Raw genomic sequence first — 144,179 nt, 5'->3', positions numbered from 1 at the left:
GCATCTTCACCTCCAAGATCATCTGAGACCAGCCACCCAGACAGCTGCTGCAACAATCGGTTTACATAACCAAAGAAATTTCTGCACAAACTTTCAGAAACCATCTCAGGGAAGCTCATCTGCAAGCTCGTCGTCCTCATCGGGGTCTCGACCTGACTGCAGTTCGTCATTGCAACCGACTTGAGTGGGCAAATGCTCACATTTGATGGCATCTGGCACTTTGAAGAGGTGTTCTCTGCACGGATGAATCCCGGTTTTCACTGTACAGGGCAGATGTTAGAATGTATGGCGTCGTGTGGGTGAGCAGTTTGCTGATGTCAACGTTGTGGATCGAGTGGTCCATGGTGGCGGTGGGGTTATGGTATGGGCAGTCTAATCAGCATCTTGATATGCCACACCTGTGAGGTGGATGGATTATCTCGGCAATGGAGAAGTGCTCACTAACACAGATTTAGACAGATTTGTGAACAATATTTGAGAGGAATAGGCCTTTTGTGTACATAGAAAAAGTCTTAGATCTTTGAGTTCAGCTCATGAAAAATGGGGGCAAAAACAAGTGTGTTGTGTTTATAATTTTGTTCAGTGTATAGGAATAATCATGTTATAGTTTAAAGTTAAGTATTTATATTAATAAGGTGAGACTGAGAGTCAAATGAGTGATTTCACATTTCTCATTTGCATGAAGGCTAAATACAAACAAAAGGTGACCATTCATTTATTTGTGCCATTTGTTTTCAAAAATATTATATAGTTTTATAGGATGAGGTTTCATAGACTTGGCAAATAATTTTATCATAAATTGTAGGTACAGACAACTGTTGTGGGTGTTCTTGACAGTTTTTCTGAGGATTTTTTGAAAATATTGTTTAAATTGTATTAACCGAAGTTAAGAAATATATTGCGATATAAATGTTTGCCATATCGTCTAGCTCTATTTTAAGTAGTCTTAGACTTAGTCTAGTCCAGAATTTAATAGGCTGATTTCCTGGAGTAAGACTAGAATCGTTACATCCATAATTTACATGTTGCAAAACTGACGACAACAGCTGAGTGGAAGAATTAATGCAAGAATTCATTACAAAGAGATTTCGAGGCATTCCTTTTCTGAGGCTGCAATATGTGCAAATATGTGCTAAAAACTGCAATTCATCGACTGGCCACTTGAGGCTGGCTGCAAAAGGGAGTCAATCCCATAGACTCCCCATGTTAAAATGCCCAACTTTACAGCAGAAAAAAACATGTTTACAGCATGGTTCAAAAAATGATTTTGGTCTATATAGCTAATTTTACCCTTCATGACAACTGTGAGGGGGGTGAATTTTTTTATAACTCATCTGTTTAAATTATAATAAGCCTTAAAGTTCTGCATAATTAAGGGCGTGGCCACTTGAGTGACAGGTGGATTGCCGCTACTGACGTTGAGCTAGGTGGGCGTGGCTTCAGCAACCAGCTCCCGCCTTTTTGCCCATTTTCGATTATCCGGAAGAGTCGCGCGGTGACGAGCTGCCAAGATGGCGACGGCCCGCTCTGCACACTTTGAGCTTCAAAAACACTCTTCAGGAGTCTACGGGTGACGTCACGGACACTACGTCCATGTTTTTATACAGTCTATGCTCTTACCCTAATCAAACACACCTGAGCATGCTAATCAGTGTGTTCAGGATCATTAGAAAAACACAGGTAGTTGAGCTTGACCAGGGTTGGAGCTAAACTCTGCAGCGCATTGGCCCTCTAGGGCAAGATTTGAGGAACCCTGGTCTAAACCATCTCAGTCCCTCCGCTCTGCTTGTTCGCTACTCTGTACTTGTAAGCCTCATTGTAAACTCAAAACTATGTGTGGGAGGTCATTCTCTAGTATTGCTTCCAGGCTGTGGAAATCTCTGCTTTTTCCTATTAGGAATGCTTCATCTTTTGATTGGTTTTAGAAATTACTCACAGCATATCTCTTTAGTGAAGCTTTTAAGTTATAATCTTACAGTTGTAGTTGCTGTGATTGCTATTTTGGGGTTATGTTGTTTCTTTTATTGTTGTTTATACTGTTGTGGCGCCTTGAGTGGAAGAAAGGTGCATTACAAATAAAATGTATTATTATTAGCACCTGATGTGTGAAGTTTATTTTACTTGTTTTAAAAAGGTTCTCTTCTTCAGTAACATTTTTTTGTAGGCTTGTTTTTTGATTGTAGTCTTTTTCCACTGCTGTTGTTTTCTTTGGATTTGCTTCTCAGTTCCATTCAATTTTAAGCTTTTCTTTGTTCATCCCATGTTTTATAGGCAACCTCTGTCATGCTAATTCAGATTAGCACACTTGGTTTAAATAAACCTAGTTTATTTTAGTCCAGGGGCTCGTTCTTTGTATGTCGCTTATTACATTCGAGATGAAATGTCACATCCAAGATGATATCATCGCGCTAATCAGGATTTGGCTAATTCGGTTGTTTGAAAGCACCTGTTGTTGATGATTAGTTTGGCTGGATTGTGTTATCTGAGATAATTGTGCGTTCATGGGTTGGTTTAAAAGGGGTTATGTATCGATACTCGAATCCACAATCAGCAATGCAGCGATTGGCTGGCGGCAAGACGGCAACCTAATGACATCATATAATTAAAAAAGATACCTGACGAAAAACTTGACAAATTTCTGGACTTTTATAAGGAAACAGCCAAGTGAGCAAAACTAAATGTTATAATAGATAAATGAAATGTGCACTGTTTTTATTTTATTTTAATTTACATGATTCCCAATTATTTATATTCACGATATAATTTTCTAATATTTGTACAGATGTTAAATTTTTATTTCAATGTAGTAATTAGCAATTCATTTAATTTTATATTTGAACAGATTTGTTACGTGACAGCATTAATTAAAGTTTCTTAATGATCAAGATCATGTTATCTGCATCTTCTGCACTCCATCAAGCCACTCCCATAATATGTCACCACTCAAATTAATGCAGGACTCTACATTATCTGTATAGCATGTGTAAGACTAGAATACAATTATGAAGTAATTATTTTATGATGAATAAATCTTTCAGTGAGCAAAACTGGCTGTGTTAAAGACTACATAGCATTATTATATTGTCTTTAAATTATTATTTTTTAATTATTATTATTTTAAATGATTATCCCTGGATGAGTTGGATGCTCTTGTAATAAAGTAGCGGTGGTAGCAGACAGATTTTAAGTATCAATTCTGCTTAAAAAGATGCAATCTAATCCTGTTTCCATGAAATAAGATGCTCCATAGCACATGAGTTAGTAATCTGTACTTAATCTGTGTTTCAGAAAGCCATTTTTAAAACCTTGACTAACTATCCTAGATTAAGCCTACTTCTAGCTTAATTTAAACCCTGTCCGAGAAACTGCCCCAGAATTTACCTCAGAAGAATGCGATGAAGTCAGACCCCAGAGGGATACAATTTTGTAAGCCTAATGTGCCACAAACAGTCATTAAAGATGAATGAAGAATAAAGACCAACCTCCTTGTTCCTCATGTTTTATTCTCCAGGTTTCTGGTTCCTCGTGTTTTATTCTCCAGGTTTCTGGTTCCTCGTGTTTTATTCTGCAGGTTTCTGGTTTCCTCGTGTTTTATTCTGCAGGTTTCTGGTTCCTCGTGTTTTATTCTCCAGGTTTCTGGTTCACTCGTGTTCTCTTCACTCTCCTCTTTAACAAACACCATCTTCACAGCAGCAGATCTCAGTTCAGATGATACTCCTCCAGATATTCCTGCTTGATTCAACACTTACGACTGTGAGAATGAGAATGTTAATTTAACAGTTTCAAAAACTGTATTTTTCTACTTACAGAAAGAACATCTCTAACACATTGTATTAAACAGGACCACAATAAAACAAAACAGAGACCGCGGTGAAACTTCTTCTTCTTCTTTTCATTTTTTGGCAGATTGCAACCATGACTTTTAAAGGTGCATACCGCCACCTACTGTATCAGAGTATGTAACATGAGCTATATCCATTGGTACTACTTTATATCAAAAAATAAATAAATAAATAAATAAATAAAAAAATAAAAAAAAAAATGTAAAAAAAAATTCTATATCCTATTGTATATCCCTATATTTCCGCGGTGAAACTGATCTTCCTCTGAGGTTTAATGGTGTTTGGGAAACAAACGTATGTGTTTAGCGCCACCCGCTGGACTGGAGAGTGAAGCGGCGAGAGGAGGGAAATAATATGGAGAATTAGAGCGTCTAAAAGGTCCGCTGATTTGTTTTCCTTAAAAAATGCCGCTCTGCACAAATAAATTAAAATAAATTATAGACTCGCGTGGTATTTTATCAGCATCAACAGTCTACGTGTGTGGGGATTACAGGAGAAAAACGAGCGAATTTATTAGTCAAATAGTTCACTGAAAATCAAACAAAGTTGCAGCATGTAAATATGGAAATTAAGATAAATGAAAATACTTCATAATGATAAGATGCAGCTTTATTAAAAAAAAAAATCGAACTAAAAGTTTAGTATGAAAAACAACATCCTTGTTATGTGTCCATCTAAATATCAGAAAATTAAACAGTTGAATGACAGGTAATGTGAATCCACAAAATAAAATAGTTTGAAGATGTTTCTGAAAAGCTGTTTACTTGATATTGAAATTGATATTGCATTTATCAGTGTCTAACATCAGATTATGTGGTGAAGAGAATAACTAAAGAGGAAATTGCTTTATATCCGCTTCAATTTTACAAGAAGCCATGAGATCCAAATTTAGAGCCGTAAGTTTGTGTTAAAGTAATTTTTATTTGGTGCTGAAGAAATGTAAAATCTGGGTACCGTAATCATACATTTATGGACAGAGTTAATCCTATATATTGATGTTTATAAATATATACAGTATCTCACAGAAGTGAATACACCCCTCACATTTTTGTAAATATTTTATTATATCTTTTCATGTGACAACACTAAAGAAATGTCACTATGCTACAATGTAAAGTAGTAAGTGTACAGCTTGTATAATAGTGTAAATTTGATGTCCCCTCAAAATAACTCAACACACAGCCATTAAACCCCATTGAGCATCTGTGGGGCATCCTCAAATGGAAGGTGGATGTGATGTCATCATGGAGGACTGGAAGAGGACTCCAATGGCAACCTGTGCAGCTCTGGTGAACTCCATGCCGAAGAGAGTTTTGGCAGTGCAAAAAATATTGACACAAAATATTGACACTTTGGGCCAAATGTTAACATTTTCACTTAGGGGTTTACTCACTTTTGTGGCCAGCAGTTTAGACATTAATGGCTGTGTGTTGAGTTATTTTGAGGGGACAGCAAATTTACACAGTTATACACTCACTACTTTACATTGTAGCAAAGTGTCATTTCTTCAGTGTTGTCACATGAAAAGATATAATGAAATATTTACAAAAATGTGAGTGGTGTACTCACTACTGTAAGATACTGTATGTTTACATCAGGGTGCATTTTTTTCTCCTTTCACATTTCTCTGTATTTATGACTAACTGAAAATAAACCATTTTTACTTTCATTTCAGAGTTAATTGAAGAAAATGAGGAGAATGAAGAATTGAGTGAAGTTGAGGAGAAAACTCACGTCAAAAGTAGAAAAAAAAAAAAACTTTTGAGTTGCTCTCAAACCAAACAGAAAGATTTAAAGAAAAGAAGAGCCAAGAAATCTTTCACCTGCACTCAATGTGGAAAGAGTTTGACATACAAATATAGTCTTGATGTTCACATGAGAGTTCATACTGGAGAGAAACCGTTCACTTGTGATCAGTGTGGAAAAACTTTCACACAATCATCTAACCTTAAGAAACACCTTAATATCCACACGGGAGAAAAATCATAAACATGTGATCAGTGCGGAAAGAGTTTCACCCAAAAAGGACACCTTACAGGGCATATGAGAGTTCATACTGAAGAGAAACCATTCACTTGTGATCAGTGTGGAAAGAATTTCACACAATCAGTACACCTCAAAGAACACATGAACATCCACAGTAGAGAGAAACTGTACGCATGTGATCATTATGACAAAACATTTTTGAGAGCTTCAGTCCTGAAGAAGCACCTGAGAGTTCATACATAGGAGAAACCATATTCATGTTATTTGTGTGGAAAGAGTTTTTCACGTCTACAGCATTTGAAAGTACATCATAAAATACATACAAGTCAATTCTGTTCAAGTTCTTGAACAAACAAGGTTGTACAACGGTGTGCATTTGTTCCTGAATCACTCTGTACGCCCTTCTGTGTCAGCAGTGCTGCGCCAATCCGTTGTTCGCTTTCAAACCAAAGCGTATATACACGTAAAAAACGTATCCTTGTTGCGCGGCTGATACAGAAAAGCATAAGCCGTCTGTGTCCAGCTCAGAATTGCCAAAATGCCGCTACACTGATTTGGAGAGAGACACAGAGGAGAGGAATTGTTGAATAAAGTCCTTATTTTTGTTTTCTTTGTTTACAAAAAGTATTGTCGTCGCTTCATAATGTTACGGTTAAATTACTGATGGCAGATGGACTATTCCGACAATGCGTGGGTTTGGAATGGGTTTGGAATGACATGGAGGTAAGTGATTAATGACTATATTTTCATTTTGGGATGGAGTATCCCTTAAAGTCTTTGAGTAAGATTGTCCATGTAAAGGATAAAGAGCAAGGGTGACAATATTCCACCCTGTCAAACCCCATTTGTCACTAAAAAAGGCTCCGATGTTGTCGTGACCCATCTAACCTGCATTGTCTGGTGTGTGTACCAAAAATGCAGAACCCGGACTAGGTATTGTAATTTTACAAATAGCTTTCCATGATTAATGCAGTCAAAGGCTTTGGAGGCATCTAAGAAGCACAGACACATAGTGGAGTTGTGCCTTTTGTACTTACTCACAGCCTCTTTCAGTGCATAGATACACACGTGACGTGACATACAGCCAAGTATGGTGACCCATACTCAGAATTTGTGCTCTGCATTTAACCCATCCAAAGTACACACACACAGCAGTGAACATACACCCAGAGCAGTGGGCAGCCATTTATGCTGCGGCACCTGGGGAGCAGTTGGGGGTTCGGTGCCTTGCTCAAGGGCACCTCAGTCGTGGTATTGCCGACCCGAGACTCAAAATCACAACCTTAGGGTTAGGAGTCAAACTCTCTAACCATTAGGCAACGACTTCCCCACAATCAGCCCCATATCAGTCCCATGCTTACTTTTAAAACCAACCTGCTCATCATTGGTAATAACATATTGCTGAAATCGGTCCAGTAATATTATCTCTAATACCTTAGACATCACGCTGGCTAAGGCAATAGGCCTATAGTTTTCAGTGCTAGATATTTTCCCTGTTTTGTCTTTAACTACAGGTACCAGCAAACCAGAACGCATAGAACTGGGCAATGTGCCATGAATCAACATTCCAGTAAAACATAAGGCCAATAAAACAAGTCTGTGACTAGCAAATTTCAAATGCTCTGCTGTGATCTGATATAGGCCACAAGATTTATTCAGAACTAATTTTCCTATAGCAGAAGTTACTTCCTCACCCTTGATAACCTCATTATTAAAAGACACATTCCCAATAATGAAATCGTCACTTTTAACACAATTGAAGAGGTCACTGTAATGATTTCTCCAAAGATCTGCAATATTTTCAGATCCAGTAACCCCTTCAACACTAGAGGGCAGAGGAATTTTACTAGCGTTCATAACTTTAACTTTAACAGAAATCTCGTATATTATTTTGTAATAATTTTTGAGCCAAAGAGTTAGCTCTGAGAGTATGTTTGCTTCTTTTTATTAAGCAAACAGCATATTTAAACTGTGTGACAGCTTTTTTTCTTTACGTCGCATGTATGGCCATTCCTTGGTTTCCTTGCAGCAACCCAGTTTTTAAAGGCTTCCCTTGCTTGCTGATGGAGTTTACTCACATGCTCATTTGAATCATTTCCATTTAGATCTTATCTCAGATTTATTACCCACGCTATAAAGGTAACTTCTTCTTTTCTTCCCAAATCTTCCTCCATTCTCTATGTTCACATCCATTTTTTTTCTTTATCATATTCAGCATCCTTAGCCTGCTTTTCCCCCTCACTTCTCCAGATGGCATCAGCATAAGAATTTTTTTCCTTCAGTTTAATTTGTTGTATTTTCACCTCACGCTTCATGATTGCCTCCACAATTGCAGCACTTTGGGTTTAACACCCTCTCCACATTTTCCATAATCGTGATCTCCTCCACATCTAGCACATCTTCTTTGTTTTTTACATCCCCTTGCCACATGACCAAATTCCTGGCAGTTGTAACATCTCATAGGCTTAGTTATGAATTATCTTATGTTATATTTAATATAACCAAAGTATACCTCTTTAGGGAGGTCCTTACAGTCAAAATCAATCAGAACAGATTCTGTTTCCTCTATTTCAATTCCTCTTGTCATTCTTTTAGCAGATTTAACTGATCCATTTCGCATTCCTCAAATTCTCTACTTTTCCAGGGTTTTACCAATTGTGCACATCAAGTTTGTTGACTCCTCATGGGAGGAATCTTCCAGCATCTTCCTGCTGTGCTTCACACACGGCCTTGGTGTACTTGAGTGTCTGAAGGTGCTTGGCAAAGGCTCCTCTGTGAGTGTCGTGGTCTCTTCTCCACAGATGGTGGATTCTTTTTTTTATGACTTTTTTTTTAATATAACAAACTATCATGATTATTACCATGAGTTGTTTAACACATATAGTACAATGGTAATACCATGACATTATTTGAAGTACCTTGGAGTATCATGTAAATCTGGTGGTATTACCATGTTACACAGATGGGGGATTCTGCTAGTGGACTGCTGGGCCATTGCTCAAACTCAAAGAAGCTGGGCTCATCGGGAGTCCTGGTATCAGTGGGGTTGCCATCAGAGGGTGAACAGGAATCACTATCAGCCGAAGGATCCTTAAAAAAAAATAAATAAATTGTATTGCTACAAATGTTTACCAAGCATAACATTTAGAGGGCACTGCTAAAATTTTAACCTGAAAGTGGCCACTTAATGCAAATTTGTATGTATATTTTTCTCTTTCTCTGAAAGATAAAATATAATTTTACTATGTTGATTTCACATTTGCTGTACCAACAAGAGTTATTTTAGTTCTTATATTTGTGGATTTAGACCCTAGTACATAAAACAACTGCCTATGTAATAAACCAAAATAAGCCTGTCTTGTTTTTTTGGCAAGCACTCACATACATGAAACGCTATGTATTATGAACAAGCGAACAAAGCAAAATTAATAAATTTCTGCTAAAGTAATAATAGCCCAAAATAATTCTTACCTGATATACCAATCTCACACCATGAGTTTGCTTTCGCCACTCGGTTTGCATATCATTTTTCGGTGATGTTGTACAGAGCTGGCCTCTCCTGAATAAAGCAGATCAGTTCATCTTCAACTGCCTCGTTCCACACGTCGTTCCACACACATGGCCACAACGTTTGCAAATATTTAATGAGAAATGTGATGAAATGACAGCCGGCTTCTTTGTGGTCCCTCTTGACTTCGTAGTTTGCTTGGTTTCGCCACTTCCGTTTTTCACCTCATGCTCTGATTCGCTAGCTGAACCATAGCTTAACTGCCAATCAGAGCACTCTCTCTTGCCGGCGGTGATTCAACATGCTGAATTGGGCCGATGTGAACCAGACGAGAGCCGACGAGTGGAACACACTAGCCCGAGTGTCGCACGCCATTGGCCAGACGTTGTCCAACTGCCGAACGTCAGCTTGGTGTGTCCCGGGCTTTAGCTTTCCTTTGCACTGCTGTGCAGTATGCCCCATTCTTTGGCATTTGTAACATCTGAGAGGTTTAGGGATATAATCTCTCACACTGTAATTCATATATCCCATTTGCACTGATTTGGGGAAGATTCTCTCAAATTGCACTACCACAGATAATGTTTCTTTTAATAATCCATCTTGTTTAATTTTTAACGTGTAGCCTCAACTACTTTGCCTCCCTGGATCTCATTTTTAACATCTTCCATTGACATACTCATTTTAAATCCCTTATCATTCTCACATCTTTTCGAATCGTCCAACACACAACACACCCAACCCAACTATTAAACATTATATAATACGTTACATTCACAGTACAGTACAGTTTATGCAGATTGACCAAAAAGAAAGTTCAGTAGCTTACTACTCTGCTGAAAAAAACAGTAAATGCTGGTTAGGTTTGTTTTGACGCTGGTATGCTGGTTTATGCTGGTCCTTTTGCTGGTTTATGCTGGTCCTTTGCTGGTTTATGCTGGTCCTTTTGCTGGTTTATGCTGGTCCTTTTGCTGGTTTATGCTGGTCCTTTGCCAGCACATGACCAGCATAAACCAGCAAAAGGACCCGCATAAACCAGCACATGACAGCATAAACCAGCAAAGGACCAGCATAAACCAGCATCTCAGCGTCAAAACATACCTAACCAGCATATGCTGTTTTTTTCAGCAGGGTATCGTATTGTTCGTTCCTCTCCTCTGTCCTCTGATGATGTGTTTTCTTCATCTTCTTGTGATTTGCGGCAGTTTAGACACTTCAAAGGCGTATTGCTGCCCTTCTCAGTTCATCTGAAGAACTCTATCTTATATATTTAATCCTCAAATAAAGACCTGTGTGGAGTAAAAAACGTATAACAATCTTAGAATTTACATAAAACATAAATACGAGAAACTATTTAAAACAAAAAAACAGACTCTATATATATATATATATATATATATATATATATATATATATATATATATATATAAACATTTAATTAACCAAATTAAAGTGACATATTGCTTTATAAGTCTTTTTATCTTTTCTGTTTCTAATTTTGTGCAAAGTAGTAACATATTGTTTCATTTCTTTTATAAAATGTTCACAATCTAGCTTAGATTTAGCCCATTTCTTTACATGAATATGATATTTTTCACGAAAATCACAGACAATTTTTTTAAGGAATTCTGAGTGACAGAAGCTGTTAGGACCAGAGAAATGGCAGATGCAGCAGGAGGATGATCAGACAAGGTGCCAAACACACACTAACACACACGCCCGCACACACACACACACACACACACACACACATTTACAGTCAAGGCACAAGGCAAAACACATAACACTTGTCACTTTTCTCTTTTGCCTGTTAACCTCAAAATACATGTTTAAGTACACCAGGTAGTCATCCACAAAACACACAATGATGCAATGTCCATCATATTAAAGGGCTCATATGAAGCGATTTCAGTTTTTCCTTTCTTTTTGGAGTGTTACAAGCTCTTAGTGCATAAAAAAGATCTGTAAAGATTCAAGATTCAAGATTTTTATTCGTCACATACACGATTTTATAGAGCATATATAACCAGCAGTGGAATGTGAGTCAGGTCCGCTCCATGGACAGTGCAATTATTAAAGAATACAACACAGAGGAAAATATACATAAATATAGGTATGAAGAAAAATAAAAGTAAACAATAAAAATATAAGAATAAAATATAAAAAAGATGTATACTGTAGAATTAAATATAGAATAGAACATAATGTGCTTGAAAGTATACTGTAGTCTTAAATATTAAGAAACACAGGAATGTGCGAGAGGCGAATGTGCAAACAGGTAGTGACACTGTCAGTATGTCAATGTGAGGTAGAGAATGATGAATATATTACTGATTAAGTGAATATTAAGTGGATGTTAAGAGGCTGGTTTTGAGTTTAGGAGCCTTATGGCCAGGGGGAAGAAACTCCTCCTAAGTTGCAAAGACTAAAGTCTCAAATCCAAAGAGATATTCTTTATAAAAGTTAACAGTCAGCCATACCCCCCTAAAATGGCTCGTTCTACCACACCCCCACATGTCTTCGTCACTATGTGGGAAGATTTGCATAATGCTGCCCAAATGTTCACACAAAGAAAGAAGGCCTAACTTTTATTCTCGCTGTAGTATTATTGTTACCGCTGCCGCCATGTTGTGGAGACGCTGTGTGTTTCGTTGTGAAAGCGAAACTACTTTGTTTAGCCTTCCAAAAGAGGACACGCCTAGAAATCAATGGTTAAGTTGTATTTACAACAATGTTCCAGAACAGTTCAACCCAAATATTCAAGTCATCTTTATTTATATAGCGCTTTAAACAAAAAAGATTGCGTCAAAGCAACTGAACAACATTAATTAGGAAAACAGTGTGTCAATAATGCAAAATGACAGTTAAAGGCAGTTCATCATTGAATTCAGGTGATGTCATCATGCAGCTCAGTTCAGTTTAAATGGTATCTGTGCAATAATTTGCAATCAAGTCAACGATATCGCTGTAAATGAAGTGTCCCCAACTAAGCAAGCCAGAGGCGACAGCGGCAAGGAACCAAAACTCCATCAGTGAGAGAATGGATAAAAAAAACCTTGGGAGAAACCAGGCTCAGTTGGGGGGCCAGTTCTCCTCTGACCAGACGAAACCAGCAGTTCAATTCCAGGCTGCAGCAAAGTCAGGTTGTGCAGAAGAATCATCTGTTTCCTGTGGTCTTGTCCCGGTGGTCATCTGAGACAAGGTCTTTACAGGGGATCTGTCTCTGGGGCTCTAGTCCTGGTCTCCACTGTCTTTCAGGGCTGTAGAGGTCCTTTCTAGGTGCTGATCCACCATCTGGGCTAGATACATACTGGATCCGGGTGACTGCAGTGACCATCTGACTTGGATACAGACTGGATCTGGTGGCTACGGTGACCTCGGAATAAGAGAGAAACAGACTAATATGAGCGTAGATGCCATTCTTCTAACGATGTAGCAAGTACATCGGGTGTTATGGGAAGTGTTCCCGGTTCCGGTTCACCTAATTAATGCAGCCTAAAAATCCTTTAACGGATTTGGATATTAGAAGTGTATTAGTATGTTATGTGTAAGCCAGGTTAAAGAGATGGGTCTTTAATCTAGATTTAAACTGCAAGAGTGTGTCTGCCTCCCGAACAATGTTAGGTAGGTTATTCCAGAGTTTGGGCGATAAATAGGAGAAGGATCTGCCGCCCGCAGTTGACTTTGATATTCTAGGTATTATCAAATTGCCAGAGTTTTGAGAACGGAGCGGACGTGGAGGACTATAATGTAACAAGAGCTCGTTCAAATACTGAGATGCTAAACCATTCAGGGCTTTATAAGTAATAAGCAAGATTTTAAAATCTATACGATGTTTGATAGGTAGCCAGTGCAGTGTTGACAGGACCGGGCTAATATGGTCATACTTCCTGGATCTAGTAAGAACTCTAGCTGCTGCATTTTGGACTATCTGGAGTTTGTTTACTAAGCGTGGAGAACAACCACCCAATTAGAGCATTACAATAGTCTAACCTTGACGTCATAAACGCATGGATTAACATTTCTGCATTTGACATTGAGAGCATCGGCCGTAATTTAGATATATTTTTGAGATGGAAAAATGCAGTTTTACAAATGCTAGAAACGTGGCTTTCTAAGGAAAGGTTGCTATCAAATAGCACACCTAGATTCCTAACTGATGACGAAGAATTGACAGAGCAGCCATCAAGGCTTAGACAGCGTTCTAGGTCATTACATGCAGAGCTTTTAGGCCCTATAATTAACACCTCTGTTTTTTCAGAATTTAGCAGTAAGAAATTACTCGTCATCCAGTTTTTTATATCGACTATGCATTCCGTTAGTTTTTCAAATTGGTATGTTTCGCCAGGCCGCGATGAAATATAGAGCTGAGTATCATCAGCATAACAGTGAAAGCTAACACCGTGTTTCCTGATGATATCTCCCAAGGGTAACATGTAAAGCGTGAAGAGTAACGGCCCTAGTACTGAGCCTTGCGGTACTCCATACTGCACTTGTGAACGATATGATACCTCTTCATTCACTGCTACGAATTGATGGCGGTCATATAAGTACGATTTAAACCATGCTAATGCACTTCCATTAATGCCAACAAAGTGTTCTAGTCTATGCAAAAGAATAGTGTGGTCAATAGTGTCGAACGCAGCACTAAGATCCAATAGCACTAATAGAGAGATACAACCACGATCAGATGATAAGAGCAGGTCATTTGTAACTCTAAGGAGAGCAGTCTCAGTACTATGATACGGTCTAAATCCTGACTGGAAATCCTCACAGATGCCATTTTTCTCTAAGAAGGAATATAATTGTGAGGATACTACCTTTTCGAGGATTTTTGAAAGAAAAGGGAGATTCGAGATCGGTCTATAATTAACTAGTTCTTTGGGGTCAAGTTGTGGTTTTTTTGATGAGAGAGGCTTAATAACAGCCAGTTTGAAGGATTTTGGGACATACCCTAATAACAATAAGGAATTAATAATAGTCAGAAGAGGATCTATGACTTCTGGAAGCACCTCTTTTAGGAGCTTAGATGGAATAGGGTCTAACATACATGTTGTTGGTTTAGATGATTTAACAAGTTTATACAATTCTTCCTCTCCTATAGTAGAGAATGAGTGGAACTGTTCCTCAGGGGATCTATAGTGCACTGTCTGATGTGATACTGTAGCTGACGGCTGCATGGTTACAATTTTTATCTCTAATAGTATCGACTTTAGAAGTAAAGTAGTTCATAAACTCATTACTGCTGTGATGTTGAGAAATGTCAACACTTGTTGATGCTTTATTTTTCGTTAATTTAGCCACTGTATTGAATAAATACCTGGGGTTATGTTTGTTTTCTTCTAAAAGAGACGAAAAGTAATCAGATTTAGCAGTTTTTAATGCTTTTCTGTAAGATAGGTTACTTTCCCTCCAAGCAATACGAAATACCTCTAGTTTTGTTTTCCTCCAGCTGCGCTCCATTTTCCGGGCTGCTCTCTTTAGGGTGCGAGTGTGCTCATTACACCACGGTGTCAGACTGTTTTCCTTAACCTTCCTTAAGCGTAAAGGAGCAACTGTATTTAAAATGCTAGAAAAGAGAGAGTCCATAGTTTCTGTTACATCATCAAGTTGTTCTGAGGTTTTGGATATGCTAAGGAATTGGGATACATCAGGAAGATTACTTACAAAGCAGTCTTTTGTGGTAGAAGTGATGGTTCTACCATACTTGTAACAAGAAGTGGAATTTACAGTTTTAGCTATATGAAGTTTGCACAAAACTAAATAATGATCTGAGATATCATCGCTTGGCTGCATAATTTCAACACCATCAACATCAATTCCATTTGACAGTATTAAATCTAGAGTATGATTTCGACAATGGGTAGGTCCTGAGACGTGTTGTCTAACCCCAATAGAGTTCAGAATGTCTATAAATGCTGATCCCAATGCATCTTTTTCATTATCAACATGGATATTAAAATCACCAACAATTAAAACTTTATCTGCAGCCAGCACTAACTCGGATGTAAAATCAGCAAACTCTTTAATAAAGTCTGTATGGTGCCCTGGTGGCCTGTATACAGTAGCCAGTACAAACATCACAGGGGATTTATCATTAACATTTGTTTCTCTGGATAATGTTATATTAAGCACCAATACTTCAAACGAGTTATACTTGAAGCCTGCCCTCTGAGAAATCCTGAAAACATTGTTATAAATTGAAGCAACACCCTCCCCCTTTACCTTTTGGACGTGGCTCATGTTTATAACAGTAATCTTGGGGTGTAGACTCATTTAAAATAATGTAATCATCAGGTTTTAGCCAGGTTTCTGTCAAACAGAGTGCATCTAGATTATGATCAGTGATCATATTATTTACAAAAAGTGCTTTCGTAGAAAGGGACCTGATATTCAATAAGCCAAGCTTTATCATTTGTTTATCCGTATTGCATCGGTTTTTTATTTGTTGAACCTCAATTAAATTGTTGCTCTTAAATTGGTTTGGACGTTTTTTGTATTTTCTAGCCCGGGGAACAGACACAGTCTCTATAGTGTGATATCTAGGTGAAAGAATCTCTATGTGCTGAGAATTAACTGACTTCTGTGACTGGAGGCGGCTAGCAGACGGTCGGTTTAGCCAGTCTGTCTGCTTCCTGACCTGGGCCCCAGTTAGTCACGTACAAACTCTAAGACTATGTGCCATATTTCTAGAAAGAAGAGCGGCACCACCCCAGGAGGGATGAAGACCATCTCTTTTCAACAGGTCAGGTCTGCCCCAAAAGCTTGTCCAATTGTCTATGAAACCTATGTTATTCTGCGGGCACCACTTAGACACCCAGCCATTGAGTGATGACAATCTGCTATGTATCTCATCACCACGGTAAGCAGGGAGGGGACCAGAGCATATTACAGTATCTGACATCATGCTTGCAAGTTCACACACCTCTTTAATGTTATTTTTAGTGATCTCCGACTGGCGAAGTCGAACAACATTAGCACCGGCGTGAATAACAATCTTACTGTATTTACGTTTAGCATTAGCCAGCACTTTTAAATTTGCTAAGATGTCAGGCGCTCTGGCTCCCGGTAAACATTGGACTATGGTGGCTGGTGTCTCTATTTTCACATTCCGTACAATAGAATCGCCAATAACTAGAGCACTTTCATCAGGTTTCTCAGTGGGTTCATCACTGAGTGGGGAGAACCTGTTTAATGTTTTGATCGGAACAGAAGAGTGGGTTTTAGACCCACGACACTCACAGTCACCCAGTTGCCCTGCTGCAAAGGCCCTGTTACCGAAACCGAACAATGTACAGGACTCCCTGAGCTAGACGCATCCAAAGCCGTATCTAGAGCCCTCACATTCTTACTGTCCTCAATTAAAATTTGGATGCGTGTCTCTAATTCTGAAATCTTATCTGTCAGCCTAACTATTTCCCTGCATTTATCACATGTGAATCCCTCATCACCGACAGAGATAGATAAACTATACATGTGGCAAGCAGTGCAAATAACAATAGCAGGAGAAGCCATTACTCACCGTGCTTGATGAAAGGTTCTTACCACAGTTGTTTGATGAACTTGTGAAAACCGGAGAGAGAGAGTAACGAGAGAGAGAGGAGAGGAGGAAAGAAAACAGCGATAGGCACAAATGGAAACGCTAATGACAAGCTAACGAGTGCTAACGCGATGCAGGTGCACTGCACTCGCGGATTTAAAATAAAAGTGAACGATCAAATTAATCAGATTAGATTGATAGATAATATCAGAAATATGGTGGGAATTAAGTTATATTTTATCACTTTAAACAACAGAGAGTGATAGTAATATAAAGATTCTACAGAAAAAACAAAGCTACATGGCGCTACGATCACAAAACAGCAGCACGGCAAGCAGGAAGCAGGAATAACACTGTCCAACAGCGACACCCACCACAAAATGAGCAGCTAACATTCAAAATGAGCAGCTAACATTCAAAATGAGCAGCTAACATTCAGATATGTGCAGTGCATTTTATGGAGAATGAGGACTGTCTCCTGAACCAGTAGCCTGTAATGCGTCTGTGGCACAACAGCTGTTTCTATAAATTGGAGCAATTTCAACTTCGCAAGGACAGTTTGGCGCTTCTGACTCACAGTCTGTAAGTATGTTTTTATATGTAAAGGATTTGCCACTGACGATTCAAACGCGAGTTTTGAGCAGTGTAGAGTAGTGCTTGTTGTTTGTCGTTTCTCCGATCACAAATGCAGGCATAGTTTTATTTTTATGTAGTGCGATATGGAATGCAACGCAATACGTAAAAAGACAGTATAAGTCATTATAATCAGTAATTATTTCCCCACTGGATGCAACAAATGCCTCGTTTGTAATGTTTTTTTATTTTTTTTTGGATCTGTCTCATAGTGCTGGGAGATGGCTTCACAGTATGGTAAGGAGCGTAACATTTCCGTCACATGCTTGAGGTATTCGGCCAATCACAATTCACTGGATAGCTGGGCAATCAGAGCACACCTCGCTTTTCAGAGTGATGAGCTTTGTAAAAACTGAAAAACCTTTTCTTGTGTTCATCTGAAGAAGGAAAGTCATAAACAGATGGGACGACGTGAGGGTGAGTAAATGATGAGAGAATTTTCATTTTGGGCTGAACTATTCCTTTGAATAGCAAAATGTGATAGAACACCTCTGAACAGAACTCGCAAACCATTGACATATTAGTAGATTCTACAATAGGGAGTGATCCCTTCCCAATTATGTGTAATATTGGTGTAACAATGACAAAACATTTTTAAATCATCAAGAAGAGATTTGAAAAAGCAGATTGGATAAAGTTTAATAAAATATGCAACAGTTATCTTATTGACTTCAACATTACAGAGGATATAGATACATGCAATAATAAATTAACTTTGGCTATAGTTAGAGCAGCAGAGGAAGAAATTCCCACAACAAAGGGCAGGGAAATGAAGAAGGTTGTCCCCTGGTGGAATCTGAAGCTATTAAATCCGAAGCTTTGTGAAGGACATTCATACTGTATTGAAGGATTCAATGCTTTGCCAGTTTAAGTGATGATCACTGTGGCGCATCGGTTAGAATGCATGAGGCATGGCTTCATCAACAGTTTCTTTATTCCACACTTGCAACAGGTGGATAGATGTGGTTCTACAGAAAGAAATAACATTAAAAATAATTATACTTATTGCAGTTACATCAATCATCCATCATAAAATACAGTACAGTTAAATAGTTATTATTCCAGTTACATCAATCATTCATCATAAAATACAGTACAGTTAAATAGTTATTAAACTTGGTCTATAATGGATAATTGTATTTGTAATTGTATATGGAAATTGCTTGCCCATTGCCTTAACTCAAAGGCACCACCATTCAGCAATTGTCTCAATTTGTTAACCAATGCTTTGGCCTTTTCAGGAGAAGAGAAGCTCTGGAGTCAATTGTCCACATAGAAGTGCCTTTCAACTGCATCACGGACATTGTCATTGTCATTGTCACCTTCTTGACTGTGATCAGTAACATGCCTTTGAAGTGCATAAGTTGCACAGCATGGGGAACAGGTAGTCCAAAATGGTAGAACCTGCCATTCGTACACACTAGTAGAGCTGTCTCTCTTCATATCGCACCACAGGAACGTTAAGAGGGGTCTGTCTTCAGGGAGGAGTCTCACCTGATGGAACATACCTTTTATGTCACTGCTGACAGCCGTGGAATGCTCTCTGAATCGCAGCAGGACACCTAGTAGTGAAGAGCTCAAGTTGGGGCCAGGCAGGAGCAGTTTGATCCAATTGTTTCCTTGATAGGTAAATGAACATTTGAACACAATTCTAGCTTTCTCATTGTGAGTCACCATGTCATGTGATATAAACCATGACTCTGTGGAAGACTCCCACACTTCTTGACTCACCTTCTTGTCCTATCCTCCTGAGTTTTCAAGTTTCAGGATTTCTGAGTTGTATGCTGTGGCACGATCTGGGTCACTGAGGAGGCGCTTCTCTGTACTTCGTAGGTTGGCAAGGACTGACGTTGGCAGTAAACACTCCTCCAATCTTGTAGACTCTCTCAGGTTGGCTGACTGGTGAGATAGTGAAGGACACAGATAAACCTTGTATCACCCGTAGGTCTTGTCGCACTATTCTTAGGGTAAGGCTCTCTGATGGACTCTGGAGTTTCAGCTTTTGCGCTCCATTTTGGAGGAGGATGGTTCGCTCTGATCCATCATCTAGGATAGCATAGGTTTCCAGTGTATGACTGCCATTATGCAGGAGCACCTTACTGACCTTAAGAAGGACTTGACTGCATCCAGCTTTCCTGTCGAGGTACAGGATATCAGTTAAGGAATTAACCAGTCCGCAAGTCATTTCATCATTGGGTTTCTCCTCTTTGGACTGTTCTACTGATTTGGTGTTTATATCATGAAGAGCAGTCAGATGCTTGCCTTTGAAGGTACTACAGCTGGCTCTCAGGCAGCATTGTGCCACTTGGTGACTGCGGCCACATCTCCAGCAGCGCCGGTTGTTTATAACCCACTGCTTCTGCTGTGGCTTGGTAAGCTGAGAGAAGGTAGAAAATTCATCCAGGTTGTGGAGGTTATTACAGCAGTAAGGACAGTATACTTTAACCTTTTCAGGCCACTGTGAAGTGGACTTTGCAGCAGAAGGTGTTTCAGTAGAGGTAGTTTGGGTAGAGGTAGAGCCTAATAATACAGTCATTGGCTTGCTTCATGATTTACCATCTCTCTTGGACTCTCTTTGACTTTTAGCAGGTTATTTTTGTGTCTCTATTCGATCAAGCATATCACCACCTTCCTGGATCTGTAGTTCATACTCCAACCACTCAGAAGGAGGAGGGAGGGAGGGAGGGAACTCCTCTCTTCAAGGGGTGAAGGTATCATCTATTGGCTCTGAAGTCCTCTGAAGGTATCATCTATTGGCTCTGAAGTCCTGTATTAACTTATTGCTCAGTCTGGTCACATGTGATCCGCACTGAAGTTCAATGCGTCATTCCTGCTTCAGTTGTTCTAGCATTCCAACCAGAGCTCTAACCCTTAGTGCAAATTTATGGAATCCAACAGAATCTCCTGATCGGATAGTTGGCCCATCAATCAACTCTGCAATTCTCCACAAAGCCAGTTGATGAGGTGGACCGTAGTGCTGGATGAGAGAGGCCATAGTATCTGAATAAGGGTATAGAGAGTTCAGGTAAGAGTCAGCGATTAGAAGTGCTTCTTCGAATTTGAGATGGTCCATCAGAAATTGGTTTTAAACCTCTCTGTAGAGTCAAGGGGGAGAATGTTCTCCAGGGATATTCACAGCCTTGCAAATTATCTGGGGTCATCACAGGTGAAGTCTGGCATGGTAGGCTTGGGACCCCTATATGATCTCTCTTGTCTATGGGGTTGTAAATCAGTGATGCTGTAGTCTCTTGGTGGTGGCAGTGGAGGGGCTTCTGTATTACCAGAGTTGGACCAAGACTCTGACTTCTCTGCACCATCACTTGGCTGATAATACTTTGGTATGGATGGGGAAGATGACTGCTTCAGTTCTAGTTTATGAATTGATGGGGTATACTGAGATGGTATGGGGGTGCTCTCATGAAGGGGGACATGAGCTGAGGCTGAGGGCATTTCTTCCATCCCTTCTGTAGTCCAATTACGGGGAATGGAATACTGTGGGAGAGGCGTCATCTCGGCTGATCTCTCCATATGTCTCTTTCTATCCTTCATCTTTGAAGAATGTTGACTGGAGTGGACAATTCCTACTGGACGTGGAAGATCAAACTCCTATTCCTTTAGGCAGGCAGGAGTATGCCTTGGAAGGCGTGAGCGAACATCTTCTGATCTAATGTCTCTGTTCGATGGAGCACGAGCCATATCTGTCCACACTAATCACCAGCTCCGGCTCGAAGGACCAGTTTGTATTGAAGGATTCAATGTTTTACCAGTTTAAGTGATGATCACTGTGGTGCATCGGTTAGACTGCATGAGGCATGGCTTCATCAACAGTTTCTTTATTCCACACTTGCAACAGGTGGATAGATGTGGTTCTAAGAAATAAATAACAATAACTATTCTTATTCCAGTTACATCAATCATCCATCATTAAATACAGTACAGTTAAATAGTTATTAAACTTGGTCTATAATGGATAATTGTATTTATACATTGACAGCAATTTTTTTAAAGGATGAAACTGTGGCCAAACTATATGTTTAGGCCATAAACTGCATCACATGTTGCATTAAATATAAACAATGACATTAAGTAACAGAAAGATTGTCCATATGGACTAATGTAATACAAAGTATTTGATATTTGGCACATTCACGATACAAGATGCAATATTAGCTATTATAATGGCATAGAATATCAAACTGACGGTAAATAAAAAGTGCTGGGTCATCCAGTCATTTAACGGAGAATCACAGAACAGTAACGTAAAAACAGTATATAACGTGAATAATATTACAAACCACTCTTTTTCTCAGTAAATATACGTAGCATGTAAACATTTATATACTAACTGTTTGTTGCACGCACAAATCCACTAAAACAACAACAACTAGCAACACTGAACTATCACTGACCATCACTTCGCTCAAACTAAATCTCCTCTAATGCATTAGTCTTTTGAAGTCATATTAAAGCAGTCCATTAGTGACCTCTACTGGACTGCTTCGTACAATCCTTTACAACACATACCGAATTCTCTCATTAATTATCAACGAAAAAGAGCTCAGGCGAGGAAAATTGTTAAAGAGGCAAAATGGAAATACTGGCAGACATTATGCTCTTAGTTAGGAAGAGAAACACAAATAGGTGATGTAAGGAATATGTTAAAAAAATATGAATACTGTTTATAGATGCAACAATATGCCTGTTTTAATAGGAGAAGGGAGAGCAGCAGTTACAGGGGAAGAAAAGGCATAGCTGTTAGTTAAAACCTTTAAAATAGTACATATGGAAATTTTGATGAAAATTACAAGGAAAAATGAAATTCTAGAACAGAATAATGATATCTATAACCAGAAACCTAGTGGACATTCAACATTAAATGTTACATTTGAGATGTTTGGATTAAAGAGAATACACAACCAGGTCAGACATACGGCTCCAGAAAAAGATAGAGTGTGTTATATGATGATTAATTATGCTGATGAAGTGTTTAATAAGGTGTGGAAGGAAGGCAAGTTGCCAAGGGAATGGAAACACAATAATCCCTATAGCAAAGCCAGAGAAAGACCCAGCAACAGCAGGTAACTACAAACCTATGCCCTTACATCTAATTTATGTAAAGTAATGAAAAAAAAAATATTCTATATCGGTTGAACTATATATTAGAGGGGAAAAATATCAGCATGGGTTTTGCCCTGGACATTCAACCGTGGATGTACTGATAAGGTTAGAAAAACAGATGTTAAGAAGACACTGGCAATGAAAGAAGTGTCAGTAGCTGTGTATTTCGACATCGAAAAGACTAATGACTGTCAGGGACCAGTCAAGCCCGGTCCCATCCATCTCACAACGATCACGTTTACCTGAATACTAATTACCCGCACCTGTTCACCATCAGCAACCTCATCACAGGAACAGTATAAAACACTCACCACAACCTCAGTTCAGTGTCAAGCCTCCAACAGGAACGGACCATCGAATGCTGTCTCATGATTAACCGAAGCACCGCAGATTCTATGACGTAAAGTATCCTTACCTTTGAACACTAACCTCTGTGTCATTATTCTACTGTCTCCAGAATTCCTGAGCACTACCCCATGGCCTGAAATCTGGCGATTCCCCAAATCTCCTGTTTTGTCTCCGAGCCTGCTTGAAGTCTCCGTTTCTGAGAGTGATCTGTGGAAGAGACAAGTATTAACGATCTGTGACTGAGTGGCATTGACATCTGCTAAAGACTTACTCACCTGCTTACACCCCGCACTGAGTGATTTGCATCGAACCTGCACCTGAAAACATTGCATACCTACCTTGCCTTTACAATCTTGTAAATAAAGCACTGTGCTTGGATTCACTCACCTCTGGCTGTTGTCTATGTCCTGACAGAAGGCTTGACCGAACACAGCAACGAATCTGGCACAGCTCAAAGACAGCGCGTCTGCAAACCCCACTCCCACGCTGATGTATGTCACGAACACCATCTCTCGACCAGCGCCCTTCTCTGGCCGGGGGGAGGACTGCAACGGGTTTCTACTGCAATATTCACATGCTCTCGAACAACTTGCTCATCAATATCCCACAGAAAGATCCAAGATCTTGTTCATAATCCAGCAGCTTTCTGGGGCAGCGTTACGATGGGCAGAGGCGCTATGGTACCAGGAAACAGAGGTAACATCGTCCGTGCAAAGTTTCATAAATCATTTCAAGGAAGTGTTTGGACGCCCAGTAGGCGATTCCTCTGTCAGCGATCAACTCCTACAGTTACGTCAAGGCAAAAGATCTGTATCAGAGAACTCCCTGGAACTCCCAAGTCAGAGAAAATGCAGGTAGAGACCCATAAACTGTCCCAAACTGAGCGCAACCATCGATGGGAACTGAACCTATGCCTCTACTGCGGATACGAGGGACATTTCTTACGAACCTGCCCATCCCGTCCTCCCCGATTAATGGTGAGTTCAGTCCATCATTACCCATCTGTTTCAACCCCGTTAACCGTAAGAGTAACTCTGAAGTCTCGAGTTTTCGATGTTGCAGCCACGGCCATCGTGGATTAAGGGGGCCTCGTCAGAACACTCAGGCTTCAAAAGACCCATACCTCCAAGCCATACTCCATCCATGCAGTGACTGGTGAAACCATCAACAAGGGGTATGTAACCTATCAAATAACACCAATCACTCTCTGTGTTGAAAGTATTCATAAGGAGCTGTTCACCCCGTTCGTTCTTGAAAATAGCCAAGCCGAGGTAATTCTAGGCCGTCCCTGGCTCATTCAGCACCAACCCATGATAAACTGGGAAACTGGGAAATTTTTGAACTGTGGCTGCAACTGCATCACCACTAGCCTCACACCCTCCATCCAACCCGAACCTGTGTCTATAAATTCCACATCCATTGAAAGCCCCAAGGAAAAGCTGTCCGTTAACATTCCTACATGTTATTCCTCCTATGCAGATGTGTTCAGTCCTACGGCAGCCTCCAAGTTACCGCCACACCGATCTTGGGATTGTGCCATTGACTTAGTCCCAGGTGAAACCATTCCCAAGGGTCGGATTTATTCGGTGTCTATCCCAGAACAAACAGCCATGCAAGAATACATCAAAGAAGCTCTGAAACAAGGATACATCCAACCTTCCACTTCCCCAGCTGCCGCCAGTTTTTTCTTTGTTCCAAAGAAGGATGGGGGTTTACGACCCTGCATAGACTATAGAGCCCTAAATAAAATCACAGTAAAATTTAGCTACCCGCTCCCGCTAGTTCCATCCTCCCTTGAATAACTCCGTAATGCCCGCATGTTCACAAAACTGGACCTCAGGAGTGCATACAATCTCATCAGAATTAGAGAAGGAGATGAATGGAAGACGGCGTTTATCACCCCCACAGGTCATTATGAATATCTGGTAATGCCGTATGGCCTAGTAAACGCTCCTGCTGTATTCCAAAGCTTCATGGATGAAATCCTCCGAGAGTTCCTGAACCGCTTCGTTCTTGTATACATTGATGACATCCTCATCTTCTCCTCATCTTCAGCTCCGCGAATTCTCCCTGTTCCTGAAGGCGGAAAAGTGCGTGTTTCACCAGACTTCCATCGAGTTCTTAGGTTACCACCTCAGTGCGGAAGGAGTCAGAATGGATGACCGTAAGACCCAAGCCATTACCTCCTGGCCCACTCCCAAGTCAATCAAAGACTTACAGCGATTCCTGGGTTTTGCAAACTTTTACCGTCGATTCATAAACAAGTACAGCATGATAACAGCCCCATTAACGTCTCTCCTGAAAGGGAAACCAAAAACCCTCCACTGCTCAAAACCGCCTTTATCACTGCTCTGCTGCTCCAGCATCCAGATCCTGGGAAAAAATTCATTGTAGAAGTGGACGCTTCAACAACCGACGTTGGGGCTATCCTGTCACAGTACCCTGAAAATTCAGCCAAACCCATGCCGTGTGCCTTCTTTTCCCGAAAGTTATCACCTGCGAAAAAGAACTATGACATTGGCAACCGGGAACTCTTAGCTGTGAAACTCGCCTTGGAAGAATGGAGACACTGGTTGGAAGGGGCCAGAGATCCATTTATCGTCCTTACTGACCATAAGAACCTCCAGTACTTGAAAGAAGCCAAGAGACTTAACCCTCACCAAGCACGATGGGCTCTGTTTTTCACCCAGTTTCATTTCCAGATAGCCTACCGTCCTGGATCAAAGAATACAAGAGCAGACACTCTGTCCCGTCTCCATGCTCCCGAGGAATCTTTAGAAAAACCCGAGCCCATTTTACCCACCAAGTTATTTGTCAATCCCATCCAATGGGACCTCGACGAACAGATCCGTGAGCTATCACAAGACTTACCCATTCCTCCAGAATGTCCCGTAAATAAGGTCTACGTACCTGAAGATCTCCGCACTCCTCTCATCTCCTCCGCTCACTCCTCCATTGGGACATCCACAAACATGATGCCGGCATCAACAAGACATGCTCCACACTCCAACAAAAATACTGGTGGCCAGGAATGCTGAACGATATCAAGACTTTTATTCAGGGATGCACACTCTGCGCCATAAGCAAGGTACCACGCCAATTACCCTCCGGAAAACTAGTCCCGTTACCCATGCCTCACTGCCCCTGGTCCCACATCGGAATAGACTTTGTCACTGACCTTCCAGTTTCAGACGGAAACACATGTATCCTCGTAGCCATCGACCGATTCTCCAAAGCATGTAAACTGATCCCTCTGAATGCCCTGCCTACCGCCTTTGACACAGCTAAGTTACTCTTTGAATATGTATTCCTCATTTTTGGCATCCCTGAAGACATTGTGTCCGATAGAGGGCCCCAGTTTATCTCCTGGGTATGGCGAGCATTCTTCTCCCTCCTTAATGTCACAATTAGCTTAACTTCCGGTTACCACCCACAAACAAACGGACAGACGGAGTGAAAGATTCAGGACGTCAGCCGGTTCCTCAGAACGTTCTGCCACTCCAACCAAAATCTCTGGAGCCGCTACTTAGTCTGGGCAGAATAAGCCCAAAATTCCCTCTGACAAGCATCCACAAACATGACTCCGTTCCAGTGTATCCTAGGCTATCAGGCCCCACTGTTCCCCTGGTCCGGTGAACCCTCCGAAGTCCCCGCTGTAAATACCTGGATGCAAGACAGTGAAAGAGTTTGGGATCAGGCACACCACCACCTTCAACAAGTAATAAACCGTCACCGACTATCTGCTGATGCTCACAGTCGCCAAACTCCCACTTACCAACCTGGACAATTGGTATGGCTCTCCACCCGGGACATTCGATTGAAGCAACTCTGCCGTAAGTTAAGTCCAAAGTACATCGGTCCCTTCCCAATAGAAGAACAAAACAATCCAGTCACTTACCGCCTTCGCTTACTGTGGCGGGGGGGGGCGTGGTTTAGCGAAGTTTGCAGCGGGAGAGAGAATCAGGAGACGAACGGTGAGTGAGTGGTTTGGACGGAAATTATCAACACCTGTCTCTTGTTTCAGTAATTGGCGTGGAGAGAGTATATAACGCCAGGAGAAACAGGAGTAGGTGAGAGAGAGAAGGACTGCTGACGAGTGCTGACCTGGAAATACGAACGTGGAAGTGATTTGAACGTTGTATTTATGCCGGTGCGAGGAGGCACCACTTTGATTTAAGAGTGTTGAATTTAAATAAAACATCGTCAGCAGTCAAGCCGACCCCTTGTCCTCTTCCTTTCCACCCACGAACTCTCTACACTTACCTGCCCAGTACCGGATACACCCCACCTTTCCTGTCTCCCTATTAAAACCCCATTACTCACCTGTTTCTGTTTCCTCTGCAGACCTGGTCCCTGACGAAAACCCCCCAGTACCACCCGTAGAAGCCGAGCCCATCTACACAGTAAAGGAAATACTGGACTCCCGACGTCGTGGTGGTCAACTCGAGTATATGATAGACTGGGAGGGTTATGGTCTGGAAGAAAGGTGTTGGGTACCTCGTCATGATATCCTTGATCCTAATATGCTCACCAAATTCCATACTCGGAATCCAGGAAAATCAGCTCCACGACACCGCGGCAGACTCCCACGATGTCGGAGGACTAGGTCTGCTGACGCGGACCCTGGAGGGGGGGTAATGTCAGGGACCAGTCAAGCCCGGTCCCATCCATCTCACAACGATCACGTTCACCTGAATACTAATTACCCACACCTGTTCACCATCAGCAACCTCATCACAGGAACAGTATAAAACACTCACCACAGCCTCAGTTCAGCGTCAAGCCTCCAACAGGAACGGACCATCGAATGCTGTCTCATGATTAACCGAAGCACCACAGATTCTACGACGTAAAGTATCCTTACCTTTGAACACTAACCTCTGTGTCATTATTCTACTGTCTCCAGAATTCCTGAGCTCTACCCCGTGGCCTGAAATCTGGCGATTTCCCCAAATCTCCTGTGTTGTCTCCGAGCCTGCTTGAAGTCTCTGTTTCTGAGAGTGATCTGTGGAAGAGACAAGTATTAACGATCTGTGACTAAGTGGCATTGACATCTGCTAAAGACTTACTCACCTGCTTACACCCCGCACTGAGTGATTTGCAGCGAACCTGCACCTGAAAACATTGCATAACTACCTTGCCTTCACAATCTTGTAAATAAAGCACTGTGCTTGGATTCACTCACCTCTGGCTCTTGTCTATGTTCTGACAATGACATGATGTGGAAGGAAAGATTATTATTAAAGTTACAGAAAACTGGAGTTGGAGGAAGACTTTATAATTGAGTGTTGAGTTTTATGTTTGGTCGGTCTATTCAAGTGATAGTTATTTTATCAAGTATGGTCAATGTGGAAAATGGTCCTTCTCAAGGAAGTGTTATTAGTCCCATTTTATTTAATATCATGATTAATTATATTTTTGATGGAATTAGTCAAGATATTAATAAAGCATTATACACGGATGATGGAGTATTGTGGAAAAGGGGAAGGAATGTAACTTACGTTGTTAAAAATATTCAAAAAGTAATAGAGCGTTAAAAGATGCTCATTAGAATGGGGTTTTAAATTTTCAATATCTAAATTATGTTGTCAGTTTTTTCACTCGGAAAAAGTTAGGACCAGAAGTTTATTTGTTTATTTATTGATCCAACAATCAGCTATCTCATATACATATGAGTGCTGTTCTTCCTGTGGTCAAAATCACTATTACATATCAATTTTTACAAAATAAGCATACATTCATACAACATACAACCATAAACAAAGACATTTAGTAGAAGATGAACTAAAAATATTCCTTGATTTAAGTTGGTAAAAATTTAAATCAAATTCATGAACTAAGAACCCATGTATACTTATAGGGTGAAAAAACTTTTACTTATCTAACACCTTTTTAACAAAAACAGAAGTAAAAAAATCATATAAAAACTTGTGTAAATAAATACAATTTCAATTTAATTTTAAAGACCATCTTACTAGCTTCATTAACCAAAAACTAGGTAAGGAATTCCATGCTACCATGGCCCTATAGTGTAATGTTCTCTGTCCGGCTCCTGTTCTATAAACAGGCAGGAGAAATCTTCCTACTGATGACTGACGTGTGACATATTCGTGTCCATCCTGAGAAAACTTAAAATTCTTAAATAAAATAACAGGAGTCCTTGTTGTTATAACCTTTCTTGCAAAACCAAGAAGAGAATAATATAACCTACTTTTAACTGGTAACCAGTTTAACATACTCAACATATCACAAAAACTCTAGTTCTATATGAACAATTAAGCACTATACGGGCAGCTTTATTTTAAGCCACCTGTAATCGATTGAGATTACATTCTGATGTATTGGACCATATGACTGTACAGTAATCTAGCTGAGAGAGAACCAAAGCTTTCATTAATTGTTTAATCAAATGTCTTGGTAAATATATTTTACAATATCTAATTGCAGCCATCGCTCTCCCCATTTTCTTCAACATTTCATCAATCTGTTTTGTCCAGGACATACGGCTATCAATCAATACACCAAGTAACTCAACCTCTGTAACCTGTTCTATTTCTATGTCATCTAGTTTTAATTGCAGTCTTGGCTCTACTCTCCCTACCCTTTTAGAACATAATACACTACATTTTGTTTTTCCTATATTAAGTACCAATTTATTTATATAAACCCATCTCCTAATATGCACTAGCTCTTCATTTAGAGTCTCTTCAAGCTCTCTTGACGTGAACGCTGATGAATATATGGTAGAATCATCTGCGTACATAGCAATGGAAGCCTTGTTTAAAACTAAAGGTAAATCATTAGTAAATATTGAAAATAAAAGTGGCCCCAAACAACTCCCCTGTGGCACTCCACAGCTCATAACCCTCATTTCTGAGAAACCCTCCATTGAAATATACACAATATTTTCTATTGGTAAGATAACTATTGATCCATGCAACAGAATCCCTGTCAAAACCATAGCAGTGCAATTTCTTAATTAACAATTTATGGTCAAGAATATCAAAAGCGGCACTGAAATCTAGTAAAACAGAGCCCACTATCTTTCCTGCATCGATTTCTTTCAGCCATTCATCAGTCATTTGTGTTAACGCTGTAGCTGTAGAATATCCCTTCCTATAGTCATGTTGATGAGCTGTGTTCAAGTCATTTATACAAAAATAGTTCTGAATTTGCTCATATACTATTCTTTCCATGATTTTACTTAGGGTGGGTAATATACTTATCGGCCTACTATTCTTCCCAAGTACAGCCGTATATGTATAAACAACCACTGGAAAGAGTGATGAAACTTAAATATTTAGGTTTATGGATGGATTGTAAATTGACATGGAAAGTACATGTAGATTATATTGAAAATAAGTGTAATGAAATACTTAACCTAATGAGGTGTTTAGTAGGACAAGATTATGGAGCAGATAAACAATCAATGATGGAGATATACAGTATTATGCACTACTTTGTTCTATATTAGATTATGGATGCAGCGTACATGGGTCTGCATCAAAATTATTGCTTAAGAAATTGGATGTTGTTCAGTATAGAGCAATAAGATGCATAAGAAGCTGCTAAAACAACACCAGTAGCAGCAATGCAGGTATAGAGCTCTCAGAAATGCCTTTACGCTTACAGCGTCAAAAATTATCTATGGCATACTATATTAATTTAAAAGGCCATGACTCATCTGGCTCAGAAAGTATTAGAAGAAAGTTACCTTGGTGTTTAAGTGAACCACAAATTGATTTTTACAATGAATAACAAAATACAAAAAGGGGAGATTTAATAATAAAATAAACAATAAAAAATAGAAAATATTAATACTGAATATACTCAAATTAACAACAATTAAACCAAAAAACCAAAAAAACCGCAGATACAATGCAAACAGGTGCAGCATTTTGTGTACCAGAATTTAAAAGTTGGAATAAAGGAAGAATAACTGATGCAACATCATATACGGCAGAATTAGTCGCCGTTCAGATGGCACTTGAATGGTTTGAGGGGGAGATGGAAAACTCAGAAAAGCAAGCTTTAATTTGTTCAGATTCAATGGCATCACTTTCAAACTTGAAAACTTTACAGTCGTGTAGGAAAGATATACTGATAGAGATATTGATCATTTTATATAGGTCAAATGGGAAGTGTAGTGCCATTTTATGGGTACCAGCGCATGTAGGGATACGAGGGAATGAAACAGCAGACACAATGGCTAAAGAAGCAATTAAAATGGATAATATTAGCAGTCATTTTAAGCAGTGAATAAGCAAATTCTTAGATTAAAAATGCATAAATAATTAAATTACAAAACTAATACAACTTGTAAAAAAGGAAGATATTTTTATAGAATACAAAGTAACATAAAACAAAGTAAAATTAATTATTATATAAATAGGAAAGGACTTTATTATATATACAAGATTAAGAATGGATCATCCTTATCTTAATGCAACACTTCATATAATATGCAAACATAATTCTGGTTTATGTAATGCATGTCAGAAAATAGAAATGGTTGAGCATGTTTTGATTAGATGTAAAAAAAAAAAATATATGAACAGGAAAGAACTGGATTTATAAGAGGTATGCAAGCTTTGGGTATTTTGGAATTTACCTTACAATATTTTAAAGGCAGGAATATAATTTAATAAAATAATTACAGCATTAATGAAGGTCTTGATAAATAGCGGTCTAAAGAACAGAATATAGAAAACTTCTTTGTGTTCAATCTTCGTCACACTCCAGTACAGTAGGTGGCGCTATGCACCTTTCCAGTTGGTTTGCAACCCGCCAATAAACTCACAGAAGAAGAAGAAGAAGAAGAAGAAGAAGAAGAAGAAGAAGAAGAGCAGCAGAGCAGAGCAGGACAGGACAGGTGCGCTGAGAAGACATGCAGAACACGCACTCATGCTCATTACAGCTAGGTGATCTTAAGTATTTACCATGACATATGTTAATGTTATATCAAGTTATGATTGACTCGCTATATGATTACCATATCATAAAATGTGTCTCAGTCGCGTTTAGTATACACAAATCCGCCGCGAACTCTATGGGCGCCGCCATCTTGCCTGCCGCCATTACTGCGTGCCTGCGAAGTGTGACAGTGTGACACTTGCCGGTGCCCTCTAATGACATTTCAATAAAAAGCCGATCCTGCTCATTAAAGAAAATGTCTGGTGAAAGGGAACTTTGGGTAGATGATGTCAGGCAGTGGCCAAAACTTACTGATAAAGGTAATTTATTGTCAACATAATGTAATAATGTAAAAATATGTAATGTAATGTATTTAAGAAGTGTATTAATTGATGACAACAATAAAACCGAATGCTGTCATTACTAGCTGTGTTGTTAATATGTTCACAAGCTTCACAAGTTTCAAATAACTAAGCCATCCTTAAAAATATTCTTGTTTGCCATAACTGACCGACCCTGTCAATTTAGGACCGACCCAATTAATTATTTTTTCCCCTTTTAGTCCGACCGACTTGCCGATTGTAATTGCGTTAAGACCCACAGATTTTTTTTTACTCTTCAAACAACAACTAATACAAATGCAATAAAATGTGAGACATGCAATTGACGCTTTTCACATGCTCTCACGCCACACATCCATTTTCTCATGCACAGAAAAATCGCGCAGGAAAGAGGACAAGGAGACCGACAGACTAAACAGAGCAGGTTACTTATGATAGAAAAAAAATCTCAGCTCTCAGATTCTGTCAATTTTATTACGAAATTCAAACAATAAATACCGTTTTGGTGCTTGTAAATGTGACGCGACAGATCCCTAGCGGCACCTGAACTGATCATCTCTAGCTAATAGTAAAGAACTGTGTAATCCGTATGGCCGTGAACATGGGCAGTCAATGTGCAACAAAGGTTCGTGGATTTCACAAACGGTTTTATTCCAGGCCTGTAGTTTTGTGCTGTTGTTAAAACAGCCAACCACACAACACGCTCTTCCCGGCATCACTGGACAGCATACGTACTAAATAAAAATAACTTTTCGTACAGCTAACATCTGCTACAGCCGCGTACGGGACTAACGCTACTTCTGCTACTTCCTTAGCAGCAAGGCACGCAGTAATGGCGGCGCTGCTTTACTTCCGTGTTTCGACGGATTTGTGTATAGTAATGATGCTATCTCGTGGGCTGTCATAGAAATACTGCTCTAATTATTTGCGCCGACATGGTGTTCAACTTCCTTAATTTGTAGTTTAATTGTATAGGCTACTCGAAAGGATTGCTATTGTATGATAATTGTTTGTAAATGTTATTTTAATAATTACTTATGTAAGATTATTTTTGTGCCCCGTTCAGAAAAGTAGCTTCGCGTCAGGGGGTCCTTCCGCATTGTGTATTTCAAATCCTTAATGCACAGCAAACCGTTGATTATCCCTTGCATATTTGTTTGTATTTTAAATATATCATCACAGATACTTGTCCATTCTATTAATTTATTATTCTGATTTTATCAGTTAACGGTAAATGTTCGGATAACGAGGCAGCGGTTGTCGGTCAGGAAAATGAACCGAAATGAGCATCCCTACAATGTTTGTTATTACTTGGCATTTTCTGGTCACATATTGAGTTGTCTTGTATCTCTATTTGCTCACATTTCCCATTTTAATTTTGTTACAGAAACAGTGAAAGTGTTGAAAGCATCTTCATTAAAGCAGCGGAGATTGAGAAACAGACAGCAGAGCAGATGCCGAAACTGTTATCTTCAGTCTGCAGCAGCTCTTTTCTTTATGGACTGACTGACATTAATCAGAGTGATTTCCTGCTGGATCTTTACTCGCTTGTGGAGAACTATGAGATCAGGAGGAGTTTTATTCCAGAAATACTGCCAGTTTTCCATTCAACACCTGATGTCTGGATCATAGATCTCTCAGAGAGAAAGAGCTCCGTTCTCCTGGAAGTGCTGAAGCTCCAGACAGAGAAGAAACCAGTATATCTGAGAGGATGTTTTTCTATCCCGCCACCACCACCAGGGCAGACAATGCAGCTTTATTTATATTCATAATGTTTATTTTGTGTACCTACATCTGTATGATGGATTTAGGCTGGTGAATTTAGGGAGTCTTTTGTTCACATCTGAAAATAGTGTAAAAATATTAAATGTAAATTAAAGTGTGCAATAATGAATGTCATTGAAATGTTTTATGTGAATGTGTTTAAACACATGTCTTTTACCTCAGGTTTGAAATGTGTGCAGCATGGCGTGTGCACAGCAATCTGCTACTGAATACCTCAGAAACAACAGGAAAGACCTGGTGACTGGCATGAAAAACCTTCCTCTGATCATTGAGAATCTTTATCAGAAGAAGGTTTTCAATGTCTATGAGGTCAAAGATCTCAAAGCCGAGAGGACAGAGTTTGATCAAGCCAGATGTATATTGGATTGGGTCGTTAACAAAGGTGATGAGGCCAGTTATGAATTACTCAAGATTCTGGATGTCACTAAGAAGAGGACATTAGATCCTGGTTTACACTACTGGATCAGCTGTTCTCCCTTCAGAGATGAAGACGCAGAGCCCAGCTGTTTATTTGGTTGGTAGAAAAATTTAAAGAACATTTTGGTGAAATTAACACATTTAAAATATTTCAATATATTTCTTATATGCTTTTGATGCTATTTTAGGTACAACGCCCTGTCAAATCTACCAGACACGGCTCAAGATGAAAGCAAATAAAATCCTGAATAACCAAAGGAAATGTTTCTGTAAATATCTGGATGACAAGATACAAGGAAACTTAAGTTTTATACCTCTTGTTTTAAAGACTGACTCTGTCATGAAAACACACTGCAAAATAAAATTGAAATACAAAAAATGCAAAAAGCTTCGGCCCAAGAAGCTGAGAGCTTACATTCCTAACGAGGGACAAGCGCTATCACCCGAGGACCTCCTGAGATGGCAAGATAAGAACATCCTCATCATCGGCAAACCTGGAGTAGGAAAGACTACAGTTGTCCAGGAAATGCTGCGTCTTTGGGGAGAGAAGGATGGAAGAGAGATAGACTACATGTTTTTACTTTGATCAAAGTGTTTTGGGCCCACAGTAGTGTTGCCAGCTTGGAAGCTCTTTTGTTTGATGTGTATTCAAAACCAATGGAAAAAGACAGAAAAGAAGTGTTTCAAGATATCGAGGAAAACTCTGAGAATGTTGTCATTGTATTTGATGGTGTGACAGATTTGGAAGAAAATTCCATCTTATGGAAGATCATGGACCACGATCTCCTGCCTGATGCCAAGATTGTGATCACATGCAGATCAGAGGAGGAAGATGATCCACTTTTCTCTGACTGGCCGACACAGACAGTGTATGTACAAGGATTCAGTGCAGATTCTATTAGAAATTACTATCAGAAGATGTTGGGTCATGATCCTGTTCTTCTAGAAGTTGTTTTGAAGAATCAAGAGCTGTTCAGTCTTAGCCACGTGCCAATGTATGCATTTATGGTTGCCGCCTTCATTCCATTTAAAAATGACACAGAAAACAACCATCAACACACAGTCACAGAGATGTACATTCATATTTTCCGTCTTACTGTGATGACACATGGGGGGAAAAAAATTAAGGAAATAGATAAATACCTGGGAGAGATCAATGACCAGATTCATCCTCTAATGAAAACTGCATTCAGTGCAACTATGCATAAAACCCTAAACTTTAATATCTGTGATGAGACAAACATTTGTCATGCTTTTCTGAAAAACATCACACTACAAGACTCAGTATCTTCTGCTACAACATACTGTGCGTTTCTCCACAACACAATGCAGGAATTCTTCTCGGCTTTGTGGCTTCTTGGACATCCAGATGAAATTGAGGAAGTCCTACAGCTCTGTCAGACCGAGGAGCATAAACACATGAGACATGTTCTTCCTTTCTTATGTGGACTTCTGAGTGAACACAACACCAGACTCCTCAAGTGTCTCTTCCCAGAGGATCAGATAAAGAAAACATCTGACTGGTTCATTGAGAAGCTTTTGGACACGCTTTTTCAACCTCAGAGTGAGAGTGAAGAGTTTGATCTTCTCTATGTGTGTCAGTGCTTGTATGAGCTCCAGTCTCCTAAAGCCTGTTTAATTTTCCTGGAGAAGATGAACCATCGGCTTGAACCAGAAGTGGATCTTGATCCTCATCAGTGTTGTGCTCTGTCTTACGTGATCGGTCAATCCAGAGATAAAGAGGTTTATCTGAATCTGGAGGATTGTACCGTAGCTGATGTAGGAATGGACATGATGCTTAGCTGCTCACCAAACATCAGGTACTAGAAATCAGTCTGGTTAACTAATCTAGCTGTAGTGTTTTAAAGGGGACCTATTACGCCCTTCTTACAAGATGTAATGTAAGTCTAAGGTGCCCCAAAACTGTGTCCGTGTAGTGTATGCATGCATCGGGCTGTAAGTGGTTCTGCACATTTTGCTCCTCTCAAATAAGCCTCTATTTACTCCCATGTGTGTTCAGTGGTTAGTCTGTCTCTCTCATCATGTGTGAACGTATGCAGGTCAGTGAGTTATGTTTACAGGGGGTGCTTTCTGCTGCATTAAGCTTAGTAACTAATGTGCTGTGTACCCTATGTAGACAAGTTAGCGTTTTGCAAAGTTAGCCTATTTGTTCTAAACCTAATGGAAATTCTTGCTGAAGCAAGACACAAAGCATAGCAACACATTATGGCAACAATATATGTAAAAATAATGTTTTGACTTTTGAATGATTTGATATGTTTTTGTAATTATTCAAATGCATTTTGTTTGTTTGACCACAGTATTGTTGAGAGGGAAATATCTGATTAACTTTGAAAAATCTGCATTTTAAGATTTATCTGTGAGTTACCCTGTTAAATGGACAGCTGCAATTAGCCTCCATATCCCCCTAAAAATAACTTAGCATTATCTGGTGGGAAAAACAAACAAACAAACAAACAAAAAATCAGTCAGTACATGCTCTTATGTTTGATTACTTTGTTGCAGGTTAAAGACTTGTAAAAAACCACTGAAGCAAATCACCTTCTTTGTAGAATTCTTCCATAAATCATCTCATTGCAACTGCAAACTTTTTGAGATGAGAGGACGATACGACCCAGAAAAATGCAATGCTCTGCTGGATCTGAGCTCTCATGTGAAGAACTATGAGACTCAAACAGGCAGGAGTTATCTTCCAGCATTACAGTCAGTTTTCCAGTCACCTGATGTCTGGATCATAGATCTCTTACAGAGAAAGAGCTCCGTCCTCCTGGAAGTGCTGAAGCTCCAGACACAGAAGAAACCAGTATATCTGAGAAGATGTTCAGAGGAAGAGAGTGAAGTGATGAGTTTCCTTCAGTGTCTGCCCTACATCTCAAAGCTGAGGTGAGAAAATCTCTGGCAACATACTGTTATTGTGAAATGATTTCTGCATAAGCTGGAAGATGTTTTCTGGTCTTAATGAGTGTCTTTAGATGAGGGGTTCTGTTTTGTTTCAGTGTAAGCTACAGAGTGATGCATACTGATCATTCACTACATCTGATCTCATTTTTGTGTCAATGGCTAAATCTAAGCTCAGTTTTTGTGCAGGGCAACATACAGCTGGCCGTGATGTACCTCCGTTCCAGAGGTTTCTGGCACTTGAGGCACAATCTATCTGTCATCTGTTTTGGTCAGGAGCTTGCGCATTCAGTGCTCGAGGACTCTGAACGCGCTCATTGTGAGTGTTATTCAGTGAAAAGCTCCATTTGCGTTTGTGCCGCTTCTCGAGAAATTAGTTACAAGCTTTTGCGGCTTGGGTCCTGTTGTTGCCGAGGCACGGCGGAGATTCAGTTTGCGGGATTCTGGGGGTTGCGATCCCACGGATAGTGCTAGAGTCGAGGGGCGCCTTAGGGAATGTGTTCCTCCCTGTTTGGATTCTAACACTTGAGGGCATGTTCTGCTTTTGCGTTTGTCTCGGGCGAAGAGCACGTGCGTTCAGAGTTACACGCTCATTGTGATGAGTCACAATGTCTAAGCTTCACTCGTGTTTGTTCCTATTCCTGAGGGATAACTTGAAACTCTTTGCAATTTTTCTCTGATTTTTCTCAGAACTCCTTTCTGATATTGCTCCACTATTTTTCGCCGCAGCATTGGGGGAATTGGTGATCCTCTGCCCATCTTGACTTCTGAGAGACACTGCCACTCTGAGAGGCTCTTTTTATACCCAATCATGTTGCCAATTGACCTAATAAGTTGCAAATTGGTCCTCCAGCCGTTCCTTATATGTACATTTAATTTTTCTGGCCTCTAATTGCTACCTGTCCCATTCTCTGTCCCAAGTAGATAGCCCATTCTCTGTGGTCTGGGCAGCTCCGTAGGAAGGCTATCTTGGCTATGTTATTCTGGTCCACAAGCCTTCATAAATCCTTAGGGACACAGCTTTCTGAGGATAGCTGTGTTCTAGCTCAGCAGCTACTATCTTTACCTAGGATTTAAGTAGCATCTCTTGAGCTCCTCTAGAGGCTTTCTTGTTGGCCTCCTCAGTGGTCTTGTGTATCCAGGCTAGTACTGCTCGCATAGCATTGCTATCTGAGGATAGCTGTGCTCTCAACTTGGATGGGATGTCCCCCTTGATTTGTTCTGGTTCTGCCGTCACTGCCATGGCCCTTTTTTGAGGAAAGGTTTTGTTTATGTTTGTCGCGTCCTTGGTGTTCTCCCACCAGGTGGACAGGCATGCGCCTTGGGACGGCGTAGTTGGATTTCGATCCCCAGTTTGCCCCCTTGGAGGGCGCAGCGTTGAGTTCCCTAGAATGGGAACGTCTCGGGTTATGCATGTAACCATGGTTCCCCGAGAGGGAACGAGATGCTGCACCCCCTTGCCATGCCTTAGGCCTGCCTGTGTACATCTCCTTCAGACAGTTAAAGTAGATGACGTATTCAGCAGGTGCCCTTTTATACTTCCAGGCATCCTGCCTATGACATCATGGGCCAGGTGGGCCAATAGATTGGCATTGTTTCACACGTGTTTCAGACAACGGTCATGCAGGCTGCATTCCCCAACGCAGCGTCTCGTTCCATCTCAGGGAACCATGGTTATATGTGTAACCTGAGACATTTTCAGGTGTGTTTAACCCTTTAGGCACCAGAGTTTTTTTCCTAAAACGTTCGATTTTGACATCATAATTTCAAAAGGCTATATCTTAAAAGTGATAAAAGATAGAGACTTTCTGTAAATTATAGAAATATTAAAGATGACCCAAAGTTTATGTAGGGATTACGTTTTCCCATCTAATTTGCATATTTTGACGTCATATGGTGGCGGCCATCTTGGATTATAGAATTTTCATGAAGTCACATGTTTAAATGATAAAATGCAGCATTTCTTTCCCCCCAAAATGTTCCTCACCTTCTGTATGCTATATTGCACAATACTGAATGCTCAGGTAAATAGTAAATAGTAAACAAACTGTGTAAATCATTACTAATAAATGGTAGAAACAAACTGAATGCATGTAGCGTTTGGCCTTTTGCTGTAGAGATTTTCCATTTACTACATACAGTAGGCACTCTGATTCCATGTATGGGGCACATATATATATATTATTCATATGACACACAAACACAAGTAGACAAGACCTGTTTAGTTCAAAAGCTCACTCGCAACGGCAAGGCACAGATCATGAGTGAGATGACGAGACGAGAGACAGACAGCGTGCGCCAAGTGTGCACAGCTCGGACTACTGTCATTGTCATTGCGACTCCCCACCCTACCTCCACGTTGTCCCCTAACTGTCCTATGAATACTTCGACCTCGTCTAACATACCCAGTGGCATTAGACAAAGTCTCCACCACAATACTGTCGCCGCGATTACGGAGAGGCACACGGTCAGAAGACAAAGCTACATGGCTAGCGCGGTAAAAATCTCCCGCCTCGTTCCCCACAACACTAACACGCCTGCTAACTTCGTGATGAACACTCCGACCCCGGGAAACATTGTTCCCACCACTGACATTGGGCAAAGGACCATCTACATTGGGCAAAGGATTCACTGTTTGTGCTTGGTGAAGGGCTATACTTTCACTTTCAGAATCACCGTCATCTTCTGAAGGCAGATATTCCCCTTCAGAATCAGGGTCCGCGAATAAAGTCCCAACACTTCATTGCGGTTAAGCTTTATTGATGCCATTAGATGATGATAATAATAATAATAATAATAATCTAATGCAAATACTCGCTGACGTTGACAATATTGCTCTGATAAAAGGGCTCACTCTCACACTAGCTCCGCTTCTGTTCGCACTGATTCAATGCGCTCTAGCTCGAAGATTTTGTATAGAAGCATTTTTTGAGTCGGAGATGAAGTATGACATGTCTGCTATCTAGTGGAGGGGAGGTCGAGCGACATTTGACACCCTATTTGACAAAATCTGCCATTTTATTCAGTGCCGCATCTTGTCAAGTAAACTCGACCATGGCGCCTAGAGGGTTAAGGAGTATTTAATAGAGATATGCCTGTTATTCAGGGATGCTGTTACTGCACAAATAAAAGTTGTATAAATTGTTCCCCCGAGTTTCACTTGCAAAACTATTGCATCCCCTCACAAAGATATTTGCATTCCCTTGCAAAACTAGTTGAGTTCGGACAAACATTCCTGTTAACTTTACAGCTCACAGTGGTTCATACAGCTCTGTACGTTCACAATAGAGTGGTTCATAAAGTTTTGTTTTGAACTCGGACTCAAATATAAAGAAATTAGGGATGTGCGGGTCTAGTCGATTCGGTACAGCTCCTACCAGTCGACACTGAAAACAATAGTCGGTTACATGACAGAAAAAACAACATGATTATCATTAAAATTACCGTCATTTTATGTTACTATCAAATTCTCATTGTTACATTTTAAAACATTTGAAATAAGTTAAAATAAAACATTTGAAAAATAATACATTATTTTTAAAAGTGTTTCGGGACATGAACTACATTTTTACCTCATACCTCACATGAGTTTTCTTTGTGTCAGTTGTGGCGAGCTCTAAAGTGACCACGCGAAAGACGAGCAAGGTGTGGGATTATTTTGAATTAGAAGGACACTAAAAAGTTTTGTGTGAACTGTGTAATGTCATTGGCTTACTATAACTCTAGCGAATCATATTCATTACAGGCACGTAGCCGCCTAGCTTAGAGACTAGCCAAAGCCAGCTAATATCATTCACGACAGCCCGCCGCCGCTGCGATCCTGTCTGCGCCGTCTATTCCTCGAAGACCCACTTCGGTCACCATGCTTTAATTCAAAACTCTAACCAAAATTCTTATCTCTACCTTTTCTCAATCTCATCAATATTTTTCAAGTACACTAATATAATTCCATCACCCTGTTTTAATGCGCAGAAAAGTATGAAAGATATCATCAGAATAGTCCATCAGTGGTTCAACCATAATGTTATGAAGCAACGACAATACTTTTTGTATGCAAAGAAAACAAAAATAACGACTTTATTCAACAATTTGTCTCCTCTGCGTCAGCGTAGCACCATTTTGGAGAGTATCTTCTGGACACAAACTGCATATGCTGTTCTGTGTCAGCTGGGTCACACTGGGTCACAATCAGAGTTTCGATGCTTCCTTAGTGTTTTTTTTTTTCTCACTCAAATTTTAATCAGCCTAACTTGTCCAGTTGGGCATATAAAGATGTCTTTCACTTAAAAAATGGCTCAGACGAGCTTTAATGTCGAGTACAACTACAGAATGTACAAAAATCGTAAATTTGGCCTAACTATGCTATGATAGCAATTCCCAGTTTACTGCACAGAAGTTACCAAGGCCACTTGTCTAAATGTCATGATAGGAGGCCAGTGTCACATGATATCGCTTATACATTAACTTAAATAAATATAAAAGGATATATTTCTTAAGTATAATTAAGTGAGCTTACCAGGAATTATGAATAAAGCCTCTGATCTTCAGTCGTTCTCACACTGCTCCAGTCGGCTGGATTTCAGGTTTGAATGATGCGCGCAATCCCATAATGCCACACTACAGTAAGTTAGTGTAAAAAGCAGGAGCTACAGTGACAACACCTGCTTCTTTAAATGAATTAGTTGACGTGGAAATACAACTGTAAAACCTTATTTGACCCATAATGCATTGCGAATTACATCTGCATCTTGTAAAATGTTTAAACTGTTTTTTGCTGTAGAAACTACAGATTTGTCAGTGTGATTCATAGATTAAGTATTTCAAATGCATGCTATTATATACACCCATGGACAAGGTTTTTTTTATTTTATTTTATTTTTTTTACCATCTTTTGGGGGATTCTTGCTTTTAGACTTGTCGGATACAAAACTTCCATTTAAACGACAGTCAAATTAGTTGTCGCGCACATCCCTAAAAGAAATACAGATCGTAGGAGATGTCTTGAAGTGCTGCTTGCTGAAAGGACCTAAAATAATCCCAGAAGGTGCTCTTTGGTTGGGTTTGAAAATAATGCAAGGCAGTTACAGCTACATGCATTCAGTTAGTTAACCCAAAAAAGTTAAAAAGCTTTTACTCCCATTATGACCATTATAATAGAAGCATTAAAAATGTCTAAAACACTGCACAATGATGACACACTCTGAAGAATACTGAAGGCTGAAATGCATCAGTGTGCAGTGTCCTGGTCTATTATTATATTATATTATATCACAATATTTATGTAAAATTCAAGATTAGTTTTATACCTCTTGGTAAACATTACTGTGTTTGTATACAATTGTGCTAATATTTGCGTTTGTGATGAATTTGTTATTAATGGCCAATATGTGTCATGTAGATGTGATTCGTCTTTGCAGTGAATTATTTTTATTTTTTTTTATTCACAACACAATTCAATGCATGTATATGAAAAATACTATATTATAACCATTAAGGATAAATTTCTGAAAATAAATGACTATTTAAAACTGAGTACAATTTAAACTATTTGCGTGGATATATTGAACAGGGTTATTGAATACTGATTGTATCAGTTTATCCCATTTTAGATTCAAATTAAACATTATTTAATTACCTCATTCAAATGTGGCACTTCTGCTTTGCTGGGTCTCATGAAACTTCATCTATTACTGTCCCTTCAATAAGAAGACTTACGTTCAGTGTAAATCTGTGTTGTATCTGATGCCATTATTTAAGGTTTGTACAGTTATCAAAATTGTAAATTAATTATTGACATTTAATATCTAATATAAAGTGTTTAATGTAAGCTGTAAAACAGAAACCAAACACTGTTGTTATTTAGCATTATTTAATCACATCGTAGCTGTAAAAAAAGTTCTGTAACATCTCTGTTTATTTCTCATTTCCATTTTGTTACAGATTCTCTGATCAGAGTGAACGTGTTCTAAGCAGATTTCTTCTGAGTCTCTTCATTAAAGCAGCAGAGATTGAGACACAGACAGGAAAGCAGATGCTGAAACTGTTATCATCAGTCTGCACCAGCTCTTCTGGTTATAGATGGACTTGCATGTTTTTTGATTGGGATTTCCTGCTGGATCTTTGCTCTCATGTGAAGAACTATGAGACTCAAACAGGCAGGAATTATCTTCCAGCATTACAGTCAGTTTTCCAGTCACCTGATGAATGGATCATAGATCTCTCCCAGAGAAAGAGCTCCGTCCTCCTGGAAGTGCTGAAGCTCCAGACAGAGAAGAAACCAGTCAATCTGAGAAGATGTTCAGAGGAAGAGAGTGAAGTGATGAGTTTCCTTCAGTGTCTGCCCTACATCTCACAGCTGAGGTGAGAAAATCTCTGTCATCTTACAGTTATTGTGAATAAAGGTCTTCACGGATCCAAATATTCGTACCCGACCCTGAAGAGACCCGTAAATGTACTACCTGGACCCAACGCGGACCCGACCATTATTCTAAAGTTGGACCCGAACCAGGCTGGGAAGACACAGACCCCCGACTGCACCCGAGGGCCACATAGTGCTCAGCAAACTGCTATTAAGTCAATAAACAAGTTGTGAAGAAAAAAAAAAAACTGGTTGCCGTAACTACTTTTAGTAGCCTTCTCCCTGACTGCGATCCTTCTCCCTGACTGTGATGCATAATCCTCCTTGCCAATAAATGCTCTGCTTCTGGCGGCTGATGTCACAAGGGTTTTTTTTCTTTTCTTTACTTTATTTCCCGCTCACACTTTTCTCATCCTAATTGTACAATATGCAAGTTACAAAATGCTCGCTAAGTTCTGACTGATACTGATCACTGCAGGTGCAGTGTTCTCCAATCGACTCGGTTATTACACACAATGTTAAACAGACCCGGAACCTGAAGTAATAGAATGGGACCCGACCCATACTCGGCTCACCATTTATAAAATATAGACCCGAACCGGTATGGGTCCCTTGGGTCTCAGGTCCTCTGTGAAGACCTCTAATTGTAGCTTGAACATGTTTTCTGGTCTTAATGAGTGTCTTTAGATCAGGGGCTCTGTTTTGTTTCAGTGTAAGCTACAGAGAGATGCATTCTGATCATACACTACATCTGATCTCATTTTTGGATGAACATATAAATCTAAGTGCAGTTTTTGTGAAGGGTGACACAGCTGGCCGTCAGTGTAAAAGCTCACCATACTGTATTTCTCTTTCATAAATAAACACTTGATGAATTCCACTTTTCTGAGAATATAATATCAAAGTGGATATCGCTTCCCAGTGTTTTCAGAAAGCCAGTGCTTTTATCCTCAGTGGAGAGAGAATGTGTACACATGGTTACTAGGTTGACAAATAGTATTAACACATTTATCAGATAATTCTGTATTGCACAAGTGTGACGCTCTGTGTCAGGGTTTACATATCTTTATATCAGGCAACCAGGTTGTGTTCCTCTGTGGACAGATTCAACCTAGTTGTAGCCTATATATTATACTCTATCCATTATGTTTTAGAAATCTTGCACTTCTCCACTGTTTTTAATGATTTTCTTGTATTCAAATTAAGTGCGGTCCACTGCTGCATGCCGTGATATCAAAACAGAAACAGCTCGATACCCGTATCATCAAATACCTGTAGAGATGCATTGTTGTATCAAACACAGCTCTACTGGGTACCTCTGAGAAAATCCCCATCCTCCTCCTGATTACCTGCAGACTTTGCACAAATTACATTTTTGTTCAATTATGTACAGTAGTATATTAATGAAAATCGAAAATCGAAAATCGACATGAATGAAGTGTTTGGTTCTTCATTGTATATTATCAGGTTCTGGGACATTTCTGCTAAAGAAACAAGGATGTCTGCAGTAAGATTTCTGCTGGATCTCTGTGTTGGTGCAGTAGAAACTGACAGAGATGTAGGAACAAGATTCTCGACTCTTCTGTCATCTGTGTGCAGCTACAAAACCTTCCCTTTTGATGAAGATAATGAAGATTATGATGCTGGTGTTCAGAGTGATTTCCTGCTGGATCTTTGTTCACATGTGAAGAACTATGAGCCTCAAACAGGCAGGAATTATCTTCCAGCATTACAGTCAGTTTTCCTGTCACCTGATGAATGGTTCATAGATCTCTCCCAGAGAAAGATCTCCGTCCTCCTGGAAGTGCTGAAGCTCCAGACAGAGAAGAAATCAGTGAAGCTGAGATGTTCAGAGGAAGAGAGTGAAGTGATGAGTTTCCTTCAGTGTCTGCAACACATCTCACAGCTGAGGTGAGAAAATCTCTGGCAACATACTGTTATTGTGAAATATGATTTCTGCATAAGCTGGAAGATCTTTTCTGGTCTTAATGAGTGTCTTTAGATTAGAGGCTCTGTTTGTTTCAGTGTTAACTGTAGAGTGATGCATTCTGACCATTCACTACATCTGATCTCATTTCTGTGTCAGTGACTAAATCTAAGCTCAGTTTTTTTGAAGAATATTAACTATAACAATAATTACTTTAGCGTCCACACCAACAGACAGTAATGTTGTGTTTATTATAATTTGCACTGCAGTTTTGTCGTCTGCCACTTTTAATGCTCAAGCACTTTAAAGTCAGATTGATTATGATTGGCTACCAATGCTTTAATTGATCATCAGCTGGGTAAAAAAAAATCATTCTGAAAGAAATTTTAATAATATTGTTCCTCTGTGTTGCTGTTGTTATAGCTATGGTATGAACTTAACTGTTCTCATAGACTGACAATGATTATTAAGACTTAAGACTTACCGGGAACATCCAAGAAAATCCCCATCTTTCTCCTTCATACACAGACTTTGCACAAATAACATCCCATTGATCTGCATTTCAGCTAAAACTAGGGCTGTCAAAATGGCTTAAAAACTAAATTCGAATTTTGTACTTATATATTATCAAAATTTGAATTATATTCGAATTTAAAATGCATAATTGTGTCCACACACCATCTGCATTGTCATTTTCGTCATCAAGACGGCTAGCGGACAGCCGCGCACCCCGCCCGCACGCAGGCAATTCTTGAGACCGCGCGTACAACAGCGCACGCACGTACGAACGAACGAGGTGAATGATGAGACAGAAGTGGTACTGCATATCGAGCTCGTCCGCCTTTTGAAAGCTGTGCGGACGCTGCTGGGCACAAGACAGAACGGAACGCGGAATGTGAAGTATACCCAGGCCGGGGCTTAACCTGTTAGCCTGCATCCAGATGCCGGCGTCCTCAACTCGCCTTGTTTGCACGTGTCAATATTTACGAATATAATAAATAAAACGGGACAAATTTAATCTTGACAAATTATATATCATTATAAAGATCTAAGCCTCAAGCATCGATGACAGATCGCTGTTTTTCAATGGAAAGCTTATAAAGAATGTATTTGCTAGATTTGTGTAAGCAGTACACATCAAAACATGAAGAATAAAAACGCAGTACATACCAGATTCGTTGTAATAACGAGTCATAAACACATCCACAGCTGTAAATCCCGGTTTAGTTAGAATGGTAAGGGTCCACTGAACTACATCTCATGGAGCACGTTTAGTCCAACAAAGCAATAACGTTGTAATATGGATGATAATTCCTCTGTTTAAGTTTCAGTTCTTCAGGGACAGAATTGTTTGTGTCTGTTATGGAATAACTCACGGTCAGAAACTGCGTCTTGGTAGTAAAAAAACGGCATGTTTTTGTAGCGTACAGTGTCACAACCGAATGAGACGATCCACAAAAAAAGTGAAAGATAGGCGGAAGACTGTTTATTTGAATTCTGGCGCTCTCTCGTGAAGGCTCGTGACGCGAGCTCTGACGCACCTGTCATCTGATGGAGGCGGAACTTAGCGATCGCCTTTTTCTTTGATTTTTTTATTTTTATTTTTTAACATTTTTCATATATGTGTGAGTGTGTTTTATGTTGAATGTGACTGTATCTGCATGATAACATCTGTTTGAGTGCAAATCAGCTCGCTATTACTGTGTAATCACAGCTATCAATGTGAACGCCATCTATATGAATAGAGTGTGATTATTGACTTTATGGCGCATTTATATGATTATCATCTCTATAACTGGCCATCAGCACTTCAGCATGTATTTTCATTGTAATTCATTGTAAATGCTGCATTTCTAGCAATCTCAGGATGGCTAGACATAGTCTCTGAAAAATGGTTGCAGGAATCTCATTTTTCATGGTATCTCCTTCAGATTTGAATTAGAAACTCATGAGACATTTGACTTTCAACCCATTACCTTTCTAGATTGCTCCAGGACTGATTTCATGTATTTTTATATATAAAAAAAAAAAAAAAAAAAAAAAAAAAAAAAACAATTCAGTGTGGTAAAAAAAATTTCAAGGCACTTAAGTGTCTATAACTTTTAATATTTTTGAGCATTATTAACTCTGGTTGACAAAAAGTAAAGCCCAAAGGGTCTTCTTTACAAAGAAAATTATGTGTGTAACACACTGAAGTAAGGAACTGTTACAATTTTAAGTTAGGCAGGGTACTTTCAGCTGTGAGTCCCATAATGGGGGGTGCTGGCTAACAGGTTAAAGCAGCCTCCTTAACGCACACCTAAAATTTGAATGCAACGTTTTTGCATTCGAATGTGGATTTTTATTTTAAATTCGACGAATATTTGAATTTCAAATTTTTTTGACAGCCCTAGCTAAAACATGATCAAATCAGATCCCTGGATCTTCTTGTTGAGTTATTTATTTGTGTCTGATGTGAAGAAATGTATTATGTGATGTAAGTTGTCTCAAATTAATGAAGTGTTTGGTTCTTGATTTATTATTATCAGGTTCTGGGACATTTCTGCTAAAGAAACAAGGATGTCTGCAGTAAGATTTCTGCTGAATCTCTGTGTTGCTGCAGTAGAAACTGACAGAGATGTAGGAACAAGATTCTGGACTCTGCTGTCATCTGTGTGCAGCTACAAAACCTTCCCTTTTGAGGAAGTTGCTGTTGTTCAGAGTGATTTCTTGCTGGATCTGTACTCACATGTGAAGAACTATGAGACTCACACAGGCAGGAATTATCTTCCAGCATTACAGTCAGTTTTCCAGTCACCTGATGAATGGATCATAGATCTCTCCCAGAGAAAGATCTCCGTCCTCCTGGAAGTGCTGAAGCTCCAGACAGAGAAGAAATCAGTGAAGCTGAGAAGATGTTCAGAGGAAGAGAGTGAAGTGATGAGTTTCCTTCAGTGTCTGCCCTACATCTCACAGCTGAGGTGAGAAAATCTTTGTCATCTTACAGTTATTGTGAAATATGATTTCTGCATAAGCTGGGACATGTTTTCTGGTCTTAATGAGTGTCTTTAGATCAGACACTCTGTTTTTTTTTTTTCAGTGTTTGTTAGCGACAGAGTGATGCATTCTGACCATTCACTACATCTGATCTCATTTCTGTGTCAATGACTAAATCTAAGCTCAGTTTTTGTGCAGGGTGAGATACAGCTGCTGTGGGTCTGAATACTCATCATATTTGTAGATGTTTGAGCACAAATTATGGGTGTATTTATGAGACATCTTTGTAAATTCAACCATCAGATGATACCTAAGTACATGTGCTAAATGATGTAGCTGACAATAACGGTTCACTGTTAACACTAGTCATGATGATGTGTGTCAGTAGATTAATGTGATTAATTATACTTACATTCTCTGTCATTTAATTGAGTCAACATCCAGTTAGTCCTGATGAGCACCAAGTTTTTCAGGTGTGTTTAAGGTGTATTTAATAGAGAGATGCATAATATTCAAGGATGCAGCTTCTGCACAAAAAAACGACACAAATAGTCTTCATTTCTATTCTTCTAATACATCACTTTCACCCAATTCACTTCTTATAAATAGTCTGTCTTCATTTATAGCTGTTGCTTGCAGGGAATAAACTCCTAATTAAATTAAAGTTGACCAAATTCATTCAAGCATGTGATTTTGCCAGACCAGTCCATTGCATTTCAATTTCCATTTATTGTCATTGCATAAAATACAACAAAATTAGTTTGCAAACCTTACGATCCATCCAATCATAACAGCACGACAGCTACAGTAGTGTGAAAGTGTTGGCCCCCTTCCTGATTTATTTATTTTTTTTGCATGTTTGTCACACTTTAATGTTTCAGATCATCAAACAAATGTAAATATTAGTCAAAGATAACACAAGTAAACACAACATGCAGTTTTTAAATGAAGGTTTTTATTATTAAGGGAAAACAAAATCCAAAACGACATGGCCCTGTGTGAAGAAGTGTTTGCCCCCACTGTTAAGACTGTGGTTTATCACACCTGAGTTCAGTTTCTCTAGCCACACCCAGGCCTGATTACTGCCACACCTGTTCGCAATCAAGAAATCTCTTAAATAGGACCTGCCTGACAAAGTGAAGTAGACCAAAAGATCCTCAAAAGCTATGCATCATGCCGAGATCCAAAGAAATTCAGAAACAAATGAGAAAGAAAGTAATTGAGATCTATCAGTCTGGAAAAGGTTATAAAGCCATTTCTAAAGCTTTGGGACTCATTATTCACAAATGGCGAAAACATGGAACAGTGGAGGACCTAAGAGTGGCCGGCTGACCAAAATTACCCCAAGAGCACAGCGACGACTCATCCAAGAGGTCACAAAAGACCCCACAACAACATCCAAAGAACTGCAGGCCTCACTTGCCTCAGTTAAGGTCAGTGTTCATGACTCCACCATAAGAAAGAGACTGGGCAAAAATGGTCTGCATGGCAGTGTTCCAAAACGAAAACCACTGCTGAGCAAAAAGAACCTAAAGGCTCATCTCAGTTTTGCCAGAAAGCATCTTGATGATCCCCAAGTTTTTTTGGAAAATACTCTGTGGACTGACGAGACAAAAGTTGAACTTTTTGGAAGGTGTGTGTCCCATTACATCTGACGTAAAAGTAACATCGCATTTCAGAAAAAGAACATCATACCAACAGTAAAATATGGTGGTGGTAGTGTGATGGTCTGGGGCTGTTTTGCTGCTTCAGGACATGGAAGACTTGCTCTGATAAATGGAAACATGAATTCTGCTGTTTACCAAAAAATCCTGAAGGAGAATGTCCGGCCATCTGTCTGTGACCTCAAGCTGAAGCGAACTTGGGTTCTGCAGCAGGACAATAATCCAAACCACACCAGCAAGTCCACCTCTGAATGGCTGAAGAAAAACAAAATGAAGACTTTGCAGTGGCCTAGTCAAAGTCCTGACCTGAATCCCATTGAAAAGGCGGTTCATGCTCGAAAACCCTCCACTGTGGCTGAATTACAACAATTCTGCATCGATGAGTGGACCAAAATTCCTCCACAGCGCTGTAACAGACTCATTGCAAGTTATCGCAAACGCTTGATTGCAGTTGTTGCTGCTAAGGGTGGCCCAACCAGTTATTAGGTTTAGGGTACAAACACTTCTTCACACAGGGCCATGTAGTTTTGGATTTTGTTTTCCCTTAATAATGAAAACCTTCATTTAAAAACTGCATGTTGTGTTCACTTGTTATCTTTTACTAATATTTACATTTGTTTGATGATCTGAAATATTAAAGTGAGACAAACATGCAAAAAAATAAGCAATCAGGAAGGGGGCCAACAATTTTTCACACCACTGTATAGAACTATTATGCAGTTAATATAACACACGGTAGTACAATACAATAGTAGTGTTATGTATACAAATTTTGCACAATGTTGTTTTGAAGTGGTCCTTCTTTGCACATAAAGGTCTGTTAACACCAAGAATGTTAACTATGACAATAATTACTCTAGCGTAACACCAACAGACAGTAATATTGCGTTTATTATAAGTGCACTGCAGTTTTGTCGTCTGCCACTTTGAATGCTCAAGCTCTTTAAAGTCAGATTGATTATGATTGGATATCAATGCTTTTATTGTTCATCAGCTGGAAAAAAATCATTCTGAAAGTAATTCTAATGATATTTTCCTCTGTTTTGCTGTGGTTAAAGCTATGGTATGGACTTAACTGTTCTCATAGATTGAATATGATTAATAAAACATTTACTGTCCTTGGTGTGAATGGGTCTGAAGACTTACTGGGAACATCCAAGAAAATCCCCATATTTCTCCTTCATACACACAGACTTTGCACAAACAACATAGCATTGATCTGCAGTTCAGCTAAAACATTATCAAATCAGATTGCTGGGTCTTCTTGTCGAATTGTTTATTTGTGTCTGATGTGAAGAAATGTATTATGTGATGTAAGTTGTCTCAAATTAATGATGTGATTGTGTATTATCAGGTTCTGGGTCATTTATAATAAAGAATCAAGGATGTCTGCAGTAAGACTCCTGCTGAATCTCTGTGTTGCTGCAGTAGAAACTGACAGATATACAGGAACAAGATTCTCGACTCTTCTGTCATCTGTGTGCAGCTACAAAACCTTCCCTTTTGATGAAGATGTTGATCAACAGAGTGATTTCCTGCTGGATCTGTACTCACATGTGAAGAACTATGAGACTCAAACAGGCAGGAGTTATTTATTTTTATTTATTTCATTTTTTATGGGAATAGTAGGAGACATGGTGAATTGTGGCACTGACTGGGTGTATACACAGACACAAACTGTAAGCATTATTTGAAAAGCCTAGATTATGGGTAGCAAATGTTTTCTCTTGGTTCAAGTTTGACAGTAATACAAAGACTGACACATTAACATTTCAATTAAAAAAAGTACAATTTGATAAAAAGTAGTCTTGGATCATGTCTAAAGAATACAAAATCAAAACCTAAAAAAGTAATTAATGCACTGTGTTTGGCAACACTGTTCTCAGAAACTACAGGATGCTCATCCTTGTTTAATATACTGTTGAGAGCTATAAGAGGCATCTACACTGCATGAAAAGGTGCATTTCTGGACTGTTCACGTCTGCGCACAAACCAGTAAATGGAATGTTTTATGGTAGTTTCCGTGTATGTGCTCTGGCATTTCTGACTTCTGGACACTGACAGAAACTGACTTTTTTGTGTGCGTCAGTTTTCCAGTCCTCTCACTAACGCGATAAACTCCCAGATACGGACGGAAATGTTTACTCACTCACCGGTAAATCCACATACATCCCTGTGGATGACAATAGTCTCAGCAAAATCCAGGCAGTTAAATCTCCGTAAACGGACACTCATTTCTCAGTAAACGTCTATAAATTACTGTACACTTAATGTGTTTCAATTGCTATGGACCTTCTATACAAAATGCGTCATATGCGCTTATAAAAACTGTCAACAAAGCCACAAACACAGCAAGGCATCAACAAAACTCAATTTTTATTTTTCAGCAAATGCAAGACTGCAAACATTTAACAGGACTGCAAATATTATTAAACAACCTCAGCAGGACTACGACATCATTTAGATTGAGAAAAATATTTTCAATATTTTGCAAACACAGACACTAACAGTAAATCATTAAACTGATTAAAAATGAAATAATTTTGAAAAGAAACAAAAAATGTATACTAACCAAAAGACAAACACAATAATGGATGACCCACAGGTGTTTTATTAGAGGTCGACCGATAGTGGATTTTGCCGATACTGATAGCTAGGTTGGACCATACAGGCCAATACCGATTAATTAACCGATAGTTTAAAAAATGGATACTGAACAAAAACTAAAATAGTGCTTTAGTTACAAAAAAAAAAAAAACAGTACTGAACCATACTAGTAGTAGTAATAAAAGTAATAATAATACTAATAACAGTAATAGTAAATGTTGAAATTACCACACTTCCGCATCGCGGAAAACATAGGGCCCTACAATTATACCAGCACAATGTATACTCTTACACTTTAACTGCTTCTATCCTTGAACACTTAATGATTATTTAATCAAAATAAAAGAGCAGCGCTGAGTCAAGGAGAACTCACTGGTATCACACACACTCCGGATGCGTCGCGTTCAACTCCAGCAGTGGTCTAAAACAGTTTATTTATTCACCAAACAGACACAAGTTTGCTTCAATAATGAACAATGAGGCATAGATAAGTTTGAAGTTGACGGTTTTAAAAACGGAGCAAACGTAAAGAGCGATCTATATTATAGCTCTATAAATGAAGCATACAGACTTTATTAGAGTCACAGAAAGACAAACGTTTCGATGAAAATGCTCAATATAAAATTCATTTTGTACATTAATAACGATTCGGGTGAATATAATGTAATTTAACGTAAAACTATGTGAATGGCGCTCTGAAGCGCGGCAGGATTTTCTGTCAGCTGCATTTAAATCCGGGTCTGAAGTTTCTCGCTCTCTTCAGCGTGCAGCATCACGTGTCTAAACAAACAGCATGTGCTGTCAGTGATTTCAACCACTAGAGGCTGCTCTCACACTGTATAATGAAAACAGACCCTTCTCAGCCACTCCAGCAATGGACGCAACCCAGAAAACTATCGCCATGGATTTTTGCCGATAACCGATTGTTCCAGCAATCAACTATCGGTGCCGATTAATCGCCAAAACCGATACATTGGTCGACCTCTAGTTTTTATGTTTTGGGATAGTTTTTCATGAGTCCAGAGCAATTCAACTAACTGCTGTTCTTCAGAAAAATCCTCCAAGTCCCGCAAATTCTTTGGTTTTCCAGGATCTCTGCATATTTGGCCCCTGTCCAACAATGACTAATAATTTTGAGATCCATCTCTTCACACTGAGGAAAAATGAAAGACTCATACACAATTATTATAAAAGGAGAAAACATTGTTCACTGATGCTCCAGAAGGAAACACAATGCATAGTTATGGTTTTGCTTTGGGTTTCTTTTCTGTTGTAGTTTTCGTTTCTTTTATATGTTGCCAGATAAGGATCTACACCTGTTACCAATCTGGGACTCCATTTAAGGTGTCTGGCCTTTGTTGGAAGGGGACCTTTCGTCCTCATCCTGCAGTTTTGCTCCGAAGCTAGACCTTAGCTTTAATTGTTTGTTTCTTTATTGCTGTTTATTTATTATTTTTAGCATTTTAACTACTTAAAAAAAAAAAAAAAAAAATTTTTGTTTGTTTGCGCTTGCACCTGTATAATGTGTAGGCGTAGTGTATTTGAACTTGGAATTCGATTCAACTGTGTGCTAGCATTAGCAAACAGCGGGTGTTTGGTTTGTTATTGGGAAATATGTTCGAGAGTTTTTCTGCGTCCTTAAAAACTGTGGATTGTTGGTATTTTTGTGCTGTATTGCATGAGGACGTGAGAGTTAGTGGGAGCCGAAATTTAGACCACATATGGTAAATGTTATGATTTCCCTAATCGAATATTGTGTAGCTCGGGAAGGATTTTGAGTAGCCTAATGTGTTTGCTGTAGTAGACCCCAGTGAGATAATATTATATAAAAGTAATTTGTCAGCAAACTCTGTTTTTTGTCGCACAATTGTGGTGTTCCCCGGGAGGTATAGCAACGCATTGGGTTGATTTTTTTTTTATTTTAGTTTGTTGTTTTTGTGCTAATGCTGAGTTAAGAGAGCTGCCGCTGTTGTCAGTGAGATTAGACAACTGACGGTATTTGAGCGCTTAAAAGACTTGACTCTTGGTGGAGGCACGAAGACTAGGGTGAGTTAGTGTAGGGGGATGGAAAAAGAGTAGGGGGAACAATCACTTATTGTGTTTGCAAGTTGTCATAATTACGAGTTCTGTGGTAAAATAGCTACTGAGTTAGACTTATTTTATGAGTCTCCTAGTGAAGAACTGTTTGACAAATTAAACATTTCTTCACTTCAGTTGTTGGTGGTGGCAGCTAAGTATGAAATTCTGTTAACTACTAAAGACAAACCGTTAAAAGGGACCATTGCATTAATTGTAAGAGCAGCTTTGGTAAATTTAGATGTCTTAACTATGAGAAAATCTGCTGCTGTTGAATGTGATGGAGCTGATCAAACTGCTGTTAATGCTTCATCGTTATCTTTTGGGCAGCAAAGGGATCTAATGCTTTTAGAGATAGAAAAGGCGAAACTGAATAGTGAAATTGAGATTCGTAGGTTGGAGGTGGAGGTAGAAGCTATGCGAGTTCCTGTGGCTCAGTGGTAGAGCATTGTGTTAGCTTCGCAAAGGTTGTGGGTTTGATTCCCAGGGAACACACATACTGGTAAAAAAAAAATGTATAGCCTGAATGCACTGTAAGTCGCTTTGGATAAAAGCGTCTGCTAAATGCATAAATGTCTGCTAAAAAATGTCTGCTCTCAGTTAATTGGTGAGGGTAAGCTGGGAGACAGTTCTGTTGATCCAAATGTTTCGGGTAAAAAAATGGCTGGTTGGGGCAAATAATATTAAGCTGTTACCCAAATTTAGTGATACTGATGTTGACACATTTTTTTAGTTTGTTCGAGCGTTTGGCAGATGTTATGAAATGGCCAGACAATGAGCAGACTTTGTTGTTACAGTGTGTGTTAACCGGTATGGCACAGAAAAGCTTGTTCTTCATTAAGTGTTCATGATAGCCAACATTATTCTAAGGTTAAAGAGGCTGTACTGAAGGTTTATGAGCTTGTACCAGAAGCCTATCGGCAAAAGTTTAGGAACATGAAAAAACCTGCGGAACAGACATATGGTGAATTTGCGAGAGACTTAAAGATACAGTTAGATTGTTGGTGTGTTGCTTCAAGTGCAAATAGTCTTGAAGATCTTCATGAGTTGTTCTTATTAGAACAGTTCAAAAGTACTTTACCTGAGCATGTTTCTACCTTTTTGACAGATCGAAATGTAACATTTACTGAGAATGCTGCAGTTCTTATGGATGAGTATGTACTTACTCATAAATGTGAAGACAGGAAAGGTAGGTCTAAGTTCAGCAGGGCTCCAAACTGCGACTAAAACAGTCGCATTTGCGACCATAAATATTAATTTGCGAGTGACATTTTTGCTGAGGTCGCCACTGGCGACTACCCGCCGAAAGCTCCTCAGGATTTAACTGCTAAAAAAGTTTTCTCAGGCGGATGATTTGCTTCATTCTAGCAGCGCCCCGTCTGTGATAAAACGAACTCGGGCCGAAGGTTAATACACACAACTACACCGACTGTGGACCTGCCGCGTGTACAACAGCTTTTAGCCGGGATCGGCCCATAGAGAATAAAGCAGTCTGTCAGCCAGAAGTGTTTTGTAGAGTCGGCACGGCTCTGCCCATTATCTTCTCACCGATGCTGAGACTGAACTGACAGAGACGCATTTCAGCCAGAATCAGCCCAAGTGTTATTGCTATCTGGGTATATATTGACATGTTATAACTTGAATGTAATGCCTTTTTCCTAATTTTTCCTAATTGTTTTGCGATCAAATCTTTTGTTATGTTCACGTATTAAACTGAGACGATGCACATTAAAGTTTTAGTGGAAAAAGAGAGTTTCAGACAGTCCTCTTCTCTGCCGCACATCAGCGCTGACGCACACAGTCTGATAAATGCAGCTCTGCTGTGCAGCGAGAGAGAAATGACGGAGACGTAAGAAGGGAAAGTGCAGAAAATACAGCGTCTATTTCGTGCACAACTTGAACAAACTAGAACAGGTAAAGCTGTCAGCTGTGTGGATATTGACAATATCGTTAACAATTCTCGTTTATAATAATTACTAATATGGCTTCTTCTAAACAAGATCTTGGTCTGTGTTCTTTTAATGCATGAACTTCATTATTTGAAGTGCAACTGCTGTCCAGTAATCACAAAAAAGCTCTGTGCTTTGTCACTTTTTAATAAAAGTACCAGCTTTAAAATTACTCAAAATTCATAACGAAATTCAAACAATACAGTTTTGGCGCTCTTTAATGCAGCAGGCGCAGTTGCTTTAGCGTCTCAGTTCAAGAGCAAGTAACCCATTTAATCTTTCTCTTTACTAATATAGTACATAGTGAACATGAATTAACATCAAAAGGTAGGCTATTGTATAAGAGATCCTACAGTACAACTTACTGAAATGTCTCATGTAGGAGGAGCCCAAGCTACACTCAGTGGTCAAGTGATGCTTATGCTCCATGATACTGGTACAGACTCTGTGTAATGAACAATTCTTTGTGACTGTAGATTTCAAGCTGGATAAGACATTTAGTTCCCAGGTCATCTACAAGATGGATTAAAATGCTGATAAAGTCAAGAAAAGATGAGACATAAACACATGACAGTATAATTGAAATGTTGAAATGTAAATAAATATATAAATAATAATCGTAAAATAAATAAAACACGTTTATTCTGTGGCACCTAAAAAAATTATTTGGCTCCTAAGTTTTTTCTTATAGGAGCCAGTGGCTCCTTACTCAATTTTTTTGTTTGGAGCCCTGTTCAGTGATATTCCAACAGAGGGCTTAACTGCCCTCCATCAAGTCTTGCCTGATCATAATAATAGGGGTGAGAGGAATTTGAAAAGTTATGCTGATAGAAATGACCGTTGTGCTTATTGTCATCTAAAGGGTCACTGGAAAAAGTATTGTGTAGCACTCAAGGAAAAACTCATGCGTGTTAAATCTGAACCCAAGCCTACTCTTGTTGTTTAATCTGTTCAGACAGATAATGATTCTGATGGTCATCTTGATAGTTTATAGAAGTTGGAGAAACCGGTGGTACTTCGTAATGGTGGAGATGTAGGTTATGCTCCTTTCATTTCAGATGGCCATGTGTCACTGCTTGGAAGTACTGAAGAGGTTCCTATTAAGATACTCCGAGACACTGGTGCATCTGAATCATTCATTTTAGAGTCTGTTTTGCCTTTTTCACAGGAGACTGATATGGGAAACCGGGTGCTGATTCGAGGTATTTGATTGCAAACGTTGTCGGTACCCCTGCATAACCTGTTTCTCCAATCTGATTTAGTAAAAGGATCAGTGGTGATGGGAATTCGTCCTTCACTACCAGTAGAGGGAGTGTGTTATTTTGGGGAATAATCTGGCTGGTGACCGTGTGTGGCATTTTGTTCCATCTCCACCTGTGGTTACTACTTGTCCTGCTTCATTGGGTGACATGGATATCTCACAGCAGTATCCAGAGGTATTCGTTTCATGTGCACTCACGTGTGCAATGAGTAAAAAAAAAACAACTGATGATGCAAAACTTAATGATTATAAGGACCTTGTGAATTTACAGAGGGACGTTCCTGGTCTCCTTGCTTTGCCTTCTGTTTCTCAACAGGTTTGGGTTTCTGCTCAGAGAGAGGATCCATCTTTGACGTCTCTTTTTGATCCTGTTTTGTCTCCAGAGTTAGAAGAAAGTTCAGTTAATGGGTACTTCCTTGAAAATGAGGTACTATTGCGGAAGTGGACTTTTAACGCAGAGGGAGGTTTGACTGAAAACCAATTATACAGGTAGTTCTGCCTGTACCTTTGCGAAATACTGTAAAAGAGTCTGCTCATGGTGGGGTGTCAGGCCAATTTTGGAGTTAATAAGACCTACCAACATTTGTTGCAGTATTTTTACAACCTGCCAGCTGACTGGAAAACCAAATCAAATTATAAAGCCTGTCCCTTTATATCCCATACCTGTTATGGAACAGCCATTTCAACATCTTGCCTTCAAAGTCTGGTAGTTTGTATCTACTGACAGTGATGTGTCAGAGCACTCGTTATCCTGCGGCATATCCTTTGCATTCAGTCACCACTCTATCAGTTGGAAAACCATTGTCCCAGTTTATATCTATTTTTGGTATTCCAAAAGTTATTCAGAGTGATCAGGGGACAAATTTTATCTCAAATATGTTTCAAGAGGTGTTAAGACAACTCTGTGTTAGACACAATAGATCAAGTGTGTACCATGCTGAAAGTCAGGGTGCTTTAGAGCGTTTTCACCAGACGTTGAAATCCTTGTTGATGGCATATTGCACCGAGTTAAAGGGTGACTGGGAGGAAGGTTTACCGTGGTTGCTGTTGGCCGCACACGAGGTTGTCCAAGAGAGTTTGGGATTTAGTCCCAATCAGTTAGTCTTTGGACATTGAGTACAGGGACCATTGGTAGTACTGTGTGATGGTGCTCTACAGGAGGAGCCACCACAGAGTTTGATCCAGTATATACATGGTTTTCTCCAACGTTTAGTTCTGGCTGGGGAATTGGCAAGAGAGAAATTGGGGAAAACCCAGGAAAAAATGAAATGTTGGTTTGATCGCAAGTCAGAGATTCGCATGTTTAGCCCAGAAGATCAGGTGGTAGCTTTGTTTCCTTTACCGGATTCTCCTTTTTGTGTGAAATTTTCCGGACCTTGCAGTTTGCTTCAAAAAGTGTCTGATCAAAATTATATACTTTCTACCCCTTAGCACAGGAAGCGTACTCAGTTGTGCCATGTGAATTTGTTGAAGCCTTTTCATGCTCGTAATGTCGCTTTTAAGGTAATTCCTTCCTCTGTTGCCTTAGCCAATTTGACTCCTACAGGTAAATGAGAACAGGATGTGAAACCTTCTGATGATGTAATTTTACAACCTTGTCTAAAAAACTCAGAAACCTTGGCTAATTTAGAAAAATTATTAAAACATTTATCTTGTGAACAACAATCTGATTTAAAGTCTATCTTGATTGAATTTTCAGATCTCTTTTCGGATATTCCTTCTCGTACACACTTGATTGAACACGATATAGACGTTGGAGATGCTAAACCTGTCCGTCAGTGATTTTATCGTGTGTCATTGGATAAACGTCTGAAGTTAATTATATGCTTGAGAACAAAAAGTAATGGGTTAATGACTTTGTATTAACTCTGGTAAGGTTGTGGTTTCCTTGAAGTTAATTTTGGGTATATTTTTAGTATACTATAGTTAGTATAGTTTTCTTCTCTTTTATAGGTTATCAGATAAGGATCTACATCTGTTACCATTTTGGGACACAGACATTTAAGGTGTCTGGCCTTTGTTGGAGGGGGAGCTTTTGTCCTTATACTGCAGTTGTGCTCCCAAGCTGGACCTTCACTTTGTTAATTGTTTGTTTCTTTATTGCTGTTTATTTATTATCTTTAGCATTTAAATCCTTGGACTTAAATATTTTCTTGTTAATATACTTTTGGACTTTGAACCCTTTTTGTTGTTGCTTCCTTGAGTGGGATGTAACAGCGTTAAGAGTTGGGGGGGTGTACATTTTGAACAGGATAATAAATTTTGTTTAAAGATCACATCTGTTCATTTAGTACAACCCTTCAGAAGCATACATAAAATACTTTTTCATCCTTATTTTCAAAAAAATAAATAAAAATTGTTTTACCTGTTCATCCAATTCAAGTAGTTCACACCCTGTGTCTCTTAATAAATTCATGAAAATCAGTAAATGAGTTTAACTTTTGAAATAGTTGTGTACGAGTCCCTCAATTGTCCTCAGTGTAAAAAAAAATGGATATGAACTCATACTTTCATTGCTGAAAAGGGTTAAAATATGCAAAATATGCTGGAAAACCTGAGTAAGTGAAGGATCTGGAGGATTTTCTGAAGAAAAGCAGCCATTTAAACTTCAGGACAAAGGACTCATAGAACACTATCACAAAACAAACATGAACCACTATTTCTTTTTAATTAATAAGCTGTAATTTTGACTAGCAGACTAAATGTAATTAAATTATATCTAATTTCAGTGAAATATCAATACCCCTATCATCCTCTGCCATGTCCTTTCTATTTATCATTTAGAAACTGTCACTGGTTGTTCAAAGGGTTCATATTTTCACAGTCCTTCAGATGAATGGTTAGATCTGGGAACAGAGGATCCTGTAAAAATATAATAAAACACTTTCTCTAAATACATTTTGCAATTTTCATTGTTTAAACACAAGTTAGTATGATGAAACATAACATGATAATACAAATGTAACAGGCGGCTATTTTTGTTTTCTGAAAACAGGCGGCTATTTTGTTAGCTGAACTATACAGCAATTCATGAGGTCACATGTATATATAATAGACAGAATAGCATATTTGGCCTGCTGTCATCTGGAGGTGAGAAAGGTGGCGATATATAGACTTCCTCTGATGCTAATTTGTTGGATTATCTGAAAATGTTTCTCCTAAACTCTGTTAAAATAAACTTCATTAATAATTGGGGGGAAAAAAATCAAAGTAAGTCAAAGTGATTTAGTCACTGAATAAAATATAAGATAACTTTAGTAGTTGAATGGTATTCAAAAACTGTGTTCAAGTTACCTGATTGATGACTGTTATTTAAAGACCAGCAGTTTTCCAGAAGAATGGCAACATGTGCTATCTAACCTAAAAACATTTTTATATATATATATATATATATATATATATATATATATATATATATATATATATACATTAAAACATATACATTAAATCAGATCATAATAAAACAAAATACATTGTAGATTTCTAAACAAAAGCACTGACACAAACAAAAGGAGTGAAATTTATGCTGCACTTTGAAAATTATGATATATTAACAAATGAAGACACAACATTTCTCCTCTAAGGCTGTCTCCGGTGAATCAGAAGTCAGCTGCAGTGTTTGGAGACTCTGAAATCAGATGAGCAGAATGTGTCTGCAGATTTGTCAGTGGGGAACATGTTAACAACTAAAGCATGCTAGCTAAACTAACATTAATTAATAAACATGTATATTGTACTAAAAGCTAACTTGACTCTGCGGTCTCATATGAGGACATTTTATTTTTGTGAATTTCTCTGAGACTGTATATGCCAAAGTTTTAAAGGGGTCATATGATGCTGCTAAAAAGAACATTATTTTGTGTATTTGGTGTAATGAAATGTGTTTATGCGGTTTAAAGTTAAAAAAAAACATTATTTTCCACATACTGTACATAATTGTTTCTCCTCTTTGCCCTGCCTTCTGAAACGTGTAAATTTTTACAAGGCTCATCGCTCTGAAAAGCGAGCTGTGCCCTGATTGGCCAGCTATCCAGTGCATTGTGATTGGCCGAATGCCTCAAGTGTGTGATGGAAATGTTACGCCTTTTAACATATTGTGATGCCTTGTCCGGCTGGAGCGACGAGACATAAACCCATTATAAACATGATTTCTAGTCGTGTCTTCTTTTGGAAGGCAAAAACAAAGTGGTTTCGCTTTCTCAACAAAACAGCATCACACACTGCAGCCTTGAGTGAGCAGAGGCCAGAGGCCTAGAGTGAGCCGCGGACGGCTTGAGGCGGATTTTACAAAGGAGCGTACATTGTGTGACGACCCCGGGCTGGACTCCGCTTCGTCCATGGTGAAAGCCCATTCTGCGATCCACAGTGTAAAGTTGATGTATTTCCTCAGCAAACAGCACGGATCAGCCCCAGGCATGACGAAGCAGATATCGTCCTCTTTTGGAAGGCCCAACAAACTAGTTTCGCTTTCACAGTGACACAGCATTTATACGACATGGCAGCGGCGGCAACAACAATACTACAACGAGAATAAAAGGTACGCCTTGTTTCTTTGTGTGAACATCTGGGCAGTGTAATGAAAATATTCCCACATAGTGACGTAGATATGTGGGGGTGTGTTAGAACGACCCGTTTCAGGTTGGTTTGGACGAGTCTCGACTTTTATAAAGAATATCACCTACAGATCTGCTTTATTCACCAAGAGCTTGTAACACTCCAAAGAGAAAGGAAAATTTGAAATTGCATCATATGACCCCTTTAAGTCTGGATGTCCTGTACAGAGCACATTCAGGGCTTTTCAGAGATACCAAATGATTGCATGTTTCACCATGACCACTCCCTCTCCTTGGTCATCAAAAATGTCTGAAGTGACACTCTTATGGAAATATGATAATATTTTGTAATTATCATTTAAATCTGTCTAATTTTTAAATTATGTCACAATTCAATATCTCAGGAAAATGTTATGGAGTTTCAAAATATGACTTTCTGTTATGAAACAGGACGTTGATTTTATACATGTCCTCATATGAGGACACCAGGACTAAAGGCATGTTTATTACGCATTTGGGAGACATAACAAATGAATAGGGGAAGAAATTATATTTCAATATTCCATGAAATATATATTATGAAAATCTTGTCAATTATTACTCCCATAATTACACTTCTTTTTGCATTACATGTTGCCTCAAAAACACATTAATATGCAAATTAGATTTAGTTTATAGATACATTGTATATAATGAGAAAACCTGTTTATGGTCATTTTACACACATTTTGAATCATTCTGTTATAACATAGTTGAGAATCATCTTTATACAAGGTTTGGTAAAAAAAAAAAATCTTGAAAACTAAAAATGTATTGGTGATTTAAAAAAAATCTATTGTTTTTGGCTATACATGTTCATTCATGTCTTTTTATTTTTTTAGGAAATAGTCCCGATGTCCTCTACCGAGGACATAGCATAACTTATGAATGAAATATCTTTTAAAAAATAAATAAATAATAAATAAAAATAATAATAATTACATTATTTTTAATGCTCTAAACAATGTAAAGACATGGAAAAAGTTATTTTTTCCTAAAACTTTTTTCTTGGGTCTTAAGAGGTTAAATTTTACGTAGCAGTTGTTAAGTAAGTTGCCAGTTAGCAGTTTACCAAGATATCTAGACTAATTTTACAACATAAACACACTCAAATATATCCATTATATTTATATATCCATTAACACTTGCAATCTACTAAATCTATCTTCCAGCATTACAGTCAGTTTTCCAGTCACCTGATGTCTGGATCATAGATCTCTCAGAGAGAAAGAGCTCTGTCCTCCTGGAAGTGCTGAAGCTCCAAACAGAGAAGAAACCAGTAGATCTGAGAAGATGTTCAGAGGAAGAGAGTGAAGTGATGAGTTTCCTTCAGTGTCTGCAACACATCTCACAACTGAGGTGAGAAAATCTCTGGCAACATACTGTTATTGTGAAATATGATTTCTGCATAAGCTGGAAGATATTTTCTGGTCTTAATGAGTGTCTTTAGATTAGGGGCTCTGTTTGTTTCAGTGTTAACTGTAGAGTGATGCATTCTGGTGATTCACTACATCTGGCGCCGGTTGCATAAAACTGTTTTAGACTAGTCTTTAGACTTTTTCAGAACCGATACCGATCCGATACCAAAAATTCTGAGTATCTGCCAATACCAATACCGGCACAGTTTTTTTAAAATCAGCATTGAATTTCTATACCTCAATATGTAGGTCGATCATCACTTTTTTGTATGTTACACACAGTCTAATAAATAGACAGCTTCATTATAAAGAATGTACACACAGGTGCATCTCAATAAATTAGAGTGTCGTGAAAGTTCATTTCAGTAATTCAACTCAAATTGTGAAACTTGTGTATTAAATAAATTCAATCCACACAGACTGTAGTAGTTTAAGTCTTTGGTTCTTTTAATTGTGATGATTTTCACTCACATTTAACAAAAACCCACCAATTCACTATCTCAACAAATCAGAAATACTTCACAAGACAAAAAAAAAAAAAAAAAAAAAAAAAAAAAATTGTGAATTGTTGGCCTTCTGAAAAGTATGTTCATTTACTGTACATGTACTCAATACTTGGTAGGGGCTCCTTTTGCTTTAATTACTGCCTCAATTTGGCGTGGCATGGAGAAGATCAGTTTGTGGCACTGCTGAGGTGGTATGAAGCCCAGGTTTCTTTGACAGTGGCCTTCAGCTCATCTGCATTTTTTGGTCTCTTGTTTCTCATTTTCCTCTTGACAATACCCCATAGATTATCTATGGGGTTCAGCTCTGGTGAGTTTGCTGGCCAGTCAAGCACACCAACACCATGGTCATTTAACCAACTTTTGGTGCTTTTGGCAGTGTGGGCAGGTGCCAAACCCTGCTTGAAAATGAAATCAGCATCTTCAAAAAGCTGGTCAGCAGAAGGAAGCATGAAGTGCTCCAAAATTTATTGGTAAACGGGTGCACTGACTTTGGTTTTCAAAAAAACACAATGGACCAACACCAGCAGATGAGATTGCACCCCAAATCATCACAGATTATGGAAACTTAACACTGAACTTCAAGCAACTTGGCCTATAAGCTTCACCACCCTTCCTCCAGACTCTAGGACCTTGTTTTCAAAATGAAATACAAAACTTGCTCTCATCTGAAAAGAGGACTTTAGACCACTGGGAAACAGTCCAGTTGTTCTTCTCCTTAGCCCAGGTAAGATGCCTCTGACATTGTCTGTGGTTCACGAGTGGCTTAACAAGAGGAATAAGACAACTGTAGCCAAATTCCTTGACACGTCTGTGTGTGGTGGCTCTTGATGCCTTTACCCCAGCCTCAGTCCATTCTTTGTGAAGTCACTCTAATTCTTGAATCAGTTTTACTTTTTACTTAAACTACTTCAGTTTGTGTGCATTGAATTTATTTAATACACAAGTTTCACAATTTAAGGTTGAATTACTAAAATAAATGAACTTTTCCACAATATTCTAATTTATTGTGATGCGCCTGTAATCATAATCTATGACAATATAAACTAGGTTATAAACTAAGTTAATGGATAATCCAGTAGCATAATTTACTCTAGAAAAATGAGTGCACAATCATTTTATAAAATCCTAAACTTTTAGTGAAAAAAAAAATACATTATTTAGTGGGTAACAAATAAAGGTAAGTGTAAATCTGGTAGGCCTACACATTGGTCTTTGTATTGTTGTAAAATTAATACATTAAAAACAAGTAAAATATTTATATGTACCGTAAATATATGTAATATTCTGCCTGAGATTCCCTGGGTTCACCACTGGATGGCGCAATTTCAACCCCAGATCACCATTTTGTTGGAGACTTGTAGCACACTTGTATTGAATCACTCCTAATTGCCAACCTTATTTAAATGTCTCACTGTCTATTGTTCTTGTTCAGTCCTGATGTCTGCTCAAGTATATGATGCTGCCAAGGATTTGTGGTTAGAAATTTTCCTGTCTTCTGTTGAGGTTTTTGTTTTTTATTATTTCTCTCTCGCATGACAGTTAAGGACAGATTTTCTGTTTGGATAATCTTTTTTTGTATTTTCTACCAAGGGGTGCTTTTTTGAGTTCCTCTGTGGCAAGTTCCTGTTACATGCCTCTAAGACTACAGTGCCATAAGAGACAACAGGTTGCATCCATGTGCTTTCTTTTCACATAAGCTCTCATCTGCGGAAAGAAATTATGACATTGGTAACAGGGAGTTATTAGCAGTCAAACGAGCATTGGAGGAATGGAGACACCCAGGTAATGGGCCTCCAGGCCATCTCTTTGTACCTAAAGCAGTGCGCTCTGATGTTTTGATGGTTCTCCACTCTCCAGAGATCAGATGGGACTCGTGTGAGGTAACTCGCTGGAGCGAGCACTGTCACAGCAACTGTCTTACGTCCCTGCCTGCTCCACTCCCAAGACCTAGTTCTGTTCAAGTTGCATCTACCCCCATCAAAACCCCCGAGCATCAGAAGTAAGCAGGCAGGCACCCAACTTCCACCTCATCTGCCATGGGACTCCCCAAGGGTAGAGTTTATCCGTTGTCCATCCCAGAGTGCAAGGTGATGGAGGAATTCATCAAGGAGGCTCTCAACCAAGGACACATCCAACCTTCCACCTCAACAGCGGCTTCATGTTTCTTCTTCGTGGGCAAGAAGGACAGGGGCTTGGGGACATGCATCGACTATAGAGCTCTTCACTCCCAGATGGTAAAGCTTCCTTATCCCCTTCCTCTGGTCCCAGCCACCCTCGAGGAACTCCGGGGGGCCCGCATTTTCTCCAAGCTGGACCTGTGTAGTGTGTACAACCTTGTTCGAGTCTGGGAAGGTGACGAGTGGAAGACAGCATTCATTACACCATCTGGCCACTATGAGTGTCTAGTCATGCCATATGGGCTAGCCAATGCCCCGTCCATCGTCCAGGGATTCATGAACAAGGTGCTACGGGAGTTCCTCCACTGCTCTATGATTTTCTGCATCTACAACATTCTCACCACCGGCATCATGGTGTTCTGTCTCAATATTATGGTGGGCCTCCTCATCTTCAGCCTCACGCTTACTACTCTAAGAAACTGACTCCAGTGGAGCAGAACTATGACATCGGCAACCGAGAACTGCTGGTAATCAAACTAGCCTTGGAAGGGTGATGGCATTGGCTGGAGGGAGCTAATCATCCATTTACTGTAATCACTGATCACAAGAATCTACAGTACCTCAGAGATGCCAGAAGGCTTAACCCCAGACAAGCTCGTTGGGCTTTGTTCTTCACCAGGTTCCAATTCACTATCACCTACCTACCAGGAAATTTTAACTGTAAAGCTGATGCCCTATCAGGCGTGCATTCCCCTGACTCGCCAACTGATCCAGAAACCATTCTCCCTCCAGCCCTGTTCGTGAGCCCCATTCAGTGTAACTTCAAAGAGGACATCCGACGGACAGACAGTCTCGCTCCTCCAAGCTCGTTACTGGTGGCCTAGTATGACCCATGATGTCATCAGGTACGTCCACAGTTGTCCAGTCTGCACCATGTCGAAGACCCCTCGACAACTCCCAGTAGGCAATCTCGTACCCCTACCGAACCCACAACAACCCTGGTCCCACATTGGAATAGACTTTGTGACTGATCTTCCTAACTCCAAGGGAAAAATGTGTATCCTATTAGTCGTAGATCGCTTCTCCAAAGCCTGCAAATTAATACCCCTCAAGGGACTACCCAATCGCTCTTGAAACTGCAGAAAGTCTATTCACCTACATCTTCAGAAATTTTAGAATGCCAGAGGACATTGTCTCTGACAGACAGCCCCAATTCAATTCAGTTCAAGTTTATTTATATAGCGCTTTGTATGATTAAGAAAATTAAGATTCTACAATATTTAGTAGTAGCTTATCAGTGGTGACTGTCATTTTATGTGCATATGGCAGAAATGTACGGAAAAATCAATTAAAGACATAATCAGACAGATGATGAACAAAATTAACAGCAATTATTACATGATGCAATCAAACTTATAGCAAAATTTCAGGTTTGGCATCATCTGAGGTCCTCTGAGGGGTTAGCATCATCTCTTCTCAGGTGTTCTGGATCCAGACTGGAGCTTGTGTAAATCTTAGTTACCACAGGACGTAAATCCCGTGGCAAAACAGAGAAACAAATAGAGACATAATTAGTGTAGCTGCTGTTCCAACCAAGTAAAATTAATTAGTTCAACCCAAGCTAAAGAATAACAATGTGCATTTGATCCTTTAGTGGACTTTGCTATCCTAGGTACTACCAAAAGTCCAGCGTTTTGTGACCTTAGTGAGCGTGATGGATGTAGCGTGGTAGAAGACTAGTTAGGTACGCAGGAGCTAAACCATTAAGGGCCTTATAAGTTAGTAATAATATTTTGTAACTGATACAGAACTTAATAGTTAGCAAGTGCAAAGACTGTAAAATTGGGATAATATGGTCATATTTTCTTGACCTGGTAAGGACTCTAGCCGCTGCATTTTGGACTACCTATAACTTGTTTATTGAGGATACAGGACAACCACCTAGCAGTGCATTACAAGAGAGTGTGTCTGAACCCCGAACATTAACATGAAGGCTATTCCAGAGTTTGGGAGCCAAATGCAAAAAAAGCTCTACCTCCTTTAGTGGACTTTGCTATCCTAGGTAATACGAAAAATCCAGCATTTTGTGACCTTAGGGAGCGTGATGGATTGTAGTGTGGTAGAAGACTAGTTAGGTACGCTGGAGAAGTAATAATATTTTGTAACTGATACAGAACTTAATAGTTAGCCAGTGCAAAGACTGTAAAACCGGGATAATATGGTCATATTTTCTTGACCTGGTAAGGACTCTAGCCGCTGCATTTTGGACTACCTATAACTTGTTTATTGAGGATACAGGACAACCACCTAGCAGTGCATTACAAGAGAGTGTGTCTGAACCCCGAACATTAACAGGAAGGCTATTCCAGAGTTTGGGAGCCAAATGCAAAAAAGCTCTACCTCCTTTAGTGGACTTTGCTATCCTAGGTAATACGAAAAATCCAGCATTTTGTGACCTTAGGGAGCGTGATGGATTGTAGTGTGGTAGAAGACTAGTTAGGTACGCTGGAGAAGTAATAATATTTTGTAACTGATACAGAACTTAATAGTTAGCCAGTGCAAAGACTGTAAAATTGGGGTAATATGATCATATTTTCTTGACGTGGTAAGGACTCTAGCCGCTGCATTTTGGACTACCTGTAGCTTGTTTATTGAAGATGCAGGATAACCACCTAGCAGTGCATTACAATAGTCCAGTCTAGAAGTCATGAATGCATGAACTAGCTTTTCTGCATCAGACACAGGTAACATGTTTCGTAGCTTGGCAATGTTTCTAAGATGGAAGAATGCTGTTTTTGTAACATGGGAAATATGGTTTTCATAATCTATGAGATTCTGTGTACTGTTTTTTTGGTCCAATCAGTAATATCTCTGTCTTATCCAAATTTAAAAGGAGAAAATTATTGGTCATCCAATCTTTTACATTTTTAAAACTCTGTTGGCTTAGATAATTTAGAAGTTTCATCTGGTCTCAATGAGATATATAGATGAGTACCATCAGCATAACAGTGGAAACTAATCCTGTATTTTCTAATAATATCACTAAGGGTCAACATGTATATTGAAAATAGCAGAGGACCTAAGTCAGATCCTTGTGGCACTCCATATTTTACTGGTGATAAATGAGATGACACCCCATGTAAATAAACAAAGTGGTAGCGATCGGACAGGTAGGCTCTAAACCATCTTAAAGCCTGCCCTTGAATACCTGTATAGTTTTGTAATCGATCTGTGAGTATGACGTGATCTATGGTGTCGAACGCAGCACTAAGATCAAGTAAAACTAGCAATGAGATGCAGCCTTGGTCTGATGCAAGAAGCAAGACATTTGTAATTTTAACAAGTGCAGTTTCTGTGCTATGGTGGGGCCTGAAACCCGACTGAAATTTTTCATAGAGATAATTTTTTATTCAGGAAGGAGCACAAATGAGCAGACACAACTTTTTCTAAAATTTTAGACATAAATGGAAGATTTTAAATGGGTCTGTAATTTGCCAGTTTACTAGGCTCTAGTTGTGGTTTCTTAATAAGAGGCTTAATTACCACCAGCTTTAATGGTTTTGGGATGTGACCTAAAGATAACAATGAGTTAATAATATTGAGAAGTGCTTCTTCTGCTACAGGTAACAACTGAAACATTAGGGGGAAAAAAAAACTACCACTTACGAGACTGTCCAAGCGAAGCTGATGTAACAGCTGTGTGAGGCAATGTATCTTCCCCTGCAGTGGGTAACGTTGTGCAGGAAACTGTTCTCCCTCCCTCCGGGGACTCCCCAAAACATTGGCGATTCATCTCCATATATTTCAATGATCATTCCCATTGTTCTTTTTAATTTAGGACTTGGTTCTACTCCGGTTGCTGGTTTTTTTTTTCGTGTGAATATTTCCTTCTTTGCTTTCTGTACCATGTTTTTAAACCATTTCTGTACTTCTTTGGCAGTTCGCAGGACCAATGGATTTACACTATTAACTTTATCCATTATTGTGACCCAAGCCTTGTGTTTTGTTAATCGCTAAATTTGTTCATTAAAATCGATTTGGCAGCATTGTATTCCTCCAATATGCAAATGTTTTCAGCAAAGGAAAACTGCGACGAGTGCCCACTGCTGGCCATTTTGTTTAAGCAGTTCAGCGTCTTACTTTACCCACAATGCAGTGTGACTGGACAAATGACATCCCATTGCTCTGCATTTCAGCTAAAACATTATCAAATCAGATCGCTGGGTCCTCTTGTTGTGTCTGCTGTGAATACGTGTATTATTTGATGTAGGTTGTCTCAAATTAATGAAGATTTTGATTCTTGATTTTATATTATCAGGTTCTGGGACATTTCTACTAAAGAAACAAGGATGTCTGCAGTAAGATTTCTGCTGAATCTCTGTGTTGCTGCAGTAGAAACTGACAAAGATGCAGGAACAAGATTCTCGACTCTTCTGTCATCTGTGTGCAGCTACAAAACCTTCCCTTTTGATTTAGATAGTTATGTTCAGAGTGATTTCCTGCTGGATCTTTGTTCACATGTGAAGAACTATGAGACTCAAACAGGCAGGAGTTATCTTCCAGCATTACAGTCAGTTTTCCAGTCACCTGATGAATGGTTTATAGATCTCTCAGAGAGAAAGAGCTCCATCCTCCTGGAAGTGCTGAAGCTCCAGACAGAGAAGAAAATGGTAGATCTGAGAAAATCTTCAGAGGAAGAGAGTGAAGTGAAGAGTTTCCTTCAGTGTCTGCCGTACATCTCACAGCTGAGGTAAAGTGGTCTTGTTAAAGTAATTCAGTTCACAGAATCCAGAGCTGGTGACTTTACTTTTTGAAGTTTCTTGGTTTCTCCCTCAAGCTGGAAGGACATTTATCCAGCAAAACCTCTAGCTCTGTGGGAGACTCCTTTGTTTTTCATCCGACAGTGTTAAATTTACTCTAAAACCTAAATCCATCTCTGTTAGAGGAACAAAGTTTCTCTTCAGACACATCACAAACATATACACACTCAGGTACAGATCGGCTTGTAAATAAACTCACTATTCAAACTGTTTTCAAAAGCGTGTAATTTTCCTAAATGGAGATTTGCTTATATTTACAGTCCGTGTTATTTTGATGGTGGTTTAGTTGTTGTGACGAGAGGAGTGGGGCCGAGAGCCGTGGGAATGGAGCGAGGCCGGTGGAATTAATGATAATGCGATACACCTGCACCACTCACCGGTCTCGAGTCCCACGTAGGAGCTCCGGAAGGATAAAAGGAGGAGTGACGAATGTGTAAGACGAGAGAGGACCAGGCCTGGATTTTATTTTTTTGTTTTGGTTTTGTTTGCGCGTGACAGTCGTCCGCGAGGGGCTGTTGTGCTCTTTTATGTTTATTTTATTATTAAAGTTTTTGTTTAAATGCTGCCGGTTCCCACCTCCTTCTTCCTGACTTACGAACTTTGTTACATTGGTTATATGCTGGCGAAAATTGTGCAGGCATTGAGGTCTATGACGGTTCGAGCTCCCATCACTGTTAATGAACTCACACTTGATCTGAATGAGGAACAGCAGTCAGAGAGGAATCTGTCCAGAGTCCTGAGCAGCTTGGCCATTCTTCTGAGACTCTGGACTGTCCAGTGTTTGAACTCGACTCAATACAAGATTCAGTCTGTTTCTGTGTCTGTCCTACCGTGTCACCAGGGACCAGTGACTCTCATGTCTGACTGTAGGGCAAATTTCAAAAGGGCTTGACTTGATATACATCATTGCATAAAGCATAATGAACTTTGTGTGTCTGTGTGTAGACTGTCCAAAAAGACTCTCCAGGAGCTGGTTGAATGTGTCTATGAAGCTCAGGAAGAAAAACTGACTGAATGCTTCCTCCAGAAAGTGAGCGGGGATCTGACTTCCTGTTCCTTGAGCTGGGAAGAGTTTCATTATTTCCTGCAGCACAGAATTCAACAAATCACTGTGGACTTCAGAAAGAGCAACATTCATTGCAGAATCAGTGAAATTCTGCCATTCCTGAACAGGATTCAGTTTAAACGGTAAACAATTTTTGTTTTCACAACATTTGCATCTAGTAAATGATAGGAAATATACAGCGATTTAATAATGATAAGTGTGATCTGTGTCTGTACAGGATAAGCTCTGCCTTCATGCTGTGTGCAATCAGAGAGATCTACGAGTCCGGCTCTGCTGGTTTTATGTCAAGTCTGTTGAGTTCAGTGAACAACTACATTAACCTGCAGAGCAGAGAGCTGGACTCTGTTCACTGTGCGGCCCTGCGCTTCACACTGCAGCACTGCACTGCAGCTTCACTCAACCTGCTCTGGACCTCCATACCAGAGGAAGAGCTGCAGAGCATTCTGCATCTCTTCACACATCTCTCCCACCTCAGGTCTCACTGATTTCTTCTCTATCTCTATTATTCTGCTTTTCTGTCTCAGGTCTGCCTTTTAAATTCTTATTATCTAATGAAAGGTTAGATTTTTGTGAATTTTTTTAAAAATATAAGATCAAAAGGATTAACAATGCAGATTAATTTTCACAGCCTTCTTTGATCATATTTAACAAGGGTGCCGATATTTTTGGCCATGACTGTATTTAAGGTCAGTTATTGGTTTGCATGTATGGCACATTTGAAAACACTATGATTAAAAAAACAAAAACAAAAAAAAAAAACAGGCATTTAAAAAACAGCTCTTCAGTTAATTGAAATGATCATAATCACAGGCTAACAATAAAGGCAATAGAAATGTTTTCAAACATTTCTATCTCAAAAGTTCTGAACAATGTTTTTATGAAAGGAACCATTATCACACCCAGAATCAATTAAGAGCCTTCAGAATAATAGATTTCCTTAAGATTCCCATTCATACTAAATTATTAAAATTTTCTAAAGCTGCTTTAAGGCTGTTACTGATGTTACAGAATCTGTCCCAATCTAGTGTTCGTCTGTGTTAAGTGTTGACAGGCTGCTGTTGCTGAAGATGCTTCACTGCTGCAGTGTCTCTGATGTCCAGCAGGAGGAGGCAGCAGCAGTTCTGCTCTCGATCCTGCAGCACAAGCTGGACTTCTCCTGCCGGTCTGCTGTGGATCTGACAACAAACACAGACTCAGAGCCTCTACATCTGACCGCAGACGACTGCCATGTGATGTCCAGATTTATTCAGAGAGCTCACTCAGACACAAAGACACGGCTGATTCTGCAGGACTGTGAGATTCATTCAGCTGGAATGGATCAGGTGTTCTCAGTGTTACGTTCTGTTCAGCTCTTGTGAGAAACACCAACAGATCACATTCACACACAGATCCAATATAAAAGCATTCAGTATACATAACACATCTCTTGCTGTCTGTCTTTCAGTTGTGATAAACCTCTGCTTCTTCATTTTCTGGCTCACGTGAGGCCTGAGGAAGCCCAGTCTCTCTCTGGAGCTCTGGGTGAAGAGCTGGATCTCAGTCAGACTCAGCTGGATCTGCAGGTCTGTAGAGGTCTGGAGCTGATTCTGGAATATTCTGAAGGACTGACAGAACTGGATCTGAGTCAGTGCAGTCTCACCGATCACAGCCTGGATCTGCTGCTCCCAAACCTCCACAAAACTCAAATCATTGAGTGAGTGACTGAAGAAATTCAAAGTGTACATTTCTCAAGTATAATGTAGTAATTGTTACATTGCTGAATTTTTTTTTTTTTTTTTATATCTCAGTTTCAGTGGCAATAGCATCACTGACACTGGGGCTCAGAAAATCCACAGGATCGTCACTCACAACAGTAACATAAAGACAGTAAGGTGTGTGTCTGAGTGTCAGTGTAGCCCAAAGTTATTTAAACTTATTAAAACTGCAAAATATGTTCTCTCAAATTAAAGAGCACGTTGTTGCTGCTTTTTATTCTCTCATTCATTCATCGTATGACACTAGTCATCCATTATAAAAGAAATTCATAGGGACAATTTATACTTGTCAACAAAATTTAATCAAAGCTTTTAGATTAAAATCTTTGTAGTCATGGAAAAAAAATCAGTCAAGTGTGTTCAGATTTTATTTTGTCATGCTTAACAGAGTGAAAATGTATTCATTTAACAAATGCTTTCATCCAAAGCGACTTACAGATGAGGGATACAGGCAGTGTGTTGTGTAGCTAATATCAGTGCGTGTTTGTATCTGTAGGCTCTTCAACAACAGAATTGAATCCAGAGAGCTCTTCAGGACAGACCCACGATTTGAGATCTGGTGATGCCAGTAAACTCTCTCTGGAATCAACAAACAGGTGAAATAATGAATTACAAGGTGTAAAAAGCTTTGAGGAATCGGCCCATCAGAGTCCCAGAGATGAATCAAGCCACCAGATTTTAAACCACATTCATTTTTATCATCACTTTCAACAGTGGGTTTCTGTTGCATTAACTGTGTTTTGTAAAATGACAAAATCAGTCTCCTTCGTAAACTGTCTTTCCCTTCTTCACACTTTATAATATTTGCGCATGCAGAGTTAATTTTTTTTAATTGCATACAAAAAAAAACAAAAAAACAGTTTGCATGAAAACCTTCTGGCATAAATCCTTATGAATATTAAAAATGACAAGATTTCAGGAAAAATACTGCAGCTTTGACAATTTGCTGTTTCAATATCCACTTTGTTCCAGTAGAGGGCAGCAACAAGAACCAAGAAAATCCACAGCGAAGGTGGGGAGGAGGAGATAGACAGCAAAACAACCAAAAGAAAGACCAAGTGCACTTATACCATTGATTAGCGGATCTACTCCTCTTCATCCCGAAGAAGAGAAGATCATTTGCAAGCAGGCAGTGTTTGACTGTCTGAGAGCTCTAGTGTTTACTGCAAACGCAATACAAGAGAGACATTATACTCAGGAAATCACACTTACCTCATTCCTGTGACTGAAATGTTTGGCTAGTTATGCAAGCGGATCAAACCCGCTTTTGTTTTTATGTGAAATTCAACATGCATTTGGAAACTGGAAACATGTTTTGCTTTTCTTGACTTTTCCTAAAAGTTTAATCATGATCTTGCTTTATTTCATGCTTTATTTTCTTTGGCTCAACGGATATTGAATCATTACTCAGGAACAGAGTTTTTGTCTTTCTGAATGAATAGCTACTGGATTTGAGATGTTTATCTGATTTTAGCAGTGCTTTTGAGCAATATATTCTAAGGTAGAGAAACAGAGGACGATCTGATGGAGATGCACATTATCGGGGGAGTGCTTACAGAGCATACAGCATCTCAGCAGCTGTTGAAGTGCCTTCTATACATATTAAACAAAATTACACTTCAGTGAGGTTTGTTTTGAAGAGAGATACACTGCAAAAAGTATTTTATTACTCACTATTTCTGTCTTATGTATATATTTATATTGGAAAACATTCTTTGTTCAAGATACGTTTACTTGAGAAGCAAAATGACTCGAGCTCAAAGTCATGTGTTTCCAGACATCATTCTGGATAACACATGGAGTAAACCTGACGTTTACACTGGGAGCAGCACTCTAGTGAGGCATCTGTTTCTGTGGAGTGTGAAGTCATAAGAAAAAAAAAACTATTTTTATGCAAATAGTCAATTTCTAGCTGACAATCAATTGGAAGAATGAAACGATTATTAAAAATAGTCAGTGGCAACTGATGCACTATCTGAATATCCTTCTTCCCTGTAGTGAGGAGATAGCGAATGTGTAACAGTAAGCTTTGACACGCTGAGTTCTGTCTTCTTCTGTCAGGGTCACACTGCCATGTAACAGAGGTCATCAGGACCTACCATCTATATGACCATTGAGTGATTAGAACATTTATGATATTGATGTGTCTGCATGTTACAACATAAGTTGAATATGTCTTTAGAAGCAGCTCTCATTGTTTGTTTGTGTGTGTGTAGTGAACCATATGTGATATGTAGGGGTGTGACGGTGGCAGATTTTTACCACCGCGGTGGTGGACCAACTACCACCAGTGGCGCGGTGTTGATGTATATATAATTAATATTAATTATATATATATATATATATATATATATATATGTGTGTGTGTGTGTGTGTGTGTGTGTGTGTGTGTGTGTGTGTACTGGATGCAGCACGACATGATAAATCCCCGACAGCAAAAGGATGCTTTTTCCTATCTATTATGTACTGACACATAGTTAAATGATTTTCAGCGGTCGCTTTGTCGCGTCTAGTGTAGACAGACTTTAGCTGTTGTGCCACGATGTGACATGAGAACTGTGATCATTATCTTTTAACGATTATGATCTTTTAACAATTAATCCTGCAGCTCTAAATTCTGATAATATATGTGTCTCCATATATTTCTGATATATATGAACTGTTTGGTTATCACCATTCTTCAAAATATCTTTTTGTCTTCAACAGAAGAAAGAAATTCAAACAGGTTTGAAAAAACAAAAGGGTGATGAAGGGTAAATGATGGTAGAACATTCATTTTGGGGTGAACTGTCCCTTTAAGTAAATTATCTAAAATCAAATTAAATAAAATCATTACATTTAGTAAAATCAAAACATCTCACATATCACAAAAGGTCAGTGAATCCATACCAGAAGTGACAGTGCAGTGTAGCAGATCAAGGACAATCCTCCTCCAAATGGCCTGTAATGAAGCTGCGGTCACAGGGGCTGGCGATGAGGCTGCTAGTGGGCGTTCTCACTACTCGTTTGCCTTCACAGCGAATCAGGTTTCTTGTCGCTAAATACAAACATTTTGGAGGCAAAAAACTAAATATAACATAAATAAAAATTAAATCCGTAGATACAAAAATGAATGAGAAGCAGAGCCTACTTTTTGTCCACTGCGTATGTTTATTTACGGCTGAGAGGAGAATGATCACATGAGCTCTACCATCTTCTTTCCTATTGGGTGTTGCTCCCGAAAGTCACTCTTCATTTACATAAAGTTGAAGGATTCTGAACTTTGTCACGTCGCTGGACACTCCCCATCCGGTTGCCAAATGCCTCTTTTGCTCTTGTTGCCGGATATCACCAGCTCTCCATTGAAATAAATAGGATCGTGTTGCTTTGTCGTTGCTTGCTGCTTGTAGTGTGAACGGGGCTCCAGCTGGATCCTTGTTGAATCTGGAGTGGGGTGGGGCTGACGAGTTTTAACCATTCTTTTAAACAATTTTAAATGTATTAAAATTGTACTCCCATTTGACATTATAAGCCATTTAGACAACATAAACAAATTGTCAGCTTTAAAACTGTAAGTAATTATTAAAAATTTAAACATAAATCTAATGCATGACAATCCCATCAGAAAAATGTGAATCCCCCATAAAGACAAAGAGGATTCACAAAAATGGAGAAAACATCTTACAAATGTACTTCTGATTAGAATCATACTTAATAAGAATAATTAAAAAGCTGACGAAGACCTATATTTCACCAGTTATTAATTAAACTTGGCCAAAAACAAGAAAAATCCATTAAAAAAAAGAAAACACATTAATATTGGACATTATAAAGATATAGTTTACTGTGTAGTTTTGGAGAAAAATAAAGTCTTATTATTTCCCGCTTTTTCTATATGCATTATTAAAATTCCTTAAGAGTTAACATAAATTTTCAATAAAGACTTCTTCAGAATGACCATGACTCTGTCTGTGTCAACTTTCACTGGATTGTACTGTCTAATTTGGAAGAAAATTAAACACAAAATCTGTCCAATACATTATGACACTGAACATTTCTTGATTTTTATACAGGCATTATTGAAGTGACATGAAATTTTCAATACATTCTATTTAAAGGTGACTGTGACTCTGTCCGTGTCAAGTTTCATAGAGTTGTACTGTCTAATTTGGGAGAAAATTAAACACAAATTCCTTTTTTTAAAATAACAAAAATAACTAAATAAGTTTACATTTTTCAGATTAAAAAAAAATGCCGTATGAATAATCAAGTAAACTCAAATTGGTTCAGCCTAGTAAATGTTTATTTTAAATTTACTTTCAATCATCATTTAAAAATCATCCAAATTTGCATATTAAATATTATCAAGTATACAGGCTATTTTCATAAATAGGCATTATATTTATTGTTGAAGAAAATTTTAGAAAGAATTTTTAGTTTAACTTATGAGAAAATACATGTTTTAAAATGTTTAAAATGTTAAGAAATTACAATTTAAATGCTAACAAGCTGTAATACGCATTGCCAAACAAGCATTCTTTTTTCACTTAATTAATACACCCAAAATGCTGGAGTATCCTGGGGGATACAAATATACAAATATTAAAACTTGCATTGCAAGTTCACAGTTCCCAATTCACGATCCATTACTGATAACAGCAAGTGGAAATTCATGGTGGTAATACATAAATTATGCAGCGACTGTCCGTTTGGGTCATTGCATCTTATGTCAGAAAGCTCCAAGTTCTGAGGTGTTGATTAATAGTCCATACACATGGGAAAGCCATTACAAAGAGCTGCAACACAGGATTGCAACAAACAACCATTTGTCAGTGAGCTATACGAGCATGCTATGCATTGAATACATGTCTATGTTAAATTTCCTTGGTCCTCCAAAGATTTGTTCTGAACGATTCATGTTTACTAGTAGTAACAGAACCTCCCCAAACGCACGATGTTATCTGGTTGGAAGTAGTTAACAAGACTGAATGTTACTGGTACCGGAATAGGGGAGCCATTGCATGACTATGGGAATACAACTGGGTTTCTTAAGATAAGACATAGATCACAATATACTACATCCATGGTAGTACATGATATGAATCTCTCTCGCTTCCCAATGTGACAAGACAGTGCAGTTTCAGGTTTTTATTGGGTCTGTGGTGGTAAGACAATATATCCCCCGTAATGTAAAAGCATCATGTGCAAGACTGACTCTGAAGGAAAGTATTTCCGTTTTAAGGCTGGCAAATGAAAATACCATCTTGAGAGGCAACATAAAACAGTGTGCTGCTAGAGCCATACCTGAGGACCCAAATGTATATATACTGTAGATGCTATAGGACAGCCCAGAGGTATCCCCGGTGAATTTAAAGCTCGCAATGAAATTGCAAGTGGGTTTGAATCTTATCTTATTATGGATTTCACCAAACAAAACAATGAATGGATAAATTATCTATATTATAACCAAGAAAGAATGATAAAATATACCAATCAAGCCTTGAGTGCATTGGGACGACATCTAGATGCTACCACTAAAATGACCAGTCAAAACCGAATTGCTTTAGACTATTTGCTAGTCCAGCAGGGGGGTCTCTGTGCAATAATCAGTGGCAGTTGTTGCACATATATCCCCATGGAAACTGACCCAGATGGAAATTTCACAAGAGCTATGACAGAATTATATAATCTCCATAAGGAGATACATAACAATGCTGGCATGGGATGGACCCTCTCAGGGGTATTTGATGGCCTCCTTGGAGGATGGGGTCATTTGATTTCAATGTTTGTGCCTGTGTTGGTTATATTGCTCCTATTGTTGCTTTTTGGACCATGCATTGTTTTCTTTATTCAGCAGCAAATGAACAAAATCAACCTAAGATCTCGGCATGGTTATGCAACATCGGACATGACAATGTATATGTGAGACACTGCATTTTAACACTCTGTAAGACATCACAATGCAATGACGATGAGAGTGCTGATTTGAGTTGAACAGTCATTTAACTGTTATTACACAGTAAGCAACACATACTTTTAAGTGATGCTGGAACGTGGTATAACAGAATATGTTCTTTTGAATATGTAGAAGGGTACAGAAAAGACAACCATCTGATCACACTATTTCAAAGCATATATTTGATAATAATGATTCTAAAAGTTTGCTTGCATTTAGTCTAATGTATTAATATGATTATGGGGGACTGTGGAAACATATATGCTTTTAATATTTTAAGTTTTTATTCTTCTTACACTATGTGACATAATTATAGTTTTACATGCAAGGCTGAACAGCATCTTATGTTTCTAAGAGCTGATAAACAAGTACATGGTGAAACCAGGAACTGAGACACATCCCAATACGTCAGCAAGCAGAGGGGAGATTTATGTAGTTGTGATTTCTATGTTCTTGGTCACTTCTCTTCTGGCACTAGATTAATAAGTGAACTTAATAAAAGACTTTTAATCTCCTCCCCGGGTCTCTGTCTTTTCATTCCTGATACAATAGACACGACTGTATAAAGGGCATGAAATTGTTATAATATATTTCCACATATTGTGTATTTAATTTTCTCCCAAACCATACAGCAAAACTCTATGAAACTTGACACGGACAGAGTCACGGTCACCCTTAAATAGAATGTATTAAAAATTTCATATCACCTCTGAAGGAATTTCAATAATGCCTGTATAAACATCAAGAAATGTTCAGTGTCATAATGTATTGGACAGATTTTGTGTTTAATTTTCTTCCAAATTAGACAGTACAATCCAGTGAAAGTTGACACAGACAGAGTCATGGTCATTCTGAAGAAGTATTTATTGAAAATTTCATGTTAACTCTTGAGGAATTTTAATAATGCATATAGAAAAAGCAGGAAATAATCCGTGTTATAATGTATTTTAACAGACTTTTTTTTTTTTCAAAACTACACAGTAAACTATATCTTTTATAATGTCCAATATTAATATGTTTTTTAAATGGATTTTTCTTGTTTTTGGCCACATTTAATTAATAACCGCTGAAATATAGGTCTTTGTCAGCTTTTTGGCCACTTCGTGTATCAGTGCCGTAATTCCACAAATAGACATGCAGCAAAATCCAGGTAGCGGCTGGCTTGACCGGGTGTTCACAGATGGCAGCTCACTTGACCCTGGTCTTCAGCTGGCGCTGAGCCAGAGAGAGACGTGCACTGTGCTTGTCATATTATTATAACTATGCAGTGTTCTTAACCACATAATGCATATTTTAGGTTTCAGACATTTAAATACACATAAGTGCTGGTAAAACAATACATTTAGAGTTTGTAAAATACACACATATGTCTATGGAAGCAACAATAACAATCAATTCAAATTTAATTTGCTGATGTGTTTTATTTATATCAGATAAAGTTCACTCTATTCTTTACCCAGTTCACCGGCCACTTATTACTTGTATTTTGGGAGTAACTGATGAATTCAGGTGCTGTACAGGACTGCAGCGCAAACAAACAAAGTTTCTCCCAACTCAAATAACTAATAATAAGAAATGTAATCTCAAAAACATCATTTCTTCCAATCAATTAAACAAAAACAATTATATTAAAAACCATATTAACATCATCAAAACAAATTAAAATGACATTTTCTCGTTAAAACTACATATTTTCTCATAATAATGGGATGTTTTCTCATTAAAATGACATCTTTTCTCATAAAAACCAGTTGTTATGTAGTTATGTCGTTTTTCTCGATTGCTTAAACACATTTCTTGAAACTATGCCTCATATTCTCAGAACAGTAAACACAAATCCATAACGTCTCACCCAATTCCCCAAACATCCAATTTTCAGGTCAAAATGAAGCTCTACACTCAAAACCATTCACTCTTGCTGAAAAAACAAGCTTTTCCCTCAGGCATCACACACACAAGCCCTCAGAAACACACAGACTACAACATAGTCTTACACACTGGTGAGATAAATTCAAAATAACATTTCCAAACCTGGTGAGTTATGTTGCCTTTTCATGTGGCATATTTTTATTTATTCATGTACTACACAATACAACACAGACACACAAAAATCATTCCACCTCAGCATCCCATCTTTGGTCTGGGTCAGGCCAGAGAATCTCGTCCACATCACAGGCTATACTGGCCCTAGCCAGGCAGTGGGGGTAAAATCCTTGTGCATGCCTGATCCATCCCTGCCATGCATCTACTGTTATGTCTAGACAGGCTTCTTCCATGTCCCGGAGGTGGTGAACTTGGACATAAGGTTCTCGTTCATACACTTTCCACTGCCATGCCGAAAAAAAACTCCTCTATCGGGTTTAGAAAGGGAGAGTATGCAGGCAGAAAGATATTTGAAAACCTTGGGTTATTGGTAAACCAGTCACGACAAGAGCAGCACGATAGAAGCGGACGTTATCCCAAACAACAATGTAGTGAGGCTGCTCAAGCTGTGCTGGTTCCCTGAGGTCTATAGTAAACTATAGACCTCAGGGAACCAGCAAACTATAGTAAATGTCCCTGGTCAGTGTGGAGGGAATGTCACATATGCTCTCTTAGACCGTCAAGGAAAGCAAGGAGAAGCATAGATTTATAGGGTCCTGGAATGGCATGGCGGTGGAGTAGCCCTTGTTGGCTTATGGCTGCGCATATAGTGAAATTCCCTCCCCCCTGACCAGGGACATTTACTATAGTTCGATGACCAATTATGTTCCTCCCCCTTCTCCTTCTTTTGGTCAGGTTGAAACCAGCCTCATCCACAAAGATAATTTCATGGGGAACAGGCCGGCCTTTAATTTCAAAGATTCTCTGCAAAACACAAAACACAGTAGAGTAAATCACATCCCTGAAGCACAGTTCAAGAGGGCACAAATGGCAACATAAACTGCTATACTGTGATGGTACACAATACCCTTGCCTTTGCCCTTCCTTGTTCTCCTCCTCCTTCTCCACCTCCACTTCTCCCTTGCCCTTCAACTTGTCCTCTCCCTCGTTCTTCACCAAGTCCTCCTCCTCCTCGTCCTCATCCTCATCCTCTTCCTCGTCCTCCTCCTCGTCCTCGACCTCTTCCTTCATTTCTCCGTAAATCCATTGTTCCAAAACTCAATGAAGTGATTCACACCCTTTTATCTATCTATAGAAGATTATGATCAATGTGTGTTCAGTTTTGACTCTAAGTGTTTTCACCTGGGTAATTGTGTGCTAAATGAGCTCAAGCTATGCTGATTTGAGTGAACAATATTGAATGCTAGTTCTTTCTAAATGACCACATGGTGTAGGCAATGAGAAATGAAGGGATTTGTGTGTAGAGTTTTGCAGCGACAGTTCAACAAATCTGATTCATGTGTCAAAACGGGAATAGTGTTCATAGTTTAGGGAAATGGGTGGGCTTTTTGAAAAATGGCGTTATGGTTTTGAAATTTTAGTTCAAAAGCCTGCTTATAGTGTTTAAGCAATCAAGAAAAACTGTAATACCAGTTTTCCGATAGCATTCCTACAGTACAAGAGAAGCACAGAAGTATCAGTTTCAAAGCTACATGAGAATATATCTTGCACCTGCGTTTCCTAAATACATCTTAAGTAGAAGAGTAACACTTTTAAAAACAACAATGAAGAACAAATTAAAATTAAATCTCAGTCTCAATTGCTAAAACACAATTCATGAAACAATTCACCATTTTCTCACAACAATGGTCACTCCATAAAGAAGAACATGGTCAACTATTATGCTTTATATTTCATTAACAACAAATAACCTTTGACCTTGTCCCCTTATTTTTCTTTTCAACTCCTATTCCTCTTCATCTCCCACTACCTGAATTCATTTTCCAAAACACATAATAACCTGTGCTCGTGTTCATATTATTCTAAGATTCTGAATGGTGTCATCAGTTTTGCTACTGAATGTTCACACATGGATAAATGTGAGCTGTTTGAGTTCATTTTGTGATTCTTGAGGTAGTTACATTGTGTGTTTGTGTTTTTTAAATGAGAACATGGTTAAACCTGTGCAAAATGATGTCATCCTTGTGTAGAGTTTTGCAGAAAACACTGAGCAAATTGGAACATGTGTGCAAACAGGCGAAATGTGTTAAAAGTTTTGAGATATGTGTCTTTGTTTCGAGAACTGTATGAATGGTTTGGAAAATTGGGCCAAATGAATCAGTTGTGTTAGCAATCGAGAAGAACTGTAATCATAATTGTTTGACTGAGTTTTCTAGTTATTCTTTAAGTTCATATCGTCACACTATCTACAGGACGTTTGTCAGATGGTGCTTGGGCGACTGTGTCACTATCCCATAATGTGCTTTGGATAAATCAGAAATGCATTTCCGTCTGAGCAATACTAAGGCTTCACATGGGCTCCCCTACATAACTAATTATTTAATTAAATATGTTTTTTTTATATTATTATTTGTTTATTTATTTTTTTATAAATGATACCAAGACTCGATTTGTATACTTGCATTTTCTTTTTAATTTTATACAGAACACATATTTAGTTCTAGATTTTGGTTCTAGATACTCTTACTGTCAAAACAAACAAACATACTTAACATACTTTGCCCTCTCCAAGACTTTTACATTCAGTTACTTTAATATTTATTTGGAGGAACAAAAATAAACACATTGTTTGTTTACACAAGTGATAAATAATATTTATTATGAAACTGATTCAGACTTTGTTAGAGATTTTGGTCCCTAAGAAACAATCATTTGATCTGAGAAACAGATTTATAATCAGCTGCAAGTATACTCAATATTTATATACTTTTACAAAAATTAACCATGGTAATTAACTTTAGTAATCATGTTTATTTATTTATTTATTTAGGTTTTATTTGTAGTAAAATCATGGTTAACTTTTTAACATCCATTTTCTTCAGTGAACAAATTATCATTTAACTGAAACTATCACTGAAATAAACAATTACTAATTTACAACAAACACTGCAAATTTGTTGAATCATCTCTTTAAGTGCTTCAATACTAGGAAAAAAAAATATGACATACATGTATGTGACTAAATGAAGAAGTCTGTAGACTTTGATGTTGTCTTGAGAAAGTTGGACACTCTGAAAGTAGTTTGAAGTGGTTTTGAAGTGTGAATGGTTTTGAGCCCCTTCTGCATCTCTCTCAAACACAAACACACAGATCGTGACAGTATTCTTCATGGTTGCTATGCAGTTGCTAGGGTACCCTGAATGGTTGTTAGGGGATTTTGGGTGGTTGCTAGGTTGTTATTGGCAGAGATTCATGACACATCATCGTTTCTTATTGGTCCGATATGATTAAAATGATTTATTTTAACCCTTCATCATGTGTTTTGATAATTTTTCAGTTTTAAAGATTAATATATTTACTTGTTTTCTGATCTGATATTCCAATCAACAGTTTTTACTCATGTGATTAAATATTGAAACATAATTAAAGATGAAAATATGAAGATCCAGGATTAATGATCACTGACTATTTATTGCTAAGATCCTCAGAGATGAAGAACTATAGAAGACTGGAAAGAGTGTGTGAGTGAAGGAGGTTGTGAATGTGTGTAGATGTGTGTTAGTTACTGGATCAGAGAACGACACTGTTCCTCTGTCATAGTCCAGATTCACTCTGACACGATCAAGATCCTGTTTAACAGGAAATTCATTTATAGATGATTCAGGTGCTCCATCCACATCATACCACACACTCCAAACATCAGTGTTAAAGAAAGCATGTGTCTTCCTCTGGTTTGGTGCTGTAGTTACTCCAAGACACCAGGCTGAACTCTGTTTAACCTCCACATCCCAGCAGTGTGTTCCTGAGTTAAAGCCCTCTGAACCCAGAACACAGGGATAATAGTCAAATCTCTCTGGATTATCAGGAAGTGATTGATAATCCCAGCTGTTTGTCACACTGGTCAGATCATCAGACAGGATGAGCCAGGGATTTGCAGTGTTTGGATCCAGAATCACAGGAGCTGATGAGACACAATCAACAGATGCTGTTATTCTGATGTTCATATAATGACCTTTTTAAGAAAAAGGTTTTCAATAAATTCAAAGATATTTATGAATTAGTGAAATTCTTGAAATATTCTTAAGTTCTCAATTATTTTCTGAAGAACATCTCAAATATACAATGATACATTTTCCTATAGAATATAAATTTGTCTTGTACTATTCAACTCATGGGGTCAGCTTGTTTAACAAAAATATCTATTTTTAATCAGTAAATGTTAAATAATAAAATATTTTATAGTGTAACAATATGTTTTTTATGAACATTCTTTTTAAGAAATTTTTCTGAAGAACAATCTAAAAAAAAAAAGATTTAAAATTCTTTAGTAACTTAGGAAATACAAAATAATACCTTTTTTCTTAAATTACATACACCATTTCTTACAATATATTCTTGGATCCTTGGTTTCCTTTCATTATGCTTCACTCAATTCAGGGAAACTCCTTGGGGAAGCCTCATTGAATCTAATCTGTGCACTTCCACAGAAAGAACAAAATGCATTGAAGTGTCTCCAAATAAGTCAGCACTGAATGCCATTTCATCAGAATCTTTCTCCTTCAAGTGAGAAGATCATTTCCTCACTGACTTTGAAGAAGACGACAAAGAAGGAAGCCCCAGCAGTGGAGTAACAATGCTGACAGCCCTGCAGCTGAGAAATGGCACTTCCCTCTGTGGCTATCCTGCATCACTAATTAAGGAAATTTCTTGCTTAAAGAGTATGTTTAAAGTGCCGTTTGCTCCAAACATTCACAGATGAACCCTTCGTTGCCTTCCTGAGCCGTGCCTATGCTGAAGCCCTGCTTATTGAGTCTGCTAGAGCCATAGTCTCACCATGCAGCACTCATGGAATGCTTTCTTTAAAGTTCACGACTAACTCATCAAGTCATGCTCCCTGTTTGGCCTGTGTCCACACTTCAGCTAGCCCCTCCTCTGCTGACAGGGCAAACGGAGTATGATTAGCTAGCTTGGATATGGTTCTCTCCCCCCAAAATGGAAGGGAGTGTGCATTCCTGAATTATCTTGATGACCAACTTGTTTTGGCCAGTGCTAGAAGTGAAAAAAGAAGGGCCAATACTCCCCCCTTTCTTATGTATGTATGTATTTATTTGTTTACTTACTTACTTACTTATTTTGTAAAAGATGCCAAAGGCCAATAAACCTCCTTCCATGACCTGACTGTACTACTAAATGGATCCATCCAGAATCACTAAACCTCTGACCACAGCATAATATAAAACATCTTCAGCCAGCATCCATTACAAAACACTATTGCTTTTAAACCAAATACACGCTGAAAAGAATAGTTTACTGACATTTGGGTACAAGTTACTATTCTCTTTGTAATCTCTGATGAATTCTGACATGTTTTCTCTGCATTAGCACTATTTTGAACTTACAGTTTGAATTTTTCAGGAGATTACCATTTTTAAATAATATGATCACAAAAACCTGCTTCTTTTAATATAGGTATTATTTTTGTTTTAATGTTCTGATTCAAATTAGTTATCAATAATTAATGATTATTCAACCTCTCCTGTCATGCTCTCATGCGCCACACATTGACAATCCCTGAGGTAGATTGACTTTGCTTGCATTCATTAATGTGGCTCACAAAGATGAGTGGTGACCCATACTGCTAGTGTGATTTATATAGTTTGTAAGTCACTTTGGATAAAAGTGTCTGCTAAATGACAAAATTCAAATGTAATATAGTGCCATTTCTAATCAGCCAGACACTGATGCTTTGACTCTGAGCACCGGCAACATGTCAGAAGTTCTGGTATGCACGAAAAAGGGCCGGTACGCTAAAAACTAAAATATAGCAGTGCCGGTTCTGCGTACTGGTCCAGCACACTTAAAACACTGGTTTTGGGCCAGTCAATGCATGAACTGTGCACACAGGTCCCTGCTCCTCAGCCATTTGGAATGCCTGGGGTTCAGGATCAACCTGGTCAAGTGTTTGCTGTCTTCCAGCCAAAGAATATCCTTCCTTGTTGCAGTTTTTTAATTCAGCCAAGATGTGGGCTTGGTTTTTGCTGGAACACTCTCTGAAAATTCAGCAGATTGCAGCATCATTCAATTTCAGGGTCTTACTTCCCCTCAAAACATTCCAGAAGCTGCTATGCATAATGTCAGATGCCTTCTCAGTAGTGCCACTGGGCCTACTAATTATACGGCCCCTTAAGTATTGGTTGAAAATCTGCATCCCACCCCTTGGTGTCTGTGATGCCTCGATCCCATGATGACCCATGGCTGTGTCAGGGCCTTGGCCCCTTGGAAAAACTGTACTGGTTCCAACTAGATCTGAGGTAGGTCTCCAGAATAAGAGTAGTCACGATGGATGCCTCCAACTCACAGTTGGGAAGCCCTGTGCAATGGCAGGCCATCATTTAGCTTTGGCGCCCCCAACCTGAGTTGTGAAACCTCCATCTATGGCAAAGGAGAATAAATGAAAAATAAAAAAGCTGAATTTTATTCTTAATGTTGGCAATCTGACCACAGCTCTGTCATTTGTAATCTCTCTGAGGAGATTACAATTCAAATTTTCTCCATGAACATGAGTGACTGTCAATAGTTCCTCTACTAACACCATCATAATGGAAACACTTTGAGGAACTTGAAATACATGATGTTTCTTGAGTTTAAAATATTATATTTGAAGTTCATTGTTTCAGTCTGTAGAATCACAAATGGAGTCTCAAGTATCTTTTCAATTTTAAACTGATGACAATGTTCTGGAAAGTTGATAATATTCACTATATGCCACAACTAGCAAGTTATTCACTTTCTACAACTGAAATAATATAGTAACTTTCAGTAATGAAATACATGTCCACCCATGCATGATTTCCTTGTGTGTGTGTGTGTGTGTGTGTGTGTGTGTATGTGTGTGTAAGCTCAGATCTTCTGCATTCAGACTCACTGTTCTGGACGATGTCCTGCATCTTCTTCCAGACTCTGAAGGGCAGGTTTCCTAAGTATCCTGGCACATGAATCAAAGCTCCAGAAGACATCTGTGGATCCGTCTGTGATGAGATCTGGACTCTGGAATAACATTCAGGATCAGAACTGCAGTGGCTTTGGATCAGAAGTAGAGAGACCAGAGACACCAGCAGATCACTCACCTTTCTATTGAGACTGGAAACTCCTGCAGAAAAAACACACCATTGATCATCAATCAATCAATCAATCAATCAATCAATCAATCAATCAGTCAGTCAATCAATCATCTGAAATCAGACCTTCAGAAAGCAGACGTCACTGGTTTTCATCATCTGCTCCATGTCTTTGATTGAGTGTGAAAGAGCTGAGATGTGTCTATTGATCTCCTCCAGCTTCTCCTTCATCATCTGCTTCTTCTGATCCTCTTCCTCCCTCAGTGCAGTGATTGTAGCTTCTTCTTCATCTCTAAGAAACTGATGAAGCTTCTCAAACTGCTGTTTAATCTGATGCTGTGTGTGTTTAGCTTGAGACTGAAATCAAACCACATTCACTTAAATCGTCTCAATCGAAACACATCAACACAATCTCATAATTTATTATATCGTGGACAAAATCAACTTCCATCCATCCATTCATCCATCCATCCATCCATCCATCCATCCATCCATCCATTTTCTTCCGCCGGGTTGTGGGGGCAGCAGTCTAAGCAGAGATGCCCAGACTTCCCTCTCCCTAGACTCTTCCTCCAGCTCTTCCGGAGGGATACCGAGGCGTTCCCAGGCCAGCCGAGAGACATAGTCCCTCCAGCATGTCCTTGGACTTCCCCGGGGCCTCCTCCCAGTGGGACATGCCTGGAACACCTCCCCAGGAAGGCATCAAGGAGGCATCTGGAACAGATGCCCCAGCCACCTCAGCTGGCTCCTCTCGATGTGGAGGAGCACATCGAGAGCTCTTCCAGAGTGGCCGAGCTCCTCACCCTATCTCTAAGGGAGTGCCCAGCCACCCTACGGAGAAAGCTCATTTCGGCCACCTGTATCCAGGATCTTATCCTTTCAGTCATGACCCACAGCTCATGACCAAAGGTGAAAGTAGGAACGTAGATCGACCGGTAAATCAAGAGCTTTGCCTTGCAGCTCAGCTCCTTCTTTACCACGACAGACAGGTACATCGTCCGCATCACTGCAGAAGCTGCACCTATCCACCTGTCAATCTCCCGCTCCATCTTTCCCTCACTCGTGACCAAGACCCCAAGATACTTAAACTCCTCCACTTGAGGCAGGAGCTCTCCACCAACTTGAAGAGGACAAGCCACCCTTTTCCGGCTGAGAACCATGGCCTCGGACTTGGAGGTGCTGATTCTCATCCCAACCACTTCACACTCAGCTGCAAACCGTTCCAACACACGCTGAAGGTCCTGGCCTGATGAAGCCAACATGACAACATCATCTACAAAAAGCAGAGACGAAATCATGTGGTCCCCAAACCAGACACCCTCCGGCCCTTGGCTGTGCCTAGAAATCCTATTCATAAAAATAATGAACAGGACCGGTGATAAAGGGCATCCCTGCCAGAGTCCAACATGTACTGGGAACAAGTCTGACATACTGCTGGCAATGTGAACCCAGCTTCTGCTCTGGTCATACAGGGACCGGACAGCCCTTAACAGAGGGCCCCGGACCCCATACTCCCAGAGCACCCCCCACAGGATGCCGCGAGGGACACGGTCGAATGCCTTTTCCAAATCCACTAAACACATGTGGATTGGTTGGGCAAACTCCCATGAACCCTCCAGCACCCCGGTGAGTGTATAAAGCTGGTCCAGTGTTTCATGATCGGGACGAAAACCGCACTGTGGCAAAATCAACTTGTTTGTTATAATCTTTATAGTGTAAGCATTAAAGAAATCCTAATTTACATATATGGGCTACAGTTAAACATAACCATGACCACATTCATTTTTCCATGTTAAAATAAACAGAACTCTAAGTGAGATTTCATTACATATAAAACTAATGTATATTACACATTAAAATCAGTTTGTTTCAACACCTCAAAATGATGTATTCTTTCTTTATTTATATACAAAAGCTGAACTTGAAGTTGAAAGTGTTTAAGGGTCGATGTGGGTAATGGATGAAGTTACCCAACATATTATAGATACAGAAGCAGATTGCTGGTGGTCAGTTAAAAATATAATAAACTGGAATCCATCATCAACTGTATAATATATACTGTACATACATAAGTATATAGAAACCTGAAACGAAAATGACTCTTGATTCGGTTTCCTCACCTTGATGTGTTGAACCATTTCCTCAAACTCTTCATTAATGTCTTCATTGTGTTTAAGTTTCTCTTTTAAGGACTTCAGTGTTATATTGAGCTCCTCCTAAAAAAAAAACAAAAAAAAAAAACAGAACAAATAGGAAAGAAAATAAGGGAATAGAGTGAGATGATTATGCAGTCCTGTGAAAAAGTATTTGCCCCATCATCATGACTTCTGTTTTTGTGCATTTCATATTAATGTCAAATTTTTATTCAGAAATTAAACCTAACATGAAATAAAGGAAAGCTGAGCCAAGAGTAATTATTTTTTTAATGCCAATGCTATTGATCGAAGCCAAAAAAAAAAAAAAAAACCCTTACCCAATACCAACTGGGGCTGCATGAAAATATAGTTGCCTTCATAGTGGCTAATTCCCCAAATCTATGAAAGTGCATTGATAATAGTGTTCAGCTGGAATTGACACAACCAGTCCTGATTACTTACAGACCTTTTCAATTAAATCAACACTTAAATAGTACTTCAACAGCGAGATGATTTTTTTAAAAAGGTCTTGTACAGTAACTTCATAAGACTATGAATTAATTAAATAGAACTTGAGCACAAAAGTGCAAGAAACTCTGGAATGATGATAAGAAAGGTGACTGGGTTACTAATCTATTTCAAAGGCTCTAGGACCACAGTGAGAATCTCCAAATGAAAAAGAAAAAAAAAAAAAAGAAAAAAAACCTCTGCTCTTTGTGGAAGTGCCAAAAAAAAGAGCAACAACATCAAAGTAATTTTGAATGCTCTCTCCAGGAAATCCTAAAGGAGAATATCTGGTCTTCTGTTTGTAAACTGAAACTCAAGTGCCCCTGGATTATGCAGCAGGACTATAACATTAATTCAAAGCAGTAAATCCACCTGTGAATGGTTCAAATAGGCACAATTAAGTTTGAAATGTGAAAGCAAAAACTAAAAATATTTGAGATATACAAATAAAAAAGAAGAGAAAAAGAAATCAGGATGGTGGCAAATACTTTTTCACAACACAGTATGTCATATGAATTTGAGACATATGGCAGAGAATGTGATATGTGTTTATGACAGAGGCACCTGTGCTACAGCATTATGGTAGGCACCTCTACCCATATGTTTTGTCAATTGTCAAAATGTCAATTATTATCCTGTCAATTATTTATGCCAAAATGTATCTTGTCGATACACCAGTTAGCAGTAGATGAACAAATAAAATAAACTGCTCTGAAAGCATGTCCGTATAGAAGGCGCAACAGCACCTTGTTTCCTTGGAGATATGTACTCAAGTTTTATTTAATTAATTCATAGCCTTATGAAGTTTAGTTTTTTAGTTTATTTTTAAGATTCAAAACAACCTTAAGTACAAAATCAAATATAGCAACACCAATGGAACACTGTGACTGGATCTAAAGCAGGGATGCCAAACTCAATTTCTGGAGGGATCGGATCCCTGCAGATTTTTGTTCCAACCCTGCTCCAACACACACGTAGTTTAAAAATAAGCCTGAATGACTTAATTAGTTGGACAGGTGTGTTTAAATAGGGTTGAATTTAAACTCCACAGGGCTCCGGACCTCCAGGAATTTAATTTGACATCTCTGATCTATAGCTTTAAGATGACAGGCAGGTTATGTTCACAGTTTTGTACGTTACTAAACTCGAGTTCAGTGGCAGCACAGGGCAGCTCTCTTGCATTATCGGTCAAAAATTTTGTCTTAAGTCAAATATATCCATCTAGAAATGTGTTTAGAACTCCTTTATTTCATATTGGAGTAATATGAAGATTACAACTGATGAGTAATTGGGTTTTGTGTGTTTTATATGTGGTCAAGCACACCACATGTATATGGAATCTTCTGTATTTCGTTTATTTCTGTGTATTTGCTTTGATTTTTGAACAGTTTTGTGACCGGATAAGCAATGATTTATGTCTGTCTGGTGTTTTCTCATTTATCTTCAGGTACGGTGTATTATTGTTTGTATAATTTTATGTTCATGTTCTCAAAAGCATAACAAAAAAAAAAAAAAAGAGAGAGACTGAGTTCATAATCATGTAAAAGTCACTTATTGATTAAAGTCGTCAGTTCAAGTCAAGCTGTTGAGGTGAATGACAGTTTTGTGACCGGATGAGCAATGATTCATGTCTTTCTGGAGTTTTCTCATAGTCTTTCTAGTAATACGATACATGGATGAACTCAACAAACAGCCTGTGTGTAGTATTTTCAGTAGAAGCGAACACGAGAACCAGAAGGGGTTACAGTTGCAAGTCAGGAAAATTTACAGGTGTGTGAGTTTGTTCACTGCTGTAAACTCTTATATACACATAATTATTTGAATAATGTAATTTTCCTGGCCCTGAGCTTCAGCCCATGTAAGCCCTGCATTAACCCCTTACCGGTCACCCCCATTTTCAGCATGAAGACACAAATGACATACCCAAAATTAAAAGGTTGCTGCTCATGAGTCTTTCTGACTAGATACATAATCAACATATGTTCACAAAGCTGACACTTCAAAGTTTACTGTTCAGGAATCAGAATTACTCAGACTGTTATGATAATAGAGACATATAAACTCAAACATGAAAACAAAAATAAAAATATTATAAACATATTTTTTAAATGTACAGTGGGTACGGAAAGTATTCAAACCCCCTTACAATTTTCACTCTTTGTTATATTGCAGCCATTTGCTAAAATCATTTAAGTTAATTTTTTTCCTCAATGTACACACAGCACCCCATATTGACAGAAAAACAGAATTGTTGACATTTTTGCAGATTTATTAAAAAAGAAAAACTGAAATATCACATGGTCCTAAGTATTCAGACCCTTTGCTGTGACACTCATATATTTAACTCAGGTGCTGTCCATTCTCTTCTGATCATCCTTGAGATGGTTCTACACCTTCATTTGAGTCCAGCTGTGTTTGATTATACTGATTGGACTTGATTAGGAAAGCCACACACCTGTCTATATAAGACCTTACAGCTCACAGTGCATGTCAGAGCAAATGAGAATCATGAGGTCAAAGGAACTGCCTGAAGAGCTCAGAGACAGAATTGTGGCAAGGCACAGATCTGGCCAAGGTTACAAAAAGAATTCTGCTGCACTTAAGGTTCCTAAGAGCACAGTGGCCTCCCTAATCCTTAAATGGAAGACGTTTGGGATGACCAGAACCCTTCCTAGAGCTGGCCGTCCGGCCAAACTGAGCTATCGGGGGAGAAGAGCCTTGGTGAGAGAGGTAAAGAAGAACCCAAAGATCACTGTGGCTGAGCTCCAGAGATGCAGTCGGGAGATCGGAGAAAGTTTTAGAAAGTCAACCATCACTGCAGCCCTCCACCAGTCGCGGCTTTATGGCAGAGTGGCCCGACAGAAGCCTCTCCTCAGTGCAAGACACATGAAAAAAACGCCTGAAGGACTCCAAGATGGTGAGAAATAAGATTCTCTGGTCTGATGAGACCAAGATAGAACTTTTTGGCCTTAATTCTAAGCGGTATGTGGAGAAAACCAGGCACTGCTAATCACCCGTCCAATACAGTCCCAACAGTGAAGCATGGTGGTGGCAGCATCATGCTGTGGGGGTGTTTTTCAGCTGCAGGGACAGGACGACTGGTTGCAATCGAGGGAAAGATGAATGCCGCCAAGTACAGGGATATCCTGAATGAAAACCTTCTCCAGAGTGCTCAGGACCTCAGACTGGGCCAAAGGTTCACCTTCCAACAAGACAATGACCCTAAGCACACAGCTAAAATAAAGAAGGAGTGGCTTCACAACAACTCCGTGACTGTTCTTGAATGGCCCAGCCAGAGCCCTGACTTAAACCCAATTGAGCATCTCTGGAGAGAACTGAAAATGGCTGTCCACCAACGTTTACCATCCAACCTGACAGAACTGGAGAGGATCTGCAAGGAGGAATGGCAGAGGATCCCCAAATCCAGGTGTGAAAAACTTGTTGCATCTTTCCCAAAAACACTCATGGCTGTATTAGATCAAAAGGGTGCTTCTACTAAATACTGAGCAAAGGGTCTGAATACTTAGGACCATGTGATATTTCAGTTTTTCTTTTTAATAAATCTACAAAAATGTCAACAATTCTGTGTTTTTCTGTCAATATGGGGTGCTGTGTGTACATTAATGAGGGAAAAAAAATGAACAAATGATTTTAGCAAATGCTGCAATATAACAAAAAGTGAAAAATTTAAGGGGGTCTGAATACTTTCCGTACCCACTGTATATAAAAAATGTTGATGTAGGATATGATTTTAGAAACATAATGTAGCTAAAGCCATGAGTCTACTAATGCTTAATTTTGATATTTCAGAACATAATCTCACAAACTGATTTTTATGAAACATTTTCTAAGACCATGTCATGTGTGTTTTTAGAGAAGACTAATAAAAGGCTAATAAAATTGATTTACGGCCCCTGTAAGCTCTCCTTTGTGCTATTATCTGTCTGGATCAGCAGACTGCCCCATTCATGATTCTATTGTTGTCACTCGATGAGCCTTTCACACCTCCGCCAGGAATGAAACATTATTCTCATTATTCTTTTGTCATTATTCTTTTGTTTTATTCAGCCATTATTAGCCTTTATTCTGGCATTACAAGGTTTACCAGGCCACATCGCTTCAATCCCAATATACATTTACCAAACTATTTTCAAAAGCCTTTCTATAAAAATACAACAGAACATTTTCTTATAACCTTACGTGAATTATTATGACAAAATGCATTATGAAGAAGAACTGCACCTGCTATGTAGCTGCAGCTAACGTTAGATTCAAGCTACATAAGACAATCAATTAAATTATTAGTACACTTTTACTCAAAACTCACTTTAAACCCTGATCGAGTGTTTGTAATAACCTCCTTTTGCGATCACGTGTGGAATTTGGTCATTTACTGTTGTAAAAATATGCTATTTATAGCCTTTTATATCGCTGCGCAAGTTAGCATTTCAGATGTACATTTTCAATATTGTTATAAAACTGCCCCAAATCTCAGGAAAATCACATACAAACCATTTACTAACGTAACCATGTGTTTATTATTTGGATATTTCATGGGTACAGAGGTTTCTCAGTGTTGTTGTGGTCATATATCAACACGGAAGTGTACAGGAAGTGCATCACAGGATAGGACGGGGCGGGATATGATGCACAGTTATGATAAAACATGGACGAATCAGGTCTTTGTCAGTGGCAGCGCGAACACGGAAGAGTAAACACAGAGACAGCACTGGGAGCGGATAATTATCATCAGATCGTGTAAATCAGTGGAAAATGAATAGAAATTTTGATTCTGTCTAAAGAAATATGAAGTAAACATATCCATATATCAAATATATCCATATATCTCCATAAACTTGCTGAACTGAAATAAAATCCCTTATTGACACTGTTCAGTGAATCTATGTGAACACAAATAAACCGCTGCTGACGTGACTGAATATGAATGCGTGGTGAATTTCTATTCTAAAAATGACTCATACATATTTATTATTTTGCACTCCTGACATAAATGACTAAATTACTGTCACTGCAACAATGTTTTATCAAAACAGTGGTCAAATATCGAAGCTAGAATCTTTAAACTTTCAACTGATGCACAGTTTCTCCAGATCAAGTAAGAGAGTGTGATGTTTAACGTGCTGTTAAAGTGAAACAACAATAATCTAGGGCCATCACCGATCTTTGACCACAAATGGGTTTTAACACACCCCAGCATATTGTTCTTTACATATAAAACAAGATACATTTCTCTTACCTTGTATGATGAAACAGCTTCACTGATGGGTGAGAATGTGTGATTGTCATGTTGTTTTGAATTTCTGCACTCTACACAGACTAGCTGTTTGTCCTCCAGACAGAAGAGTTTGAGTTTCTCACTGTGTAAACTGCAGATCTCCTCAGATCCTGATGAACGGCTCTCATTTCTCTCCTTCAGGAATGACTCACACAGGTTTTTTAACGCAAGATTACATGGAGGGCGACGTTTTGAGGATCTTCTCCTGCAGACGGGACACTCCTGAGTTTCCTTGGTTCTCCAGAACTGTTGAAGACACTCTTTACAGACACTGTGACTACATGATAAAACAACAGGATCCTTGAAGATTTCACAGCACACAGGGCAAGAAAAATCATCTTCAGATAGTGAAGCCATTTTAACTGTTTGACCTCCAGGAAATTAAACTTCACTTTCACTTTGTGAATGGTTTCAAAAACTAACCAAAGAATTACAAAGATCTGCTGTCTTTTCAGAAACAAACTTTTCTTAAATTCTTCTTGAAAGTGTTTCTCTTTGTTCTTCCTTGAATAACAATTTTATTTCGCTTTTTGTGAAGAGAGAAGCAAGTCGATGTCAGAAATAACAAGTCAGTCTCTTCCTGTTAAGTGCTGTAAGAGGGTGGAGTTTATGATCACCTTCAGGTGTGTTTAAACAGGTCAAAGAACATCACGATTTCTTCAAGATAAATTTTAACAAAATACATTTCAATAACTTGCACTGAAAATTAGTTTAAAATGTAGTTTTTATATTGCTCTTTATTTGTTAGTGAGTGTGTGGAATCTCACAGAGAGGAATCTCTACAGGCCTTGATCGATATCAGCACTTCTGTGTCTTCAGGAATGCCAAATGACCCTTTTGTTACTTAAGATAGGTTTGGAACAGGATAGCAAAAGTCTTTGATAATTTTCAACCTTACAATGTCCACTTTTTGGATTGACTATATAGCGCCTGATTTTTACTTCATGGACGCACTTATGCATCTTACTCTTAGATTCATCTTTGAGAATGTTATGTCTTTGATTTATCTTTGAATTGACTATGTAATTGGCATAATACATATTTACCTGACAAATAATAAATTATTATATTTGATTTATTCTGATCTCTTCTGAAATAATTTTTCATGTAGATTAATGTGTAGTGGTATTTCCGCAAATCTGCGTTCAGGACAGATCATACGGAAGCACCAATGGATGAACCATGGGGAATACCATTAGCGGCTTCTGATTTCTGACTGTCAGAACACTGGCTTAACACATTGTAGCTCTGTGGTTATAGAGAAAAATACACTTTTTGTTATAAGCATGCAAGGTGCAGCTCTGTCACGACACGCACACAAACAGGTAGATCCAAATGCAGTGTTTTATTAGGGTAATCCAGAATCATAAATCCAGTCAGGCAAAGGTCAAACTCCAGATAAGCAGTCCAAAACACAAAACACAAACATCCACAAGGGAACCAGAAAAAGCAGGGTGACATTAAACAAGGACTCCGTAACAAAGACAGAAACAAACCAGGTATTTATAGACAGGTGCAAACAATGTAAGTGGGGACAGCTGAATACAATGAACCGTGATGAATACAGACAAGGCTTGTGGGAAATGTAGTTCCTAAGGTGGGGTGATGATATGGGGAAGTGAGACCTCTAGCGGACACCCAGGAATACACAACCCAGACACTGTGACATTACCCCCCCTCTAAGGAGCAGCTTCCAGATGCTCCTCAGAAACCAAAACAAAAATCCAAAAACAATAAGACCAGGAGGGAGGTGGACTGGTGGAGGTAGAACAGGGGGAGGGATGGAGGGCCAGGCCCGTGTAGGGGAACAGGGACAGGCTGCGATGGCTCCACAGGCAGCCAAGGTGCATCAGTCAGTTCAGGAGGCCAGGGTGGCCCCGAAAGTTCAGGGGACCACGAGGGACCAGGCAGTTCAGGTGGCCACGGAGGATCCGTCAGTTCCGGTTGTGCTGACGGCCAGGGAGGAACCCGCCATTTGAGCAACCAGAGCGTAACTTGCCATTCCGGAGGCCCTGCGGAGACGTGAAGGTGTTCTGGAAGGCCTGCAGAGACGTGAAGGCGCTCTGGACGGCCTGCAGAGACGTGAAGGCGCTCTGGACGGCCTGCAGAGACGTGAAGGCGCTCTGGACGGCCTGCGGAGACGTGAAGGTGCTCTGGACGGCCTGTGGAGACGTGAGGCGCCTCGGCTTCGGCCACCGCCTCTGGAACGGCCTCGGGCACCGCCTCGGTCACGGCATCGGGAGCGGCATCGGGCAACACCTCTGGAACGGCCTCGGGCACCGCCTCGGTCACGGCATCGGGAGCGGCATCGGGCACCGCCTCGGGAACGGCCTCGGGAACGGCATCGGGCACCGCCTCGGGAACGGCATCGGGCACCGCCTCGGGAACGGCATCGGGCACCGCCTCGGGAACGGCATCGGGCACCGCCTCTGGAACGGCCTCGGGAACCGCCTCGGGAATGGTCTCGGGCTCGGGAACCGCCTCGGGAACGGCCTCGGGCACCGCCTCAGCCTCCGCATCGGGCACCGCCTCGGTCACGGCATCGGGAACCGCATCGGGAACGGCCTCGGGCTCGGGCACCGCATCGGGCACCGCCTCGGCCCCCGGAACGGCATCGGGCACTGCCTCGGCCTCCGCATCAGCCTCCGGAACAGCATCGGGCACCGCCTCGGCCTCCGGAACAGCATCGGGCACCGCCTCGGCCTCCGGAACAGCATCGGGCACCGCCTCGGCCTCCGGAACAGCATCGGGCACCGCCTCGGCCTCCGGAACAGCCTCGGGCACCGCCTCGGCCTCCGGAACAGCCTCGGGCACCGCCTCGGCATCGGGCACCGCTTCGGCCTCCGGAACAGCATCGGGCACCGCCTCGGCCTCCGGAACAGCATCGGGCACCGCCTCGGCCTCCGGAACAGCGGCCTGCTCGGGAACGTCCTCCTGGACGGCAGCGGCCTGCTCGGGAACGTCCTCCTGGACGGCAGCGCCCTGCTCGGGAACGTCCTCCTGGGCGGCAGCGGCCCGCTCGGGAACGTCCTCCTGGACGGCAGAGGCCCGCTCGGGAACGTCCTCCTGGACGGCAGCGGCCCGCTCGGGAACGTCCTCCAGGCTTTGAGGAACGGTAGACGCCTGTCTCCTCCTCCTCCGCCCTCTATGATGGCGAGTCGGTGGCACCTTGTCTGGAGACTCAGGCATTGAGTCGGCCATCTTGTCTGGCGACACAGGTGTAGATTCGGCCATCTTGTGCTGTGGTGCTGGGCTGGCGGCCATCTTGTGCTGTGGTGCTGGGCTGGTGGCCATCTTGTGCAGTGGCTCTGGGCTGGCGGCCATCTTGTGCAGTGGGAACAGGAACAGTGACTTTACAATAAGATGTCATTTGTTAACATTAATGTATTAACTAACAGTGAACAATACATTTATTACACAATTTATTAATCTTCGTTAATGTTAATAAAAATAGAGTCGTTCATTGTTCACGTTAGTTCATAGTGCATTAATTTTTACAAACACAACTTGTGATTTTAATAATGCATAAGGAAATGCTGAAATTAACATGAACTAAGATTAATAAATGCTGTGGAAATATTGTTCATTATTATTTATGTTATTCATATATGTTAACTAATGTAATTAACTAATGTTAACTAATAAACCTTATTGAAGAATGACCGCAGATGAGGCGTTAAGTGCATGGTGTGATATAAAACAGTTTAATGTTGTTTTAGGTAATGTGTCTTTAATCCATTAGGTGGCGACCTAGTGTTTTCTAAGAGTTAAGTTGCAGACATTAAAAGAAGAACTCTAGTCTGCCAGTTTCTAAGAGTAGTCACATTGTGCTTGCATGTATAGTCAAAAGTTCAATGTTAATAAAGCTCAGACTTTGAGGAAACAAAGTTGCTTTATTGAAACATCACATGGCGTCAGAAGTGAAGCGCTGTCAACACCATGGCAAAGTTTCAGCCCCCGGACAGTTTTGATTTCGGTCACCCCGAACGATGGCCAGAATAGTGTCAGAGATTTCGCCGCTACAGGATAGCCACTAAACTTGTCAAAGAAGAGGCTGAAGTTCAGGTCTGTACACTGCTTTATTCACTGTGAAAAGAAGCTGAACAAGTGTATCAGACATTTACGTTCGGGGAGAAAGAACGAGAGGACTATGATACTGTGATCAGAAAACTCGATTTCTACTTTGTACCGAAAGTTAGTGTTATTCACGAGCGTGCACGATATCACACGAGGGCTCAAAAGCCAGGTGAAATGGCCGAAGAGTATATTCGTAGCCTCCACGAGCAATAAAACATACATGACCTTAGTGCTGCTAAAGAAGAAAATATTCGCGACAGGCTCGTAATTGGGATTCAGGACAGAAAGCTGTCAGAAAAGCTCCAATTAATACCCGAACTGATGCCAAGAAATGCTGTAGAGCTCGTGAGGCAGTCTGAACAAGTCCGTTCACACATTAATGAACAGGCTGCCAGCGTCAGTGCTCAAATCAGCTAGGTGGCAGGTACTGGGTACCAAAGTGAAAGAGGTAGACAGCACCGTGGCTCGAAACGGAACCAGACTGAGCATGTTTCTGACTGGAGATGTAAAAGATGTGGCAGACATCATGGAAAAGGTGAAATTTGGCCAGCAAAAGTGCTGAGTGTCGCAAATGCAGGAAAAAGGGTCATTTCACTGCAGTTTGTAGAACCCGAGAAGTCCATGATGTCAGCAAACCACAAGAGGGCAGCAGTGTAACACATTTGCTGGGTGAGTTAACTCACATTGATGACAAAAGTGGAGCTTAGATTGTCACACTACCAATTCAGGGCACAGACATAGACTTTAACCTTTTGAGCGGTACGGTCCCACATATGGGATTCTTATTTCCGTGCCCCTGGGCGTATGGTCCCACATATGGGATTTAGAATGTTCGGTCGCATAACTGCCAAATTCAAACTGCGTTTTTGCGCATTGGCTGGCTCTGAGCCAGAGAGAGACGTGCACTGCTCTTGTCATATTATCATAACTATGCAGTATTATTAACCACATAATGCATATTTTAGTTTTTAGACATTTAAATACACATAAATACAAGTAAAACAATCCCAGACAGCAACATAGTGTTGGCCCAGATCCGGCCCACATCTGGCCCGCGTGAAATCCATGCAAGCCAGATGTTGGCCGGATCTGGGCCGAAACTGCTTGCTGTCTGGGATACATTTAGAGTTTGAAAAATACAGGCATATGTCTATGGAAGCAACAATAATAATCAATTCAAATTTAATTTGTTGATTTTTTTATTCATATCAGATACACATAGTGTAAGTAACTATAAAGTTCACTCTATTCCTCACCCAGTTCATCGGCCACTTATTAGTTGTATTTCGGGTGAAACTGATGAATTCACGTGCTGTAAATCTGCCTGACAGGATTCTCTGAACTGCAGCGCGAACAAACATGGCGGCGCCCATCTCACATTACAGATCTCGATCAAGATCATTTAAAAAGGTTTTTAAACGACCAAACACACTCATTTACACATATTTATGAATCGGAATATCAGATTGTTCATGACATGGTATGCAAGTTTGTGAATATTTTAAATAAAAAAAGGAAAAACGAAATAAAAACAATCCATCTGTCATACAGTGTTATTGTAGACGTACTGTTTCTGTGATGTACTGAAATATAATTACAAGCACTTCATATGTTTCAAAGAGTTTTATCGACAATTACATGACATTTATGCAAAGAGTCATTATTTGCAGTGTTGGCCCTTCTTTTTCAGGACCTCTGAAATTCGACTGGGCATGCTCTCAATCAACTTCTGGGCCAAATCCTGACTGATAGCAACCCATTCTTTCATAATAACTTCTTGGAGTTTGTCAGAATTAGTGTGGTTTTTTTTGTCCACCCGCCTCTTGAGGATTGACCACAAGTTCTCAATGGGATTAAGATCTGGGGAGTTTCCAGGCCATGGACCCAAAATTTCAACATTCTGGTCCCCGAGCCACTTAGTTATCACTTTTGCCTTATGCCACGGTGCTCCATCGTGCTGGAAAATGCATTGTTCTTCACCAAACTGTTGTTGGGTTGTTGGAAGAAGTTGCTGTTGGAGGGTGTTTTGGTACCATTCTTTATTCATGGCTGTGTTTTTGGGCAGAATTGTGAGTGAGCCCACTCCCTTGGATGAGAAGCAACCCCACACATGAATGGTGTCAGGATGCTTTATTGTTGGCATGACACAGGACTGCTGGTAGCGCTCACCTTTTCTTCTCCGGACAAGCCTTTTTCCAGACGCCCCAAACAATCGGAAAGGGGCTTCATCGGCGAATACGACTTTGCCCCAGTCCTCAGCAGTCCATTCACTATACTTTCTGCAGAAGATCAATCTGTCCCTGTTTTTTTTGGAGAGAAGTGGCTTCTTTGCTGCCCTTCTTGACACCAGGCCATCTTCCAAAAGTCTTCGCCTCACTCTGCGTGCAGATGCGCTCACACCTGCCTGCTGCCATTCCTGAGCAAGCTCTGCACTGGTGGCACTCCGATCCCGCAGCTGAATCCTCTTTAGGAGACGATCCTGGCGCTTGCTGGACTTTCTTGGACGCCCTGAAGCCTTCTTTACAAGAATTGAACCTCTTTCCTTGAAGTACTTGATGAACCTATAAATTGTTGATTTAGGTGCAATCTTAGTAGCCACAATATCCTTGCCTGTGAAGCCATTTTTATGCAACGCAATGATGGCTGCACGCGTTTCTTTGCAGGTCACCATGGTTAACAATGGAAGAACAATGATTTCAAGCATCACCCTCCTTTTAACATGTCAAGTCTGCCATTCTAACCCAATCAGCCTGACATAATGATCTCCAGCCTTGTGCTCGTCAACATTCTCACCTGAGTTAACAAGATGATTACTGAAATGATCTCAGCAGGTCCTTTAATGACAGCAATGAAATGCAGTGGAAAGGTTTTTTTTTGGGATTAAGTTCATTTTCATGGCAAAGAAGGACTATGCAATTCATCTGATCACTCTTCATAACATTCTGGAGTATATGCAAATTGCTATTATAAAAACTTAAGCAGCAACTTTTCCAATTTCCAATATTTATGTAATTCTCAAAACTTTTGGCCACGACTGTAGATGAGGTCCAGTTGGTTGCCTGATTTGTGAGTCGCTGTAGTAGACACTCGCTTGAGATCAAATGAGGTGAGCAGAGTGTTGAAGTCAGCAGCCTGGGGTTTATCTAGGTGGATGTTGAAGTCACCAAGCAGTACCAGAGGAGTACCATCATCAGGATAGTTTGATAGCAGCACGTCCAAACTCCTCCAAGAAGTTTCCCAATTGACCTGGGGGACGCTAAATGACCACAAAGTGGATTTTAACAGGGTGGGTTACAGTAACAGCATGTGATTCAAATGAACCGTTACCTGTAGGTGGTGGTTGAAGATCAAATTTCCAATCTTTCGATATAAGGAGACCAGTACCTCCACCCCTCCCAGTCGTACGAGGGGTGTGGGAACAAGTGAAATTAGTGTAGAGGGCTGCGGGAGTGGCAGTGTCTTCAGGTTTGATCCAAGCCTCAGTCAGTGCCATGAGGTTGAGACCGGAATGAGTAGCAATAGAAGAAATGAAGTCTGCTTTGTTAACAGCAGACTGGCATTTCCAGAGACCGACTGGAATAGAGAGCGTAGTAGTAGAGGTCAGAGGGACAGGCCTTAGATTTGTCGGGCAGGCCTTCCTTCGACGTACGTAGCGTGCTCTCCGAGTGTTAGTAGTGATAGTAGAGATCTGAAAGCACATAGTGACTACAAGTGACCAAAATAAGTATTTGAGGACAAGCTGTACAAAAATTGAAGGGGAGAAAAGCAATACTCAAGTGCCCTGTATTTTTTCCACAGGCTACCGTTTGGGATTACCAGCGCACCTGAAATCTTTCAACGGGAAATGTTAGTAATCCTCAAAGACCTGGAAGGAGTTGCAGTTTTCATGGATGATATTTTAGTATTTAGCAACACTCCAGAGGAACACGAGCAACGACTGCAGAGGGCTCTGGAGGCCATTGACCGGGCTGGTCTCGAGCTGAACATGGAGAAGTGCCTGTTACGTCAACTCCGGTACTTGGGACATGTCATAGACAAGGAGGGCATCCACCCAGACACAGCCAAAATCGAAGCTATCACTCACCTTGAAAAGCCAAAGAACGTCTCAGAGCTACAGAGAATGCTAGGAATGATTCATTACCTGGCAGGTATGTTCCTCATCTCTCAGAGTTTATTCGAGCTCTCAACGAGTTGTTGAAACGAGCTGTAGTATGGTACTGGGGTGCTGTACAAGAGGAGGCCTTTGAAAATGTTAAATGCCTAATCACAAAATCTCCTGTGCTAGCATTCTACGATGTTACAAAGCCCACAGTCGTCAGCGCAGATGCGAGCAGCTACGGTCTGGGGGGCGTTTTGCTGCAGGACCATGATGGACAGCTGAAACCAGTGGGTTACTGTTCCAGGGTGCTGACCGATGCTGAAAAAAGGTACGCCCAGATCGAAAAAGAGTGTCTGGCGGCCGTGTGGTCCTGTAAAAAATTCTCACGTTTTATGTATGGATTGGAAAGTTTCATCCTGCAAACCGACCATTAGCCACTGATTCATCTGATCAATGCAAAGTATCTTGATTCAGTTCCCCTGAGATATCAAAGGCTGTTACTGCGGATGATGCGTTACAATCCTGTCGCACAATATGTACCTCGAAAACAACTGGTGGTCGCTGATACGCTTTCACAACACCCTCAGCCAACCATTTCATCAGTGTTCTCTGAATTAGTGCAAGAAGTGGAAGCCTATGAGAATGCAGTCAGTGGTGCATGGCCAATTTCTCCCACAAAGCTGGAATCTGTGAAAAGAGAGACGAAGATGGATTTTGAGCTACAAAAGATGAGGCAGTATGTGACTGATGGCTGGCCCAGGTATGCAAACTAATGTCCCTCAAGCCTTGAAATCATACTACAGTGCACGCCATCACTTGTCAATTTTCCAGGACCTTGTGCTTTATGATGACAGGATCACAATTCCCCAAAATATGAGGTCTGACATATTGCAAAGATTGCAAAGCGGTCACCAAGGCATTGTGAAATGTAGAAAGAGAGCCAGATGTAGTGTGTGGTGGCCAGGATTAAGTCAGGAAATCCAGCAGCTAGTTAACAGCTGCAAGGACTGTCTGGAATCAAGACCTACCCAAAGGAAGGAGCCACTTTTAACCACTCCACTGCCAGACCGTCCATGGGAGAGAATTGGTGCTGATATCTGCGAAGTGAATAAGCAACATTACTTGGTAGTCGTGGACTATTTTTCAAGATATACTGACATTGCTCACCTTCAAAACTTGTCAGGTGAAACAACACGTGCTTGCTTAAAGAACATGTTTGCACGATGGGGCTGTCCCAACATTCCCTTCACTGACAATGGCCCACAGTTTAGTGGAAGTGCTTTCAAAGACTTTGCTAGAGACTATGATTTTCAGCACATTACTTCAAGCCCTTATTATGCCCAGTCAAATGGAGAAGCTGAAAGGGCAGTGCAAACGGCTAAAAGGATTCTGAAACAGTCTGACCCATTCACCTCTTTGATGAGCTACAGAGCCACACCCCTTCAAGCTACAGGCGTAAGTCCAGCACAGCTGATGATGGGAAGACAAATAAGAACTACAGTTCCCACATTGGAGTCACACCTGCCACCTGAATGGCACGATCTGCGACGAGTGAGAAAGGCTCATCAAAAGGCAAAAAGGACCTACAGGAAGTATTACAACAAAAGAAACGGTATTAGAACATTACCAGAGATTCCACCTGGAACTTCTGTTGCAGTCAAGCTGGATGCTGAAAGAGGTTGGATAAGATCCGGGACTATTCTCAGAAAGTGTGAATCACCACGGTCTTACCTCATTCAATCTGAAACTGGAGTACTTCGATGAAATCGATGACACCTGATGCCTACAGCCAGCATCTACGTCAGTTCAACAAACTCAGAGGCAAAATGAAGCTCATGGTCAGGACCAACTTGCAACTAAGCCTGATAACGTCCCAGACAGTTCAGAGCAGTATGAACAACCAGGAACTGATCTACCTGAGTCATATTCCAGTCACACTAAAATCAGTTCACCTAAAAGAGTGGAAACAAGGTCTGGACGAATTGTCACAACTCCTAAGAGATACAAGGACTTCGCAAGATAAAAGGAAGATGTTCATGGAAAAATTTCACAGTTTAATGTTACATTTGTCAAATAACTCATAAGGAAGGGTGATGTGATATAAAACAGTTTAATGTTGTTATAGGTAATGTGTCTTTACTCGATTAGGTGGCGACGTAGTGTTTTCTAAGAGTTAAGTTGCAGACATTAAAAGAAGGACTCTAGTCTGCCAGTTTCTAAGAGCAATCACATTGTGCTTGAATGTACAGTCAAAAGTTTGATGTTAATAAAGCTCAGACTTTGAGGAAACAAAGTTGCTTTATTGAAACATCACACATGGCACTGCGACCAACTTAACATTTTACAGAGTTTAATGTCGCAATGTGGTCCCTCAGTTTTTCAAGATCAGTTTTAATCGTGTAACTGTTAATAGTTTTGAACAAAGAAATAAAGTGTTACTACACACAGGCCGTATTGATTGCAAATACAAAGATGAGTAAAGAAAATGCAGTACTTATTAAAATAATCACCCTTTACTTAAATATATGAACACAGAAAACCACTGTTAACAGGTTAATATAACATTTCCCATTCTATGACTAATAATATAATGTCAATTTCTCCGACAAACACGGCTCTCCTTGGAGTAGCTGCAGTGCTGCATCTTCTTCTTGTTTCACACACACCATCATTAATAAACAAAACTAACACCTAAGAACTAAACAATTAAATGTCAAGGCAATGCAAATATGCGAATATACAATAAAAGAACTGTTCATTTTAAATATTGCGGTATATTGTCATACACTAAATTAGTACGAAATTGATAATTGTTGCTTTGAATATCAAGGTTATCATCAATAACGGTATATCGCAACAACCCTAGTCTACCTACACCCACTGACTAACATCAGACTGGTGAGTTTGTGATCGTAAGGTCCACATGAAGCTAGCGTGAGACTTAAAAGAGACATTAGGCGCCCAGTGAACAGATAATTGAAAGTATAGTGAGTCCGGAATAATCAAATATCTAAATTGATACATAATCAACCTTTGTGATCTGTTTTTAATTAGAAACATTGTCTAAGTTCAGTGATCACTTAAAATTGGAGTCAGATTGTACACAGAGTTAGAATAAAATTTACACTAAATCCTGATAAATTCCGAAGCACAAGTAAAAGACTGAATACGCATTAAACCTTCGACCAGGCCACTGGATTCCGCTTCTTGGCCTGGCAGGTGGATTCTTACATTATCTTAACCCTCTTCTCATCCCACATCATCACCAAAGTCATCAGTGTTCAGTTAGTGCATGGTCATTCAGAAGTTGTTTAGGTGTCGTATAGAAATGATTCCTTCACCTATGGAGATCTGACAAACCCTTCAAATCACACCTTCTACCTGAAGGTGACAGAAGGCTTCTCAGTGGGTCAGATAACATCCTGGGGAGGACGGTACTGGACACAGATGTGTTCCCAGAACAGAAGGACACTTTCAACTCATGCTTGCCCTTACGAAAAATAAGTTTATTCAAGTGTGCTATTAGTATACTTCTTTTAAACAAAAAATAGGAAAGTATGCTTTTAGTTTACTTTTGATGTACTTCTCAGAAATGGGCTTTATGTACTCCTCAGAAATATACTTAAAATGACATTTAAGTATACTTGACTTAAACTTACAAAAAGACTAAATATATTTGAGCTATACTTCTAGAATCCATGTTTTTATTATTATACAGTTGAGGGCACTAGTACACATTTTCTGCACAGAATTTCAACAAAAAAAAGGAAACGGCAGATACTAACACATGTAATCTAACACAATCATCTGACATGAAACAGCATCAAAACTGTAACGTTATGGAATAAAATGTCGACTGATGAAGAGGTAATAATTACAGTCAAGCTTTGGGGTGTTGATCGACTCCATCTACGTTTTGATTATCATTCTGAATCCAATTCATAGTCTTTTTTTTCAGCTTTTGGTTTAAAATGTTATTTCTTTATTTTTTATAAAACTTACCCACATTAAAGTGTTTTAAAAAAGAATGCCATGAAGCTAGAATAAAATGTTTTTGTTTACAAGCAGATACCCTGTTCTTTCTTTGGATATTTTGTATGTTCAGATATTCATATAACAAAATATATACAAATTAAAACCTAAATAGGGACATAGTATACATAAAGTATGATGTAAAGTTCACTTAAAGAAAACTTATGAGTATACTTGGAGTATAAAACTACTAAACTAGTAGTTTACTGAGACTATACTTCAAAGTGTACAAAGTATTTAATTAGTAAACTATCAGTATAACTATAAGTTCACTTTTAGTGTAATTGCAGTACAAACTACAAACATAGAGGTAAACTAGTTGTGTACTCAAAGTTTGCTACTGTTATACTTTAAAGTATACTTAAAAGTATACTTTTATATACTAGAAAGTGGGCCAATTTAGTCCCAAGGAGTATTGAAACAGTACACTTACAAGTATACTACTAGACCACTGATATTTGTATACTTGCTACATAAAGTTTACTTAAAAATATACTTGAACTTTACTTAAGTATACTTAATAAAATAAACTTGAAGTATACTACTTTTTTGTTAGGGTGATCAACTCAACAGATCTGATACATCAAGTAATCCTACAGACCGAGTACTATCACAGAGTGTACAGGTGGAAACACACCTGACCAAGAAGACTGCAGCGACACAGGATGCCTACACTCAAGGGTCTGGGCGTGTCACTGATGTGCATTCTGCAATGCTTTCCTTAACCTGTCTTAATGTTGTTCTTTCAGGTGACCCCTATACTCCTGCATGTATCAACTAGTGCTGCCTGCTCTGTAAAGACTTTGTCAGTAATAAACATCACAAGGAAATAATTAAATTATGGCCCTTGTAGACCGCTCAGTGTTTGCTCCAAGGGACCAGGGAAGGACTGAAAAGAGTGAAATTATTTCCTTATACCATACAATAAAACAATAACACTGATCTGGAGAAGAGATCTTCAAAGAGAACAAAAGACACCTCTTCCCTTGCTCATTTATGACCCCCTCCTCCCCCTGCCCTCTCTGCCTCTCCCTCTTTTCCCCCAAAAGGTTTCAAAGTTCATCAAGAATATGCATATCCCACATATCATGTATCTTGTGAACCTGTTGTTTTTCACTTCATGTTTGGTATCATTTTAAAGGTCTTTGTGTGTTTGGTAAAATGGTCTAAATTTCACAGTAGTCACTTGTATTATGAGAAATTGAAAACTTTTGTAGAATTGTGTTCTGCTGAGGAAGGGGTGTATCCCATTTTAGGGTCTGTTGGAAAGCTTATCTATCTCCAAGCTCGGTGTGACCCTGGGGCCACGAGAACCTTACAAACCAAAAGTTCTAACCACAAAACACTTATTTAGGTGCAATTTAAGGTTTATTAAATAAGGACAAACAAAGGAGCATCTTTACTTCGGAAGGGGCAATTTGCCAAAGTAAATTACAATAAACAAAACTACTACTACACACAAACTAACCTAGAAAAAAGACAGGTAATAATAGCCTTAGTTTTATCATCAGTTCAAGCCTGAAAGAGGAACAGAGTCACGTGACAGACACAGTGATGAAGCTCATATGTGTTTGCAGTACACATGCCACAGACGGACGGTTAACCTTTTGAGCGGTACGGTCCCACATATGGGATTCTTATTTCTGTGCCTCTGGGCGTATGGTCCCACATATGGGATTTAGGACGTTCGGTGACGTCGCATAACTGCCAAATTCAAACTGCGTTTTCGCGCGTTGGCTGGCGCTGAGGCAGAGACAGACATGCACTGCTCTTGTCATATTATCACAACTATGCAGTATTATTAACCACATAATGCATATTTTAGGTTTCAGACATTTAAATACACATAAATACTAGTAAAACAATACATTTAGAGTTTGAAAAATACACGCATATGTCTATGGAAGCAACAATAATAATCCATTCAAATTTAATTTGCAGACGTTTTTTATTCATATCAGATACACATAGTGTAAGTAACAATAAAGTTCACTCTATTCTTCACCCAGTTCACCGGCCACTTATTACCTGTATTTCGGGAGAAACTGATGAATTCACGTGCTGTAAATCCGACTGACAGGACTTTCTGAACTGCAGCGCGAACAAACATGGCGGCGCCCATATCACATTACAGATCACGAAAAAGATCATTTAGAAAGGTTTTTAAACGACAAAACACTCATTTACACATATTTATGAATCGGAATATCAGATTGTTCATTACTAGGTATGCAAGTTTGTGAATATTTTAAATTAAAAAAGGAAAAATTAAATAAAAGCGATCCATCTGTCATACAGTGTTATTGTAGACGCGGTGTGTCACGTGACAAGCCTGACGCGTCGCCATGGAAACAGTAAGGGGAACGTTCTAAAATAACGGTCGTCTTAAAAAAACTCACTCTGGGGGGACCGCTAGAATATTTTAAACTCACCACTGAAAAGGTTAAGACAGCTGACTCCACTGTGTGACCCTTTCTCTGTCTCTCTAACACACACACACACGACGCGCAAAACTCCGCATTTGAACAGTCAATAGCAAATACTTAAACTAATAACAAAACATATTTACAGCAGCTGATTCAGAAGCGCCAGATTGTCGTAGCAAAGTCAGAATTACCTCCTCTCCTGGTTCACGAAACGGTCGTCCATAAAATGCGTTGCTGTTCTGTTGTAAGTAATTTTAAAGATTCCTAAATGCATCTAATTTCAGAAGGCCAAATAGAATGGCTGCTTCAACACTAACTGTGTTACTGAAACCATGCCTTCTTTCTTAGCGTGAACATTTGGGTGGCATTACGCAAATATTTCCACATCGTGACGTAGAGATGGGGGGGGGGTGTTAGAACGAGCCGTTTTAGGGGGACATGGCAGAGTCTTAACTTTGATAAAGAATATCGCTATGGATTTGAGACTTTAGTCTTTGCAGCTTTAAAGAACTTCTTTATGCAGAGCTTGTAACACTCTAAAGAGAAAGGAAAAATGTAAATTGCATCATATGAACCCTTTAATATAGTTACTTTTCACATAAAAGTACTAGTTTTCATGTTTAAGGAATGTAGGTGATGTACGAGAGAATGAAATGAGAACATGAATATATAGATAACAAATGAAGCATGGCTTGAGTTAAAGTTTGTGATCAGCTGCTCTAATAACTCCAGAGAGGACTCAGTACATTTAGATTCTCAAGTCAAGTCAAGTCAAGTCTGCTTTATTGTCAATTCTTCCACATGTACAGTACATACATACAGAGAATCGAAATTGCGTTACTCTCAGACCCCCGGTGCATACAGACCCCCGGTGCATACATTCTAGTGTGATTCTAGTGTGATTCTAGTGTGAATTCAGTGTCTGAAATGAAGATAGTGATTCTAGTGTGAATTCAGTGTCTGAAATGAAGATAGTGATTCTAGTGTGAATTCAGTGTGATTCTAGGTGAATTCAGTGTCTGAAATGAAGATAGTGCTTCTAGTGTGAATTCAGTGTCTGAAATGAAGATAGTGATTCTAGTGTGAATTCAGTGTGATTCTAGGTGAATTCAGTGTCTGAAATGAAGATAGTGATTCTAGTGTGAATTCAGTGTCTGAAATGAAGATAGTGATTCTAGTGTGAATTCAGTGTGATTCTAGTGTGAATTCAGTGTAATTCTAGTGTGATTCTAGTGTGAATTCAGTGTCTGAAATGAGGATGATGTACAAACACACCTTGATTCAGAGAGTTTGGTGCGGTGCCTGGATTCAGTGTTGTTGTAGCTGATGTTACAACTATTAAAACAAAATGGAAATAGAAATATCATACATTAGTGCATGAAGACAGCATTAAGACGTTTCTTTTACAAAGTGCTGTAGTCCAGAAGTTTATATCAGTTATGGTGCTGAAAGCTGTTATCACTAACATGGAATGACTTTGTATGTTTAATAAATCATCACTATATGATTTTAAACATTTACGCACTAACGTTTCTGAACTGACACAATATGTAAAACAATATGGCCGCTGCTGCATGTGCAGGTGCTGCAGGCAGAAGTAAAATTCGAACGAAACCTGAAATCTACCGCACAGATACAGCTTCTCAATGAAGCTGGTGAAAATGTTCCTCGGTTTGTTTCTCACCATCTTGATGAACTACCACCTGTGACTTTTAACAGCCTTGATGTTTCCTGTTTGCTTGGGAAGATTGAACAACTAGGTGCAGATATTACTATCATGAAACAGGCTGTGTCTTTGCAGACAAACACCTGTAACAATCTGCGGATTATCACCGCAGACATAAATCAACGTCTGGGTGCTATTGAGCAGCCTAGACCAAATCTGGAGAGAGGGCCTATTTTCCAAACCAACAAGCCTGGAACAAGTCAGAGATCGACCACTTCACAAGTCTGTGAGAAGACCCAAGTTGGCATGGAGGGCCAGACCAGCGAGAAAGACTCAAGCCAGAAGTTGGAGAGTTCTGCCTTGGGCTTGGACGGGCCAATCAGCGCCGCAAAGGGAGACCCTCATGTCACATGGAGTGACGTGGCTGCTACCCCACCCTGGAACTTGGTCCAGGACAAGAGGAGCAACAGCCGATGGAAACAGGTCCCCGATAATGCTTCAGTTAAGGCCAAACCTCGTCTGCATCCTCCCAAAGGTAAGAAAACTGGTGGCATTGTTGGGACTGGTACTGCTGGAGACATTCAAGTCATTAAGTCTAAGCTGGTGAGTGTATTTGCAACAAAATTCTCACCTGATTTAGACTCTGAGACTTTGTCTAGTTACATGAAAGATAAACTTGGGCGTGATGTAACTTGTCAAAAGATAGAAACTTTACAAAGCCGGTTCAGTTCATTTAAAATAACTGCAGAGTGCAAAGAAGTGGGTGAAATGTATAATCCAGAACTGTGGCCTGAAGGAACTTTTGTCCGGCGATTTTATGAAGCACGCAAACCCAAGTCTACAGGGGGGCTAATGGCAGTGATGAATGTGCCTTTAATGGGGGCTGGGGTACATGATGCCTAGTGCTAGCCACAGTGATGGTGGTCAGAGTGGTGTCATACAACTCACGAGGCTTGCGCCTAGGACAGACTGCTGGGGACAGAGCGCATCGTGTTATTGTTCACCAGTTACTGGAGACCACAGACATTCTCTGCCTGCAAGAGACATTTTTAGCCAAACAGGACCTTGATAAACTTTATTCTGTCCACATTGATTTCCATGGAGCAGGAGAGTCCACAACGGATTTAAGCACTAGAATGGTACGTGGTAGAATACCTGGAGGTGTGGCCATTCTGTGGTGCAAGAAATATGACCCAATGATCAGTATTATTAGATTAGAGGTGGACTGGTGTATTCCAATTAAAGTTATGCATGATATGAATGTTTTTATCATTTTAAATGTTTATACCCCATATGATTGCTATAAAAATGAAGATGAATATATGAACAGATTGGCATTTTTAAATTCTTACATTAAGGAACGTACATATGCAAATATATTTGTGATGGGTGATTTAAATGCAGACATCTCTGATGACAAATCTCTCTTTGGTCAGCACTTGATGCAGTTATGTCATGACAGTAAACTGGTTCTTTCCAGCATGAAATTTCTGCCTGTAGATAGTTATACTTACATCAGTGAAGCATGGCACACAACATCCTGGCTGGATCATGTAATCTGTACATCTGATACTCATGATAGTCTGGAAACAGTTGAAATTATGTATGGGTTGACTACCACTGATCATTTACCTGTCTCTATGACGATAAATGTTGATAACCTACCTGACTGCAGCAGATCGACAGAAGATGGCGCCAATGGGGTCAAAGTGAATTGGGCTAAACAATCTAAAGAGGATGTCATGTTTTATTGTGGGAGGACAGATGTTCTCTTAAGGGAAGTACAACTACCCATGGATGCTATTTTATGTTCAAATATTAATTGTGATGATGACACTCACTGTAATGACCTATGTGAAATGTACAATAGTACATATAGTGAGTGCTATATATGAGGCCAGTAGACCTCTACACACTCACCCCAGAAAGGTTAAGAATACCAAGCCTGGTTGGACAAAGTATGTAGCTGCCCATCAAGAAGCCACTAAGACAGCTCATAGAGCCTGGGTTATAGCTGGTAGACCCAGACAGGGGCCAGAATTAGAGCTTAAGAAACTTACAAATGCTAGATATAAATATACAGTGCGCTTTGTTGGGAAGCATGAGCAAACCTTAAGAGCTCATTCTATGGCTGAAAACTTGCTTGGTTACAATGTCACTGAGTTCTGGAAAGAGGTAAAAGCTACAAATAGGGCCAAAGCAGTACTGCCATGCCACATTGAAGGGGTATCTGGTGGAGACAATATAGCAGAGCAGTGGAGGCTGCACTACGCAGCTCTGTTTAATTGTATTAAAAGTGAGCCTTATTGTGTGGGCAAGTTAAAGGAGGAAGTGATTCATTTTACTCCCAGCGAGGTTTATCATGTTATAGAGCAACTAGCTGATAACAAAGCTAGTGGCAAGGATAACATCACTGCAGAGCACCTTAAGTTAGCCAGCCCCAGGGTAGCAGCTCTATTGTCCATCTGCCTCACAGGGCTGATGACACATGGCATACTGCCACACACCATGTTGACAGTCACATTAGTGCCAGTCATTAAAGATAAGGCAGGTAAAATAGGGAGTTTGGACAACTATAGACCAATCGCCTTAGCCAGCATTCTTTCAAAGGTGTTAGAAAAGATGCTACTAGATAGACTGAGTGAGTTCATTTACACCACAGAAAATCAATTTGGTTTTAAGGCCAAGCACAGTACAGATCTATGTATCTATGCCTTGAAAGAAGCTGTTGAATCCTACAGAAGGCAGGGTTCTACAATATTTCTAGGGTTTATTGATGCCTCCAAGGCATTTGACAGGGTAAATCACCATAAGCTTTTTACTAAACTCAAGCTTAGGGGTGTGCCTGGATGCATCATACGTATCCTGGTTTACTGCTATGACAAACAACATATGCAAGTTAAATGGGGAAACAGCCTATCCTCACCCTTCAGAGTAGGCAATGGAGTACGGCAGGGGGGACTTCTGTCTCCAGCCTTGTTCAACCTCTACATGGACAGCCTGTCGAAACAGTTGGGGAACTGTAAGACAGGTTGTCTGATAGGGAACACTCTGTTAAACCATCTGATGTATGCAGATGATTTGGCTATTATGTCCCCCAGCATTGTTGGGTTTCAGCAGCTGTTAGATATATGCTCTGAGTATGGGGTTGAGTTTGATGTAAAGTACAATGCAAAAAAGAGTGTTGTATTGATATGTAGGACCAAGGAGGATCAGAAGCTGCATTTTCCTATGTTTTACCTGTCAGGGCAATCCCTCTGTGTATCTTACTGTACGAAATATCTTGGGCACATCATCACTGACAGGTTGGAAGATGATGCAGATATGTATAGGCAGAGACAAATGTTGTATGTTCAAGCAAACATGTTAGTCCGGAAATTCCATCACTGTTCTGATGATGTGAAAGTGAGATTGTTTCGTGCATACTGCACCCCTTTGTATGCAGCCCCATTGTGGGTCAACTACAAAAAGGAGACCATGCGCAAACTTCAGGTAGCATATAATGACTGCCTGAGGATACTGCTAGAAAAGCCCAGGAGTAGCAGTGCAAGTAAGCTCTTTTGTGACTCAGGGCTAAGCACTTTACAGGCTCTCTTGAGGAACCTAATGTTTAAGTTCATGTCCCGACTTGATGAGTCTGAAAACTGTATTATAATAAGGCTCACAAGCCCTAGGTGCAGCTCGGTTAGATATCAATCATATTTGTGGAAACACTGGTATGGGTGCCTGTTAAGACTCTCATGAATCAATGTATGTTTTTATGTGTTTATGTATCTATTCCTTCTGTTATGTTGTTGGTCTTGTTGTTGGGTCTAGAGCCTGTAATAAAGTTTATAATAACCCTCAATTCCATCATTGACATATACAATGAAAGAATATGTTCACATCAGCTTTTATATGTGGGGAAAACAAATGATTTAGGTCTTCAAATTGAATTGTTTGATAAGCTCTTGCTCTGTAAGGCACTGAAATAATACAGAAATGCATCCATACTTTGTTGATTAGTAAATACAGATGTGTGTGCAGCTGCAGTCCTCTCAGAGTTTGGGGTGTTTAATGAATTCTGATTGTCTGTACAAATTAAAGGATGTATTTTTAGTTCATAAACACCACATTTTGGGAAAAAGCACTGAAGTAATAAACATTCATCTTATCCCTATTTTACCAGTGTGTTTGCTTCAACAGTTCTCGTTATCAAACGAAGATCGTCCTCAGACAGTCTGATCAGTGATCAGTTTCTGGAAATCTTAAGAGCCTCCTATAGAAATCAATCATATTTCTCAGCTGAAGTTTGTTCACTGCTCATCTGTACATTGTATCATTGGATATTTTTATTATTTTGAGAGTTATACTGTATTTAAGCATCAGACTGTTAATTTAATGTCTTTTAGGTTAAAATTAACTTAATTACTCTGTTGATTACTCAGAAATAATTTTGTGAAAGTTTTCACAGATCTGTCTGAAAAGAGTGTTTTACTCTCATTACACTCTGTGTGTTGATGATAATGTGCTGCTGAAGCCTGTGACCCTGGTTTCTCTGTAAAGTTGTTTACTCAAGGACTCAAGCAAGGGTTAAAAGACAGAAACTGCAGTGTGAAACATTTCACAAACCAGAGTCTAATCCTGCATCAGTGGGTGATTAAAAGTCTCTTCACATCCTGATAGCATGGTTAAAAGTCTCTTCACATCCTGATAGCAGTCATTAAGTTAAGTGCTCTAAATGTATTTACATGGATTTATATTGTCTCTGGAAGGTGTCCAATCATATTCCTCAGTCCAAGAAATTGTCTGTCAAAATATGTATTTTCAAACCTCTACACACCCCTTTCACACAGACATGATTCATCATCAGTGCATTCATTATGATATTGCAGACCAAGTGAGAATGGAAGTGTTATTTTTGTAATATTATGCTCTTTGTACTGTAATGTTTTCTCAGCGGTGAATGAGATATGAAGTCATAAGTCTTTTTATACATTTCATGGCTTAAATCACTACTATTTCACAATGCCAATATGTATGAAACCGTCAGAGAGTCAAACTGATCTCTGAAAGTTTTCACAAATACTGAGTGTGAAAAGAGTGTTTTCCCCCAGAACAGGCCATGTGTCGAATGATAATGTCAAGGCCTTTAACATTTAAAGAAGTCTTTTTCTGTAAAGCTGTTAACTTTGGGGCTCAAGAGAGGGTTAAATGAAGGATCTTATAGAGCTGATGTATCTAATGACATGAACCACTATTCATTGACTCAGCCAGTTTATCATTATTAGACAAGGTAAATGCAGTGAGAAACAATGAAACATGAAAAAAATAAAAATAAAAATAATCGTGAACATTTTCACATATAAAGCTATACCTATAAAGCAAATGATATTGCCTTGACACAGACTGCATGTTTTATTTTGGAAATAGCAGTTAAACATGAAGAACATATATTTTCCACATTTCCAGGACTAAAAAACAAAACAAAACAAAAACAACAACAACAACAACAAAACGTTATCTCTCTTGTATATGTTGTATACAAGGAAATTAAACATTTGGCTTCAGTTGAGCTTAGTCAATGTTTTAGTTACAGCGGGTCAGTCATATCGAGCAGATTCTAGTATATTCGCATCTGTGTTTTAGTTACGGCGGCTCAGTTATATCGGGCAGATTCTAGTACAGGTCCTTCTAAAAAAATTAGCATATTGTGAAAAAGTTCATTATTTTCCATAATGTAATGATAAAAATTAAACTTTCATATATTTTAGATTCATTGCACACCAACTGAAATATTTCAGGTCTTTTATTGTTTTAATACTGATGATTTTTGGCATACAGCTCATGAAAACCCAAAATTCCTATCTCAAAAAATTAGCATATTTCATCCGACCAATAAAAGAAAAGTGTTTTTAATACAAAAAAAGTCAACCTTCAAATAATTATGTTCAGTTATGCACTCAAATTTTTTTTGAGAAGGACCTGTATATTCACGTCTGTGTTTTAGTTACGGCGGGTCAGTTATATCGAGCAGATTCTAGTATATTCACGTCTGTGTTTTAGTCACGGCGGGTCAGTTATATCGAGCAGATTCTAGTATATTCACGTCAGTGTTTTAGTTACGGCGAGTCAGTTATATCGAGCAGATTCTAGTATATTCACGTCTGTGTTTTAGTCACGGCGGGTCAGTTATATCGAGCAGATTCTAGTATATTCACGTCTGTGTTTTAGTTACGGCGGGTCAGTTATATCGAGCAGATTCTAGTATATTCACGTCTGTGTTTTAGTTACGGCGGGTCAGTTATATCGAGCAGATTCTAGTATATTCTGTCTGTGTTTTAGTTACGGCGGGTCAGTTATATCGAGCAGATTCTAGTATATTCTGTCTGTGTTTTAGTTACGGCGGGTCAGTTATATCGAGCAGATTCTAGTATATTCACGTCTGTGTTTTAGTTACGGCGGGTCAGTTATATCGAGCAGATTCTAGTATATTCACGTCTGTGTTTTAGTTACGGCGAGTCAGTTATATCGAGCAGATTCTAGTATATTCACGTCTGTGTTTTAGTTACGGCGGGTCAGTTATATCGAGCAGATTCTAGTATATTCACGTCTGTGTTTAGTTACGGCGGGTCAGTTATATCGAGCAGATTCTAGTATATTCTGTCTGTGTTTTAGTTACGGCGGGTCAGTTATACGAGCAGATTCTAGTATATTCACGTCTGTGTTTTAGTTACGGCGAGTCAGTTATATCGAGCAGATTCTAGTATATTCACGTCTGTGTTTTAGTTACGGCGGGTAAGTTATATCGAGCAGATTCTAGTATATTCTGTCTGTGTTTTAGTTACGGCGGGTCAGTTATATCGAGCAGATTCTAGTATATTCTGTCTGTGTTTTAGTTACGGCGGCGGGGTCAGTTATATCGAGCAGATTCTAGTATATTCACGTCTGTGTTTTAGTCACGGCGGGTCAGTTATATCGAGCAGATTCTAGTATATTCTGTCTGTGTTTTAGTTACGGCGGGTCAGTTATATCGAGCAGATTCTAGTATATTCTGTCAGTGTTTTAGTTACAGCGGGTCAGTTATATCGAGCAGATTCTAGTATATTCACGTCAGTGTTTTAGTTACAGCGGGTCAGTTATATCGAGCAGATTCTAGTATATTCTGTCAGTGTTTTAGTTACAGCGGGTCAGTTATATCGAGCAGATTCTAGTATATTCACGTCAGTGTTTTAGTTACGGCGGGTCAGTTATATCGAGCAGATTCTAGTATATTCACGTCAGTGTTTTAGTTACGGCGGGTCAGTTATATCGAGCAGATTCTAGTATATTCACATCTGTGTTTTAGTTACGGCGGGTCAGTTATATCGAGCAGATTCTAGTATATTCTATCTGTGTTTTAGTTACGGCGGGTCAGTTATATCGAGCAGATTCTAGTATATTCTGTCTGTGTTTTAGTTACGGCGGTCAGTTATATCGAGCAGATTCTAGTATATTCTGTCTGTGTTTTAGTTACGGCGGGTCAGTTATATCGAGCAGATTCTAGTATAATCACGTCAGTGTTTTAGTCACGGCGGGTCAGTTATATCGAGCAGATTCTAGTATATTCACGTCTGTGTTTTAGTTACGGCGGGTCAGTTATATCGAGCAGATTCTAGTATATTCTGTCTGTGTTTTAGTCACGGCGGGTCAGTTATATCGAGCAGATTCTAGTATATTCACGTCTGTGTTTTAGTTACGGCGGGTCAGTTATATCGAGCAGATTCTAGTATATTCTGTCTGTGTTTTAGTTACAGCGGGTCAGTTATATCGAGCAGATTCTAGTATATTCACGTCTGTGTTTTAGTTACGGCGGGTCATTTATATCGAGCAGATTCTAGTATATTCTGTCTGTGTTTTAGTTACGGCGGGTCAGTTATATCGAGCAGATTCTAGTATATTCTGTCTGTGTTTTAGTTACGGCAGGTCAGTTATATCGAGCAGATTCTAGTATAATCACGTCAGTGTTTTAGTCACGGCGGGTCAGTTATATCGAGCAGATTCTAGTATATTCACGTCTGTGTTTTAGTTACAGCAGGTCAGTTATATCGAGCAGATTCTAGTATATTCACGTCTGTGTTTTAGTTACGGCGGGTCAGTTATATCGAGCAGATTCTAGTATATTCACGTCAGTGTTTTAGTCACGGCGGGTCAGTTATATCGAGCAGATTCTAGTATATTCACGTCTGTGTTTTAGTTACAGCAGGTCAGTTATATCGAGCAGATTCTAGTATATTCACGTCTGTGTTTTAGTTACAGCAGGTCAGTTATATCGAGCAGATTCTAGTATATTCACGTCTGTGTTTTAGTCACGGCGGCTCAGTCATATCGGGCAGATTCTAGTATATTCACGTCTGTGTTTTAGTTCTCTATGTCTGTGTTCTGGTTAGGACTGTGGTTAAGAGTGGAGCTTGAGCATATAGGTTGTGGATGGCTGTTGTGTGTGTGAATGTTTTCTATGATTGTCTGATGGGGCACACACAGACTGTGTACTAACAGAGGCGTAGCAATAGGGTAGGCAAGGCAGGCAATTACCTGGGGCCCCACATTTTGAGGGGGCCCCCGACAGCTGACCATTTGAACAGTCGGAAATGTCATTATTAATATAACATGGAGCAATATATCTGCATCCCCCCCTAGGGGGGACCCTCTTGCATTAGGCTGTGCTTGCTTTTTCCACAGACTCGTGCATTTGTTAATTTAAACATGAAGAGGATTTATTCTTCTGGCAGCCAGAAGCGGAAATAAGCAAGAAGAGGAGGAAAAGTGGTAAAATGCCAGCGGTAAATGATGGCGATAAGATTGCCTAAAGGATAATTATATGACAAACAAATGTTTTCGCTGTTAATTCAAGCTTATTTACGTTTAATTATTAAAGCTACATTTCACATTACCGCTAAATATCTAAAGTCTGATGGACAAAATGTCTGTTTACAATTATTGGACAGAAGAAGATTTTTTTTTTTTTCTCCCCCGGGGTTACTGCATCATCAGAGAGAATAGCAGTAGCTGAATACAGGTCGAACTACCTTCTTAATGTTCTCAATAATAATAATAATAATAATATAGGTCAAGCTACAACTTTTCGACCTTCTAGCTACAGTAGGTAGACAACCAAAATGGTTAATACCGCCGCTGCAGGGCCGCGGCGTTAACTGCAATTCAGTCGCGTGTTAAAATCAGTCGCGAAACTACCGCCAGGTGGCGCAAAGGGACGGATTGCGAACTGAATGTAATTGTAAAATGAAATGAAGACGTAAAACAACAATAACATCCTTAAAAGCCATTAAAAAATAGGATAGTCATAGGCTACAGTCTACTCATCAAAAATTTAAAGACCTTATATATATATATATATATATATATATATATATATATATATATATATATATATATATATATATATATATATATATATATATACGGATATTAAAAGCTAAAATGTTTTCATTTCGGTTCATTCTTGGTTAAAAAATAATAATAATCTTCAGGTTCAGGTTCCATTTGCAGAGCGAAATGAGAACGGTGCAGCTTTTACAAATAATTCTTATTAACTCTGTTATTATTCTTGATTTTTCAAACTGCTAACACTTTGCATTTTTGAATTATGCCTTTACTGTGTGACCAAAAATTGCGAATTGTGACTTTGATCACGCTGGTGCCTCACACGCACATATTCATTGGAAACAGTCGTTCACCGAGCCATGCGGCGCAAGCAGCGGGCCACTTTGGCATATTTTTGCTCATTATGATTTTTTTTTTGTAGATACTGAAACACGTGTGAAATCCAAAGCCTATTTTACCTAATGAATAAGAGTTTAGCTTAAAATGGGCAACATGTTTGGATTTGTCCCGAATGAGAGAGATAAGCCCAACCTTTTGTATCGCTTTAAATTATTTTTTATTATTATTTTTGTTTTGTTTATAAGCCTATATTATTATATACTGCAATTATATTTATCCATTAGAATTATATATTTGTAATTCTTGTTCTGTTCTGATAAAATTGTTAAATTTAAAGGATTTGTTGTTAAGTGAATGGAACTAAAAAAATCCTGTTGGTACATTAGCCTATAGCATATTAGGCCTGCCGTTATTATTTCAGGATGTAATAAAATGCAACTCTCACAAATTTAATTAATTTTTTAGCGTGTTTAAAAAAAATGCAGCAAACGAAAATAGGCGATCAATCGGTTAAAATGTGTTACTGTGGGTTAACAAATTTACATTATATACTTAGGAACAGAGTATGGGCCTAATCTAGGCTATGTTGTTAACTATTTACAAGTTTCGTGTAGCTATAATTTTATCAAGCTTTATTTTTCCATTGCATCCAAAAATGACTTGTGCATGCGAATTCACTCCGCGCGGTCAAGCTGCCTCCCGCGATGCTCAGCTGTGGACGATTTCAAATTGTTTGATATAAAGGTTGCTGTCACACATAAAATACATAAAATACAAATTAAAAAAAAAATTATATTGTTAGTTTTATGCTAACATGCAATCAAGGTCTTCAGATACTATATAAGATACAAGTTCATTTAGGCTATTTAACATTCACTGTGACATTTTACCGTTTCAACTTATTAACTTCTTAAGATTTTAAAGTCAGTTTAATAGAATTGAAATTCAAGTTGAATATGGTATTTTTTTTAAAAAAAGGTTTTAATTGCTTAAATTATTTCTATGAATTAATATGTTATCATGACTTTTTCATCATATCATTTTTACCAGCTGTATTCGTTTTCCATTTCTTTTTAAAATCTATTAATCGCTGACATAGCTCTAACAAGGTTTTATTTTATTTTTATTTTATTTTTATTTATTTTTTTTGAGGAACGTGGCACTGTCAGGGGAGTCACATCATCATTAGAGTTGCAAATTAACTTCAGAAATGGAAAATAAGGGCTAATAGAGGTTCTTTATTTTATTCTTTATTTATAATGTTTTATTCTTGAAGAAAATAAGTATTTACTATTTAAGAAAATAAGGGACGATCCAAATATTTGTAATGTACAATAATATAGGCCTATGTCTGTCCATTGGATTTTAAAGCATAACAACTGAAGGTCTATGAAACATTTCTATGATGCATTTTTTTTTAAACAATGGCACTTAAAGTTTTCAACTAAAATATTATTTCAACCATATAGCCTGTGAATAAATAAAATGCATACTTTTCACTGAAAAAACACTGAGAGTGTAGGTTGCTTCTGGTGTTTGGATTTGTACTTCAATATAATGAGCTCCAAGTTTAAGAATAGCCGATGCTAGTTTTTTTTTTTTTTTTTTTTTTTTGAATCTCTATTCAACAGCATTAGCTCAATGAAATACGTCTTTCTTCAGGTAGACTGAACGTTTTCCTGCCTTGCTAAATGTTGGGCTCATGATCAATGAGTTGTATTCGCCTCAAACTGTTTTTATAAAATCCAAACCGAGGACGGTGAAGCTGGGTCAGTAGCGCTCCCGCTCGCTGTGAAGCGGGAGCAGCTGACGGAGGATTCCGCTTGGTCTTAAAGCCTTCCTCAAACGTCTACGATTTTCTCAAACATAATGATTAATTATCAACTGATAATTTGTTATTATTATGATCTAGTGATAATAATAATATGGGCTGCGAGAAAATAATGAATAAAAAGAGTAGGGCTGATGTGAGTGCAGGCATGTTTCAACCCAGTAACATGACAACACACCGTTCCTCACAGCCAAAAAACAGACCGAATTCAGTTCAGCTGGAGGGGGCTGGGGTTACTGTATAGCTTGTGGGGGTCGAGATAAAGGTGTGAATCTTTCATATGCACAGTGTCTTATGAGGGTTTCAAACTTGCAGAACAGGTTTTAGGACAACTTAAAGAAAGGTTTGATCACTTCAAATGTTGACTACTGTACAGCGCAATAAAGTTTATTAGTTATTATAACTTAATTTCAGAGGAAGTGCCTTAACTCCAAAAAAAAAAAAAAAAAAAAAAAAAAAAAAAAAATAATAATAATAATAATAATAATAATAATAATAATAATAATAATAATAAATAAATAAAATTAAATTAAAAGAGATAAAGGTGTGAATCTCTTGGTCTTTCATATGGACAGTGTCTTATGAGGGTATCAAACTTGCAGAACAGGTTTTAGGACAACTTAAAGAAAGGTTTGATCACTTCAAATGTTGACTACTGTACAGCGCAATAAAGTTTATTAGTTATTATAACTTAATTTCAGAGCAAGTGCCTTAACTTCAAAAAAATAAAAAATAAAATAATAATAATAATAATAATAATAATAAATAAATAAAATTAAATTAAAAGAGATAAAGGTGTGAATCTCTTGGTCTTTCATATGCACAGTGTCTTATGAGGGTATCAAACTTGCAGAACAGGTTTTTAGGACATATTGGTTTTAAAACAACTTTAAAGAAAGGTTTGATCCACTTCAAATGTTGACTACTGTATAGCGCAATAAAGTTTATTAGTTATTATAACTTAATTTCAGAGGAAGAATAAAAAACTGTTGCATTAGGGCTGGGCGATGGCCTAAAAAAATCCCCGATTTTTTTCACAAAAAAATCCGATTTACGATTTAAATCGATTTTTTGCCTCCCTACTTAAAATTAATATTAAAACAAGTTTTTATATAATTCTTTATCATTTACCAGTCAAATTTATAACTGAAACACGATGATTAAAAAAAGCAGTAATGTTATTACCTTAATGCTGGAAAGACCGTTATTTTATTTAGTATTTTTTTTTTTAATACTAGCCCATCATGCATCTAACCATCCACTCGGCCTTAAGAGCCGTTCAGATTAAAACTGTCAGCTCCGCAATGAGTCAGTGTCATGGACGTAGGACAGAGCAAGTGTAAATATATTTTCTAGTCTATATTTTCATCTCGTTATGCCGCTGGTTTAGGTTATGTATTTATTTTTATTTCTTATATCAATTATTTGTAAATATAGCAGACACTAACCGTGTCTACACCAGACGGTCTTGTTCATTTCGTAGGGGAAACATCTCTCTCACTCGGCAGGAGTGGAGCAGCAACAATATCCCACGTGCTCTGAGCATTTAATAATCACTGCTCCGCGTTCACTGATACCAGAAACACTGCTCCGCACTCGCTCCGTGGATAAAGTTGAAATGTTATGTTCATAACGTAGCCTATAAAAAATAAAATAAATAAATTAATAAATAAATAAAATAACAGGAGAGTTTCAAATGGGATTAGGCTATTGTGTGCAAACATTTTTTTCCTACCACACGCCAAACTAATAACATTATCAGCATTAAAAGGTATAATTGCTGCTTTCTGCTGTGCAAATTTTGTTTGTGATGAAAATAGCAGTACATTTTCGTCAGTTATTTTATCTACAGATCGATGCATTTCTTACAGATTTCAAAATCAGATACAGATTAAGCAGCACTGTAAAATTACATTTGTTTGAATGCATTATTACGACAGCGATTACGTGTGAATGTGCTGTAGCCTATCTGTTTAAATCATGCTTTAACCCGAAAATAATCAGTAAAAGGAAGACAAATTCCTTGAGAACTAGCCTGTAACATCCCGCTCGACTATTGCCGTCATTAGAATCTTCTGATCGGAGAGATTATGTGTATCAAGATATAGCTAAATATGTTTATCATGTGAATTCTTGCTAAATATGCAGTTATATTACGGGCTGTTGGCATGAATTGTACTTGTGATGGAGCAGTGCTGAAGCGAGTGAAAACCACGATGCTCCGACTTTTAAAAAATCCTCTCCTCGCTCCAGTCAGAATCACTCCGCTCCACTCATACTCTGCTTGGCAGCGTGTCTCAGACATGCGGGGGAGGGTTGAGCCCAGTCAGAACTACGAGCCCTGAGTGGAGCGTCGGCCGTTTTATTTTGTTGCATCCATACAATATTTTTTAGAGCGTGAAATATAAATTTTCACAGAATGTAGCCTATTCATGAACAATATATTCATGAATACAGAGTCCAGACATCAGTAAAGTATCCGTTTATGAACATGTTTTATAGGCTTTTTTTACAGACGTGACAAAAAACACAAGAGTTTTTATATATTTTGTAGACCTTATGTGATTTAAAATGCACAAACCAGGAGCACAATATCTGCAGAAAAGGGCTGGCCATTCTCAAAACATAAAATATCAATTTTATTTCAATTTTCGTTTTTGTGTTTCAGAGGAAAAATCAGTGTTAAGACATCTCTCCATTACAGACCGTACTGAAAGAAGAATTTATGCAAACGAGTATAAAATGCTTTAAAAACTTTAACAGAGATGTCTAGAGGGTATTTAATAGATCTGCCTCCCACGTAAGATTTTTCAAGTTAATAGTCGTTCATTTGTCATTATTCAACTAATCGCAGGTTTATATTAAATTTAGCCTACATCTATAATCCATAATGACCCTTAATATATTCCGCGCTCAAGCACATGCATTAAGTTAGCCACAAAGCACAGGCCGAAGTAGCCCAATAATTGTGAAAAAGGAGACATTTTAATTATTTATTAATAAACAAATGATTTCTTGTCTGCTGCAAGATGAAATTCAGTGCAGAGTCTCTCCACATGGACACGCCTTCAGAGAGAAATACAACCCTCACAGATTATATAATACATTCGTTTTGAATTGATTTGTTTAAAATAAATTTCAAGCTTTCTGTAGATATATTTCTCATGTATGCGAGACACCACAATTTTCAGTTATTTCATTATCAGGAAAAAAAAAAATCACGTGACCGAGAGGGCGCCTCCCTGTCATGCACGCGTAATAATTTTCGCACAAACACTTGAATATGAATAATAATTCACATTTTGCATGTGCATTACAAAGCAAATATATATATATATATATATATATATATATATATATATATATATATATATATATATATAGATATATATATATTTACATGCAATTATCCAAAAAAACAAACAAACAAGATTTGTAATGAAGATAAAATATGTAGACAAACAAGAATAAATGCTGCGCACTCAGCATCATGCGCGCCAAGCAAATCTTGCACTTATATTTTAAGGAATATTATACAAACCTGCATTTAAATGCGGCTACAATTTATTTATTTATTTATTTTTATTTATTTATTTATTTTACTTAAATTACATGAAAGCAAGTAAAGAAGACTGAAGTTGTCAATTAATGAAGCTCCTTTTTACATCGTGTATATTTCGAGAACTTGAGTTTAATCGTGAGGACGTTTTATTAATCAGTCCATTCTTTAGAATTTCAATAATTTAGTTAAATTGTGCAGGTTTAATTTATTCGTTTCTTGTTTTAATTAGGCCTAAATAACGGGAGCGAAATTATTCAGTGCCTCACGTTTTACTAAAATAAAGAAAATAATTTATAAAACACGCAAGCCTAGCTCACTATGCTACCACTTTTAATGCTCCGATGTAAAGTAAACCACAGTTTATTTTGAATAATATAACACATAATTCATAATATATAAATAATACTGCACACTATTTAAATGTGTCAAATCTAAAATATGGTGTAGAGAAAATATAAGCACAGGCTCATAGGCTTGATATTTATCCTGCTTGAATTCGTTCTAAGAAACGCACATATCTTCATAAGGACTAAACTTTCATCTGTGAATATTACATATGTTTTCTTTCATTTTCCCCGACTGGAGTCAAATATAACACATCGGTAAGGCAAAGCTGACGTCTATTTGTGAAAAATGTGCTTTGATGCGCTTATTTGAAAACTTGTGATTAAAGCGCCACTCAGCGGTCAAAAGCTGCAAATGCACTTTGCAGACGCCGCGGCGGCGGTACGAGCGGCGGTAGAAGCAACGTTTTGGATGGCCACCTACTGTAGTTTAAAATGTTTTCGTTTTTTTTTTTTTTATTGCCCGACCGGACAAATAGCCTGATAAAATCAGAAGTGACAAAAATGAATAAATAAATAATAATACAAATAAATAAATAAATAATAACAAGCGAAGCATCTGTTGAGGCTCACTATTTGTCTCTTTGTGAGAGACTAAAAAAACAAATGAGCATAACACACATAAAGAAACTCAGAATAAACACACTGAGGTAAAAAAAATCTAAATGTTTACTTTATTCCTAACATGATGTAGGCTAGTTAAGTAACATACCATGACAAGTGTGCTATTTTGCTTAATATTCTCACAATGCATTATGTGAAGTCTAGTGCTCGTGCGCATTTACAGTGTTCTCTTTCACTGCATGATTCAGTCTATGAAAATACATTCAGAATTATCACAAATTCAAGACATGGGGGCAGTTCAACAGTTCAATAAACTAGAAGTTAATTAAGAGACCCATATTGCCTGTTTTTGCACTATTTCGACAACATAAATAATTCCAAACAAAGCCACAGCCACTGATCTATAATAGAGATCAGTGGCCACAGTGTACTGAAATAAATGAACTTTTCCACAACATTCTATTTTATTGACATGCACCTATATATATATATATATAATATATATATATATATATATATATATATATATATATATATATATATATATATATATAAACAAAATAATATTTTAGAAGGGCCTTATCTTTTAATTTTGCCTGGGGCCCCCATTTCATCTTGGTTCACCTCTGATTGCATATGGAGTGGTAGTCCAAAATTATCTTCAGTTTCAATATGAAGCTAATAGAGCACATACACTGAACAAATAAAACACTGTTTATCATCACAGTGACATTAACACATTCACTGCATGAAGAAACAAAAACACTTGTTATCAAACAGCTCTCCCATAAACTAACCACACGCTCTACTCTTCAGCACAAAACTCTTTGTAAAGCCCAGAATATCTGAACTTTAAACACTTACAGGTCTTTCCTTTTACAATTTAAGTTTAAGGGATTACATGCATTTTTTTAACATGGACAATATATTCAGTATTCGGTAAAACTCACAACAGGGAAAGGGTATTTTTTTTTTTTTTTTAACTGTACCTCGTGTAGAAGTTGCTGGTGTTGTTGTAGTTGAGTTTGTGATGTGGACTGGAGTCTCTGCTGTTGTTGAATCAGCTCGAGCTGTAAAGATGAATGTTCAGATGCATCAGACTGTAGAATATTTTAATTAGTTAACACACAATATAACTAATGTTGTCTATCATTATATTAGCACATCTAACAGAAACTCTTCAGTAACTGATTGATGAGATTGTTTTCTCACCTGATCTCTTGTCAGTGTATGTGGCTGAGGTTTTGAGTTGATCTCTGTGAGTAACTTCACATCTCCACTCTCTGTTGTGATCTTCATTCAGGACTGTTGTATTCAGAGTGATGATACAGTGATCTGGAGCTGATATCTGATATCTGGAGTCTGATCTCGTCAGTTTAACACCAGTCTGATTCACCCAGAACAGATAAATTCTCTCAGAACGGATCCAATCATCACAAGAGACTCCAGCAGATGAATACAACTGACAGAAGAGAGTCACAGAGAGACCTGCACTGATCTCAGTCTGTGAGGATGATGAAGATGATGAAGAGACTGAAACACAAAATAACACACACACTCTTCAATCATCATGAGAGTTTAAATGAAGAATTTGCTCTTTTTTAATTGACCACATAATCATAAAATTACAGTGAAGAACATGCAGATAAACACGAGCATCACTTCTCAGTTTTTGTCCATTCACTGTCCACTGTTGTTGGCAGATGTAAGATCCACAATCTTCTTTTGTGATGTTCTTGATGTTCAGAGAGCAGTCAGACCCCAGACTCAGTCTCTCATAACTCTCCATGTCTTTATTCTTTATCCCTGAATAAATCAGTTCAACAGTCGTTGAATCTTTATTATAGATCCATGCAGTTGATTTACAGTCATGAAGAGCATTATTACAGGACAGATGAACATTTTCACCAGAACTGATGAACACATGAACATCATCCACTCCACTGAGACCTGAAACACAAGAACATCTGAGTGATCGTTATACTATATATTAATAAATGAAAACATAAACATACCAGCATAAAAAACAGAATATTCAGATCATGCAGTCTTTTTCCTCACGCAAAGGGTTAGTTTACCCAAAAATGAAAATTAGCCTGTGTTTTACTTACCCTTGAGGCATCCTACGTGTATATGACTTGCTTCTAATTTTCATTTTTGGGTGAACTAACCCTTTAATGCAAACACACTCTCCAGAATAAACTATTTGTCTTCATCAGAGAGCTGTTCAAATCACAAACACATTCTTAATATAAAAACAATTCAGCATCAGAAGTTCATTCAGGAATAATCCAGTATATTATGTTTGTATCACAAGAATAAACTGATCATGTTCAAATTAACTCTTTCTCAGATTAATTCACTAAACGTCTTGAAGAGTAAACAGATGTCTTTACCTGTGAGAAGTGAAGAGAGAAAGATCAGTCCCAGCAGACACAAGTGACACTTATCAGCCATCTTCTCTTTCTGTCAGTCTTCCTCTTCATCATACGCTCTCAACTCTTTCTTTAAATACTCTCAGCTCTTCCTGTGGTCGTTCACTTCCTCTGATCCTCTGACCAACTCAGTGTTTAAAAGCTGCTATTTACTGACACAATGTCAGTGTGTGATGGAGAAGTGTTGCTTCACATTGTGTGAAACGTGTCAGAACTGAATATTTGATCTATACACAATCTACAGGAGATAATTTTGCACAAGAGCATTACTGAGGGTTTCACTTCTTTCAGAAGTTTACTGCATGCCATTCAATTCTAGAAATAAAATCATTTAGTTATTAGTGATAAAACTGTTTTTTTACTGAAAATGTTTCCACTATCCATGACTCACTTGTAAAAAAAAAAAAAAATTGGGTTACAGTTTCAAACCTTTGCCTCTTTTTTTCAAAGCTTTACACACAAATCCAAGAATTACACACACAAAATGCAAAATGCATCACATCTCTTGCAAAACGACGCATTGCATTCAAAATACCACAAACACATCACAAAAGCAAACATTTGTCTTATGTTGCAAACACCTTGGCCATGAAATTATATTTCTGGATATATCATATAAACACAGTTATTCAAAACATAAAGCTCTTCTTTCATGAGCCCCTGTGTACATTTCTGTACAAGACTGAAAGTAATTGGCAGAGAGATGTAGAAAAATGCAGTATTAAACAGTATGAAAGAAAATAAATCCATTGTTCAAAACCTTTGGCCTATTTATAGGCCTGTTCTAAAGCCATGATTGGTTGGTTTTCAGTGAAGCACATGTGAGGTGTTAGTGTGAGGCGCTAACTATCAAGCTACTTCCTGTTAGATTTTTGTGTGTTGTGTTTTGTAAAACTTGTTTTATGAAATTAAGAACTGAGTCAAAGGCTGAGAATTAGTGTATGGTTTTGCAGATTTGGTGTGTGTTCTGCTGTTTGAGTGTCAGCTTTCAGAAATGGTGTAACAAATTAAGATTTTGTGTGTAAGCAGTTAAAAAAAAAAAAAAAAAGAGTTTTTAATGTAGTTTTGAAATAATTAGTATTGAAATTTAGCTTGGTCAAACAAAGTCTTCACACACACACTACATGGGCGTCTCTAAAGTGTTTCTACTCGTGGATTGTAATGCGCTGCTTTTCTCTCTCCAGCTCTGAGAAAACAGATCAGACCCAGAGTAGTTTATTAACACTACAAACACTAAACAGCAGCACATGTTCCTTCGGCCGCTGGATTCGGCAGTGGCTTGAGTCTCTCAGGAGGTGATGATTCTCGGTGAGCTGGATTTGTGTGCTGTGACAAAATAATGAAGTTTTAAAAATGAGGGTAGTTTTTGGATTAATTGTTCCTATTGTAATGACAGATTTCTTGGAGCTGTAGGGTCAAATTATTTTTTATGTACTTTATTTACATTTTATTTACTTTATAATGCTGCTGTTTGCTAACATTATGTCTGTGGTCAGAAATTAAAATGACTGATGCCTTGGCCCAGCGCACACACACGCAAAGCTCGGGATATGATGCATGCGCGCAGTTAAGGCTAGAAGGGATATGTTTGGCTCTACTGGGCATGCACACATAACTACAGCTTAATTTTTGTCATGCTGTACAACATTAATTAGAATTTCATCATTGTAAAGGGTAAGTTTAAGGCTGGGGTAGGTGTAGACATTAATAAAACACAATCTAACAGGTAGAAAATTAAATTAGAAACATCTAAACTTTTCAGAACGCAGCAAGTGCACCGCTGGTCATTTGACAATGAATCAACGAATCAGCTTCATCCTTTCCTGTAATAAACTTGAAAGCTAAGCCAAGATGGAGAAACAGCTGATCATAGCTGTACGAGGATAGCCATTTTTTAAATTAATTTATTAGCAGAGCTACTGCAAGGGATTTTTAGTGCTGAAAATCCATTTATCATTTGCTGAAACTTCTGCGTCTTCATGGAGAGCAGGTCATGGTTGCCTAGCAACGGCCGACGCCACTGGAGCGCAAGCATAGAGCGCAGGCTACAGAGTGCTTTGGAAAAAAGCAAACCTAGCATTTTTCACACGTTTTCTGGTGCGACATGCAAATGGTTTTGTTTTGAAGGAGAAAAACAAATTTTGCTGGACTTGGTCGAGACCAACGAGAACATTTGGCGAGTCCAATGACCAAGTCCGAGACAAGTCAGAGTGCAAACACCAACGAGTCCGAGACAAGTCTGAGATGATAGAAAAATGTCTCGAGTCCGGACTCGAGTACTACAGCCCTAGCACAAAGTTATGGATTTCTTGCTAATATACCAAACTGTTATTGTTTAACACATCATGATGGCACAATGTCAAAATGATTTTATCTCTGCAATGCTTTCACATATTGACACCAAAACCTTTGAGCAAACTTTTGACCCGTCCCAGTATCCACACTTGCACAATCACTAAACAGTTACATAGAGACTATTGAACAAGGCAGAAAACAAGAGAGCATGAACACAACAAGCCAATACACATGCTGTAAAACATGCTGCTGCATCAACAGACACACATCAGCATTAAGACAAACATGTGCTGATCAGTGACATCTTTAAGAGTCAAGAACATCACCTTTCAATTAATTCCTTTAGTTTTCTGTGAAGCTGCTTCACAACGATTGTGTTGTGGTTTGTGTTCTAGTGTTTTCTGAAGAGTGTTACTGCAGGCTGTGAGAACTCAGTTAGTTTGACCGCACTGGTTTAACCCACACAGATCTGAGATCATCTCTGAACCCAGTTTGGACGGATGATGCTGTGAATTCTCACACATTCAGATCACAGTTCCTCTTCTTTCTTTAACTGTGTTTCTACAGCTGAATTTCTCCTTTGTAAACATGTTTGCTGCAGTCCATTTACAAATTAATTGTTAGTTTCATTGGTGCAATGTTTATTTGAGTGATTTTATGTGAAGCAAGGTCCCTCATTCACACACCTGGCTGTGATGTTCAAGTAAACTCAAAGACCTTGAATAGCTGATTCAGGTGTTTAATTAAGCTGCAAAAAAGTGTCCCTCCAGGAGCAGGACTGAGGAACCTGATGTAGCTAAAGCAGAGATCTACACATACCATCACATTTCAACACCATCATCCCAACAGTCCTCCAGACCAAACTGACCCAGCTCTCTGTTCCTAACTCTATTTGTCAGTGGATCACCAGCTTTCTGACAGATAGGCAACAGCTAGTGAGACTGGGGAAATTCATGTCAAACAGCCACTCCACCAACACTGGTGCCCCTCAGGGATGTGTTCTCTCCCCGCTGCTCTTCTCCCTGTACACCAACGACTGCACCTCTAAAGACCCTTCTGTCAAGCTCCTGAAGTTTGCAGACGACACTACAGTCATCGGCCTCATCCAGGACGGTGACAAGTCTGCTTACAGACAAGAGGTTAAGCAGCTAGCTGTCTGGTGCAGTCTTAACAACCTGGAGCTGAACACTCTCAAAACAGTGAGATGATCGTGGACTTCAGGAGAAACCCCCCTGCACTCCCCCCACTCACCATCATGAACAGCACTGTGGAGTGGAGTCATTCAGATTCCTGGGAACCACCATCTCTCAGGACCTGAAGTGGGACAATCACATTGACTCCATTGTGAAAAAGGCCCAACAAAGGTTGTACTTACTTCGCCAGCTGAGGAAGTTTAACCTGCCACAGGAGCTGCTGAAACAGTTCTACTCAGCCATCATTGTGTCTGTCCTGTGCACTTCAATAACTGTCTGGTTTGGTTCAGCTACAAAATCAGACATCAGAAGACTACAGAGAACGGTTCGGACTGCTGAAAGGATTATTGTTGCTCCCGTGCCCACCCTTCAAGAACTGTATACATCCAGAGTGAGGAAAAGGGCTCATAAAATCACTCTGGATCTCTCACATCCAAGTTACCCCATCTTTGAACTTTTGCCGTCTGGCCGGCGCTTCAGAGCCGCAAATACCAGGACAGTAAGGCACAAGAACAGTTTCTTCCCCCAGGCAATCTACCTCATGAACAGTTAAATGTTCCCCACTTATGCAATAAAAATGTGCAATATCCTTATATTTATTTGTTACCCCTCCATCCTAGTACATCCCTGCATCTCACTCTATTCTATTCCATTATCATTTATAGCACAATTGTTTATACACTTATTTATTGGCAAAGGAATTATTTTTTTTTTTGACTGTGTGTTGTTGTCTCTGTGTACTGGAAGCTTATGTCACTAAAACAAATTCCTTGTATGCGCAAGCACACTTGGCAATAAAGCTCTTTCTGATTCTGTTTCTGATTCTGAAAGTTTCCACACACATTCAAGGGTGTAAATGTGTCTCAACCAAGTGACAGAGATCATCAGAAGGCAGAGGTATTGTATTTCATGACTGATTCTTTATTTCTCTGACCAACAGCATTGAGCGCAGGCAGGATGAGAACAGAATCAGCTGCTGTAAATCTATCAAACTGACCATCTGATGAAGATGAGCACATCCTACATGAGGATGAGAAACTTCTGATCCTCAAGACTCTCTCAACCAGTCCCACACTCCTCAAGGAATCCCATGATTTTAAGTGTCAGGAGAGAATCTGCTCACTGCTGTCTTCCACACTTCCATGAGTGAACATGTATAGCTCATTTATTTGCTGTATTTCTGCAGATGATTATGATAATAGTGATAGATGGGATCATCATATTCCGTATAAAGTTTTACAGAGATGTTTTGGATCTATTCCAGAGTCAAGGCCTACTTACATCTTGAGATGGTTGACAGCCGTTCTGCACTTTGGTAACTAAAATAGTGTATTAATTATAGCAGCTTTAGTGTTTCAGAGCTGTGATCTCACTGTTGAGGTTTGGAAACATGTGAGTTAGACCGCAGTAGAGCAGAGATCATCTCTGAACCCAGTTTAGACATTCTGTGAAATCTGAATCATTCTGATGGCAGTTTCTCTTCTTTCTTTCAGTGAGCTTCTGTATGCCACTAAACTCCTTTCAGTTAACAATGGAATGAGTTTAGACTGTTTAAACTGATTTTAACCCTAAGTTTAATAAAATCAACCAAACAAATTACCATTTCTGACATTCCTCTGAATTTGACTTAAATTTCTATTAAACTAAAAAATAAACTATATATGAGCAGATTCATTTAACTCCCACAAGTCCTCCTTTCAAATCTTCTCTTTTATCATGATACATTTTATATATTACATTTATATTAATTCACAACCAAATATCTGAGGGCTGCCTTGTTGAAGAAAACAAAACAGCATATGTATGTTTTGAAGCATGGTAGCTGGTTTGAGCTGTTTGCAGTTGCTCAAACCAGCTCAGGACCAGCTTAAACCAGTTCAAACCAGCTACCATGCTTCAAAACATACCTAAAAGCAGTAAAATGGTTAATAATAATATCGTGACTGAAGTGAATCTGCTTTCAAGGGCCCAAAGAAATGAATCAGCAAAAACAAACTTCTGGAAGAATATTTTCAAGTCTCTTTGTTTGTCATAGTTCCAGTCTTACTACAGACTCACCTTCAGACAACGTCAACACAGATTCTGTTGAATATATGTAGCAGGTATTATTCAATAATGCACAGGACTCTTACCCTTGTTATACACAAGTAACAGGCAAACACAAAAAGTCTAATAAAAAATACAGAATTTATTCGTACACAAAAAAACTATACGTAGTTGTATGCACAATCAAAAAAAGTGAAAACATAAATGTGACTGCCTGCTTCAATTCAAAGGCTAGGAGGAATATCACAGGAGGCGCCCCCTAACTGGACAGCAAATAAGAAGAAAGGCTACCACCCGCTTCACCCCAATAAAGTCACATATCACACAGCACACAATCACATGTGAGATTTACACAGCAAAGGGCAAAAAGCCAAGTTAATAATGTACAGGTGTAATCACTTCAAAATAGACCCCACACATTAAGAAACCTTATATAACTACATTGATTTGATTGGTCGCAGCTTTAAAACCAATTCACTCCATTATGAAGGATAAAACAATTAACAAAACAGAACCTAGGCGAGCAGCCATTTCCTCACTAAGCCAAAAGTGTAAACAAGCGAAACATCACAATTATATGTATTTAGCAGAGTTTCATAGAACACTTTCAACAGTCAAGTCACTCACGACCCCGCCCACTCGTTGCTCGTAATGCACACAGAAGGCGTTAACGGCAAGATGGTGATAATCTGCTGTGCCACGCATACGTCTTGGCTCCGGTCAATCGTCAGAAAGCTCCCAATGGTCAGCGGGGAAACCGGAATTGAAGATCCAAGCTGTGAGGCAAGGGAGGGACAATCAGTTCTAAAAACATACACATCAATGCCCACTCGTTCATGAACGATGAGAATTCCTACTTCCCTCAATATGAATACATAGAGCGCGTTGATTAATCTCGTAGACCTCTTGCTTTCAGGCGTCAATTACGATGGTTGTCGCTGCGTGGAGTCATACCTCAAATCAAACGGCACCAAGACGGTCAAGCTTGTCTATCTGCTGCGTCTATCACAGTCCCAGGGCCCACTCCATCTGATGCATGGTGCTCTTTTTTAGTTTTTTCTTCAGTGACTCTACCAATCACATTGTCCTGCTGGCTCATCAGTAACCTTGAACACACCTGCAAAAGAGACTTGCAAATACACACACACACCTGATAGACACTAACCCACCCTCACAGTTTGTCCAGCAGTCAATGTTCTCTTCCCGTTACATTTTCCCCCAGCCTTTAATAATGGTCGCCCCGAACATAGTCTTTAAGAGTCAAGCGGCCAAAGCTATGGAGTGTCCAGACAATGAAGGCACATAACGTGCAGGTGTCGTGCCACGAGTGGCACGCAAGGGGTATCAACGAGAGTCCTGGTTATTACCAACCACACCAGGCTCCTGGGCGGGTTCGTGACTCACAACTGCAAGAGGTAATATTACTGGGTCGAGCTCAGCAAGAGGCAAAATTTCTGGATCGGGCCCAGGGGCTTCATGGACTGTTGTAGCTGGCATATAAGGAAGAGGAGTACCAGCCGTCAAATCCACCGGCTCACAACGAAAACTTGGAGGGGCAGTCTGGTGTAGGGGGGCAAATTTTGTTGTCCGGGGCTGTGTCGGTTAAGGCCCTGACTCTCGCTAAAACAACCCTCTTCATTGCGGCTGGTCGTTTGTTGTTCCCCCGGGCAAGGCTGCAAGTTATTGCGGTGGATCATTCGAATAGGACCCTCCTTCGTCTTGGGCCAAATGCTAAAGACCGGCTGATCTTTGCGTGGCTGGGCCACCACTACAAAGGGCGTAGGGAGCCACTGTGGGGCTAGTTTTCCTCTGGCTCTACGGCGGAAGTTCCTTAACAGCACCCTTTCACCTGGTAGCAGTGGCAAGATTCTGACATGCCTGTCGTAGCTAGATTGATTCCGCTGCTGACGACATTCAACATTATTGCGTACAGTGGCATAAGCTTGCAGGAGGGTTCGATGGTGGTTCCTAACCCAACCTTCCACATCCCACTGGAAGAAAAAAACACCTATGAACTGGTGTGACTGTAATACTGCAACTATGTAAAATAAAATCAATAATTCAACTACAATTTAGTAAAAAAGTGGACAGCAAGGAAGGGGTTTACGCTCTAAAACATTAAGAGTGCAAAACAGATACATCCACTCACACACACACACACACACACACACACACACACACAGTCACTTACACACTCAGAGACACACACACACAACTATACCCACTCAAATGAATTGGTATGGCTATTACCATATACTGTAGCCAAAATAAGTCAGAAAACTGAAATAAGAGGTTAAAATCAGACCAGGCCCAGAAGGATTAAGCTCTGATAAAGCATTCCTGTTTATTTTTGTTACATTTTTATAGATTGTAATGTTTTGTATAACAAATTGCTTGCTGTATTCAAGTTTCTTGTGCTTGAAGAGACTAGACGGCCCGGCATCCTGGCCCGACGGCCGTGTAACGGGTGCGGTTCTCGCCCTGACCACGGGTCCGACAGCTCACGTATCTGGCGGCGCAGGAGTCCCTTTATGAACCCTTCCTGGACCCACGAGGCCACCAGCGTGCATACACGGGGAAAAGACCGGTCTCTCGAGGAGAGGCGTGCTTCAGCATTTAAACAGCGGCGGTGATGAGGCTCCATTTGCGTCAGGTGTGCCTCATCACATGCCGCCAGCCCTGGCTCTTCCAGTGCCCCACCTCTCTCACCCACCCACTCCTGTCGGGAGCCTGGTGAAGGGCGGCGATTAAGGGACGGGGTGATGATGATAATTAGGGGGGAGGCAGCCAACTCGTCACATGTGACAAAACAAGTTTAAAGCAGTGAAGTGAGAGACTGCTGATGTATGAGAGTGATGATGAACCTTGTGCAGTAGCTGCTGCTGGAGTTTGTCTTGATGTCTTCTCAGAGTTTGAGCTGCTGACTGGAATCTGTGATTTTATATCGACTGGAGCTGCAGAAGATGAACGTTCAGGTGCATCATAATACTGTAGGTCATCAACATCATATTTTCATTCTTGATCATGACATGACGTGCTTGCAGTGGCAATTATTGTGAAGAGAGTTGTAACTATATAATGTATGCCACCTTTCTATGAGAGAGAAACACAGTGAGCTGCTGCCCATAAACTTTAATGGATGACATTATTAATCCTTATAATTCCTAAAATTGACCTTCTACATGGGTCATACTAGGCTTAAATAGACTATTCTATTTCACAACTCAGAACAGTCTATTTGAGCCTTTAGATGTTAGTTTTTTTTTTTTTTTTGTTTTTTGTCTTATAGAGCTTATTTATCTAATGGCTTGAACTGTTAATTATCAACTCAGCCTGTATGTCATTATTACAAAAATCAGGCTATATCTAAAATTAGTGATTTTGCATTTACACAGACTGCATTTATTTTTTTAATAGCTGTTAAAGATGATGTTGTCACGAATCCTGTCCATGGACTTCCATCCACTCACCACCAGATCACTCTTCCATTACGTTGACTCTCACACTACACAGACTGTTACATGTCACCCCGGACTACAGTTCCCATCATCCATTGCACTAATTACACACACACACACACACACACACACACACACACACACACACACACACACACACACACACACACACACACACACATACACACACACACAGCTGCATCCAATCAAACACACTTTATAAGCCTTGGACTTCCTCTTTCAGATCACCGAGTATTGTCTGTGTTTATCACTTTCCTAGCGATAGCAACTGTATGGAGCCATTCCGTGTTTCCTGAGTTCTAGTCTAGTCTGTCCTGTTTATTACCTGTTTTACCTTAGTCTTGATTCTAGCCTGGTTTACCTCATCCTGTCTTATCTCTGCCTACCCTTTAGCTTGTAGCCTGTCTTGGATTAATGCTTTGGCTGCTGTTTCGGATTGTATTTGTGCCTCGCCTGGACAATTGCTTGTGTTTCTGGAATACCCCTCTTGTCAAGCCCTCTGGATAACATTTGCCATTGATCAACCCATGCCTGGTTTAGTATTACTCTTGTGTCTCATCTGTGCCATACCTGTTTGCTGGTGTTCGACCCTGCCTGTATTTTGACCATGTCTGTGAATAAAGCTATGCGAATGGATTCGCATTAATCAACCGCTGATGTCTAAGCTTAGACGCGAGGGTCCGCATTCATCACTCTGTCAGTTTATGGACTATGCTTTGTTGTGTGTTGGCTCTTCATTCACTGTGGGTGTTGCGGAACGTGACACTGCATCTGTGACTGAAATGGCAAAGGCACCAGAGCACACTTCTGCTCTTCCTGCTACTCTGTGGTGGTCTTCTGTTCTGTCTGCTCTGCCGTGGTGGTCTTCTGTTCTGTCCGCTATGCTGTGGTGGTCTGCTGTCTGGCTCTGGTGGTCTTTTGCTCCACCGTGGTGGTCTTCTGTTCTGTCTGCTCTGCCGTGGTGGACCCCTGTGGTGGTCTGCTGCTCCATCTGCTCTGTCGTGGTGGTCTTCAGTTCAACCCATACTGCCAGCTCTGTCACGAATCCTGTCTAGGCTGCCATCCGCTCGCCACCAGAGAACGCTGTTCCGTTACATTGACTCTCACACTACTATAGATCATTGGTGAATGTAAAGACAAGGCCGAAGCCTGGCGCAGACTTAGCGGGTTACAGAAACGTTCTAGCTCACATCCTCATCTTCTCAGAATCTAACCGAACCGCAGACTGAAGACGTGTCACTAATGTGAGGCCTTTAAGGTCTGAGAAGATTCACGCTTCTCAGGATGGGCTTGTCCAATGAGAAAGGCTGAAACTCCAGGAGGGAGGTTGGAAAAACTGGAGAGTTTTACGCCCCTTTGTCTGAAATCATGGTAATTTGCATATGGAACTCAATTAGGTGTTGATGCAAAATTAGTAAAGATTCTTAGAACACTAATATATTGCCTTTGTACTAACATATTATATACACTCTCGTTTAGTATTCATAGATACTAAACATGGTAAGATTACATGAACAGGTGGTTCTATCATAAGCATGCATAAAAAAGTATACAATACAATATACAAGAATAGTAACAACATACACAATGACCTGAAGTATATGTGTGTCAATTCAAAGGAAGTTTTTTTCCTATGGATTAATTAGAGAAGAGCCATGTTTATGGGCATTATGTGTCTGTTTTAGAGAGGACCGAGTAGGAGGAAGATTCTCTCTACGTACTTTTAGGTTGTAAAAGTTTATCTGATCTGACTGAGGGGTCCTGGTTGCCAGGGTAACCAGTGGTCTAGGGGCCGTTCACAGACATCCTGGCACCCAGTATGTTTATTGGGTGAGGGGTTTGTGACTATTTGTTAATCTAATGAATAATTGATTTGTTAAATCTAATGAAAAATGGTGTGTCTGATTGGTCCAAATGCTACAGGTTTTTTTTTAATTTTTTTATTAAATGTGACTCAATATATATTTGGAATATATAACCTTTGGAATTGAAGATGTTAGAAACACACATCGTTGTTGTCATGTGGTGAATTTGGCTAATCGTGAAAGCTCTTGAGAAACTTCGCCAGCTGAGTCAGCCGGCTGCTTTTGAAATGCTATCACTTTTTCCCCCCATCACAAAATACATTAACATACACACACATATGGTGAATAAAATAATTATTTGAAGTTTTTATGCTCAGTGTTCTTTCATGTTTGATGATTGAACAGTGCTTTTGTTGAACAGAGTGAAATGGAGTTATTTAGACTGGATAAATGAGGTTAAGGTGATTCATTTGGATTGGACAGAAGGAAGTGGAAGATTAAAAACAATATTTCTTCCACTATCTTCAGGAGTTGATTCTGCCAAAAGTGAACCACTGCGATCAAACGAGGCTTTGAACGTCACCAGTGACATCACTTCACTAAAACAATACAAGTGCTGCAAGTACGGTCCTGTTCTCCACACAAGCTTTGAAGTCTCGATATCAGGCTGAACTGATTTAGATACACTCAACCAATCAAACTAACACTGAATTTGGAAATGGTTTGTAGCAACTATAGCAAACATTTATGCGAAAGGAAAAAGTTGAGTTTCAGTTATAGAAAGCCAGTTAAATAAAGAAGAGGAACTGAATGTGTGAAAATTCACAGTCATCAGTCAAAAAAGGGTCCAGAGATGATCTCAGATCTGTGTGGGTTAAATCAGTGCAGTCAAGCTAACGGAGTTCCCACAGCCAGCAGCAACGTTTCTGAAAATACTACTCAAAAACCCAACGGTCTGTAGGAGGAGTCAAAAAATAGGTTTTCAAAGATTTCCAAACTGGTTGATAGGAAGGTCAGCTGAGAGGCATCATTTTTTCATTAAAAAAGAAAAAAATCATGAAAACCTTTTTCCTTTTTTTTTTTTTTTACCCCTTAACTGTCACCGTCCCATATGCGCGATGCCTAAGTTTATTTCACTATGTTACACTTAA

General features: G+C 39.2%; 4 protein-coding genes across 8 annotated transcripts; 2 read left to right on the top strand and 2 right to left on the bottom strand.

Annotated features, from left to right (window-relative positions):
• The first annotated feature begins 32,165 nt into the window (after positions 1-32,165).
• Positions 32,166-35,014, top strand: LOC122136687. Its single transcript, XM_042721098.1, has 4 exons — positions 32,166-32,205; positions 33,614-33,967; positions 34,174-34,525; positions 34,617-35,014. Exons 3-4 carry the CDS (start codon positions 34,192-34,194, stop codon positions 35,012-35,014), a joined length of 732 nt encoding a protein of 243 aa, XP_042577032.1. The 5' UTR covers positions 32,166-32,205; positions 33,614-33,967; positions 34,174-34,191.
• Positions 35,015-35,021: 7 nt separating this feature from the next.
• On the top strand, positions 35,022-78,612 carry LOC109097822. 5 transcript variants are annotated; one of them, XM_042719358.1, is made up of 15 exons: positions 35,022-36,248; positions 36,955-37,332; positions 43,288-43,707; positions 45,173-45,616; positions 48,161-48,592; positions 51,627-51,853; positions 63,930-64,116; positions 71,117-71,548; positions 72,564-72,806; positions 72,902-73,159; positions 73,727-74,038; positions 74,129-74,377; positions 74,472-74,555; positions 74,935-75,034; positions 75,411-78,612. In XM_042719358.1, the coding sequence occupies exons 1-14, from the start codon at positions 35,086-35,088 to the stop codon at positions 74,999-75,001; spliced, it is 4,896 nt and encodes a 1,631-aa protein (XP_042575292.1). In that variant the 5' UTR covers positions 35,022-35,085; the 3' UTR covers positions 75,002-75,034; positions 75,411-78,612. The 5 variants fall into 5 exon arrangements, with proteins under 5 accessions (XP_042575292.1, XP_042575291.1, XP_042575294.1 ...); XM_042719357.1 differs by having other exon boundaries at positions 75,414-78,611; XM_042719360.1 differs by lacking the exon at positions 48,161-48,592 and having other exon boundaries at positions 75,414-78,611.
• A 5,568-nt stretch (positions 78,613-84,180) lies between these two features.
• On the bottom strand, positions 84,181-98,064 carry LOC122136421 (E3 ubiquitin-protein ligase TRIM35-like). The gene is made up of 6 exons (XM_042719364.1): positions 97,434-98,064; positions 91,655-91,750; positions 89,661-89,891; positions 89,544-89,566; positions 89,342-89,463; positions 84,181-86,377 (listed from the first exon to the last, which is right to left on the bottom strand). Exons 1-6 carry the CDS (start codon positions 97,827-97,829, stop codon positions 85,875-85,877), a joined length of 1,371 nt encoding a protein of 456 aa, XP_042575298.1. The 5' UTR covers positions 97,830-98,064; the 3' UTR covers positions 84,181-85,874.
• Positions 98,065-130,385: 32,321 nt separating this feature from the next.
• On the bottom strand, positions 130,386-132,398 carry LOC122136422. Its single transcript, XM_042719365.1, has 4 exons — positions 132,172-132,398; positions 131,405-131,725; positions 130,988-131,308; positions 130,386-130,845 (listed from the first exon to the last, which is right to left on the bottom strand). The coding sequence occupies exons 1-4, from the start codon at positions 132,230-132,232 to the stop codon at positions 130,673-130,675; spliced, it is 876 nt and encodes a 291-aa protein (XP_042575299.1). The 5' UTR covers positions 132,233-132,398; the 3' UTR covers positions 130,386-130,672.
• Between the last annotated feature and the right edge of the window lie 11,781 nt (positions 132,399-144,179).

This window comes from Cyprinus carpio, chromosome B3, assembly GCF_018340385.1.
Source record: "Cyprinus carpio isolate SPL01 chromosome B3, ASM1834038v1, whole genome shotgun sequence".
Classification (NCBI taxonomy): Eukaryota; Metazoa; Chordata; class Actinopteri; order Cypriniformes; family Cyprinidae; genus Cyprinus; species Cyprinus carpio.
Note: the sequence above shows the minus strand (reverse complement) of the source record. Positions and strands in the feature narration are given on the sequence as shown.

Excerpts from the sequence above, each read along its gene's own strand:
- LOC122136687 (XM_042721098.1), top strand. The coding sequence starts at position 34,192 with ATGGCGTGTGCACAGCAATCTGCTACTGAATACCTCAGAAACAACAGG. Across the intron at positions 34,526-34,616 it reads AGAGCCCAGCTGTTTATTTG|GTACAACGCCCTGTCAAATC; the intron begins GTTGGTAGAAAA and ends ATGCTATTTTAG.
- LOC109097822 (XM_042719358.1), top strand. The coding sequence starts at position 35,086 with ATGGAAAAAGACAGAAAAGAAGTGTTTCAAGATATCGAGGAAAACTCT. Across the intron at positions 43,708-45,172 it reads CCCTACATCTCACAGCTGAG|GTTCTGGGACATTTCTGCTA; the intron begins GTGAGAAAATCT and ends GTATATTATCAG. Across the intron at positions 71,549-72,563 it reads CCGTACATCTCACAGCTGAG|ACTGTCCAAAAAGACTCTCC; the intron begins GTAAAGTGGTCT and ends GTCTGTGTGTAG.
- LOC122136421 (XM_042719364.1), bottom strand. The coding sequence starts at position 97,829 with ATGGCTTCACTATCTGAAGATGATTTTTCTTGCCCTGTGTGCTGTGAA. Across the intron at positions 91,751-97,433 it reads AAGCTGTTTCATCATACAAG|GAGGAGCTCAATATAACACT; the intron begins GTAAGAGAAATG and ends TTTTTTTTTTAG. Across the intron at positions 86,378-89,341 it reads GCAGGACATCGTCCAGAACA|CTCCTGTGATTCTGGATCCA; the intron begins GTGAGTCTGAAT and ends GTGTCTCATCAG.
- LOC122136422 (XM_042719365.1), bottom strand. The coding sequence starts at position 132,232 with ATGGCTGATAAGTGTCACTTGTGTCTGCTGGGACTGATCTTTCTCTCT. Across the intron at positions 131,309-131,404 it reads TTATCTGCATGTTCTTCACT|TCTCTTCATCATCTTCATCA; the intron begins GTAATTTTATGA and ends TTTGTGTTTCAG. Across the intron at positions 130,846-130,987 it reads ATACACTGACAAGAGATCAG|CTCGAGCTGATTCAACAACA; the intron begins GTGAGAAAACAA and ends TCATCTTTACAG.